Below are 117,471 nucleotides of genomic sequence, written 5' to 3'. Positions count from 1 at the left end.
CTTAATGTTTTAGTATGAAACATAAAGGTTAAGTACAAACAAAATACTTAAACTTAAACGGATATAAAATCGAAATTGACGTTGTTATAATTATAAATTGTTAGTTTAGAAAAATAAAATTATTTTTAAATTCTGCAAAGGTTATTTTTTAAGAATAATTATATAATGGTAACCATGTAGTTAGATTCTACGTAGGTACATATATGTCATTTATATAACGCCTGCTAATAATGACAAAGCAATCATCACAATTTCATAAAGAATGTAATTTTAGTACTACGAGTAAAAACTAAATGTCATAATCATAATTAAAAAGTCAACACTTAAACAGTAAGTCAGTTAGTCAGTACATAGTATATTGTTAAAAAAAGCAGACATATATATAACAAACATATGTCACCAAACAAGTGTTGATACCTTGGTATTATTTTCTATTAGTTTTCCTGTAATCATTCATTAAAATGCTGTCAATAAAAATATGACATCCTTAAGTACGTGATACCGTACCCGTCTACCGGAACTTAATCCACTTCGTAAAATGTTCACGTACGAACCTAAGAAATACCTAGACAATTCAATGTCCGTTCGTGTAGGATAATTAGGATATTCGTCTCAAACACTTGTTTATATTCAATTATATTAATCGCTCTTAAAAGACAATGGAAATAGCATTAACATTAAACAAACATGTGCTGTTCTAACATGTGGCAGATTAGTTAGAAAGTAAAAGTAGTGGCAGAGAGTTTATTGCCAGTTACTCCGTTCTACGCCCTGGATTTGACAACAGACAGAAAACGTACATTTTAAGACATTTGATTTTTCATTATAAGTGTACAAAAGTTATCTACATTTGTTTAGGTATGGTAAGTAGATAATAAGTATTCTATCATAAATCCTATATGTACGATCATCACTTTTGTCTCTATTACAACAGACCCTGTTTCACAATGTATGGATAAAGTACCAAATAGCTAAGCAACACAGAAATTATTCGGAAGATAAAAGTTCCGAAGAAATTTCGCGCTATCTGACAGTTGTAAAACGCAATAATAACGTTTATCCTACCAATAAGTAATAAATAGCTTCTTTGGAACTTATCCGGACATTCTGAAACAGACCCTTAATGTCACATATATTCTATTAGTCCACAGCCTTCACTGAATTCTCTTAAAACTATATATTTGGTTTAAATTATAGCTAATCTATATTCTGGTCATAAAATCCTAATATATAACCTAATCTCACCTTGCAACTTCAAATTTTCCCTACAATTTTCCTCAAATAAACTCTATTCTTAATACGGGAAGTGTTAAATTAAATATATATGTCCGACTTCCGCGTTTTAATTTATAATTATTTCTGAAGAAGGAAATTTTTGTATTAAACTTCTAACATTAAATTTAATATAACCACTTACAGTCCGACACGGATGTCTATTATTCGCAAAACCAATAAAAATAAATATCTCTAATACTTAAATTAGAGTTATTTAAATGATCATATGGTACGCCCATAGGCGCCCATGGGCGGCGGTATCACTTACCAGCAGGTGAGCCTCCTGCCCGTTTGCCCTCTGTTCTATAAAAAAGGGTTTCCCCGTTATGAATGTCATATCTTTTGAAATGGTAGTAGTTGTATTTATTATGTGTTATAATTGTTAAAATTATTTTGGGATGGAATTTCTGTATTTACATCACGTCTAACATAACAAGCTTTGAAATTTTGTTATCAATAATGTCTTATTTTACAGTGTGAATAAATTAAAAATTGTGCAAAGGTTGAAATCGTAAACGTTATCCTTTTCTTGATCCCTGATAGTTTGGGTATACCAAAACGTTCCACCGTTGGAATGGCTGCATTTGGAACGCAGTACGGTTTCCCCATAATGGATGTTAAGAAATCTATGTATTAACCTTCAGAAGGGTAGTTAATATACTAGTGGACAATATAACAATAAATCTAGAATACGCATCATTGGCACACAAAACATGTTTAAATTATTTTGTTTGTAAAATAGTAAATTTATCAATTTTAACAAAGCCTATTTAAAGTTGAAAAAAGTGTTACAACGAGAACCTGGCTTCAGTAACCACATTCCTCTGGATATCTCAAGATCACGTCTTTACAAATAAACTAGTAAGTAAACGTATATATATGTAGTATATTCCTTAGATCGAACTAGCGTCTTTAGAAATCGTAACAATTTAACATGTTTATAACTATAAAACCAGTATGGTCATAAATATGGAAACTATAATTTCTCTAAAGCTTTATTTGAAATATAATATTGGGAAGGGATGTAACCGGCCCTCAATAACTAACGGCTATTTGGATACGTCCTAAATAAACAAACATAAAAGATACTTTCGATTTATATAAACATTGGTAATTCATGAAAATATATGAGTATTTCATATGAACTTCATAGTCATTTTTGTCTCATAAACTATTTATATAATATACGCTAAAATTTAAGCACAGAAAATGTTAGACTTAAGACGTAGGTACATATAACTAGCCTCCAACTAAACAGCGCCGTTCAAGTAGAGTCCTGAATTCAGGCCACTTTAAAAAGTTTTGTCCTTTATCAAACCAAAAACAATAGAAGCCAGATACAGCGATGTTTGCCAAGAAAATGTTTCTAATTACTTATTATCTATATATTAATAAATAAATGAATATGACTTGACTGTATCTCGGCTTAGCCCTGACTTTGACCGTCACCATAATATTATATTATATACGAAATGTTCGCGCAACATTGACATTTATTTATTGTTAAATAATAATTGATTACATATTGAAATTTACACATTTGACAAATTTAAACAGTTCGCCAAATGTGTAACGGAATATTATATATTGTGGGTAACACCTTTTGAAAGATTAATTTATCTATGGTGAATGAATGAAAAGAAACATAAAAAACATAATTTTAGCCACGTGTCATTTTCTTTTTTCGAGATGACGTATTGAAACGAGTCGAGCATGACGTATAGACCCTAGCTGTCACGCAATTTCGGCTCTGTATATTGAGAATAAACAACGTCTATGGCGAGATAACGTTGAGGTATTTGCTAGCGCGGCTTATAAGGGTCATAAACAGAATATTTAAAAAGTTGTCTGCGTTGTTTCAAAATTAACTAAAAAAAACCAGCCATATTAACTTCAACTTTAACAGGAAAAATAAAAATATTTTAGTTACTAGTACAAATTAAGGCTTCGATATCTGATACTATTTTTACCATATTATTTCATATTATTTCTTAATAAAAACGACGTTTTATTTTTTTATACTGGATTTGTTTACGACCCATAAATTGACTACCCGATCAGATATTAGATAGTCTAAAAAAGTAAATTGATAAACTACGTCTATATGCGTTAGTCGCTCTTCTAAACAAGACTGCTATTGCTACATTAATACAAACCCCAGCGGTTTTTTAAAGTAGCATATCAAAATGTTATGATATTGCTGTAAAATAAATTAATAAAAAAATCACATACATAGAAAAATTTTGTATAAATTTGTGTATATAAATATTTTTCATTTACAATAATAATTTATGAGTTAACATCGAGCATGTCACCTATTTAAACATTGGAAGAAATGTATGTGTTGTGTAATAGAATTCTAAATAGAATTCATTATATTCTCGCAATTCAGACTATATGCTATAATAGCCATACAGGCTATGCTCATGTATCATTTAGTACGGAAAAATGTACTCAATGACATATACTTGTATGATAAAAAAACAGTCAACATTCTGATTTTGATTTTATGCATCCGTTTTCAAAATTTATCAAAAGTTATTTATTTTATGTAAATTTTAACTACAATTATTAGCGTATAAATGTTCTAGTTTATTTTGTTACATTTTCTTTCTAAAATAAAATATTGAAATTTTATTTGATACATATTATCTATAATTAACCCGATAGAAAATAAGCACACAAGTAAGCGCAAGGTTAGTAACAATTTCTCTTCGGAAAATAATTATTTATTTCAAGCAATCAATTGTACAAAAGGCAAGCATTGTTATTTTTAAATTATTTCAAACTACCTTGCAATTTTTAACTAGTTTAATTAAAATGTCGGTAATAAGTGTTAAAATTATTCTGGTACGTAATATCCTTATTTACTTATCGTCTTTATAAGCCTTGATATTTTGTTAAATTTATTTTAGCAAGAATAGTGCAGAGATTCTCTTGTTCTTCCTTCCCTGATTCAAAAACGTGTCACCGGTGGAATGACTGCATTGGGATCGCAATATTATTATATTTTGTATTACTTTAGGTTCTATCATTTGGTTATGCACTTCTTTCATTTTATTCATCATATTTTTGTAGTGTTCACAGTCCTATTAATATTTATAGAATTTAAAGACACCCTGGAGGTCTTTAATATAGTTGTCTTTCCATGTTCTTTAATAAGCAGGTTATTTCTATCTCCTGCGTCGGACGTCAAGATAAGAATCAACCACTTCCTTGAGATGAACGCTCTTTATACTAATAGAGGTTTTAGTTTTAGGCTAATCTACAATTCATATATTATATATTTTAATCACCTTCATAAATGTATACTTAACTTCAATTCATTTTTATATATAATGAGACGACAGTAATTCTATGAAGATCCGAGCCATCCGAGCGACATTCGACTCGTATAGCTTTTCATAGGACGACATAGGTACTTATGCCCATTCATATAATCTAATATATAAAATTCTTGTGTCACGGGGTTAGTAACCGAACTCCTCCGAAACGGCTCGACCGATTCTCATGAAATTTTGCGTATTGGGTAGGGCTGAGAATCGAACAACATCTTTTTTTCATCCCCCTAAATGTTAAGGGTGGTCCACCCCTAAATTTTTTTATTTATTTTTTAGACAAAATTTTTCATTTTTATTTTTTTACAAAAATACATGCAATCCTAAATTTTCACCCCTCTAGAATCATCCCTTATGTTTTTTTCTTAATTATAAACTTTAATTTTTTGGCGCAAAAACATGGCAAAACAACGTTTTGGGGTCCGGGTTAGCTAGTATCTTATAAGAATTTGCATTCTACTCATGTGTTCTGTTATATTTTTGAATAGAAACAATATAAGACTTTTAGTATTGACAAATATGAGAACAGTACAAGCCTCCATATACCTATATACTTAGTCTGGCCATAAATACTGATACAATTAAAAATAAACCAAATATTACATTTGAATTTTGAATCTGTCATTTTTATATGATTGTTCATTACGTTTTCTCATTTTGGCGCCAATACCTTATATCATATTTTGCGATATTAAAATGCAGTGGGGTGATGAAGAGAAAAGAATCGCTGTGATTGCATTACACTAAGTAGGTATGGAGCCAAATGCAATTTTCAAAACTCTCCATACGCTTGGTATTAGAAAAATATTTGTGTACCGGGCTATTAATAGGTACAATGAGACCTCCTCTGTTTGTGACAGAAAAATATCTGGCCGTCCACGTAGTGTTCGTACGAAAAAAATGGTCAAAGCAGTAAGGGAAAGAATTCGAAGAAATCCTGTCCGCAAGCAAAAGATTTTACATCGGGAGATGAAGATATCATACAACATAGAACCATGTCGCGTATTTTAAAAGATGACTTAGACATGTAGAATATAAGAGATGTACTGGTAATTTCTTAACTGATAATTTAAAAAAGATTAGGGTGATAAAATCGAAAAAAAATCTGAAGTGGTACGCAAAGGTAGGTCACAGAAAATTTTTGTTTTCGGATGAGAAATTTTTACAATCGAGCAACATTTTAACAAACAAAATCACTGTATTTATCCTCAAAGCTCTAAGGAAGCTTCCCAAATAGTCGTCAGAGTGCAACGTGGGCACTATCCGACTTCAGTGATGGTTTAGTGGGGTATTAGCTATGAAGGAGTAACTGAGCCATACTTTTGTGAAAAAGGCAGCAAAACTTCAGCACAATTGTATCAAGATACCATCCTTGAGAAGGTAGTGAAGCCCCTTAATAACACCATTTTCAATAACAAAGAATGGTCCTTCCAGCAAGACTCGGAACCGGGTCATAAAGCTCGGTCTACGCAGTCTTGGTTGGAAATGAACGTTTCGAACTTCATCAGCGCTGAAGACTTGCCGTCGTCTAGTCCCGATCTTAATCCGCTAGATTATGATTTATGGTTAGTTTTAGAGAGTATGGCTTGCTCTAAACGGCATAATAATTTGGAGGCCCTAAAACAATCGGTACGATTGGCAGTGAAGAATTTTCCCATGGAAAGAGTGCGTGCTTCTATTGATGATCGCAGCCAATGTGTTGTATTCGAAGTGGTCTCCACTTCGAATAAGCTTTTTATATTATAAATTGTTTTTTATTTATGTATTAAACTAACACACCGCAAAAGTAATAAATGTTATTTGCAAAAGAAATATTTTTCTTTGTTTCAGTATTTATGGCAAGACTAGGTATATATATATATATATATATATATTATATTATATTCAATATAATGCTAAGTTTTAGCCGACCATTATATTATTGTTATGCAAAATCGAGGCAATAGAATTCATTAGGAATTTGCCAGAACTAATTCTTTCATTAACAATGTCTTACAATAGATTTCAATTGTAAAGAAGAAATATTTTTTTGAACTATATGGATTTAACTATGAATATCAAGCACTTCTAAGAGAACTATCCTCTGTCATTCACCTAATATACAGGGGTCTAGGCTCTGAATATGATTTTGTCCCATTCGGTGTCGAGACCCTTGGTCCGTGGGGTCCTAGCGCGATAAGGCTTTTTAGGGAAATATCAAAAAGGTTAGTCGACATCACAGGAGAACGAAGAGCTGGCAGCTACCTCGCAATAAGAATTAGTCTAGCTATTAAAAGGTGGAACGCTGCCAGTATCTTCGGAACCTTACCTAAAGGGACTCCTTTTAATAATATATTTTAATTATTAATTAATATATGTAAAGAAATATACCAGCTATATTTAATTTACGTGATACTTTAATACTTTTTTATTATTTCAAATACAAATGTTTGGTAAGGTCTTTTGCTTGTGAGTTTTTGTATATCAGATATTCTTATTTTTTTCTAAATAAGATAATTAAAATTAATGATATGAAAACAAAATATTTAACCGAAATGTATTCTTATTTCTGGAAAAATATCGTAGAATGTTTCATACATCGTTGTAAAATTGTCGTGTTATTCATACTAAGAAGATCAGATAGTAAAAAATTAAACTAGAATCATAGAACTCTGTTAATTGACGACTCTTTTAAGTCTTTCGTCTGAGGTAAAGTGCTGGTATAACAGTAGCATCTTCTGTTTAATTTTTCGCCTAAATGCTATTTAGGTATTGTTTATGTAAATGTATTCCGACGATCTAGTTTTCCAAAGTCAAGTCTCTAATCTATAATTAATTTAACTAGTATATGTATATATTTAATGAACGACTTCATTTATTAGTTCTAATTATATAACTGATCACAACGTATTAAAAACAGATGTATCTTCTTTCTTTAAATACTAATTCATTTAGTTCTTAATAATGTCATAAATAAGTATCTGCATTATTATATGCTAGACATTTATATTTAATTTTAAAATATTGTTCAATATTTTCAGATACTAAGCAATTCCAAGTGCGCGAACATGTATATAGGGAAATATAAAAGCTGTCGCCATCGACTCGTGCGCAGTCTCTTCCGAGTGTCCAAGGCACTGCCCTTGATACGCGATACCAGACATACAAACGTAGTTCATAGCCATAGTTGTCGTGTGTGAAAATGGGTGAAGTGACACAAAATAAATCTGGTGAGTACAAAATAATTAAAGTTATTTAATCCTAATTAAGTAATAATTTATTAATTTGTTTTATTATTTTAAATTAGAAATCATTAAATACATTTATAACGTTTTTTTTTACAAAAGCACGTAACCATGTTATAAATATAATAGTTGTTTCAATTATTTTTTTATTTTTTCAATCCAAAAGGATACGTTACACATTAAACTTTTATCCTTTTAATGATCGCAACTATTATAAATTGCCACTGTTTTAAAAATGATATCCGACAAAGTAACGAGTGTTTTTTTAGTTTCACATATACTTATTGTTTAAAAAAAATTCACAAAATATATCTCTTTAATTCTAAACCTATGTCGACGTCTATGGGAGCCATACGTAGCCCCAAATCTTAACTTTAAATATTTCCCTGAGAAAGTATTAAGTTTACGAATACGAAATATAAATGAAAACACAACTTTTAGTAATATAAATTAAATTAAAATGTATATAATAATTTATGTTATTTGTGTGTATATACATATGGGCAACAATTATTTATTAAACATAATAGTGTCAACCACTGAATAAAAATTATTTTCGTAAATATAACATACATAGCTTGATATAATTAATGTTAGGAGTACAAATACTAAAATCCGCTTACGTCTTTCTTGAATACGTCAACAAGAACAAGAAAAAGGATGTCAAAAAAAATTATCAGCATTCTTAAGTTATTTCCTATATATATTATTACCAATTTTCGTTTATAGACGCTTTACGAAATAGTAGTTAGTGGTTACCTGGAAGAAATCGCTCGAAAGCGAAATGGCCGCCAGTTGCCCTCCTTTTCATTTAATTATGTTCATTTTTTTATATTGTAATGTAAAGAAGCGCTAATAAATAAATATTTAACTATTATAGCGTTATAAATATATACATTATCACAAACTGTATTTATATTAAAAATAAATAACAGTCATGTATTAGATATACGTACACAAGTATTTGCTTAAAAGTTGTTGAAAATTATAACTACTTATTTGTGATATTCTAAATGTCCCGAAATGGAGTCATGAGGCCAATAGATGCAATTCTTTAATCCTAGAGTTAAATAAAGGTTTCCAAATTCGAAAACTTATCAAGAAACAAAATTAAATATTACATATGAACTACAACTACGCCAAACTGAGGAAATATTTGTAATCATGATAAATTAAATTATTTATGCGCTTTTCATTACATTCTCGTCTCTCGCTTGAACGAAAAAGATAATCATCGAAATTGACGACGATAAATTTACATTATCATTGAAACAGATACAGTATAGTATTTGACCCATTTTGGGATTACATGCGTCCATACACATATAACCAATAGTTTTTGTTTGTACAGGACCAAATCTCTCATAGTCAAACAATTAACAATTTTGTCTGTGTTTTTGCAATGACCTCTCTCAATTAGTTTATGCTCAAAACGTGTAAGGAAGATGTTTGTATTCAGAACTGTAGAAAAAAATCGTCATAGAAAAATTTGATCTTTACAAAACTTAGACAAACGCAATTAATATGATTAATTAAACTAAATAATGAGTGTTAAAAGCTATTCGTTTAGAACGAAACAAATTGATGTGTGTTTGTATGAGTTACTAATGAGGTAAATCCATTGTAAATTTAAATGTATATAGCGACATACCTTGAACGTGAGATTCTTTTGTTTTCTAGAATAACAACATCATCATGCAGAATTAAAAAAAACATCTTCAACTTACATTCAACGTGTAAGCAAGACACGTTAATTATATCACAATTAATTTTAAACCTTTTTACAATTTCCTGTAATGTGTCTAAAATAATAATAATGTGGGTTGTGGAGTAAATCATTCGTTTACATTTTTTATAGTATAGGGGGCAAACGGGCAGGAGGCTCACCTGATGTTAAGTGATACTGCCGCCCATAGACACTCTCGATGCGAGAGGGCTCGCGAGTGCGTTGCCGGACTTTTAAGAATTGGTACGTTTCTTGAAGGACCCTAAATCGAATTGGTTCGGAAATACTTCAGTAGGCTGCTGGTTCCACAAAGTGGTGGTGCGCGGCAAAAATTGCCTTGAAAAACAAAATAAGGACGACGATTGCATTCGAGCACTGTATAAGCGAGTTTAAAAGATCACACTTCATAGACTTTTCATATATTAAATTAAAAGTTTTATTGCGAAATATTTACCCAATCACCTCTTTCAATTTCTTAGCAGAATATCTACACATATTTGCTTGAAGCCAGTTAGTAAAACGTGTCTATGCCGACAAGAATGATTGCTTTTATCATCACGTTTTTATTTTAAATCTTTTTTCCTAGTACGATAGTTTGTCACATATGACATATCTAGGTGTTAAATCTAGTTATATGCCAGCAAGATGACATACTATGAGGAAGTATATTCATGTATCTCTGTGTACAGTCTGCGAAAATATTGCTGATTTGATACTTGGCTTCATAGATAAAGAGTTATAAAACTTAAATGTTAACTTGTAAATGATTTTTAATTCTAAGATTAGCAGATAAGTAAAAATTATTTCCGGTTGATACATACACCTCTCGTTCCGTAATTTTTCTCTCAATATATTATTTGTATTGTCCGATTCGTGTACTTACAAAAATTCTATTGGATTCGTACGCATAAATGCATTTTTTTATCAACAGTAAAACGACAACTTACGGGTATTCATTACCCTTATGCTATTTGTACCGTGATGATTATTATAATAGTAATTATGCCTTTTGTTGCAAAGTTTATGATTTATTTTCAATATGAAATATGTATATTAATAAATACGCGTGATGATACAAAAATCCCTCCTCTGTACCTTTTAGTGTACTCTGATACTTGTGCAGATACAATTATGTGTCTGTAATTGGGTATCAAGGATTTACTCTATTATCATGTACTTGTGTAAAGTGGCTCTTAATATGATAAGAAATATGTTGTTTTGTCACAATGTTGTTTTTGACGCAGCTACCAATAGAATCCTTTGTACGTCTTCACTGATTCCTGAGATATTTTGTCTACAAATTATATGTATTTTATATTTATTTTGCAATGTTTTGGAGGGTTATTTTAGTTTTTTAATTTTGGTTATTGTTAAATAAAACATTTTGCGTAATTTTTGACATTCCTTCGCTGGTTAAAGTTTGCAGAATTAAATGATTATATCATTAAATCTGCCAAATTATTATATTCTCTGATATTTGAAATATAACCGTAGCTTTGGTTTAAAAAATGCGACTGTTAAATTTATGTTACTATAATATTCTAACGAAATGCTTATCAAATATTCAGAAATACTGGTAGTATACAGACGACAATAGGCCGGAACGACACGACATCCCATGGTAGAGTAATTTCATTAAATATTCATGTTTGTTGTATGTCAGTCCACTGCAATTATTTGTGAATAAATACATGAGCCTTGAACTCAAACACAGATGATTCATAACGCGTTTTTTATGATTGAATTATCAAAATAGTGTTACTAAAAAACTGTGAATAGTGCTACTTGAAATCCATATTTCTAGCATAATTATACGTCTTTTCAGACTGATCATTTCAGATTGATACTGATTCTCAGTATACTAAGTACGCCGGTATATAATAAGCGTGGGTAGGTAAAAAATATGGATCTTAGCTAGCTATTCTCTAATAAGTGTTGATTCATTGAGCATTTTTTCTGTAATTAATTAATACAGGTTTGAAATATTCAAAAGCAACTTTACTTTTTAAATTCATTTAAACAAAAACTCAAATTTAGATGAGGTGATTGACATGAGATGAGGACTTTTTTTTATGACGAAAATAATTAAATTCAGGATTTGATAGGTCAAAACTACTTTAAAAAACAAGGTTTTTGGAAACAAATGAAAAATTCTTTAATACTTTTTATTATACTACTATACATTATTATTCTATATTACACTTAAAAACTTAGTGATAAAATATAATTAACCTATCATTAAACATTGTTAGTAAATGATCGTCGTATTGTTAGTAATGTCTTCAAGGAATTTAAGAAGGTATATATATAGTTTTTGATTTAGTTATAATTCTATACATAGTTTTGTAAGTATTATTTTAATGTTATTAAGTACATAAATACGGATTTATTCTAAGTCTTTTCATTTTTCATTTTTCATTAAACATATTATATAAAAATATTTCTTTTTCCATTTATGTAATTTTAGATATGTCTCAAAGTGTTATCAAGACCCCATTTAACTAATATGTATACTAGGAGTGACCGGATGTTCCACATTTTTACACAAGTATTGTCCATAGATTACAAAGATTATCATAATTTACCCACCCTAGCACTCCTAATTGGGTGTGGTTATTTCTCAATTCAAAAAGCTGATTCAATATTTAAAAGAAATTGTCATCCTTGTTCTACACAAAAGCATCTTGGATATCGAACTCTCAACCCGATTGCGCACGAATGACTTATTCTATGTGTGCAATTAATTCTTTTACTTTTACGATGATGAAAGCCATCAATAAAGAAACAGACATGTTCGTTTTACCCATATAACACAGCATAAATCAGCTTTTTGACATACGGGAGTAGCATTTAGCATCAAATCTCGATTGGAAACTTACATCTTTATCTAACCAATAATTATGTATATGCGAATTCATTCATACAGTAATTATATTTATAACTTTAACAAAACAAAATAGGTACGGCAAAACCAATTTTGAGTAGAAAAATCTAGTTAAAATTAGTTTGAATGCATTAGTTACATCGGTAACATTGCAATGTGCAATGTGTATTAATACGAAACTAAGACCATTACAGAGTTAAGTGGATAGGAGCTAATCGTCCAATCAGCTTCCATCCATCTATAGAACTTGTGAAAAGCAATTAGTTTCAGATAGTAATTCAAGTCCGATGTAGTTTTAATCTCGTACTTCGACGAGATTCTATGTAGAATATCTTATAATATCGAGATAGTACTTTTATTAGTATCTTTGTTTCCTTTAGTTTTTGAGGTTATACTTCTTTTGGCGCGTTAGGGAAAATTAATTAGAGTACGTACATATTTATGACGCGCGCGCACACCGATAGCCTGAAGTTAGCTATAGTCAACATTTTAGTTTTTTGATGTTATACTTCTTTTGGCGCGTCAGGGAAAATGATAAGAGTATTTTTTTCCTATTTTAAGTGTTGTTTTTTCTACAAACGTAGAATAAGGCGAAAGATAAAATTATGAAGAGATTTTAGCTTGTTACGCCAAAGTATAACTTCTGACACGTGTACATAAGCACTCACACGTTTTTTTTATATAACACTTATTTATCCTTATAATGAAGCCACTAAAATAACGGAACTTAGCTATTAAATAAAAATAAATAAAAAAATAAAATAAAATACGTTTATTTTGGAACATAAGATCATCTAGGTATCACTTATTCCACGTCAATCAATTCGAACTTGTAGGCATCCCTACTCATCGGCAAAGACAGAGGGTGTAGGCCGAGAGAAAAAGCCGGCGTAAAAAACTCTCCGTACTCTTTTAAAAAAGCAAATCATCAAACAATATTTAAAACAAATATATCAAATTAATAAGAGGTAGCCTGCCCAGCATTAGTCCCAGGCCCTTTTATCAACTAGATAATCAATAACTTTATATTAAGCCTTTTTACACAGCTTTTCTTTACATTTCTTAAATTTATTAAAAGGCAGAGATAAAAGAGCCTCTGGGATTTTATTAAAGAAGACTATCCCTTTTCCCAAAAAAGAATTACTAACTTTACATAGTCTAGTACGGGGAAATTGCAGGCTGCGTTTGTTCCGAGTATTGACATTGTGCGTATGTTCTAATCTAGTATATTTATCACTATTTTTGTATACAAACATAATATTTTCATAAATATATTGCGAGGGAAAGGTAAGTATATTAATTTCCTTGAATTTATCTCTGAGAGATTCCCTACATTTTAAATTATAGATTGCACGAATAGCCCTCTTCTGCAGAATGAAAACAGATTCGACATCAGCAGCGTGACCCCATAACAATAAGCCATAAGTCATTAAGCTGTGAAAGTAATTAAAATAAACAAGTTTAGCTATATCGACAGCAGTCAGTGAGCGAATTTTTTTAACCGCGTAAGCTGCAGAACTAAGTCTCTTCGCCAATCCGTTGATATGAGGGGACCACTGAAGAAATAAAAGAACACATTTCATATATTTTTATATATATCCCATATTGTTGTTATCAATGAACAACAATTAATGGTTTTTTTTCTAAAATCAACGAGATAAAATTGTAATACGTTTTACATAAAAAAAAAATATTACCGCACCCTAAATTGCACCAAACAAAAATGTACGATTTGAACGAGTCGTGAAAAATTTCGCTGGTCTCGCTCCCGAGAGAAATACAGTTTTTAGAGTTACGTGCTTTTGAAGTTCGCGGCTAATATAACATGTGACTTATTGGACTTCTGTGAAATTTATTTCCATGTTTTCTTTAGACGTTTTGTTCGAAATTTTTAAATCGGACTTTTCCTATTTCGATAATTCGCCAACCAACCTAGGTTAGCATTACTACTAATACAATATTAATAAAAATTATTCAGCAGAACTTATTTTGACAAAACAGACTCGTTTTATTCCGTTATGATGCCATGAGTTCCAATATGTGGTGGTAATTTGACTTAAAATCAAAGTCTGTCAGACACAGTTCTATATTAAATAATTAGTATGTATAATAATAATAATTAAGTAGCATTGCAACTCTGGTTGTATATGCCCGTTTCCTTACGATGTTTTCTTTTGTGGTCCAATTAAGAGTTCACACATTGAAACAACAACCCATTGATGTACTGCGAGGTTTGACCTTCGACCTGCTCATCAACTTTCGTATTATTTAGGAAAAATATTGTTTACCTGCTTCACGTTCTATGGAATATTAATATTCAGTTTTAGTATGCAAAAATCTTTAAAAATACGCGAATATTAGATTACATCTCTTATATTGAGGTATGTATCTTTATATAAAAAAATATTTTATAATTTACATGTTAAGGATGTTCACAATTAATTGCTTACAAATTGCACTCACGCGATCTGTCAATTACATGTCAAGTATTTCTAGTCTTCTAGATATTTACCGAACAAATAGAAATATATACATTTACAGTAAAATGATTCTGTAGAGGTTCCGGTTAATTTTCCTGGTAATTTACAAATAAATAGCGTCTGTTTAATATCAAATTGGGTTCGATTCCCAATCGTACCGCAAATTTTTATTTTATTTGTAATTAATCTGATGGGTTTGCAGGACTCTTCAGTTGACACTTGAAGGTCAAATTATGTCCGAAACTATGAAAGTAAACATTACTTTGTTAGCCACTGTTTCGGCTCTCATCCCTGATGTCTATCCTTTCTATGTACCCATTTACACTCGCACGTACTATGAAGGAGAAGAGAACATCTTGCATGCAACGGTACAATATAATATATGCAACCCTGACTACCTGTTTATTTATTAGAAATAAATAGCTCAGAAATTGAAAGAAGACAAGAACCTTTAACCTGTACAGGTTATTTTTGGATTTAGCTTATAACAGTATAAAGGTGGTTTTACTGATGATAACTAACCATAGACATCTGTAGATGTTTCAGGCAAGAGAAGAAACATCTAAAGCATTTTAAATATAGTGATCGCGTCTTAATCAAATATCTGCAGTAAATCTGATCTCAAGTACGTATTGATAGATTTGTGGACACTTGAGAGAAATCACGCGCACTACAAATATGATTTTGTTATCAATGATAAGGATTGAAACCTCAATTTTACTGGTCAAGGCAAGGTCGTAAAACGATTTACTTTTGAATGTAACCCATTGAGATAATCTTTTAGTTTTTTACCAATTTAAAGTTATATGTTTAATGCACTTCTTTGTATACATGTTTAAATTATAACCGTATTAAACTAAGGTACGGTTTAACCCATAGCGTACCCTATTGTGATATGAGATTTTTACTGAAAATTAGAGATGAAAAGGGCATCAACTTTTCTTGCGTTGACTCACTTATTAAGCCCAGCAGGTTTTTTAGCTGAAAATTTACTATCGAATTACTCTTAAAATAAACTTAAAATGATTAATAATAATTAGTTACGTAAACCATAATGTATTATTTTTGAAGTTAAACTTCTTTTGGTGCGATGCAGAAAAATGATGAGAGTGAATTTTTACGATACGCAAACCAACACCTAAATTCGACATCGTAAAGTTAGGTCAAGGTGGCATGGCCGATTGCCATGTTATATATATATATATAACTATGTTCAAGTTGTATATTCTAGTATTTATTAGAGATCCTGTTATTCCTAGATAAGTAGATGGATTCCTAAAATACAATTACGTTAAACTGCAAAATGTTTCGATAATAAGAACATTTAATGATTTCTATAATTGTTGTACGTACGAATATTAAGTTCCTTTTAGATCATGTGCAAAACTAAACATAATTTACCTTAAAAAAATTTTTTAATTTTTTTTCCGCTCACCTAAACACTCAATTTACTTACTAGACTCATGTACATGTTTTAACTAAATATTGTTATATTTTATCAGATATCCATCTAAATAGGACACTATGCAAAATCACTTATTTATTCTAATTCTTCTAACTGAAATCTAAAACCCTTTAACTGTGACGGTTACTTATATAAAATCAACTATCATCCCGCTCTTCATAAATAAGGTTAGTTTTTAATAGCGGATATAATACTTCCTAGCGACCTTTCTTCAAATCAATTTAATTAATATGCTTGACCAGTGGCAGTGCAAGGCCATTCCGAAATAACTAATACCTCGGTTCCGGTGATAATTAGCTGTTTATTATTTATTTTCTTAGTTGTTTGTTTGTAAATTCAATATTTATGCGACATATTAATATGGAATAGTATTTTTTAAGTAGAATAAAATGAATAATAAAAGGTGTGAAATTATCAAAGGCATCTTGTCAATAAAGAAAATTACAAAGAAATTGTTACTCACGGGTATATAGTAAATTTAAAACCTGACCATAGACCACAAGAGCAATAATACAGTACTACTAATACTATTCGTATACATTATTACAATCAGGTTAATAAATGAACAATTATATACATTTAATAATAATAATTAATATAATAATTACATGGTACCATATGGGTGTTGAACTGAGATTGCATCTGTTTTGTTGTTTTTAGATAATAGAGTATATACCATATTTAGATAATTGAATTCATTGTCCGTCAATATCTCGTCGGGTTTTCTCAGACATGCCGTTTCCCTTGTGATCATATTGGCGATAGCCGGGATCTGAACGCACTATCTCAGGGTTTAAAGTCGTACTCTTAAGGTCAACACTGCTCTTAATTCATTTTAATCCTAATTTTCCTACCTGTTGAAGGCCCATGAATCTTTTATTGACTTACTATCAAAGACAAAAACAATTACTGCATTAAATATATGTATGGTAGAAAAATATACAATAACTCAATTCTTAAATTACCATTAACGCAGATGTTGAAGTTAGAATATTAGCTATAAGTAATTTATTATCATAGTTTTGTGAATCCTCTCACACGATCCGTATGAGTAGTCGCTACGATTAATATTAATATTTTTATCACTTAAAATCACTTTTTAGTAAATACACCGATGGCTATAAAAAGGGTGTATCGCATTGCAATGTTTCTACCATACTCGTTGTTTAAATTTGGAATGCTTTAAAAACATCATACATTTTTTATTTGTTTATAATTGGAGAGATCATTTCTCCCACACATAACAAAATGTACATAAAGCACTTTTATTATTATTTTTTTCTCACATACCTCGGCAATACATGTTAACGATATTGCAAGCAAATCGAAGTGCTTTGTAAAGTCATACTTATAGTCATTGTTCTCTGTTATAGATACAAATTTATTTATTAACATTAATGTTAAATGGGCAAGTTAAGATTGTAAATATTTGGTCTTTCGTTTGAGGTAATGATCTAAAAAGACAAAACACGTATGTCCTTGACCCAAGGGGACTCACAATTAACCGAGTCAATTTTCCTCCTAGCAACATTAAGTAGTTTTTCTCAATTGATCATTTAACAATGATATGAGAGATATCCGTGTTTACTTGTTTACAGGATAGACAATTTAAAATACATTAAGAGCAATGATTCTGAGTTTTAAAGTCAAAATTAAACAAAAATTCATTAGCTTCAATCTTTTTGAATCAGTCTCTTTCAATCACAGCGTAATCGCAATTTGACAGATAGACACAAAATAGGAGGTACTTTACGAGTATAATTCGACTGATGTAGTTTTTGCGCGATTTACAATATTAATATCCACATACATTTGTTTAATTGTGTATAGTGTATACACTATACACAATTAAACAAATGTATGTAAATGTATGTAAATATAAATCAAATCTATTTTAACACACATGCCTTAGTTGCACACACGCAAATACACACCTACAGTTAATCTGTGAACCTTTTTAATGCCGTTTTGGTTTATTTTTATTTTGTTTTATAATTGAGTAAGCCGTTTGGTTTTCTAAATATGGCTTGTCGAAACCATTATCAGTAAAAAAATATCTTAAGAAATTCGCTTGTATTATTGGAGTAATAGTTCCCATTAGCTGATGTTGTTACGCAAAAGGAAAAATAAAATTACTAAATCATCAAATCTCTGACAGTTATTTAAGGTCCTTTAACTTGTTATTACAAGAAATTGCAACATTTTCCATAACAATTATCCTCAGTTTTAAATCGACACAATCTAGACGTTGTCTATCGGAAGTAATAGACTATATAAATTGCGAAAGATTAAATACTTTCAATTGTCATGAATCTTTGGCTTATTTACGGATATTAATATTGTTTGTTTTAATCCTGCGAGAAATAGTTTTGTCTTTCTTGATTAGCTACCTTCGCTTAACTATTTAAATTAGTTTACAAAAAGATTTTATTCGAGATCGCCAGTATTAAAAATAAATCTTGGCCTCAGATTTCTGAATCTGTTTCATGATCATTTTTAAATATACAAGTAGGTGATCAGCCTCCAGTGCCTAACACACGTTGTCTACTTTTTGGGTCTAAGACATGTCGGTTCCCTCACGATATTTTCCTTCAGCGTTCGAGCAAATGTTAAATGCGCACATAGAAAGAAACTCCATTGGTGCGCAGCCGGGCATCGAACCTACGACCTCAGGTATGAGAGTCGCACGCTGAAGCCACTAGGGCAACACTGCTCATACACACACATACAGCATTTAAGCTTACGTTTACGTACAAGTGATGTTTTTTACTAATTAAACTAATTGTAAATAATTCTTAATGCCATTTTTTAACAGATTTAATACAAAACCCAAGATATATTTTCTCCTTATGGTTTATAAAATTTGACTCATATATTACATTGTTTGAAAACTAATTGCCTAATTGAATATCTGATATTTGCGCCATTAAAGTTAATTAGAGATTTTAATTATTCAGTTCCATTAGTTACCGATAAAATCATTAACTTATTAATCGTGACTAGAGCGCGGCAAGGCGTACATTTGTAATTCCTATAATGTTTTTCGCGTATCGTAAATTTAAACGAATTTTTATTAGAAACCGAATTAAATTTTGTGCTTGTGATATTTTTAAAATGTGCACTGGAATGCTCCGTTCGTTTCGTGGTATGTGTATACAAGTGTATATAATAATCTAAAAAATATTGTAAGTAAAATTAAATGTTTTTAATTTATTAAACTGAGTGAGTTTTGAGTGCGGTGGTTGCCGCTGGAGGCTTTTTATTTAGGGATCGAAATCAAAACGTTAAAAACACCTAATCCCTCAAACTATATCTTCTTATCATGATTTTTGTATATAATGCGTCAAAAATGTCTTTCAAATTATTTCCAACCGATTGACAAGTGACGATAAAACGCGATTATAAATATATTTTATTACCTCTGCTTATCTATTCGCTTCGATAATGCTGAAATTAGTTTCCTTGTTTTCGCGAGTAACGTACAATGGTGGTTAATTATATGAATGTGACTAAAAATAATATTCGTCGAAGATCTTCGAAGGGCATGAACAAAGTTTTCGTAAATCAAAATTCTTATCGTCATATTGATGTAGGTAGGTATTTTTTAGTACATTAAGTAGTGCTGCTATATTGAGTCAGTAAGCGCAGTTTAGCGTTGAAGCATTTGATTTTCAAGAGGTTTTAGTGGAAGCTACTTGGATCTGAACCTTGACAATGGATTTTTTGTATACATGTGCAATATTTCTTCTGCTCGTTTGCTTCCTACACTTAGTATAGAAGAATACAGTTTAGTTTATTTTATACGTATGTTTTCCTAATTATGTTTATTAATAATAATAACAATCAAATAATTATTAACAAATTTCTTAACCTAAGTAATAATAAAAAGTTTGTTAGTTTATTAAAGTGTTTAGTGCAATATGTATAATTAGTATTTTACATACAATTTAGCAAGAAACAAAACAATAGCTAATAAACAGTCAAACTATTGTATATCATGTCAACTGTTGAGGAAGCAAGCAAAATGAAGTTTATTATTGTATTAGAAAAGAACAAAAACCACATAATGAACTATAGTTAGTTTTTGGTTGATGATTATGAGTAGAAAGAAAATTAAAACTTAATTTATGACGCTTTTGCTTAATTACAGGAAATTAATATGTTAAAGCAAATGCCAATCGAATAATTTGCTAAGTTCTAAATGTACGCAATTAATATACTGTCATGTTTAAAGACAAGTAATATTCAATTCTATGGTTGGCGTAGGAGTTTGTGTTATGTGTTTGAATGCGACCAAAACATAACTAATGGGTCGTTTATTACGTGACCGGCAATTTCATGGACTCTGATGCCGATTTGACGCACAAACTCACAATGGATAATAGGCACTTCATTAAAACCCGTGGTTTTTAAGCGGGTCGTGTGTTGGGCTTATCTAAAGCAATCTTATACTTAACTTCCTTTTACTATAAATGGTTTGCTTAACTGATTTATTGTGGTATAAATATAGATCATACGTTTTATGTGCTTAAGCTATACTTAAACTCCTCTCAGGTTTTGTTTACAAATAAAATTAACTTAAAATTGTTATAGATTCTAAAACAAAATGGAATACTAACTGCGTGTATTCAAATCAATATATCATGTTTTTTCAATAAATCATTTTGTATATTGAAAGCATAAAAATTCAAGAATCAAACTGTCAAATAGATTTTACGATCTCTCATTTGAGTAACATTTGGGATTGGTATTACAAATACTAAGTATTACAGAATACGTTTAACATTCGAGGCGGAAATGCAGGGGTTCGAGCCATAACAGAATCTCTGCTATTTACAGACTGTGTAGCAATATCGAAGCTCGGGCGGTTACTACACGGCTGCGTTCGGGAGACTAAAGGGTCGCTCTCGCATTCTACCGGGCCAAATTCTTAAGCCTAAGTAACGTATGGATTTTAACATACGGAATTTCGAATGGGATCTATACGCTCTTGGCAATGCGGTTGTAGTTATGACATTGGCGCGTGGCGTAATAATGATCCGCTTGATTGCTGCCCATCTGGTGGCCGCTGGCATTCATGGCATTCTATGCGATATAACGATCTATGGTTAACACGTTAAATTGCTTAGTACACCAGCGTAGGGCATTTTTAATATTATTATTGTCGAGCTCATATAACAAAATTGGCACTAATTAACGTTTAACAAACAAATATAAATTCGTTATTAGCCTCGATATCAAGTGAATATACGAAAAAGGAAAGTAATTGAACAGGTTGGGTGCATTGACACTCAGTCACGGTCGTGTATATATATTTATATATTATTGATAAAAATATCAACATGTGTGTTTATTTAATTATAATAAGTGTAGTATCTAGCTTAGTAGTATCCGAAGCATCACACATATGAGACAAATGCAAACTTTGACAATAGCTCATTTCCATTGAATATTTTACTTTATTGAACATAGCAATAATATTCAAATTCAAAATAACATGTATCGAAAAAGCTTAATCGCGCTAGTCTATTGTCCCATAAGACTTTGGAATTTATTTAGTCGAAGAATAGTAAAAGAACAATCATAACACGACTAGCTAAAAAACCAAAACAAAATTAGTAAATTATAATTTGATAAAATGTTATTTATTTCTGAATATTCTTTTTTTGCAGAGTCCTCCTTCGGGATGCGGCATGTGGTCATATTTTTACTGTTCCTGTCGACAGTAACCTCGTATGCTACTAGAGTCAGCATGAGTCTTGCCATTGTCGCCATGACCAAACCTAACGAGCATGGCTTTCCGGTAAATTAACTTTGTATTAATTACATTCATAAAGTCACTACCTGAGTTTATTCCCTTGTATAAAATAAATAAATCAGTGGCGCCACAACCTCTCTAGGTATTGGCCTTAGAGTCTTGAATCTGTTTCATGATCATTTTTTAAATCTAATAGGCAAGTAGGTGAGCCTCCAGTGCCTGACACACGTCGTCGACTTTTTGGGTCTAAGACATGTCGGTTTCCTCACGATGTTTTCCTTCACCGTTCGAGCAAATGTTAAATGCGCACATAGAAAGAAAATCCATTGGTGCACAGCTGGGGATCGAACCTACGACCTCAGGTATGAGAGTCGCACGCTGAAGCCACTAGGCCAACACTGTCCCCCGTATATTCAGGGTCTAAAAAGATGTGGAATCATAAAAACAAGAAACAACACGGGTCAGATTATTTTGACCTCAAGCGGGGCTTTCCGGTAAATTAATTTTATATATATAATTTGTATATATAGCTAAGAGTCTGATTCCCACGAGTCAAATTCCGGCTTTGTTAAAACAGAATTAAATATCAAAATTCTCACATCTTTTGATGCATATGTCTTCTCATTATATATGGGATATTCCTAAGTGTAAGGTTTAAATAATTTACAAAAATGTACCTTAAATATATAATAGCCCTTTTTCGGACATAACATTATTATTTATTTTATTTTCGTAGATTGTTCTTTTCTTCTACTTTTGTGTGTCCTTTTGCCATGTGGCAAAGACCTCCTCCAATCTTAAAAAAGGCTATTATATACCTTACATATAAGTCTGCTAAATAAAGAGACTAAAGGAAATACTAAGAATTGTGTAAAATCCCTGTGGAAGAGCTGTAATGGCTGTTGTCAACTCGTCGACTTGAAATTCAGTGCCCGTTTTACTTTTATTGGCTCAGGTATTTCGGCGTTTTCGAATATTTTGTGCTGAAATCTGAAACATTCTGGAAGCAGCGGATGCTAGAATTTTTATTACATTTTATTTTGTAACTCAGTTTTCGTACATGTCGACTAATATGATACAAAGTTTCAGGGTTTTACAGCTTCCTAGAAATTCAATAATTTATGTAAGTTTGGGAATTCAATAACATATGCAAACCTACGAACAATTATTATTTAGGTTTAGATATTTTAATATATTTTTTTGAATTTCATCCACGGCTATGTAGGTATCGATTGTATGTATTGTATCGATGTAGGCAAGCAACTCAAATAATAATTTAAGAAATCTATAGTTTAATAAAATATACCTATAAATAAATCTTTAGGTGTGATCATGTAGGTTGACTTTGTCTAGTAAATACGTCATCATAGTTTGAGGCCGTCTTTATTCAAATGTCGAATTTGATTGCAAAATACAAACAATATAAAAGTCAATGATTTTCTAATAAACTAATTATATTGATACTAATAGTCAAAGGCAAGTTGTCGATTTGTCTATCTTTAAACAATATTTAATCAGTAAACAATAGTAAATAAAGATAACTGGGGTGATTGATTGATTTATAATAAGTTCCTAATGTAACTTAAATTATAACAACACAACTCAAACCATTGTGTAAATACTCCGCATTCGAACGCTGGACCTGTCCACAGTTTACTAAACGACCCATGTAAGATACGTTTAACTTAGTTATTATGATTTAAATTATAGATAAAATAGAACTCCAGACAAATAGTAGTGGTAGTTGCGCGGAAGCAGTTTTTAATTTTTTTAACATTCGCAAATTTCCCTAAATAATAAATATAAAGATAATGGTGATTATTTGTTTTTACCTTATATTACATTTAAAAAAAATACATAATACCGGTATTGATCTTTGTGAGAGGCTCACCTATAAAATGACTATAGAATTACCGTGGTGTTGTGTCACCAGCCATCGCGAATAGAAAATATTAAGCAGTATTCATACCAAAGATAGTTGGTGATGTAATTATTGATCCGTTATACGCCAATATCACAGAATACGCAACTGATTCCACTTGTTATTTTTCGAATATAGCGTTGAACGAAATTTCCATATGTAATTCGTAAAATAACGTAAAATAATATGTATAATATAGGTAGTATGAATTCCACGTGTGTTGATTAACATCTTATTAATTCCGCTTATCAGCGTTAAGCAACATAAATTCTATCAAAGCTATAACAACCTCTAATTACTTTTAATCTTAGTAAGCTATTAAATATGAGTTGAGACCAATCTGAAAAATCACTTGTGTATATGCAATAAGAAGAGAAGGTGAACTAAATTTTAATTTGAGATCTGGTGCCTCTTTAATTGAGGATTGGGTAGACACATCATTAAAAAAATTCTGATACCTTGTCTTATTATTGTGTCACAAATAAAAACAGAGATCTAAATATTTTAAAAAGTCGTGTTAGCTACACCACTTATAACTTAAAAACATTGTATTAAGGTTAATATTACCAAAATTTTATAAATATTAAATAACGAAATCCTATGTTTAACTAAAGTTAACACGATATTATTAGAACTGTTAGACGGAAGGATGTTTGGCGGGGTAGCTAGTAAATATTCCCGCCAAATCTCACTGAGCTATAACTGAATATATGACTATTAAAACAGAAATACGACGATCAGATGTCAGTCTGATTGTCTTATATGTCATCTACCTAGTAGAGTAAATTGACTGAAAAATAGTTATTATGTACATAGCGTATGCTGGTAAGGCCCAAAATTCCGAATTCTCATAATTAACTAAAATATATTCAGACAGTTATTTAAAGACTTTAAGGGCCTTCACAATGTATGGATAAAGTACCAAATAGCTATGTAACACATAAGTTATTCGGAAGATAAAATTCCCGAAGAAATTTCGCCCTACCTGACACAGTCGTGAATCGCAATAATTGTGTTTATCATACCAATAAGTAATAAATAGCTTATTTGGAACTTAACCGGACATTGTGAAACAGACCCTAAATAAAATATTAATTATTCCTAATAAACAAAAACCTTTTATATACGAGTATAAAAGGTATAAACAGGTAGTAGTAATTGTATGTATAGTTCTATAGTGGGGATCGTAATATTGAGTTCTAAGGATACTTGATGCCGTAATAAATCATTGCTGTGACATAATACTAATTGATACATAATTCAATTGTCTAGGCTTTGTAATTCACATAGTTACTCTCATATACATAAACAGTCTATTAATGTAACAGTTTTTATATCCGGGTATTTGTATATAGAATTCCGGGATTTTCTACATATTAGGTCAATAAAATAGCTATGGAATTATGTTTATGTATTTATTCTTCGTTACATTAAAAGGAAAGTAGTTTTTTAATACGTAGTTTTTTGTGTGTGTTCTTAAATTGTTCTGTAATACATATATATTTAAATTTCCGTTTAAAACCAAAACTAAATATATTTCACCAACAAAATATAATTTAATATTAAAATCGATAAGAATCAAGTAAAATAAATATCATTCAAATTACTAATAAAAATAAAACAGAAAACTTCATTGTTAGACGTCAAGCTGAATAAACATAATTTTTGAAAATACATTTAAATTTATCTTTCAAGAATGAATAGACATGCGTATTTTGACTAAGTTTTTCGTCTTTCAACTAGTAAACGTTTACGTAGAATGTAGGTCAATAATTTGTCGCAGATAGTGCTACTTAGTTTTCTATAGTTTTTGGTAAGGCAAGAGAAGTGCAGCCGTTTAAAGGTTTAAAATTAGACGTGAAACATTACGATGTTCTTGCTGGGAACTATAAAAACCAGTACATATATATGATAACTTCATCATCACATGAAATATTGTCTAAATTACTTCCAAATCTGTTTTACTACAAAAAGCATTGTAGAATTAATGAAAATGCTTATTTTTTAAAGTAAGCTATACATGTGCAGAAACATAGCTCTTCAGTCGGAGTATGCGCTAAGGGCAACATATATGTACTTACGAAAACAAAAATGCGTTTTTCAGGTATTCGAATGGGAGCAAAGCATACGAGACACAATTCTATCATCATTCTTCTGGGGCTACATCGTACTTCAAATACCAGCTGGTCTACTCGCTGGCAGATTTGGCGGCAAAATGCTAATCTTTGTGTCTATGATTATTACTGGTGTAGTCAATTTGTTTACACCCTTGATGGCAACTCAGGTATTTTTCTATTTGTACTTTAGTTAAAAAATAATGTGATGTCCGTCGTCCATTGATTTATTTATTGGTTTTATAAACCCATTGGTAAATATAATACCTATTACATTAAAAACAATTGAAAAAAAACTTTTGACAACTGAATTAATTTATTGAAACTTTCTGATTGTAACCACACTCCTACCAGGTGTGAAATATCATAGATGTGAAAATGTGCTCTAAAGAACTTCTTTAGGATCCTTAAGAGGTTCTTTAACACATGTTAGCCATATTAAGTATATAAATAGCTTTACGCATCTGTGTTCGTACAAGAATATTTATGACTCTTTGTTATATTTTATAGAATACTCAATATTTATACTAATCAAACATTTTCTTTACTAGAATTTATCAAGAAACTTCTATAAATTCGGTCATATAGTGAATAGTTCATAAAACACTCGCCTTGGAATTATTACGAGAAGTTCTTCGTGCCAAGGCATGATCGAGAGCTTTTTGAAAATATATATATATGTGTAATGATGTACAGGACTAGCTATATGATTACAGGGTGATTGGATAGCGGTGTGCGCATGTAGAATTCTGATGGGTCTTGCGCAGGGTCTATTGTATCCAAGCATCCATGGTGTCATAGGACAATGGGCACCTTTGTCTGAGAGAAGTCGTATGGGAACCATTGTATATTCGGGTACGTTTTATAAGCATTCAATGGTCGCTTATATTTTCTAAATACACATTTATTATCTTAATATATAAATCTCCTGTCACGATGTTTGTCCGCGATGGACTCCTAAACTACTGAACCGATTTTAAACTAAATTGGCCACCGTGAGCAGTCTTGTCCAATTTAAGAGATATGATAGCTTAGCTCTTTAATTTTATTTTATTGCAAATTATTTGTCTATTTTTTGATACAATTCGAACAGATGGCGATGTGACAAAAGTACCAACGTTTCACATAAGTTCTCCTACCGTTTCCTTTGAATAGTTTACTACTATGTAATATAACAAAAACCTTAGCCACAGCAACGCTTGGCCGAGTCTGCTAGTACTCTATAAATTAGAATAAAATTGTAAAAGTTCTCAAACACTGAATTCAATTATTAATATGACCGATTGCGATCGCCGAAAAATGTCATCATAAAATAGTTTATTCGATTCTTGTGTTTTGGTGTCATTTGTTATAATATTTTTCAGGTTCCCAGTTAGGAACAATCATAGAGATGGTGATAGCTGGGTGGTTGTCAGAGACCAAATGGGGCTGGCCATCTGTTTTTTATGTAGCTGGTATCACCTGCCTTGTCTTCTCTGTACTTTGGTTCGTCTTTGGAGCCTCAACTCCTGGAACCAGCCGTTGGATATCCAAAGAAGAAAGAAAGTTCATTGAGCTAAGTGCTGGCGCGGCTGACATAAATGAACAAAAGGTAATGCGTTTAATTTTTTAAACAAATTCAAAGTATTTATTCAGTCATTTATTCATATAGGTAACACAATATACACTTATGGACTGAAAAGAAATATACATTAAATGCTTCTTAATTTACAATTTACTGCCAGTTCTCAAATCAAGGGCGTAAAACGAAAGAGAAGAACTGGCAATAAACTTTCCGCCACTCTTTTTAATCGCCATCGATTTAACTACAAATATTTATTTTTAGATTTTTTTCTCTTTTTTTAGAAAGTGGCAACACCATGGAAAAAAATCTGGACTTCGCTGCCATTCTGGGCGATACTCCTGGCTCATTGTGGGCAAAGTCTTGGTTTCTGGACACTTCTTACTGAAATGCCTTCGTATATGGATAAAGTACTGGGTGTCGCTATAAAAGACGTGAGTGATAAGCGTTACTAATTCTTATAATATATTAAATATTATTTAGTATTTTTTGTCAAAATAAATCGATATAAAACAATTTGATGATATTAATAATAATATTATCTCTCAAAAAAAAAATTAAAAATATAACAATGCGTTTTATTTAGTTATTAGTATATAACAAAGGTATTTAATAGTGACATCTTAGGCCCTCTCAGTAATTTACTATATCTGCGATATTATATAAAATTTAAAAATATTATTTCCAGAACGGTATCTACTCCGCCCTTCCATACTTGGCTATGTACATCTTGAGTTTCGTGTTCAGTTGGTCTGCAGACTTCATGATTAACAGGAATATTCTATCTAATGGAACTATTAGAAAAATCTTCAACACTATTTGTATGTTCATACTATTCATTTGCTACTATTACATATACAATTAATTTTAAACGAATTATTTTAACTTACAATCGCTTACGTAAATGAATAGGTCTAATAGAATTCTATAAGTAAAAATTGAGTGATGTATTTCGTATGAAATTTTGTAGTATAATATACTACATTACGTATCTTAAGTCTAACTAACAGAACATATTATGTTTTTGTAAAATTCTGAAATGACATTAACGAGATATTTTAGTCCCCTATATTACAGTACAATGCATTCTTTCATACAATGATGTTATTCAAATCGTTCGGATTAACATAATGTTATCAGTGAGTAATTATTATTGTTAATATGTTATAGTGAATCCTTTTGTTAACTATTTTTTTGTCTTACAAATAATCTACACATAAATACTACATAAATATTACTTATATTTATATGTATGAAAAGTTTTAGTCATTTTTTCTATTCGGTCACAAGTCTGTATGATATAATTTAGGGTTCATATTGGTTATGTTTATTATTAAATTTAGCCAGACGTTTGCCTGCGTCCAATTTAAAGGGAGGTGTTGCATTTAAACCTATTATCAAGTTGACGTAGATTTTCTTTACAAAGATTAACATATATTAAGGAATTACAATAGTAACTAAGTATTTATGTAGTAAAATATAACTTTTCAGCTTTCTGGGGACCCGCAGCAGCTCTTCTAGGTCTCTGCTACATACCAGCAGGTCATGTTCCTTTGGCAGTCGCGATGTTGACAGTCACTGTTGGACTGAATGGAGCACATTATGTCGGGTTCTTGGTTAGTACTAAATAATTACGCTCATATTCAAATTAAATAATAAAAATGTTTTGTTGATAACCAAAGATAACCTTTTTAATATTCAGATTTATATTAAATCTGGTATTAAATATTAAAGTATAGTAAAACTAATTTCACATTTGTACGAAATTTCAGGGAATTTTCATTTTGCTAGAGATAAAAATAGACCTTTTTTGAATCGACCAGAAATATTTCACCAAATAGCCCGTGTAGTCATTTTGCGTTTGTCACTGAAACCGTTCGAATAATATTTGATTTTTATTCAATATTAATCAGTATAAAAACTACTACGTCTATCAACACACAATCACAAAATCAACAGTCAACGATTGTGTTCTTTTCGTATGCAAATTTTTCGCACATTTTTTTTATTCGGTTATACTTAATAAGTGGATTTTAATCTTCATTTCCTGTTTTACAAGATTTTAATTAAATGTGTGTCCTTCAACATTTATAAAAATGCGCACTAAATTTATTTAAATTATAATACACTGAATATAAATATTATCGTAAGCTTCCTTAAGGCCGGCCAACACACTACACACAATACTTAGGATGTACAGGTTTAAAAAAAGCCTGAATGTATATATTCAAAGATGTATTATTGCTTCTACAGATCTCCCATATCGATCTATCACCGAACTTCGCGAGTACACTAATGGGTATAACCAATGGCTGTGGTAATATCTTCTCCATCATGGCGCCTCTGAGCGTCACCCTTGTTGTTCAGGATGAAGTGAGTAGACAGTACCTTCCATCGAATATATATTTATTATAAACTTAGATTTAATGCTAACGCAAGTTATGTGTATATTGCGTAACATAATTACAAAATATGTCCTTTGCATAGTATGTGTATTTTCAAGAAATTATTCCAAGTGCAATATTATATATATAAGAAAGTAACGATAAGAATACTATCAGTCGTCTGTATTGCGAAAAAGGTGATGTAGGCCTATATAATTTTAGGTTTATACAATTTTTATGATAAATTGTCGAAGTGACTGTGGATTTATTACAGCTCAAAATTAGCCTCAAATAGCCTAAATTATATTTGGTTTATAGACTAATATTTAATAGTTGGGATGTAAATTCAGATAAAATGGAATAAATATATATAAAATAACCACATCTAACCACCGAAATCTAACGCTTTCTATTAGGTTAACACGAAAGTCTAAAAGAACAACTGAAAGAGTAATCAATATTTTTTGTCTCTCAAGCTTCCTCAAATTTCTGTATACTAGGATTTGGATTACATTAAATACATTTTCTTCCTTTTTCAGCACTCTGCATCGGAATGGCGAAAAGTTTTCTTTATCTCCATTGCCCTGTACTTCCTCAGCAATCTATTCTTCATACTCTTTTACACTGGGACTGTGCAGCCATGGAATGAACCTAAAATTAAGAGTTCTATCGGTTAGTATTTCTGTAATTATTCAAGTCAAATAAGCTGCCAACGTATACGTACGTACACGCCAGCTAAAATACATTGCAATTTTCACGCACAAAAGTATTAAGTTAAACTTGAAATATAAATATTAACTTATGGAGGACATTTCAAATGTTCAGTTTCTGTTATAACCTTTTTCAAGTTAAGCTTAATTTTTGTTTGAATAACATCGTATGTTAGGTATTAATTTTATATAAATGAAATAAACATTATTTATGAGTATGCAAAGCCACAGTTAAAAACAATAAATAACAATTTTAAATTACAGAGGAGGGCATCAAAGAAAAGCAAAGCGATAAGACTGCAACGGAATTGGAGAAGGTTGAAGATAAAAAGTTTTAAATGGAGTTTATAAAATGCTTTAAACTAGTCATATTGTACAAAGATCGAACCACAGGTATTTTTTGTTAAGACTGTACTTAGATGACATTTTATTAAAACCGAATTATAGCTACCGCTGACGTTGTTAGAAATACGAGTCGTTATTGTTACGAGCATTTTGCTTCAATTACGTTCAGTATTTTATATATAGAAACCGTGTGTTAATAACATTTTACAAGAGTTTTGCAATTTGTTAAATATTATTTCATAAATAAGGCTGTGTCATAAATGTAACATCGTAAAGGTCCGATTATGTAACGATTTCGATGGTAATCGGTAAGTATAGTACATAATTCAAGTAAATAGATTAATAGAAATGTGTCCCTTCCAACATTATGGGCTAAAAGATTTCTGTGTCTCTAATTATAGCTGATTGACCTTTTATATTTAGTTCATAATACATTTGTCAATGAGACAAATACCGCACAATAGAGTTGCTAAGATAGTAGCAATCCGAATCCTATGGGTTCAATTCAAAGAAGTCAATTAAAAAAGATTTGTTGCATTATTGTTATTTAAAGTATTTTATTTAAAAGTGTAATTTATAAAATCTGTGATGAGTGTGCAATAGTTGTAATATTTGTTGTTGTAGAAACTTAATAGATGTATTTAATAATTAATTTATGCGTTTGTTTGTTAACTATCAAATTGTTAATAACACTCACCCAAGTGTTTCTACGGAAGTTTTACGACAGAATATAAACTACTTTTTAGTTCTACGCACATAATATCCAGAGGTAATATTATTTATTTAATTGAAATGAATATGAAATATAGCTAAGCAACTGTATACATCCATACAACCATCTTACATCTTATGAAAGAAAGTTTAAGAGCCTATGTAAGATACAGAGTCAAGACTTAGATGAGTAAACACTGACTCCCATTTGTCAAACCCCATCATATTTGTATACTGTTCAAGATAGACCCTAAAGAATTGATAATGTAAATATTAATTATTGAAAATTGAAAAAAAAACATTTTACCCATAACTTTTGATCATAAAGTTAATTTCTCGTTACCCTTTTAAACTCTCTAAATTTATGTCTATTGTCGCTTTAGGTACAATTAATATACAAACAAGTTCTTGAAATAAATACTTTTAAAATTTTTACTAAGCTGAAATTACACAGATTAGGAAGTTTGACTAGGATATATTATTATGAACTTGGCCTGGCTGCTATCCGTCTTAACCCTGCCTTAGACAATAACATCTGTGTGTCTTGACTCTGATGTATTTATGTTATTTTTTCACACATATTAGGAGAAAGTATATTTAATAAATATTGTTAAAAATTATAGTTTTAATTGTAAATAAATTACTTAAATGTGTTTGGTTGTGTTTCATTCATCACAGCGCTGAGAGAAGCCGCAAAAAATCGTTTTCAAAAAGACGCCCATAGTGATAGTTGATAAATCCGTATTGAAGGACCAATATTAAAAGTGTACAGTTAGGTTAGGAGTTGACACAAGTATTTTTCATTTCACAAATAAATAATTTAGTTTATTGAATTTTTTCGATGTACTCATGATGATACGATTTTTTTATTTATTTATTCCACAACAATTAGTGTGATTCACATAAACTGCCGAAATTAAACATTCTCTAACAGGTATAGATGAGATTAAAAAACAAATTTATTTTTACGTATTTAAATATTTCCTATACAACTGACATTATTTCAGCTCTCTTGTTTCTTAATTCATTTTAAACGAACTTCTGATTGCAGTTATTATAAAGCTCATTTCACATTGATAATCGGTTTTAAAACCGAGAAATTGCTAGCTTTGTTGAAAGAATACCACTATGATGTATGTTTGAACAAAATATTTTCCGGAATCGGATGTAATAAATTGCAACGTTGAGATAGAAAACTATGAATTCAACGCAAGATTGGTATCTTGAAAGTTCTATTTTGTAAATAATTTATATTTAAATAAAATGAATTTCTTGACGGATATAATAAACAGCGTCATTTTTCATTCCTTACACATCGTGTTCAGATAACGTGAGAAATGCTTTTATATTCCATTACGTTGCATATGCTAATTTACTCACTAACCGCATACTTTTGGTATTTTTTGCGTAAAAGTACTACTTGACATTCTGGTCCAGGAAACCTTTCAGGTACATAAAGCTGACAAGCGATGTGAACACGTAACATATATATTATTATTGTGATTATTAAAAACATATTAATATATGATCTGTATTAGGTTTATTCCAATTCATTATGCATTCGTTTGTTAAAATTTTAAAATAACTATTATTTATTTATTCATATTGTAACTAATTAAATTTTCAGGCCAACGTAAAAAAATATCAACGAAACTGTATTTTTGTTGAGTGCAATTAGAATTATTTAGTTTTAATACAATTACACTCTAGTAGTTTGCGCGTATTCGACCATTATTATTATTCAGTTTTTCGACATTGTTAATAAATATGGAAATAAAAGGTCAAGCCCACTGAAATATATTCCACGTAGTAGATAAAAGTCACATTATGCTTGATATATTTAAATAAGTGAGGCGGTAAGTCCCCGGGCCAAACCCAGTAAATTGCCTTACGTGACCCTTCTATTATCTGTGGAATGGTTTTAAGTCCCCGTCATTTGTTTTGGAAAGCATCTGTTGTGAGATCTAGGCAATTGGGGAGGTTGACACGGTTCTATTTTTCACATTTAAGCTTTCGAACCATTTATGTTGGTAGCGTGTCTTTTGACCGAGGTTCTAACACTTCTGGCCCTAGGAGGTATAAGTTAGCTAAGAAATGCTCCACTGAAATTTTACCCTTCCACCTCTGGTACAATTTAAATTAGAGGATCCATCGCAGAACTATCAAATCCAAAAATGTTCAATGACTTATCATTTATATCACTCAGTTAAAACTAACCTCACAATGCCGCAATGTATGGAAAAATTAAATGCAATAGTTAGAATAACAGACATTTTTAATTGTCCGTTGAGTGAACTGAGAAAAGGTCTAGCTCATGTCAGTTCCTATTATTGTTAGAAATACTAAGGATTTTTAATTCATTATTAAATCGTTTATTCATATAGGTAATACTATGTACACTTATGAACGTCATAAAAGAAATACTCGTATATACTAAATGCTTTGAATTTTACATTTACTGCCAGTCCTAAATCAAGGGCGTAGAACGGAAGAGAAAAACTGGCAATAAACTCTTCGCCACTCGTTTGCCTCTGAAAAGGCGTACAACCAATGGTTACAGTTATTCTTTTAGATGAAAGGTTTTACTGTTATGCTCGTTGTCGGCAAACCTTTTTAAAAATTAATATAATTGAGAAAATATACGAATTCCAATATTTTTACTAAGACTTCATTTGGGTAAGCAAGTACCTAGTGGTAGAAATGTGTAAGGTTGACGTCACATGTAACTTATGACTGACACTTTATGAAATTGAAATATTTAACACAAACTCACATCACATCAAACTCTCTTTGCTCTGTGCTAGGTTTTTTTAAGTAACGTGCTGGGTCATCCTCGTAATGCATCCTACTAAACGAATAATGAAATGTAGATCTAAGTACCTGTATTTCTACCCTGATTTGACTGTGGTCGTGTATTTAATAAAATATTTATGCTTTTAAATTATTATTCGGCTTATCTATATACATACTAACAGCGATTCCCACATTTCATTTGTGTGAAAAATGATTGTCCTCTAGCAAACATGAAATTAAAATAACTTACTAGATGATTCTAGAACTATCTAGATGCTTCGATGGTGACCACGACGCTCAGACATGAGCTGCCGACTAAAGACAGAGACTGGCTTTAAATGTTAGGTGTTAGTGTAAGTAATAACTTTCCAAAAGTTAGACAGCACACGACATAGGGCTCAAACAAGGCTCTGCATTATGTAACATATTTATTACCAATGCTTATGCCATGTTTCGTACTATGCGCTTAGTATTTTTGCGAACGCGAGCTTTAAGATTTATTGGATTTGCAGTTCTAGAAGCGAATTGAATTGAATCGTGACGTTACTGCTCGCCGCAAATGTAGTTAGGATGTAGCACACATGGTTAATAAATTTAGCTTGACCCACTACTTCCATAGCAGTGCCTCTCGTTAATTCGATAGAAGCGTGATAAGGTATCTTTGGACTGAATGAGGGGCAAAATGTTGGTAAAACAATCCAATACTTTCCTGCCTTCTTGCATTTTTCAATTTGTATAAACTGGCACACCTATTCATTTGATTCATATATGTATTATGATGATATTTAGACACAAATCATCGTAAGTTATCTGATAAGAATTCTAGAATATACGACAAGTTAAGAATAGTCTAAGGATAAAATATTGATTAAATAAGAAAAAGGACAATATGTTGCTTCGCTGTGTGGTTACATCATATGTTGCTTCGAAATTACAATAAAGCTATTCAATAGTATCGAATTGTATTGGGTTTATAGGGTTACCGATGTTCGGATCGTGAATTTGTCGGGCTCTGAGCTATTACAAGGAAGTCCCCCGTAATAGACGCAAAAAAATATACCGACCGAAAACAAGCGAGGAGGAATTTCCTATTCTGTTCGATAGGCGCGCATCGCACATGGGTTGATTGATATCAGAGATACAAACCTAATAATTGGATTTTTTTTAATTTCAAATATATATATATATATATATATATATGCATTTTTAATTTAAAATGTGGGCCCTTTGTATCCTTGGGGCCATAGGCCGCGGTCTAAAAATCCCTAATGTAAATCCACGCCTGGTCTCACCTATTTTTAGATTTTGCATAAAAATCTATCTCATACAAAAGCCTGTAGTGTCACTACCTTTACTCCGGACGAGGTTAGTGCCCATAAATTACACTTTGACAGTCTGACTTGCCAAGCTCTTCTGTCCCGTGTACATGTCATAAAGCCTCTTCGTCTTAGCGACCCCCGTGGCGATTTATTGACTTCGCCTTATCTCTCTGTTCTAGCAGTCCAGAAACCGGTTTATCTACCGATTTTTTCTGTTCCAAAGAGAAAGTCATAAATTAGAAGATATCATAACGATTTATAAAATTTTGTGGATAACTTAGCTTATCGCAGGAGAAATAGAACAGATATCTAAGCCATGGTATCTATTGGTTATACACATAATTTCAATTAAAAAAATATACACTTTACATTCTTTTACAGGCGTAAAATAAAGGAAAATTAATATTTACTTTTTAATATAGGCCTCATAGCAGCTGTTTCCTGAGAGCTGCTATGAGGAAAATGAAATGTTAGAAATGCTTTTATTTTCCCTAAAATAATGTAAAATAACCTTAAAAATGTTAGCCGTTTGTATGACATAATTCTGCATTATAAGATTACTTTTTGCATTTGTAATGATTATGAAGCAATCATTACTAGTAATTTAATTAATATTTTGAAGTTGCATATTTCTTATGAAACTAGGATGAAAAGATATCCAAGCAAGATTGCGTTGGCTGAAGTTAATTAAAAATTCCCAGTTGGTCGAGAAAATAGTTTACCATATAAATATTCATAGGAACGCTTTGATCCTTTGAAAAAGTTTGGAGTAACGGAAAAACTCGCAAGGTATAATTAAACTTTATAGAATATAAGTTACAGTGTTAAATTAGGAATAATGAAATGCATTCATAATAATTTTCTATTTTTAATTTAACTTCTAGGCAGATATTTGTATATTACATTTATTAAAGGTGATACATTATATAGATATCATGTGTTTTCTTTTGGTGAGTAAAATGTATCTTCACTCCCGAAGAAAATGTGTAGCAGTTTTTTTTTGTTTTGTACTAATGGCAGTTCAAGTAGGTCTAACAAGGCCAGACAAAAATTATGATTATAAGGTGTGATCGCACTTAGTAGGTTTAGCTCCTTAAGTTTGGAGTTCAGAAATATATAATAAAGTAACATATCCATTTTATCATATTTTTTGTTTACCTAACTTTGCATCAAAATCAAAACGTTAATTCAATATATGATAGATATTTCAGAGGTAATTGTTGTTCGTGAACTCTGAAATTGACCTGTCAATCGCTGATCGCCAATCGCGCTTATATAATTCACAAACTGCACAAAAATGAACAACATTTAGGCTATTAAATAGGCTGCCCCAAACAAAGCATTTGATTTTCAGCTTTTGATTTTTGAAGCAGAATTTTAAATTCCGTCTTTCGTATTATTTTCACGTTTGTCAAGGACTTTTAGAGGCTTTTGCCGCGCATCAAAATGTATATACCCTGAGGCTTCAGCACGAATAAAACATAAAATTAATGTGTTAAATAAAATAATATCTATTCTATTATATACTAAAACTACAGATAGATAATAATTTAATCCGAGAATGTATTATGACTACATTAAAGAACGAACATTGTTGGAATATAATATATGTATACGCACTGTCAATATCTGACATTATCGTAACAACGTTTATATGCATTAGTAACCTGCCCCATATGTAAAAGGACAATACCGATTTTTAATAGACTTAATAGTTAATTTTAATAGTTAATTAATTTAAAAAATGGTTTAATTTATTAACTATTGACGACTTTGAATAACATAGAACGTAAAATAACTATGTTTAAACTGAAGACAAACATTAGACCTCCGTTAAATCGTGGGAAATTTCACCAAATCGAAGAAGCTCCCCGCCTTCAGCTCTGATGTTAATGTAATTAAAACTTGGATAGAACTGCAGAACTATAGAAGATTTTATACAAAGTCAACTGCATTTTAACAGGGTTTTATTCAACAATTTCGTTCAATTGTTTCGAATGGTTCATGAATTTTTAATTTGCGCTACTTCTGGTTGAGAGCTTTTTTGCATTATATATTGTAATTTGTCCTAATTAAATTTAATATCTCATATGTATAATATTTAAATTTATTATAAATTCAGATTAATTTTACACACTGTGCATGTGTATTGATCATAAGCATTGTGTTATGTATTTAGTTATGAATGCACGTCAAAGTATTTAAAGAACCTAAGATCGAATGTTGATAATGCAGTGTCACCACATAAAATCCCAATTCATATCACAGAAAGCTCAAAAATAAAATGCATCGGATTTAATTAATTTTATATTTTCACATATTATTTTGGTATTCTTGAAAGTTCCCTGTTCCTGTCAAATTGGCGTTACAATTATATTGTAAGCATAAAATTCATGTAAGCATTTCAATATTAAAACTTTTTTGGGACGGTTGAAAACGATTGTAAAATATGAAATAAAATATGTATTTTTTATGCAGGTGTAGGTAAGCAATAAGCAGTAAAATTGACACAATTTAGCTAATTCATATGTAGAGAATTTTCTTTTTTTTTATCTGATTTAAATAAATTCTTAAATACCAGCGTCGATTATTCTTCTTACAATTCAATATATCATATTATGTATACACATATTATATCTTATACTTATAAAATTCACTACTATCGTTTATTATTTATTTTTTAATTCGTTTTACGTTGACAAATGAATAAACTTAATGTTTAGTTATATTGTATTTTGATGTTTCATTTTTAGATTTTTGTCGTTCCATTGGCGACAATTTTGTCGCTTTACGCACCTCAATGAAAATGAGCCTCGTCGGAAAAAACAATGTTGTCAAAAGTGATTTATTGACAAGAGTTTTAACAAATCAACGTTCGCGTTTAGAGGAGTGCCGTCTTCGAGAGGGTCGTCATTATTATGATCTTATTTTTTAAAAATAAACTACATTTAATTCCCTAATCACCCCATATCTTATTTTAACCTATACTTTCGTATTTATTTTTTAGTATTTACTTAATAATGCACGATCTACTGCGCCACCCTGTATTTTGTAACGAAATTGTAATTTGTAAGTAAATCGAAGCTAAAGCACGTTTGTTTGAAATTTCATGTAAACTCTGTCTCAGCTTAGTTCAATATAACTTTAAGAGAAGCCGCTTATTTAAATATTAATATAACTAAGGTTAAAACTTATTAAATTGCTCTCTATGTTATGTACAGTGAAACTATAAAAAGTCTACAAATGTGTTACGCAATAATTTTCGTTCACACTTTAGTAAAGAAAAATCTTTAGAGATGGCGCTAATACAAAAAAAATATGAGCGATATAATTTCTACATTTTGATAAATATTTCAATATTATTTCACGATACGCAGACATATTTTATTACCTTAATATTCATTATAAATAATTGTTACGGTTAGCTTCCTCTTCGAAAAATTTATCCTTTTATTTTGTTAATTTGACTCTCCACAGATGGCGCTAATGGACACGTACGTATTGTCTGCATATGCAGACAATACGTACTACGCTTAATTTTTTTAAATGCATTCTATGATTAAATGTTTGACAATTTGTTTTCAACAAGACTTTTTTGGAAAAATTAAGAATTTTATTTAAGGTTTTTTCCTCGTCATTATAATTTTAATAATGTGTTTGTGATTTAATTATTAATAATATTAACTATGGGTGATACATTACCATTGCTACCTAATAGAGGGTAAGATGACCTGCATAATATTTAGTTTCAGTTGGTAGTTTGTAACTATTGTAATTGCAGTATTAGTTACAGTTGTATATCTTATATTATAAATGTTATATATTTAATTTAAATATAAACGAAACCCCGACTTTAATATTTTTAAAATAAGTATAAGTTATGCTTAGATTCTACTATCCTGAATATTATACATATGATATATTTAACATGAAAATGTGGCATTAATAATGGCAAATATTATTAAAATTCGGTCGTAGGTACTTGTGTACTTCTGTTTATTCGTTAACAACTTACACATCTTTCGTCTTTATATTATTAGAACATATAGACATGTAATATAATAATTAAATATCGATGTTAATATGAGCGATGCTTTATGATTTACGGGCATATTCATGATCACGTTTTTCCGGGAATCGGAATAATTTCTCTGTGTTTTTATTTTTTTTGTGTTCAGAGCATTTTTAGTGTGAGTGAGATTTTTCCTTATGACAAAACATATTTTTTGATTTAAAAATCGTCAAGACTCTTCGGTCACGTTTTGATTTTCGATTTCAGAGAAACAATTTGCGCAGACGTGCGACCGATACTACGGGAAGTTTTTCGTGATGTCGAATACCTACCCCCACTCGTCTCATGCCTGACTGAAAAGGATGATGAATCAGATTTAATTGCACAATGCAAATGGGTATAAAAAGTATTTCTGTATTATAAACAATTTGCCTTATTAAGTATTACATTTAAAGATATATTGTAAATACAGTTGGAGCCTTCTCTTTTCGGTGTACTGTACTATTAAACTACTAAATTTGTACCTGGGATTGTTTGGTTGAATTTGTGGGTGTAAACCCCGGCTAGAACGAATGCATGTTTTTTTTTCTGCGAAATCATAGAATCGGTTTATTAAAATTAGGTTTGTTTTGACGAAAATGTTACGCCACGACTCATAAATAGTTGAGGCACTAAATGTGCGCAACATACTATAATTATAATGTACATTAATAAGGCGTTATATAATTTATACTTAATATATCTGAACTGTTTCTACTGTATATCCAATGTCTGTGCTTTGTTTTCCTTCGTAGAAATAAATAAAATTTCTTTAATAGGCTAGTTAGGAGCATCTACTAAAGCTTATATGATTAGAGCAGCAATTAAAATAATAACTAAATACATTAAAAAATAAAACCCCAGTTTTTAAAAAATATAACTTTTTATTTCACGTCCAGCTGTATACTTAGGAATTATTAGTAAAAATTTTGTCATAACAGGCGTATACAATGTGCATAAATCTTTATTAGTACGACTGTATATGTTTATCTTCTAAATAGTTTTCTTACGTTTCTTTTTTATTTCGTTCCATTTTTAATTTTCCAGGTCGACGAATTTTCATCGGAGTGTAAGGTATTAAACGAAAAAGAAAAGAAGTTAAAAAATAAATATGCAGAGCGGTTATCAAGAGAACCCCTTCCGAATATTTACAAAATGTACCCAGATACTGGGAATGGTGATCAAGAATCTTGGACCATTTTAAGAAAGGATTTGAAGCCAACTATAGAACACGATGCAGCTTGTATGTGGTTTTCTTACCCGCAAGGCCCGTCATTTATCGACATTGCATTATAAAAATATTAGGTAGAGAGAGCGCCACTCTTGTTAACAACTCTTGTATACATACGGAATAGTCTAATAGGTAGCGTTGCATTTTAAGCTGTGATTTTACGTCGATTGCTTGCCATCTTTTTCGATAGATTTCGGATAACTTACAACTGAATCAATTGTCAGCTGGCGCAAGCGGTGGGTTGCGGAAGTGGCAAAAAAAAGAAATTATGTGATAGTACCCCAGCTGAATTTTATTCCATTTTGTTGTAACTTGTGTGCTGAAAAAAAACTTTAGCTACGTCGTGGAGAGGGGATTATGCGTCAGCTTCAAATCAAGTCGCATAAACTTGTAGGGTACGAAAACAACAATCAGCTACTTATATAGCTGGCGAAGTGAAGATTTAAAATATAGAAGCTATTTCCTTTAAAACACATATTTCGAGATAGATAGAATAGATAGATATTTGAGATAGAATAGAGATATATGGAAAAACTTTTAGCCGGTGTACTATTATGACTTAGATCCTTTTTCACTTCATTCACGGCCCCACACCTGCACCCACTGCGACTTGAGCAATTGACCGTCCGATCACTAGTAATCATAAAAGACCTAACGCTAATAATATCAGCCGGCTTACTATGACCTTTGTATTTGCAACGCTACCTTAAACGCAACGCTAATAGGAACCATTGTTCCCGCTTAGTCTCGGCTCTGTATCACTGACCCTTGGACGTTCGACGTTCACTGCATAACCATATGAAAATGTTCCAATGAGTTTCAACAGTCAACTAAAACCATATTCGTTGGTATTTTTTTAAACCATAATCAACTAACCAAATATTTGTTAATTTAAATGAATTAAATATGTAATGTATGTAAGCCACTTACTGCTCGCGAATTGCCGTAAACCGTACTTTATTTCTGATTATTTTACTCGGCACCCCTATAAAATACATTTTTTCAATGTTATTTACGATAACTCTATAAATATAAATAAATTATTGACTTTATATAACTTGGAAGTACTGTAATTAATTAATTAGATAATCCAACACTATTTTAGGTGACGCAAGGTTATGGATAAAGAATATACTTAATAGAAGTTCTGGTGATTTGACAAATAAACCGTATGAGCCTCAAATACACAGCAAAACTATCTTACTTCCGGTTGAGAACTCGACGATACAATCGTACAGGTTGGTTGAATAAAATAGAATAAGTTTAACTGCTTTGTGAACAGCTATACACTTGTTACGGTAAAATGTTTGACGTTTTCCTTTGATTATGATTAGTCAACAAATTGAAATTTTTATGTAATGATACTAAAAATATCAAAAGATTATGGATATGTGAGGTAGGCCTTACCTTGAACAATCATAAAACGATTTCCGTCAATGTCTTTTGATTTCAGATATATCCCACTAAGATACTCTTTTGTTTTTTTTCTTATGAAAGTAAATTATAAATTTTAAAGCACCATGAAAAGAGAAAAAGTTTTTAGTTTTATTACTAAATTACAGATTCAAATGCATTTTATATTTTTACTTTAATAAAGTTTATTTGACATTTAGTTTAATTGAGCATCAATTATTTTGTATTGTATTGTATTTTGTTGTTTGTGTATACACGTGAATTAAATTGGTTTAATTTCCGGTGAAACAAAAAAAAATAGACCTTGATATGTGCCCCTTTTGTAGGCTACTAGATTTTGAACAGACTTCCACTTTTACCAGTATAGCGTACGACAAACCAGGTTCAGAAGATAATCCACTCCTTATATAGAAATTGTATTCGTTTTTATACTCCCAAGCGAAATTATCACTAAATAAATTCAAAGCTATTGTTAAGCATAAATTAATCAATAAAGATTATTATAAATTTGTCGAATATTTTAATGATCCCAATCCTTGGTATTTATTAGCTTAAAACAATTTCTATGATTCAAAACTTAGCGATTTCAAAAAGTGACGAAAAGTTTCTTGCCAGTTCTTCTTGCATGCACTACGCCCTTGGCTTGGGAACTGGTAGTAAATGTAAATTTAGCATTATTTTAATTTATTTTCTGACGTTCATAATTATATTTGTTTCCCTATATGAATAAGGTTATTTTGACTTAGACTTTTAAGGCAACATTGATGCACATATCAGTTTTATTTCATGTAGTATCGGGGAGGCAGTTCCACCTCCACCCCCATTTCCTCCGAAGCTTATACTGCAACCTCCATTACCAGAGTACATGATTTGCGTACCTCCAAGAGTTGAATTTGTCAACTTCACTGTAGGAAATGTTCATACGGTAAGAACTTGTAGTCTGTACAAAGAAATAACAGTTTTTCAAAATAGTACAATCCATAACAAAATATTTGTAAGAATATAATATTATAAAGAAATCTGCATCTTGCAAGCTCCGTGGTACCAAAGTGAATGTTACTAATATTCTTTCGTAGCTAACAAAAACAGCTGTTGATCAGTAGGCGTATGATGACTAAACAGATACATATTATATTACCCACCGGATTCATTCTATGATAATTTTAAGCATATAAAATCATCAATGATAAATTAATATTAATTTTAAAGACCAAAATGATTGGTAGATATTTGCATGTTATTTTTGCAACCAAAGTCGTATCAAGTTTTGTTGGTGAAATATTCGACATGTTAATTTCACCTCGAGCGTCCAACAAAATCAAATTGTGACTTCGTCAAAAATACACCGGGAATTTGATTGATGTGTGTGACAGAAAAAGTTAGAAATAAAATATGAAGCCCGCATTCAAATTCTGTTCTACGCTTGGTTCATAAATAAAAAATGATACTTGAAACCAGATGCGACGATGAGAAGTCTGTTCGTGTCTGTGCTATATCAAAATTATTTCACGAATTACACGTAGAGCTTAGTTTTGGTAAATTTTAAGCAATAATCATTCCGCTCTACAAGTCCTCTTTTTCTGATGTAATAGAAATACAATCTGTAGGATTCCTGAATTTTTAAAATACTTGAGATTTACTCACAAGGTGTTGTTTATTAGAAACCTAACGGGTTTATTCATAAAAACTTTACCAGTCTATCACTTTTAACTAAAATACTCTTTTGTCTCTTTCCGTCAAATTGTTTTCACACTGTGATAAAAAGAGATATGTATATTTTATGAATTTTTGTTTTAATTTATAATCCACTTTGACTTGACTAAATTTGCGAATCAATAAAAAATATAACAGATTCTAACATGTCCTAAAACTATATCTACAATAATATTGCTTTTTAAATTTAATTTATTTATTGTTTAAGTATTTATTTAGTTTTTCTTGGAGGCTATGTCGGTGCCAAGACTATATGTAAGATTTCTATGATTCAAATTCAATTCGCTATTATTATTTAGAATAGTTAGTTACGGTATACGTTACGTTACGTACGTATACTGCATCGAATCTAAAACGTCCTCTTACGGGGCTTAAAGTAAAAAGTAAGGTACTTTTTTTTAGGAATCAGTCCGTCTTATAAACATATCCAAGTTTGAGTTACGTTTATCCGTATCGCCTCCAAAACGTCGTGAACTAGATATAGAACTTTGTTCTCGTCTGGTGGTAACTTCGGGTTCAGCTGCGGAGTTTAAAATACATTATCGCCCAGTTGATGTGCTGTCTGTCACCGATGAACTGCTAGTGAGAGTTTCTTCTGGAAAATCCTTGAAGATTCCAATCGCTTGTTATATGCAACCGCCAATACTTGAAAGTAAGTTTTTAAGACTTCGTTTAAATTAGTTTTTGAATGTCTAAGGAACCTTACAAATAATATAGATTTATTGTTAAATTTAGCGCCTGTTGTAATGAAGGCTGATTATTGTCTTTCTGCCTCGTAATTAGCTCTGATTATATATATTAATTATTCCCCGTTAACCTTTTGATTGGCTTTTAAATTTTTGTTAATACATGTTTTTTTTTATTATTATTGCTATTTTTTATTTAGATTTTTTTGCATTAGTTGTAGTAACGTGTTATTTTGAGTTTTTTTTTGTTAATTATTTTGCATTTATTGCACTCTACCCTCTATTGGTGTTTCTTTTTCTTTGTTTCACATCAGGGTTGCCTGGATGAAATCACTTATAAGCGATTTCCTTAGGCCGCCCGTTGCCTTATAACTTTTGTAACCTTTTTTTATTATTTTTGTTATGAGTGTTTTGTTTTATATATATATATGCAACACAGTGGCTGTAAACGATAAACATATTAGTATTGTCTTTTAATAAGATAACATTTACATATTTAAAGAAAACAAATTTCTTCAGTCACCGTGTCCGCCGCATGCTGCACCGCACTCTGTAAAGGACGCGAATCGTCCGATAATCGTACATCAATCCGTTAAAAAAGCATTTTCTTTAGATACACCTATTATTACTTATTAGTTACATATTGTTGTATAATGTATGATACCAGATTTATGTTTGTATTGTCACATTGTGTAAGCATGTAGTTATAATTGATAAATCAAAATATAATAATAATGTATTGAAAAATACTTCGGTTTAAATATATTGCTTTTTTAAATACGTTTTTAATCTCAGATTTTTCAACATCTGTCAAAGTATTTTTTCTATATATTCTAGATTATTTAAAATAAAAGATTCGCGATTCACATACTCTTTGAAATATGATTACACAGTTTGTGAAATCTATTACAGGAATCGGACCTGTTACGACTAAAAGCGTTATATTTACTAAGTGAATGTTATGCACTAACTCAAATGTTCGAGTTAGAAACATCTATAAATTATTAGGACAAACATTTGTTTTGTCACTTTTATGGTTTGTTCCGATTATTTATTGTTGTTTTCATACTACTTGATACAATAGAATCAAAAGTTTTGAAAAGCTTGCACAAATAGTATTTGAAATAAAATTTATCTGGTAAGGGTTTGATTTGTTAATGAGTTTTCGCCTTTTAGTTTACGAGATTTGTATCATTTTTTTAGTTAGAAATGTTTCAAGTTACGGTGTTTACCTGTCAATAAAAAAGATGAATGTTAGTTTAATATTTGTTTTTTATTTTTTATTTATTTATTCACACTTCGTTGCTAGAAAGAAACACAAATAACACAATACATATAAATTACAAGGGATGCAACGGGTGGCCTTATCGCTAACAAGCGATCTCTTCCAGGCAACCCTAGTAAGAAAAGAAATCAATAAATAAAAAATGATGAGTGCAAGAAGTGCATAACCAGAAGTTATATAAAAAACAAAATATATTTATTTTAATCTATAGAACCTGAATCTAGAGATAACAAAAAAACAATATTAATAACTAACTAAAACTAAAAAGCTAATCTTACAGATTCAAGAATAGCAAATAGTGAATTACATATACAAAAAAATAGAGGAGATACAAGAATTTTTATGTTAACTATTTAAAATTTTCATGAAACCATTTTAATGTAACGCTTTCAAACAACAAAACCTATTGATAATTTATAGAAAATTTATTTAAGAAACTTAATTTTAACACGATAGAGAAATGGTGAAGGTGCATAATACATGTTTTTCAGTACTTGTACCAAACTTGACGTCAATTCATATGGAGTCTATGAAGACGGTAAAATTAACACGTGATGTACTGGATCTAGGGTCCAGGCTTTTAGGAGATGTTCATCGAGCGTCGTTATTATTCTTTTGCGCAGAGAAACATGCGAATTTCTTTTTGCTACCTGAAGATGCCTGGCTGAGCTTCTGTATTGACGTACGTGTCATCTTATCATTTTACAGAAGTATTTATACATTTTTTGAGGAGTAAGTAAATTTATGATTTTTATTACATCGTCTTAAACTTTTTGGTCTGTGTAGTGCATGTCGCGTGACGGTCGGCCGCGGAGTAGGGATAAAGTGAAAGGCGCTCGTCATAGCAGCCAAGGCCAATATGGCGGCACACATAGTTCGCAGCAGCTGACCGTGTAGTGTATAGATTATTATTCATTTGTGCCAGTGCTCTAGTATTTTAATATGTGTATATAATCTAAATAATTGTTAAGTATTATGTATGTCGTACTATCTAAGACACAGAATTCAATAAAAATATTAGTTGAAGACTTAGTCTACTTTTATTAGTCCCATTATAATTCCAATTTTCCAGTATAAAATTAAGATTGATAATGATTTGCTTATTAATTATATATAAACATCAACAAATAATGAAGAATATAAAGTTACGAGCCAACCATTTTGAGCCACCTTAAGTATTTATTAATATATATATAATTATACTGTCAATAGTATATAGAAATAACAAACTCGTTATTACGTTTCAACAGATTGCAGCTAACTCGGGAAAAGGTAAAACAGTTGGAGGTGCAGCCAGTGATAGCTTCTGGCTCAGCCCGGTTCGCTGGTCAGGAGGTGGGACAACGAGGGCCTTAGCTGTTTGCTATGCAACGGAACCAGGGCTGCACACCACAGCTTTGAGAATAATTTGCTCCACCGCTATTGTGCGGTCTTTGAACGTCGTGGCTGATGCATTGTGGTTCAACACGGATCACATTACTTTGGAGGTGGGCTTATTAATATCAGTACCTGGATGACCGACCTTTGCTCGGTATTTTTTTCTTTTTATAAATCGTGTTTTTTGGAAATTTTATTTAAGTACGAATTACATACTAATAAAATTATGAAATATGAATATAATTATCAAATAAAGATATTTATATTCATATTTAAGTTTTTATTTGACTGACATCTTTAAATTAGCAATTCTATGTTTAAGTTGATAAAACACGAATAAAATGACATTTTCTAGAAATGATTCCTAGCTAAATCGATTTATCGCCCCCGAAACCCTCTGTATACTAAATTTCATGAAAATCGTTGGAGCCGATTCCGAGATTCCAATTATATATATATATACAAGAATTGCTCGTTTAAAGATATAAGATAAATAATTTAAAATAATTAATGAATAATTAATAAATAAGACTAATTATTCTGTATTTTTTTCTTCTTTTGTAGGCTCACGATAAAGACTACGATATACGTAGTGAAGATGATGAAGCATGCGAGTATTATGTACATCTCGGTACAGCTTTTCCAAGCCGATCGTTATCTGCTACAGTGGAAGTTTTGAATCACAGGTATTTTAATTTATATTCGGATTCCAAATATGCAAGAAACCATATAGAAAGACCGCTCAAACCTTTTTTGAATCTCAGTACAATGTGTGGCTGCTTGTTATAATATGAATTATTGCATTTAGAAACAATTTATGTCAAATCAACAGAAAAACTTTCGAAGAATTACGTCTCTATCTCCTACTTCTTATGTCAAAGGAGTTTAAACAACAAACGCCCCATTATCCTTCAACTTACAAGTACGTTTTTCTAGTCCAGTAACGTATCCCTATTACTGGAGTGTAAGACCCTGGGGAGTTTGTTCCTGTTGGACCACATCTCAAACCTCACTGTTCGGAGAAGATGACTTATGTGATGAGGCGAAGTTCAACCGGAGTGCGATGAAAGTAGGTTGTTGAAAAAATATTTCCTGGTTGAAATACGGAAAAACAAAACAGAGTCAAGAGTCAATTTAAAATTTGATCAGTCTACTCTTAGCTTTATAATCATCCAGTGGTCGAGGGTTTCAACCAAAAGGGTGGATACAGGCTTGTCTTCGATTAAAAAATTAACAATGTCTGGGAAAAATATTACTAAGGTTATTTTAAACAAGTACCAACTTTTTAGTAGTAAAAATTGATTAATATATTACTATATTTTACCATTTCCTTTAATTTCGTATATTAAGCAAACGCCTTGAAGTGATTTTTATTTAATCGTTGTATTTATGCATTTAAGATTTTACAGTAGGCATATAAAACTCACTAAAGTATTTTTAGTAATTTATTAATCAATTTTAAAAAGTTGTATATCGTTAAGTAGCCACTATGATTCTCTTATTAGTTTTATATTGATAAATATTGTATATAGTAGTATATATATATTATTATATTACTGAATGTTCTGCACTATATTTTTATAGACACAAAATGTTGCCAGTGAAGACGCAAAAGTAGTGAGAGTTCAGGCAGCCCAAGGTCGTCTCTTTCCAAGATCGGTGACTCAACTCATGATCCGAGTACCTGATGTTGGTCAAGTACTAGGAATCCACAGAGCTGTGCTTATGTTAGTACAATTAATATTTTGCTAAAAAATCAAATTGTTCATAAATATGTAGAAATTATCCTTCTCAGCTTCGTATAGCGGGATGTTTTTAAATGATTTTGTTTTCTAAAATATTGATAATAAATATATATTTTACTAAGGCAAAATAAAGTATTGTAATCCCGTTTATTTGTGTAGATATAATGCAGATAACTTTACACCATAATATTAATATACCAATAACCTTATAATTTATAAAGAATTCAACGTCTTATAAAATCATTGTTTTCGAAAATTAATAACAAAGTAATCCCATAATACATATAATTATATTAACACAATTATTATATTTTAAGCACAAATCCAAATTTATGTATTTAAGGATAGCAATTTTTATTGCAGGTTAATTTTAAAGGAAATTCCAAAAGAAAGTTTTCCAACGGATTTTGATCCTATGATTGTGAAAACTGAAATCGTAAATGAGGAAGCAATACCAGGAGTTTGTTCGGTAACAAATTTTTCGTATATTAGAAATAAAGTAACATCCTTATGTAGAAGTATATACATTATTACTATATCTATATCTATTGGATATTTATAAATGGGACTCCAGGATTATTTAATCCTTATTTTGAGCTTGATAAATTTAACAATAAACTTTTTGGTATCTGACTGATGTTATAAAAACCGCTGGATCGCGCTACAAGCGGGATGACCCCGATCTCAACGCTTTAGAACCCGCGCAAATTGGTGGTACTGTGCGTAACATTGACGTACTGTGATACGTCTAGTCTCTCACCACGTCTCGCTTGGCCTCTCCCAGGTCGTTCGTCGGAATGTTAGCCTTCTTACTGGATATGTACTACTGGAAGTGATTAGTCGAGAATTCACCCCACCGGACATGACACCTTCCTACTCTAATCCTCTAAGGTCCTTTTGCCTCCGCCGTCCATGCAGTGCATCATGACGCGAACAATCACACCGCCAGCTCTCCACCCGAACTGGATATTGTCCGCCCTAGAAAAGGAGCAGATATACAAACCTCAATTCTAACAGCATTACCTCAAATACAGCGACAAAGATTTTCGTAAATATATTGCTGCTAGACGTGCCTTTGTCGTAAAATGTATACCATTTTTATTATAAATATAAATTTACAGTTTTTTTTAATAAAAATGTTTTTTAGAGTTGGAAACGCGAACTATGTGATGTAGTTTGTTGTCAGCTCGAAGTATGGTGGGAGGTGGTGCCTGTCAGATTTGTTCTTGAACCGTCTGTGTTAAAGCTAAGACATTCGAGAAGGTAATTAATTAATAAAGAAAAAAATATATATTTTTCAATAATCGGTACTTCTACTACAAAAAATATACCCATAAACCTGCTGTGCTAAAAGGTGAAAATATTTTTTGTTTGTCAAGTGATATTAAAGTGATTTTAATTGGAAATTACCAAAGAGGCATATAGTACGCTTATGTTTAAGAATGCATAATTTTGTATAGTAGGTATATTTTTTTATTTGACTATGTGACACATGAACTAGATAAATTACCCAATTAAACTTCCTTAAACCATAATAATATCAGAAATTATTTACCGGGCATAGCAAGCATGCCACTTTATCCCGCCATGGCTTGAAACATTTTTTTTTATAGAACAGGAGGCAAACGGGCTGGAGGCTCAACTGCTGTTAAGTGATACCACCGTCCATGGACGCTCTCAATGCCAGAGGGCTCGCGAGTGCGTTGCCGGCCTATTAAGAATTGGTACGCTCTTATCTTGTAGGACCCTAAGTCGAACTGGTGAAATAAAATAAATAAGCGAATACTTTATATTGCCGAATTTTTTAGAGTCAAATCAACGGATGTTTGTATAAAAGCGACACAGTTGTATGGTGTAAGTGGTGTAAAGGCGAACTGGAACGTCAGTGGTGCGAAAACAATAAATTTGCAGCCGGGAGAACCTATCGCAACTCAGTTTAATTTACAAATGCAACCGCTACCCAACCACTTTCCCGATACAGATGTGATTCAGTGAGTACTGTTATCGACTGCAGTAATAAGTGGAAAAATATACTTAACTGAAAGCCTTTAATATATTTTGGTATAAAAATATACTTTTAATGCTTTTTAGTTTGAGATTACACTATGCCAGTCTTTAATGTTTAGTAATTGACGCACGTGCATGTAACTTGATCTTGAGTACATGTCCCTATAGAATGCAAAGTTAGTCCGAATAATTAGGCATTGAACTTCACTTAAAAAATTGAAATATTAGCAAAGATGTGTTGCACTTTATAATTCAATAAACAAAAATTTATTCAAGCTCAGTAAATTTTCTTATTTTAATTGATTTTACCAAAAGCCTTAACTTTTAAGCTTCTTTAGGAATTATAGCTTACCATGTTACTACATTACAGGTTAAATGCCGAGAGCAAAGAATGGAAATGCTCAGCTTTCATACAGAGAAACTATGATACACGTCACCCCTCCTTGCGGCCTGCATTCAAGTGGTTAGGCCTAGTATCACCTGGGGCTAAGGTCCAAACTGAATTAAAAGTGCACAATGATACCCATCAACATGTGAGTATGTTTGTGTTTCCTATTATGTTGGTTATAGCTAACTAGGGCAATTTAATTATATTTGTAATGCAATTAACACAAGCTATTTTGCTAATAAGATTTTTTTTAAATAACACGCATTTTGTTGTACATATTTGAGAGCATATTTTTTTATTAATATTCGTTACAAGTGTAAGGAAGTAGGTTTTATGTATTATATAAGCGAAGTTAAAATATGGTTATTATCTATTGTTGGCCAAAATGTATTTGATGTAAATGTTTAGATTTGTTGGTGGACAACGTGTATTCGATGGTGGGGCGAGCGCCGTGTAGCAAACGTATGCGCTGGGCGCGAACCATGCCCACAGTGCTACGAGCGTAGCTGTTCCTGCGCAATGTTAAGTCCTACGAGAGGAGCGCTTGCGCATGACCAATCTGTTGTGCTCAAATATAGCGTTATTGCACCTGATGTAATTATACATATTGTTAATTATATTCTACTTTGCAGATACATTATAAATTATATAAAAGATTTTGCTCAACCAAACCAAAAGTATCTTTATTATTCCCTGTAAATTTAAAATTCCTTTTAAAAGCTTTCAAATGGTCTATATATATAGTATATAATTAACCGGAATAGAAATATGAAAATATAAAAATTCACGAATAAACTATATTATAGACAGATGGAGTGGTTGCCACGCTGGTACAAGTCCACCGAACATCTGGTGACGTGTGTATGGTACACACTGTTGCGGGAACAGAGGCAAGGGCCACTCTACTCGCCTATAGAGTTCTCGCACCACGTGTAGTTATGCGAGTCATGCCGTGTCTTGGTGACAAACATGGACATTGTGAGTAATGTTCCAAATGAGTTATAAAAAAATAATATGTTGTGTTTAATCTTTAATCGTGAGGTAACCGGCGCAGGCTGATCATTTATTTGCATTTATAACTCCTACAAATGGATACAATCTTAAGCCAAGACCCATATAGTATTTTAGTGCAACTGGATTATTATTATTGTGCTATCTCCAAACATTTCGATAACTGTATGAATCGTGTCGATAAGATAATGTCTGCTCGTGGCATTTTATAGAAATTTACCGTGCAATTTGTCCAATAAATACCCGAATAGTTTTCAATACTGCATGTATTTCAAACGTGTTGTTTACAAAATGTACTATTTTAATACAGTTGCTCAAAAAGTGGCATATTGCAGGGACGTATAGCGTTCGGAAAGTGGGCTATTACACACTCGTGCTTTTTCTTTGCCATTCCCGCACTCGTGCGTTTTCTTTGCCAACTGTCAAAACAATGTGTATTAAAAAGAAAAAACCAACCACGAAGGTTTTATTCAAAAGATTCTATTATAATAATTGGATTCAATAAGTTAGGTTAGGTTTATTTTATTTCATATCAATAAAAAAAATATTAAAAAGAAAAAACTAACCATGAAGTTTTTATATTTATTAAATATTTTAAAAAGAAGCTACTATTTGTTTTAATATCAGATTTATTGATTGTACTCAATGAGTTAGATTTGGTTTTCTTTCAATAAAAATAGTCTACTGAAGAATTGGCTGTATGGGCCAAGTTCCCTTTGCCTACCCAGAATGGGAGAAGAAAAGAAAAAACAAGCTTTGCTCATATTCTTTGCGGTTGGCGCCATTTTCCGAAAATGTTCTTTCGAGTTGAGTTATTTGTTGCACAAAATGAGTAATTTCGACGATATTTTATTTGAATGAATACCACCCGAACTCAGTATAATTGCACAAAATTGCTTCGGAGAACAATTTACCGAAAACATATCACATATCTACATGCAATGAATTTATTCCGTAGAGAGAATAGAAAAAAGCAAATAGTTTAATTAAATTGCTTAATTTTTTCGCAACTGTATTAAAAATAGTCGTTCAGTACGCGTGCGGAACCGTCATTGCAACTTGTCCCGACTGTCAACCCTCACCTTCGGCTGCGCCTCGGCTCGGGTAGACATTCGTCGGAACTCGTTGCAATGACAGGCTTTCCGCACTTGTAATGAAATATACTATTTTAATACAGTTGCTCAAAAAGTGGCATATTGCAGGGAGGTATAGCGTTCGGAAAGTGGGCTATTACACACTCGTGCTTTTTCTTTGCCATTCCCGCACTCGTGCGTTTTCTTTGCCAACTGTCAAAACAATGTGTATTAAAAAGAAAAAACCAACCACGAAGGTTTTATTAAAAAGATTCATAGAAGTTTTTATGATATATGATTTCTAAATATTATAATAATTGGATTCAATAAGTTCGGTTAGGTTTCTTCTCATTTCATATCAATTAAAAAAATATTAAAAAGAATTTTATAATATATGCAAATACGTATTTTTAAAAAGTTTACTAATAATTGGATTCAATAAGTTAGGTTAGGTTTATTTTATTTCATATCAATAAAAAAATTATTAAAAAGAAAAAAACAAGCTTTGCTCATATTCTTTGCGGTTGGCGCCATTTTCCAAAAATATTCTTTCGAGTTGAGTTATTTGTTGCACAAAATGAGTAATTTCGGCGATATTTTATTTGAATGAATACCACCCGAACGCAGTATAATTGCACAAAATGCTTTGGAGAACAATTTACCGGAAACATATAAGTCGCTACATATCTGCGTGCAACGAATTTATTCCGTAGAGAGAATAGAAAAAAAGCAAATAGTTTAATTAAATTGCTTAATTTTTTCGCAACTGTATTAAAAATAGTCGTTCAGTACACGTGCGGTACCGTCATTGCAACTTGTCCCGACTGTCAACCCTCACCTTCGGCTGCGCCTCGGCTCGGGTAGACATTCGTCGGAACTCGTTGCAATGACAGGCTTTCCGCACTTGTAATGAAATGTACTATTTCATTACACTTTTCGATTTTTATTCCGAATGCTAAATTTTGAAAAGTGAATAAATTTTTTTTAAATTCTTTTACAGGTAAAGTATGTTCATTAGACGCTGATTGTCGAAAAGGCTGCGCTGTGTTAAGGCCCAGTTTTGCCCTAACTGTTGGGTTTAGAAGCTGTTACCGAATTAAATGTAGCAACTTAACTCCTCTACCCACTACTGTCAAATGGCAGAAGCCAATTGGTAATGGTTTTCAAACTCGAATAACAGACATTATACTTGATTGGTAATGGTTATCAAACTCGAATAACAGACATTATACTTGATTAATCAAAGATAAAAATATCGCAACGGTATAGTTTACTTGAAACAACACCGACATCCGTCAAACTTAAGCGTAAACTTTTTCCTTTAGGTTTGGTACTATCGAGTGAAAGAATATTCAGACAACGTCAAAGTTTATAAGTTTTTGACACATGAGAGTCATACTTAATTTTAAGTTTCGTCCCGGAGTATGACTATCAATATGACATCGACTTTATTATACCTAATAAAAATAACATAACAACATTATAACATTTCCAGATGGAGAAGATACTCTGAGAGTGATATTCATTCCCAACGACTTTGATCTACAACCTCATAGTTCTATAAACATACAAGTGCGTTGAAAAGAAAACACAGTTTTATTTCATGTTTATTTACTCGAAGATTTATTATCACTAACACACAAAATAATTTACGGGAAGTGCGAGGATTCAAAGTGTGATAAACAAGCGTGTTTTAACTCGGTTGCACTTTTTTACGAATTTTGAAATATTGAATTGCCTAACATTGTGGTTAAACGAACTATTATCAGTCTTGTTTGCTATGCTATATTTTATATTAGGTATCAACATGATTACTACCGAACTATAATAGTGTAACAGTATTGTCAACATAACAAGGGTAGTTTAGCAGTGCTGCGATCGAATTCTACGACGGTTCTTTCTGGATATACTGCCAAAGTTTAAAAAAAAATATGGGACCTTTGTGGTAGCGAATAAAAACAGCATTACATAAAAATTATCAAAAAATGTTATATATCAGAAAGTGCTTTAATATGTATAAAACTGACATTTTTCTTTCACAATGGCAAGCAATAAAACATTTAAAAAAAGTTGTTTTAATGTTTTTACCTTAATGAAATTCTAAATTAAGTTTAACTAAAGTTAATACGATATTATTAGACGTAGGCGGAACTAAATTAGCCGGGTCAGCTAGTTGATTATAGTCTTCAAGTGTAGTATTATTTTATTTGTTGTCCTTAAGTAATTCATAATACAATATTGTGACAGATTGTTTTAGATCCGAGAAAAGTGAGCCCCCGACGTATATACAGCGTACACGCAAATGTTGGTCACGCATATCAACCAGTACATCTTCTCATTGATACTGCTATATCGGTAAGTTTAAAATACATACATTTTTGTTGTACATATATTTTTCAGTTTCCGTTAAAATAATAATGAAATAAACACAACTATTAGTTTAAGAGACTGCTCTAAGATTTGTAAGTAAATAAAACTATACATATTTATTAGACTTAAGTATATAATCAACATATACGATGAAAAGGAATACTAGTGACAAAATATTAATGTGAGAGTGACAGACTTAATAGGTCCATTATCTTCATAATCTCCAGTTCCAATCTTGTCTTGATCGCACTCAAATTTGTCAAACTAAATAAAGAAAATATGGTTTGACAGCTCTTTAAACTAGATTTAATTTTGATTTTTCACTCTAGAATACTATTATGTATGTTAAGTAATAAATAAAATCTCCTAAAGGCATAAGCTTTTATTGAGTCCACAATAAAAAATACTGTATAATCCATCTTTGTCACCCGCAAGAGGTTTCTTGGTTTCGATTTACCAATCAATTTCTGCCACTTTGACAAAGTGTGAGCTTTAGACAATAGGCATGTGTGGATGAAATGATATTACAAATGGAATAATGTTATATCTCATGGAAGAAGAGAAGATAATGAATTTATTAAATTCCAACATTTCAACCGTCAACATATTATATTTTTACAAGTATATATAGCATTATGAACACAATCACTTCTAAAATAATTTATACATCTTATCAAGCTGCATGGTAATATATAATTGTATAAAATATTAATATAAATAAATAAAAAAGACTTTTAATTCTTACAGCAGAACAAGAAGTTGTATTAAGTTAGTTACTTTCATACTAGTGTTAGTTTTGTTAGTAATTAAATTTGTATCCTAAATTTATTTGTGTTTAGTAAATAAAAATTTGATATATTAATAGAAATATATTAAACGAAAGAATAAAGGAATAAAGAAGGATAAAGGAAGAATAAGGAAAAAGACATATTGTGTCATTTGGTTTATACTCTCGAAAATATTAGATTAGCATTGGGTGACATTACATATGAACAAAAAATGTCACCAGAGTTGCCCTGGATCACGTTATAGATAAAAGAAAGCATGAAGTGTACCTCGTGATGCACTTCATGGGATATTGCATACGTGTGAACATAAAAGGAACGATTCCAGCTAATTTTATTGTATATCAAAACACGAACATAATTTTTCAACCTTATCTATTCGAGGTTAGGATTTAGGTATCATAAAGCGATAATGAGCAGTGTTGGCCTAGTGGCTTCAGCGTACGACTCCCATACCTGAGGTCGTAGGTTTGATCCCCGGCCGTGCACCAATAGACTTTCTTTCTATATGCGCATTTAACATTTGCTCGACCGGTGAAGGAAAACATCGTGAGGTCAACATGTGTCAGGCAATGGAGGCTGATCACCTACTTGCCTATCAGATGGAAAAAGGATCATGAAACAGATTCAGAAATCTGAAGCCAAGACCTAAAGAGATTGTAGAGCCACTGATTTTTTTATAAAGCTAATAAGCCATAATTGCAAATAAATTGGTTTAAGCTTGAAATTGTCACTGGTATTACGGTAATATAATTACAGGGTTCCAAACACTACGCATTACTGAAATGTTATACCACATCACTGTTAGGCTATATGTTGTAGTTATCGGTCCATTAATTTTACTTAATGTCAGCAAGGTTTTATCCCTGTCAGCATTGAGACGGAATTATGGGTATCTTTATCGACGTATAATAGATATTATGTGTAAACCTCTTATTTAAAAATATACATATAAGAATTGCAATTATTTAATCAATTACCATCTAAAATTCGCAATATTGGTGCGTTTGACAAATTCAAAAAGGCATTAAGATGCATGTTAGAGTGAACATAGTTGAATTAAAAAAGAGACAGCTAATGGCCATTTGTATCTCGCTCGTATATACATATTAATATAAGATTTCTAATGTAAATAAATTTTTTTTTTTTGTAATGGGAAATTAAGTTTTTCAAACATAACATTTAAGTAAAGCATGAGATGGAGCTACGTAGTATATAAATAAGGATGGAAGGGTAATTTCTTAATTTATAAGTAAATTAGACAAATTAAATAACATACAAATAGAATAGAAATAAAAATGTGTCTAACTTATTTATATTATAATTAATTTTATTTTTATGTAAATATACTATAATATACTATACTATAATTACATATTTTAGTATATTTACATTAAAAAAAATGCTGTTCGAATGCCTCGCTAAGATTTCAGAATTGCTGGATCACTTTGGCTATTTAATTAAATTATAACTTTGAAATATTTGTGGAAGTTCAGGGAAAATTTAAACGATGGAAAACAAAAATAATTAGTAAAGAAAAATTATTAAAAACGATAATTGAATTTTCCAATAAAAGCTGTTCCTAGCTGGATTTTTTTTTAAGAAATAAGAAACTGTTACTTTGTTGTCATTTATTTATAGATACTTTCAAAAGTTTATATTTCATAGCATGACGAAGGGTCATTTTTGTCTGTTTTCAAAATTATGTGTTAAGTTTTGACACAAATATAATATGTAGGTGATACAAAGTTCACTGGGTCATCTAGTACATACACGTAAATTGAACGGTTCACTTATTTGCAGTATAGTATTTAATAGTATCTTTTCGAAATACTGTTTTAACCATTGTATTAATAAAATATAGGTATGTATGCGTGCCATTTATTCACAACACCACAACTTGTCATAGACAGGACCTTTCTCGGATAGTGTTATGCTTTCGAAGCCTTCGATGCCTCCGATGCCTCATACACGACCGATATTTGACGTCCCTGCAAATTAATAATATATTAATTTTACGTTTGGGAACTGGCACGTTTAACTGAAAATTTATAATTTTTGAGTCAATGAAATAATTTTCAGGGCCTGGAAGTTGTCATTGATGTACCGCTAGGTGGCGCTGAAACCACGGATTCATTTATATCTATGAAAATGATGGAGGTGAGAGAACAACGAAGTTTAATAAAATAAACACCAACATTTATACATACGCTATATAGCTTAAGATTTTGCGCTGTGTTTAGGGAATAAGAAATGAAACTCATCGACGTAGTTAGTCCAATGCTGCAACTCAATGGGAATAGCTAACGGCTTAAACGCCATTTGCGTAACTAAGATACAGTTCTACTAATAGACCGCTTGTCTATTAGTTACACATGTAGGATGTTAATTGTCAAACTAAGTATGCTCTTGCAGGTAGCATATAATCCTTAATGAAGCATTCATGTATCACAGCTCATGCTTGATAGGATAAGGCATCTTGTAAAACTATACTTTTGATGGTAAAAATAAATGATATAGAGATGGTTTTGAATGTTTTTATTTAATAAAATATATTTTGACAGTTTGCTTAAATATGGCTGATAACAATTATCAAATTTTGGGGCATATGTGAAATTAAACCAATTTAAATTCTTGTTGTAGCTTGTTGCCCGTTAAAAAATGATACGAGTCGAGCTTTTGAGGCGTATTTCGTATTAAATAATAAGCAAGTATTTGCATTTGAATTTTTGTATTTATTGTTTCAATATTACTTACGAGTTTAAGCTTGGTACCTGATGAGCCACATGACAGATCATAATCAATTCATTACAACTAAAGAAAACTCACTCACTCAATTGCATTATCCTTTTAAAATCTTTTAAATTAATTATATCGAATAATAACCTAGAATTCTAGTAACAAATATTATTTAACGGTTATTTACCAAGAGGACGTGTATTTTTTTTTCTTTATCCACCTATGTACACAATTCTTGTGGGAGCCTTTTATAGTGTAATATCACTGTTATTTTATTGTTAATACCAAAAGTGAAAATTTTCTTTCTATTTATAAGATGTTCTCTAGAAGTCTCTCGAGGCAATTTTTCACTTCAATTTTTCAAATTTCCACATTCTGTATTTACTAAGGCATCTTGACTAAACCCACAGGTATGTCTTAGTATAAACACGTGTATACAAATTTATATTTCCGTATGTATTTGGGAATCATTTGTTTTTTCTAAATGACGCTAAGCCGCCGGCTGACACACGCCGTTGAATTTTTGGTCAAACATACCGCCGGTTTCCTCACGATGTTTTCTTTCATCATACCAGCTAGTGTAAATAGCCCAACAAAAAGTTCATTGGAGTAAAGCCGAAGATCAAACCTACGGCCTCAAGGATGTAAATCGCACGCTGAAACTACTCCGCCTGAGGGATAATGAAACGTTTACCCTTTTTTTGTATTTAAAAGAAATATATAAAAATCAACTTGTTAAGAGCAAAACAATGTAACCAGATATCCAATTTACTTAATTGTGTGTTGAAATGGGATACACCCCAATATCAGCAGAGGCTTAGTTCAGGAATCACAATTTACCTAATGGAGCAGATAAGGATTTTGAAACCCTTATTTAATAAGATTCAATTCAGCCCTTATTAAAGAACAAGCTTGTGTCCGGGAAGCTGTTCAAATATATAGGTGTATGAAACCACCTATATACATTTAATTTTGGTTTTTCGTAAAAGTCCCATAATCGTCTTATTGTCGCAGTGGCCGAGTGGCTAGAGCGTAACTAATATTATGCCCCGAGGTCGTATGTTCGATCTCCCCCTGGGCACCTATCTGTCTATGTGTGCTTCATTTGTACGATGAAGGAAAAAACCGTGTGTCAGGCACAGGCTCATCAACTTTCGTGTTAGAAGAAACAAATGATCACGAAACAGATGCAGAAATTTTAAGCACACACCTAATTGTGCGCTTCATTGGTTTTTTTTTATCCTTTTATACATGTAGTGTATATGTAGATATGATATGTCGTAGCAGATAAATACCTGTGTGATGTCTCTAATTTATCATTTTATATATAAATATATAACAATTATTGTTTCGCTGGAACGAAAGTAGCACCTCCGGACTATCTTTATGAATTATGAATAGTTTATGTTTCTGGCATACTTCTATAAACTTGTTTTTAGTAAGTTTAAACAACATATTATGACCTTTTATTGGTATACCTTTATTTCACACTATTTTCCATTATTTTTAAGTCAATTATTAATTGCTCCTAAATTAATATTTTTATCTATTAGATACGCATAAATTACTACTTCAAGTACAAAATATAAATTATTGCGTAATCAGTTTCATGTATATTTATATTTTTTCAGGTTACTAAAGTAAAACATATTTATACCATACCAGAAACTTGATAGAATTCAATATATTTAATTCTCTTGGGAAATTCCCGGCACATACTGCATTTGCATTCGACGGTTTACTCTTTGTTAGAATGAAAGTAATCGAACTTGATTGAAATTTTTAGTCCATTGATATTATTACAATATTCATTCCAAATAGCATACCTTACAAAATAATCTCATTATAAAAATACGTTAGTTGCTTTGCCAATTATTTTATTTAGAGAAAGTAAAGACAAAAACAATAAAATTTTAACGTTATTAATAATTATATAAATAATAATGATTTGTATTATTTATCATCTTTAGTTCGTACTAAAGATGAGCACAAGACTGTCATCTAACACGGTTGCTTAGGTAATTTGGCTGTATTTGTATTCGATTTAGGGTCCTTCAAGAAAAGAGCGTACCAATTCTTAAAAGGCCGGCAACGCACTCGCGAGCCCTCTGGCATTGAGAGTGTCCATGGGCGGCAGTATCACTTAACATCAGGTGAGCCTCCTGCCCGTTTGCCCCCTGTTCTATAAAAAAATAAAAAAAGAACCTAATACAAACTCGTATTGTTAGGGAAAAGTGATGGCAGCAGAAGTCAGTCGTTGATCAGAGCAAATTGCCATAATTATGGGTCTAATCATGATACCCTGAGACAAGCGGAGGAGGCTGATCAATTGGACATGTCTATTGAGGCTTTTCAAGAATGGCATTTATGAAGACTGTAATGAAACTCTTGAAAAAAATGCGTTCATGGTTTTGGGGTATAGCACTTGGTTTCGTAATCGGATACATTTGTTTAGTGAACTAAAGTGGAACGGCATTGAAAACGATGAGAGAAATCGTGAGCCGAAATAGTTTATCTTGTTTATATAAAAAGGGATGTATTATAATGTTATACAATTTGAAGTATATATACGTAATCTAAATGGTGTATATTCTTCTGGTCTTACAGGGAAGATCTAAAGTAAATCTTTGAGCATTGCAGTTATCACGTCTTCTCGAGGCAATCGTTTATCTTCAATTGAAATAATGCACGAGTAACTGCATCGGCACCGGTTAAACTCAAACGTATATTTGATATTACATGACGATAACTGGTGATTGTTAACCAAATTCAATTTTGCAGTAGCTTATAACGGTATTAATTGGGTGAAATTTGTCTCTTATCTAACGCATGTAAAGTTGTGTTATTATGTTTATTTAATCATGCTAAATTATTGCGGCATACTTCCGGTACAATTGGAATGTTAGGTATAATGTGCGCAACCTGTAATGTTTTTTTAGAAACATAACTCAAAATTAACATAGTTTTATCTTATTAATTAAGGTTTTCAGTCTAACCAAATACAAATTGATACAAAACAAAACTAATTAGCCTAAACAAATGCCGTCTGTGAATCACTAATCACAGGTTAGCTAATTACGAAATTGTTAAACACGTGAGGGAAAAAGAGATGGGTTTAAAATGGAAATTTGGAAAAAGATAAAAATAATTATGTTAAATACTAACACACAATTAATAGTTATCTATAGAGACATCTAAATTACCAAGTCTTGTCTAATTCACGCTATATTATACTCAATTCCCGATACGTATTTGAATATCACAATACTATTATCCCTTTGCTCCTGCGGGTATAATTATAATTAATTGCTCCTCAATAATAGCCTATAGATTGTAACAATCAGCTTAGACTATCGTTGGTAATGAGCCTTTACAATCGATAGATGACTATCTTTATATGATATAGAATATCCCTTTTGTTATTTACAGGTTATGGAAATATGTGGAGAGGGGTATAGAGTACGTATCAATAATATCGGTCGATAATTGTGTTATTGATTTTCGCGAGTGCTAGATTTTAGTATAACTCGTGTCACAAGTCACTTTCTGTGACGGATATAAATGTTGAATTATTGTATTATATTTGTATAAACTGCGGCCCAGGGCCTCGTGGATACGAATGCCCCCTAGTCCGCACTGAAAACTATAGGCTATATTTTGAATTAAAAGAATTTCTACAATTAAAAAAAACTAGTCATAAGATTGGAATCCCTGAGATCAATCAACTCACGGAAGCAACACCTTCCGTGAGTAGGTTGAGGAACTCCCCATCCCTTGTTTTCTGTCGGTGTATTTTTTACCGTCTACGTTTATTGCAGGGGACTTCCGTAATACCCCATAACCCCACAAATTCACGATCCACCCATGTATGTTTACAATTTATATACAGTGGCCAAAAAGTCGTGGATCAGCCCTCTACTGAATATATTGCGCCCCAGATGATTACTGTTTAATCCCTTAGTGCGAGGTTCAATTGTTAATACATCATAATTAAAGTATCATGATCCGTTTTATAATATATTCGGAAAATTATTATATTTTAAAAAACCCTGCGCTACTATTAATTTCGTATCAACGAAGAAGGAAGAAATTTCATCAGTATATTTTTTATTTCGCTATGTGTACAAGAAAAAATATACTGACCTGTTAAACTAATTCTGCTTTCTTAAAATTTGGTCGAAATAATTAAATCTCCAACCAACGAAACATGTCAACGTGTAGTTAATTTCAATTTGTATACACCGAGTATGCGAGTATATTTAGTAAATAATTATGGAAATCGGATGTTAGCTTTGTCATTTGATTAGGTTTAGCAAATATTTTGAATTTGACGAGTGACAGGGAACGTTCAAAGGCAACATAATTAAGAATGTTTATCAAAATTACCTTAATCGAGGTTTTAGGTGAAACAAGTTTATAGAAAGTGTTATTATTATTAAAAAGCGAGTACTTTTATTAGAATACTCGGTATGTATTATATGTAATATGAACTCTATTAAAACTATTAAGTACTAATTCTCACTACTCTTATAAACTATTAAAATTATTAAAATATTATGAACTCATTTTAGTTAAATTTTGGTTTAATTCGTGAATATATAACAATAATTTAGTGAAAAAAATAATATATAAAAATAGTTTTAATGTATGTATGTATTTAGTTTCTGACACCTGAATCTTTTCTAGTGGTTAGCGCATAGATTCCATCAGTATCATTTTTGTGTTCAATCCTATGCACAAAGGTCAGGGAAAATTATTCAAAAAAGGAGGAATTGTGTGTCCCATGTACAAGTCTGAAAAATAGATTCAACACTTAATTGAAATTTAAAAACCAGATTTTTTTTATAGAAAATCTTGAGAGAGTTAATAATTTTCTTTGTTCCAGAAAGAAACATCAAAGAATAAGAAAAACTTAACACCCAAAGACTTTTTCGAAGAAGAAGACCGAAAGCGGGCTGTGAGAAATGGTTATATTTGTATCCTTGCTAAGATACTGATTTTATAAAAATATACTGGTTAAAAAATACTTTAATAGACAGTTCAAAATTTGTAGGAGACGAATAAGCGGACCATTACAGATATTTTGCATACTCTGAATATTTTAAACTTAATTTTATTATACATGTTTATCGCCTAAATAACTACGTAAATGTACTGGTCGTTTAATATTGAATTAGTTTTTGTACATACATTAGCCGTACAGTTTCACTCGTATTAAATCAATTGTATTGATATTAATTACCTGGTGCCTTTATTTGGCCTTTCTCGCAGATGGTCACAGAATAATTTTCAATTCCAACCGGTAGTTTCTAAGATATGCACGTTCAAGCCTATATTAATAACAAGCCAGTTATTAATTATTTACCAAATTAAATAAGTTAAATATATTTTTTAAAACTAAGTCTTCAACTATCAGAACGTTTTAGAAGCAATTATATTAAAATCCAAACAATTTTATCTAAGCCAAAGTTACCGGTACATTTCCTTCGAATTCGCAACCGCAATGATAATGGCTGCTACATTTAGTGCACCGTTTCATGCAATACGTTAAAAGTTTTGGGAACAAAAAGTTGCTTTTAGCTAAAGTATGTACAGGTTGTATACCTATACATACTTAAGCTTTAAGTCACATAAAATACTGATCAGAATTTTTTTATTGGTAAACAAACATTTTATCAATAAATAAACATCCCTAGATACTTTTTACTCTTACTTCGTATACGCCTATAGCCCAAAGATCCGATTGAAAAGAAATATTTATCCGTTATAATAAATAATTGTTAGAGGTGGGAAACCTCAGTAGAAGCGTCACCTTTGTTTTTTTCGTCACCATTATTAGGGGGAGACGGCCCTTCAAAGTTAGCCTTTGGTAATTTTTTTCTTAGTACGTCTAGTTACGATTGCCATAGATCAAAAATATTAATAAACATTTATGGGCTAATTTAGTAGTATAATATTATATAATATATAGAATTAATTGCATTTTCACTCTATAGAGAACATGTGCCATTGTCGGTATAAAATGATGTACATTCCGCCGGTGAAAGAGTCACCGCCTCAAGACATCGATGAAGAATATCATTGCGTGGATATTAGTAAGTTCATAATTACCAGTGTTATCTACTGAAAGTAACCATCAAACGCACCAATACAATAATTGTTTTTTTATGTAACAACGTAAATAATATATACACAAGTATCCTAGGATGAACCGGTTTTCCCGAGATATATATGCGGCGCTTGTGGCGCTTCATTTTTTAATGCCATTTTGCCATTGGTCTAAAGTGCTTTGAAAGCTCAGCTTGGGCTTCTTCGGCTATCACAAGGACATCTACTGCTAGACTCGGACCTCTGCTTCGGCCGTTATAAGGCGTCAACTCCTGAAGGTCAGGACAACAATTAAATTGACTGAGCGAAGAACGAAGTAAGGAGAGAGTCCCTTCCTCGTTACGCCTTTTATATCGTCATTTCTCTTAACTCCGCCTTCCCAAAGATTCAATAATTATAAATTAACCTAACACTATCATACAACCATCAATACTTGTACAGCAAATTGATTTAGTTGCGTTAGCTTAACCGTATTCTCTCTTCTTCTCACTCCCTCTTTTCTACAGTCACCGAACCCCCAGCGTTAACCCGTGTCTGTCCATGTGCATACAAGACTAAGCCAATACTACCGGAGCCTACGGAGACCTATTGTCTTCAATTTAGAAGTATTCCTCTTAAAACTGGTAATAATTTGTAATTTTATTATAAAGTTAGCTACCAAAACAGATTTAATAATTATTTTGCAAGAAAATAATAATGTCTTATAACTTAGTGTTTTATGAGAATTTTCATTTACTTACAGCATCATATGTCAAATAAACCACCAACTAAACTCAACTAAGTTCTAAACTAACTTAAATTAATATAACTACTATAAGTGTAATAAATAACTAATGATTACTTCATTTGTATCGTATATTACAGGTCCCAAAAGCCTTTTTAAATAATACAGCACTAATGTACAGATTATTTTTCCACAAAAGCATCGAATTGTAAACCTCTTCCTAAAATTTCTAATAAATAAAGAGAAAAGCAAACTGTAGTGTGTGTTTGAAAACATGAATGCTAGAATGAATGTTCCGTAATTCCGTTCATTATTTATTCAGCTTCACCACATTACACATTGCGAGCTTTTGTTTTAACGAATTACAAAGGATAAGCTTGCACAGTGGTGACTGAAAACATTTATTCAAATCCAAATAAAAGTTATTGCTCATTTGAAAATTTATCGTATTGCTCGAAATTTTATTAAGATCAGTTGCAGAAAGCAGTTGCAGCCTTAAAATGCATACTATTTTTAAAATAAATTTAACTATTAATAACATTTTCTTACAGTTCGATCTAGGGTTATTACAGTTCGAAACGTGTCATCAATATCTGCGAAAATAATGACTGCTGTCCGTAGATGGTCAAGAGTGCACAAGAAAACTATTAACATAGGCAAGTTTATGTATAATTGTTATACTTAGGTATTTCTAAATATTGTGCAAGATTCACGATAATTTAAAGAACAGTGTCAGTGTAGGCAAACCTGATACATTTCTTACATCAATAACATTATTCACAGACATACCCCACCCGTATACAATTAATCAAATTGTCAATTTTAATGTCTTTACGAAGTTAACTCCAGATGAAAACGTAAAAGGGTAGGAACGCCTTGTTAAATTTAATTTCAACTAACCTCTGTTGTGTTGATGTCAAGGCCGCGTTGGCGTTCGCAATGGAGATGTCTGACTTTGCAAATAATGTATGTGTTGCTGATAAATTGTAAAATTGGGATTTGCCATCTTTGGAGTAAATATGAGACCGTTATGTTTTTGTTAAGGATTGTTGCTTAAATAAAGCACTATTAATAAAAAAAATCAAATTGAGGTAACCCAAAGGAACAGTGGTTGTTCAAAATTTTTCGAACCATAACTAATCTGGCCATAAATACTGTTACGTGAAAACTTTTCTTTTTTTTATATTTGGAACACGAATATTATTTAAAAAATTCTTTAGATTTTGCGCCATTGCACATATTTTTTCGTGTTCATTATTACATTACAATATTGAATGGGGTGTTAAAGAAAATAGGATTGCAGTGATCGCCTTACTTAAAGTGGGCATGGAGTGGGTGGAGTGGGTATGGATGACACTTTTAAAGCTTGGTATCAGCCGTATTTTCGTATATCTTAATATCAACAGATACAACAACACTTCGTCTGTCGAAGAACAGAAAAGATTTGGGCGTTCGCGAGCTGTTTGAAATACAAAGTCTGTTAAAGCCAGAATTCCACAAAACCCCTTTAGTCTTTCCATACAAATATTTACATTTCATAAAAAGAATACAGTTGTTAGTGTCGTGAGTGATATAAATAAAATTCGCCCACAAAATATATTTGTGTAAAAAATCGTTTTACTCGTTTTATCTGCAACATAATATGCACTCATTTCCTTCAAGTGCGCTCTTTGTGAATACTGGCCTCTAAAATACGTTGAAATATTCATTCTGTTACGTTAGCGATCGTCAGGTGAATCCAGGTCAGCTTGGTTTACTTGAGACCTATACATTTTACAAAGTAAGTGCACAGCACATTAAATGCAGCATGAACAAGGGAAGCCGAAGCATTACACATATTATATCGTGTTACACGCACTATTATTTATTTACAATTATTGCAAAATAATTATACAAAAATGACATGCAGACAACCCTATTGAAAAAAAGACAGTTCAGAATATAATTGTAAATAAATAATAGTGCGTGTAACACGATATAATAAATTGTGAATAAGTGCCAGAATGCGAAACCTATTTATAAAACGAAAGAAGTGAAATATTCTTATATATAGACATCTATTTACTTATAAACTCACCAAAACAGAGATTATAATGATTATTAAGAAACAGGATTTAAGATACTTAATGTTATTCTATGAAATATCGATGACTTAATTTTAATCGAAACATGAACTAAGCCAGACTAATAATACATGAAAATAAAATATCTATTACAGTTGCTTATCGATCCAATTCTACGTATATTTTCGGTTACTGGTGTTTTATAGACATGTTATTGTCACGATAACTTTTCAATACTTAACATTCAAAACAACTATTAGCGCCAAATGTTATTTATCCAAAAATACATGAGTACAAAAGTCTCCACCATTTTGTGTAAATTTTTTACACATCGAGGTTGTCTAGACTTCGTAATTACATTGGGACGCTTTCGATTTCTTTTCGTTTAATCACTTTTACGATACGGGAATACTAATCACAGATATTTGCTATTCAAAAATTACACATTATATAATTACATTTAGTTTTATTTTACTATACGCTGTAAATATTATGTGTATTATGTACCTATATTACAATGAACACACGCTTTTGCGGTTAGCACTTAGAGTTGAACAGTCGGATTAATCAACAGAATATTTAGTTCCGTGTTATTTATATATATATATATATATATATATATATAACATCCGACATTATAGTGATAAGTAGAAGTTTAAATTCTTATTTTTTCCCGGTGCGATTTGGTTCGGGTATGGAACCGAAAAGCGTAATTTCATGAAAATTTTCATGTCATGAAAGTTGTCAACTTTTGCATAATGTGAGTTTATTTAGATGAATATTATGAATGGATATTTAATTTAATCCCTAGTAAAAAGTCTATTGTGATAACCACTGATTCTAAAGATTGAAGTTCGTCCTTGGACTACAAACCTTGCGGAACTGAACTGTTGAGCATCTTAAAATCATTACGTTACAATGATCATTATTTTTATAATGATTTTAAAGTAACGCAAAAAGTATATTGTTATAATCGCGTTCATAATTCGAATGTACGGGATTACACAGACACAATAAGACGCGACTTTCATATGACGACATGATAATCTTATTCTTTGTTAAAATAATTTAAATTATATAATATGTAAACCAATCTCACCGTTTGACCACAAATTCAAATTGTATATTATGAATTTTTTATATGATATTTATTAAAAAGCTCAGAAAGAAAACTTCTACAATAATATTTTCTCAAAATTATTACGATTGAAGGCTTACACGCCGCTAAAGTTAGAAGCGATTTTCTCACTTTTCATTTGAAAGAGACGTTGAAAATTTCTATTTACTATTTTATGCTAGCTTTTAGAAAATATTTTAAAATTTTTTAAAAGCTTTTTAAAAATTATATTATTTTCAAGAAGCATAAATGTGACATTGATAAAGAGGCGTCAATTATGACGCCTTTTTATCGTCAATTATGACGTGAAATGTTTATATGTTATATATTAATATAACATATAAACATTTCACGTCATGAGAGTACATACTTCACTTGTTATGGTAAAGCTAAGAGGGTCCAAAGCTAAAGTCACAATTAAAGGCGCACCCGCTGTTCCTGTTCCTTTGAAGGAACCTCATTTCCTACTCCTTGTTTTACGTCATTTGACGCGTGAAAATCACTCGTGGAAATCTTTTCTTTTGAAGGCAATGTGACCTTTTGCGGTCAAAATTGGTTTGATCGTTCACTCGTGATCTTTGAACTTTATTAATGTTCACATTTTTAGTTACTAATTTTTAATTAATAGTCGTATAACTGATTACCTTTCGTAATATATTTTAGTATATATGTTATTGCAGTGTTGGCCTTGTGGCTTCAGCGTGCGACTCTCTTACCTGAGGTCGTAGGTTCGATCCCCGGCTGTGCACCAATGGATTATCTTTCTATGTGGCCATTTAACATTTACTCGAACGGTGAAGGAAAAACATCGTGAGGAAACCGACATGTCTTAGAATCAAAAAGTCGACGACGTGTGTCAGGCACTGGAGGCTGATCACCTATTTGCCTATAAGAATTAAAAATGATCATGTAACAGATTCAGAAATCTGAGGCCAAGACCTAAAAAGGTTGTAGCGCCACTGATTCATTAATATTTAAATTAATTAATGATAATATTTTCCAATTATAGTTTCAGTTAGCCCCCAGTGAATACTTCGAGTATTTAAAATTCTAGACGTTTTCAATTTCCGAGCAAACAAATAAAACACCCTTTACCGAGCTCATTGGCAGTCGCGACAGATGGACGCGCTGAAGATTTGTCCTGAATTGACACTTGAAGACTATTGATTTATTTGAGGCCACAAATTCTGCTATTATAAAAGATGAATTCAATAGTTGGACTATCCAACAGTAACGCGAACGAACAATATTTTTCTTAATACAATGTATGGTACTATTCAAATTTAAATTATGCAACATACAAAGAAAAATATCTTATTTAAATCACCGATAGACGAACTCTTTTGCATCGATTAACAATTAGACGACGTTTTGCTTATAACCTCTTCGAATTTAAAACAGGATATTAAAAATTTAAGAAGCTAAAATAGTTTATTGGTTCATAATTAAGAAGTGGCATAAATAACGACATGTCATAGTAGAACAGCTTAATATTTTATAGATATATAAACGTTTTGAAGTTATAAAGTACTCACAGAGAAAATTTCATACTAGACGAAGTATTTTGTATGGGGCTCGTTTCTTATAAAAAGTCATACATAGAGTTATTGTTAGCATATTTTATGGCCGAAGCCAAAATTTACGATGGTTTACTTAGGCCTTTTACGTGTCTTAATACATTTTGTAAATTGTATTGAGGTATTTGTTTTGTTAACTTAATTCCATTTTCCATTCAATTAATAATGAAAAAATATCGCGATATAGATAATTCATTATGGATGGAATGGAAGTACATTTGTGACGTCTTAAAAAATGCACATTTAAAGAAAGAAAAATTGATGAATCTATTAACCATGTTCAGATAAATGGGCAAGCGATGTTGAAGACCCAGGAATTGTCATAGAATGTGCAGCATCACAACGGATCTTATCACCATGTGGTGTAGTGGATATCACCGTTAGTGTATACGCTGACTGCTGGGGCTTGTACCATGACCAGGTGTTGATAAAGGTAAACATTAATCCAGGGAACATAATAAGCTTGTCGAATGTCGATTTACTTATCGCAAAAAAGCGAACCAGTATTTGGAGAAGCCTTGTCCAATTTGGAAAATATTTCATAGGTATTCTAGGATAAACCCTTTAAACCATATATTATATTTTTATGTCGTTCCAGTTTCTTATTATTTTATTTTTATATTATTATTATATTTTATACAACGTAATACGTTTTTCTAGTGTATTTTTCTAAAACAGGTTTTTATTTTTTTTCATAGTAATTCATAAAAAGGTCCGTAACTGGAAAGACTAACTATTTTTCGGAACCGATAATTTTCATTCATATGTATGTGTACGTCTTCATAATAAGAATTTTAGGAGTGACTATATCAATTTATTCTGACAAGAATATTTCAATAGATTGATCACTTGGAACCTTTGGTTTTGGACGTATGGATAGAAGCAGTAGGAGCAGCTTTGCACTTCCCTTTGCAAGGTCTAAACCAAGAAGACGCACCTGCTGTATTGTGGTAATTTCAACACATATAAAAATATTCTAAAACTGTTAGCCTGGTTTGCTAATCATGACCCCGGTCATATGTTCCAACCCTGGCAGAATACTAATATTTTTTTTAATTTTATATGCGCAATGTATACTTGCTTGATAAAGATGTCGCGAGGTACGACTACGTCTAAACAATAATTATCCTAATAATGTTAAACATACCTACATAAAACAAATTCACCACAACTCCTACATCCATAAATATACATAAACTAGTAAATCAATCTTTAATTTATATTTACTTTGGAAAAAGCTTCATTTTCACAAAAATCTCTTTTGCGGTCACTTCTGGTAACGTGAAAGATGTCACTAGATTCGTCTTGATTGGGGAGCTCGAGTAGGAAAATTTATTTCCCCACTTGAAACAGCTGCAGTGCAGTTTTTTCAGTCAAAGTAAAAGCTTTTTTCTAATTCTATTTCTGCCTTATGCATACATTTTTCAATTATACATGTGAGACAGAAAGTTTCTTTAGATGGACATAAAAATGTAATCAATGGTAAACTTTTAAAGGTTTCGAATAAAAATAACGGGGGGGGGAGTTGTCTTATACTCAATTATTGATATAAAAAATTTGAGAAACAAGAAAAAAAATTTAAAAACAAAATTGCTAAATATTTATCAATGTAAAGTACTTATTAGTTTCTAGATAGTACCTAAATTTAATGATTTATTTCAGTTATTAAAAATACCTAAATAAATTAAGAAATAAAAAAATTACCTCAGAAAATCTTGCGCGTGTATAAGGACGCGTGAAAAGATTTTAAGGAGTTTCCAAAACAGTATGTTTCTGATTCCCCTTAAAGATCCTTGTAAAATATCATATTTCAGGATGTCACCATCAGACCCGCAGCGCGCGTTGCATGTATTGAACGCGTCAAGATCTAGCGTGAACATACATACGTACCTTATCAACGAGCACGGTAATATTTTAACCTTTTAAGAATAGGTACGCTCTTTCCTTAAAGGGCATTAAGTTTAATTGGTTCGGAAATACTTCAGTGGGCAGCTGGTTCCACAAAGTTCGGCAAAACTGCCTTGAAAAATACTCAGTTGCGGATAGCCTTCTACTTCTTATAAGAACTCACCAATATGTTATTATTATCGTTAATTAAAAATTGTGAATTTCATTTTAGTTTAATATATTAATTATTCATAAATCAATAAATGTGGGCTGCTCTATACTACCATATTTTGTTTTTTTTTATATGACAATACTATAGTATTGCTTAATTAACAAACTGCAAACAATGGTACCTTTTTGATGTGATAATGAGGTAACACTGTGCTCTTTGTCTACACAGAAAATAATTTCCTTTAATGAACATAATTTAATAATTGCATGATACATTTGTATAGCTAAGTCCGTGTTCAGATTTTTGTAAAGTTATGCGTTATGAAGTGACCTTACACTAGTTTAACGCAATTTTGGTATCCAGGAAAAACAGAAGATACATAATTAATAAAAGGCCGGCAACGCGAGCCCTCTGGCGAGAGAGTCCATGGGCGGCGGTATCACTTAACATCAGGTGAGCCTCCTGCCCGTTTGCTCCCTGTTCTATAAAAAAATAATAGTAACTGTTCTATAAAAAAAATAGACGATTAAATTTTATTTCCCCTAAGGGATTCAAAGTCTAGATTTAGTGCTAAGTTTGTTTCCGCATGTCAACGCGAGAGACAGTTACGCTCGTATTCGGAGCGGAGACCAAGGGTTGAGTGTAATTTCCCTGTGTCAAAAACATAGGGGAGTTGTAGTTAGTACTAAATCTAAACTCTGATTGGTAACCTAAGAACCTTGACTCTATGTATGTGTAAAACTTCGCAGTCGTATTTTAACTATCGATATTATTGATTACACTAAATTTTATTTTATTATTTATCTAGTTTAATCAAATCACAGTCTAGTTTAAAACGTCTATATTTGCCATCATAGAAGATATCAGGGGTAATAAATAGAGTTATTACGAAATATATAAGAAATATTGATACTATACGAACGAACATATACTACGAACCCTATACGTGGAAGTATGTAATAAGAATCTCTTAGATTCCCTCAATTTATATTTACATTTTTCAGTTAATAATTGTTTGTTGAAACATATCTCGAATCCATTATCTTCAATGTAACATACATTGGACATAATAATTTCAGATGAAAGGTACATTAGTGGTGTTGGTGCTTGTGGTGACAGTATGGGACACAGATAGTGTTCTATAAATTGATTAAAACTTATTTATTCCTTTTTATAAAAAACAACAACAAAAAAACTTGTAAATACATTAAGAGATCCAAAACGACTCAATTCGGTAAATAGTTTTGTTGAAAACTTTGTCTAATTTCTTGATTAAGTCCCGAGTTGAACAAAGTTAAGGCTTATACGTGTACCTATTAGGCGTATTCTTAACAGACTTAAAACAGTTCAAAACATTTTTATAGGTTTGAAGATTTCTTTATATTAAAAAAAGTCAGGTATTAGGGAAGCCGCGTTGTCTGCTAGTCGTAGATAGAACTATGCCTATGCCTAACCTTTATTATTATTTTATCTTATGTTAACCTTAAAACTACAACGTTATCGAAAGTTTGGTGTAGTCTTAGCGCGACATACGCTTAGGGTCTGTTTCACAATGTCCGGATAAGTTCCAAATAAGCTATTTATTACTTATTGGTAGGATAAACAATATTTTTGCGTTTCACGACTGTCAGATAGCGCTATTCGTCATGAAACGCGAAGTATCTTATTCGGAACTTTTATCTTTCGAATAATTTATGTGTTGCATAGCTATTTGGTAATTTATCCATACATTGTGAAACAGGCCCTTAAATTAGTAAATATCTTAAGTCTCTGTCTGCTTATTTACCTCTAAACAATTAAAGAAGATTTACATAAACAAAAAAATATCATTATCGCCTTTGAGATTCGAGACGTAATAAAGCAATTTATCCAAGACCTAAGTCTCAAATTCCTTTTGGCTTGTGCAAATTTTTCTCACGTCTTACCAAATTCTAATACGGAGAAAATTACTTGTGTTATACGGGACAGATAGGTCAAACGGTTGTGGCGTGCCAAAATATTCATTTTCGTTTTATTAAAGACTTGAGGATTCCTGCGATTTTGTTTATATGAAAAAAATTAATTATGCAGAACTGCCCGTTCGGCTTTGCAATTGGCTAAGTCTGTAACCACAATCAGGACATGGAAAAAATTGATATTTGTCTTCGTTTTAAATTGTTTCAATTAGGTGATCGGTGTCTACTATTATTAATATTTTAAATCTATCTATCTATACAACAACGAATCTCTACTTTTTATGGTCATCGCATCATGCACTAATGGATGGTACATTTTAACTAATTCTGTTTATTACATCCCAGAAAAGATTGTATGAAACATTACTAAATATTTATCACTGTAATAAATTAAGATGTAACAGGCATACAAATTCACTCATTTAATCATATTATCAAGATAAAGAAATGACAGGGAATTCTGTGTAACGTGGTTTTTTTAGGTGAAATGACATGACAGGTTTCGTGTTATGAATTTTTAAGAAATATTTAAGAGTATGTAAGACTCTTATCCGGAATAAGTTGAAATATTTTTATCGTAGAAATAAGATATGTTAAAACTAGTATTTCCTATTTTCTAGAGTACCCTCAAGATGAACTACCATTCCGTCTATACATTCGTTTTTACGATGTTCTCCCATGCACGTGTCCTTGTGTCCCCGCAATAGATTGTGAGTATTCTATATAATATATAAGTAAATAATTTAAGAATATTGAAGTCTTTATGACTTTTTTGATTGTTTGTTCTACCCTCTCTGACAGACATGGGTTAATACCAAAAATACCACTGTTTAGTTACAAATTGTAAGTTGTTTTTGTAGTTTTTAAAATGTAGGTAGGCGCTTACATATACTTGTCCGCTAAAAAAATGTGTTGCTTGTATCTTTAAAAAAATATTATAAAATCTGTCATAAAAACTGCTTCTTAATGACCTAGCATTTAATAGATCATGCCTTACAACAGCTAGTGAATGTTGCCCGTTATTCTCATTTCAACATTAGACCGATAGCCTTATAACTTGTAAAACGAAAGTCGCACTACATTTTTGATTTAACTATTATAAAGGACTTAATTGATGATTGATTGTGTGTACATACTCGAAGAGCTGTTAATAACTTACATTGAAATACCAAAACCAATATTGCGAAAATACCGCTACAATATTTTTAATGAAATATTATTTAGCTAGAGCAGTGTAAACGTAAAATTTCACCGTTGTAAGGATGAAATATAAACTTTAGCCGCTAAGCGAAGCTCATAAATCTTCCGAGGCCGATCGTTTATCCCAGGAAAAATTAATGATGTTTGGCGAACCCCACCTATGCTGGGCTGTAAATTATTTAGCTAACGTAATATGTATAACAGCTACTACCTATAGCTTATGAAAAAAGTGTTAAACTAGTTGTAGAGTGCGACTTTTACCCTTGTAAGTTTGAACTCTTACCATGCAAATCCGGAGTTTTTGTTTAATTGACAAGGGTTCGCCAATGCTGTGGGTCCAAATGTCTTGTTTTCATTTCAAACCCTAGTCATGACCTGTATTGCATACTGGCTGCCAATAAAAACACGTCTATGAAACAATCGAAATAATGGGCCTGTCAGCTGCCTCTTGCATACAAAGATTAATAGCTTTAAAAATCCGGTGGCAAATACTGATTTCATTTACATAGGATGGGACCCGGCAATGCACTCGCTAAAAGGGTATCCGTGGGCTGTGATATCTGACGTTTCTGACCCGTAGGATTCTATCCCCAAATCGTATAAAAGCATGTGAAGTTTTAAAATTTCCTAAATAATTTAGATATATTTGACAAGTTTCTTCATCAATGTTAAACTGTACTATCAACAAAATAATGTTTTCTATATAAATAAGTTCAAAAACAAAATTTGGCTACATTCAGTAATAATAACAGCAACAAGAAAATGCTTGTACATAAATTTGGTATGTTTTAATCTTCAATTATATAGATATAGATTAGAGAATTAGATACGTTAAAAGAAAGGGCTATGTTAAAACAATATGTTACGATAATGTCTATTTATACATGTTGAACAGTTTCGTAAGATCTACGCAATAAATAATCTCGGTGCTGTAAAGGATATTGAAACAAACCCATAACATTTAAATTAATTATTACGTCTACTTTAGGGTGCGGCTCACAAGCGATGTATATACTAATTACTATATAACCCCACATTTAACATTTTCAGCGGGGTCATATATGGAAGATTCTGAGAAGGAAAGCAGCTCAGTATATGTGGAAATGGATACGGAGATCGAATTGTTCCTCGCTCGGGATTACGGCACTCAGGACAATACTTTTTATACAGTATGTTCATAAAGAATATTTCTATTTCCACTTCACTCATTATAATTACTGTATATCTGTTGAATAGAAAAAAGCTTTCTTTTTAGGCTAAATATGTCCAAAAATTCTCAGGAAAAATAGATTGTTGAGACAACTCAATAGAATGGAATTCCAAGTACTTTTAAATAACTTTTAAAACATTATGAATACTCTCGCTTTTGACAAATAGAATAGAATTCTCAAACTAAATTAGCTACTTGTGAATGACTCCGTAATGGAAAAAAGTGTGTTAGTTAGTTTGTGTTAATTTTGTTCTATTATAATCCTATTTTTATATAATACTAGCGACCCGCCCCGGCTTCGCACGGGTGCAATGCTGATACTAAATACACTACAGAAAATCTGTGAACGTTGTATATAAAAATGTGGGTTATGCATAAGAGATAGACATATACCATCACCGACTTTTCTGTAGACCTTTTCAATCTGTACAATACTTAGTACATTATTTTGATAAAACTCGTAGGGTTCAGCCTGCGTTTGCAATGTAAGCGGAAAAATGTAATTATTTACGACATCACATGAGAAACCTCAAAAATAACAGTACTTCTCCACTATTTAATGGATGTTATTATACATATAAACCTTCCTCTTGAATCACTCTATCTATTAAAAAAACTACGCAACAAAATCCGTTGCGTAGTTTCACAGATTTAAGCATACAAAGGGACATAGGGACAGAGAAAGCGACTTTGTTTTATACTATGTAGTGACTTCGGTCTTCATTTGTTTCTTTATTTCGATATGTATCCTAATGAAATCTTTGCCTTGTTAATTGTTGCAGGTCGAACCAAAAGAATTTACTATTGACGAAAAGTCCAGCGCTGCTCCGCTCGTGACGCTGTCAAATGAGCCCAGGCCCCCGCCATCTTGTGGGATTTTGATGAGAATACTACCAATAGGTAAAATGCGGGGGTGAGTGTACAATGCAACACAACTATATAATAAATATCTTTTAAAATCATTTTAAACTATATATTTAAATAATAGGTGTAAAAACTATCATTAAACCACTAAACTATATAATATATAATCTAAATAACCATATGTAATTTTTGCTTTATTTATTTTAATTATTGCTTTGTTTTGTTTTTTTATAAGTAATTTACTTGAAATACTTTGAAATATGTTACGTACCGAAATCAGAGATTCTTTTTTTAAATATACAAAAATTTAAAAAGATATTCTTTACTTTTTCAAAATAGTGTTGTTTTGTTCTTAGTTGACACTCTCTCATGTATTTAGTTATCTAGTGCAGCTTGCTAATACTTTTAATTAATAATAATTATATTTATACAGTTATTCCTAAAACGATTGATATTATATAAACACATAGATCTAGCTACATATAATACATATACTCCTGATATTATTAATACATACTCCTGAAACTTACATCATATAAATTTAATTGATATATAATACGAACGTAAATCAGAGATTTTTTGTGAAAGAAGAAAATTTATTCGTTACTATGAAAATAAACGTTTAGTAACAAAACATCCTATACATGCCAACCGACAACATGGAAAATTCATAGTAACTTTAACATACTGTTAACTTACTCAGAGCAATTTCGAAGTAATCCTATTAGCCTTTGACAGGCTTTATGCAGTATTATTGACAAAATTTACTTTGAAATAAAACCATATGAAATATCTAACAACAATATAATAAGGTTTTAACGCTTTGATATTTATATCTTAAATGATTGCCATATTATGAAACGTGAAAAAAAAAACGTTTTAACATGAATATGCATGAAACGCATATGTTTTTAATGAAAAATCCTTACAATGGCGACCAAACCACAATCTTAGTCCTCGTGCATAATTAGATAGCTTCAATTTGTGTATAAAACAATACATATTCCTTACGATGTTTATATTGTAGGCTGGGTGACACAATACTTTTTACATAAAACTGTAATCATTGTTTATTATATTATAACATATTAATATTCATCTCTATATATATAAAATTCGCGTGTCACAATGTTTTGACCGATTCTTAAGTAATTTACTGTGCATATTCAGGAGGTCTGAGAATCGGCTACTATCTATCTTTCGAACCCCCAGTTAACCCCTATTAGTTATTTGTTAGTTAAAAGCTTATGATATGAACTCTGAGGTTCATATAGAGAAAAATTCACATAACAGCCTAAAACGTTTTCCGGAAAACCGAACAGTCTCTGGGTTAGCATATCAAAATGTTCCATATGTAGTTGAAAATCTAGGCTAGCCATTAAGGAGAAACGAAGTTCGCGGGGAAGCTAGTTTTATATAATAATTTATAAAGTTTTTACATTGAGCAGAAACCTAAAATTCTTCAGTAGTATAAAAATTGGTTTCTATATACATTTATGTCACATTTTGAAAAGTGTTAATGTGTATTGAAAATAAATTCGAAAACTACAAGCCAGTATCCCTGGTGGTCACTTAGATTTGTCGCACTGAAATATTCATCAGTACAGCGGGCTAGTATTTCCTTGGAGGCTGTGCTATCTGAAATATTTATAATGCAATTTTAGGTTGTTTCTCCACTGTCGACTAGATTCGCTAAAGTAATTGTTGCCTACTAAATCCTACATTAAGGATTACCAAACATTGAATGAAATAATATTACTAAAGTTATTTCACTACTGGAATTGTTGGCACATCATAGATTTAACAAGACAAAACAGAGTTATTTAACGTAGACCGGGTAAAGGATATTGCGGCCCATGGCCGCTCTAAATTTTATCAGGTGCGCAATACTCCTACAGCACACGAAGGTAATTTACCTTTTTGTGACTAGATGCATATAGTATTAATAATATTGTTTTATAAACAATTAAGCAGACTGGAATATTGCTAAGATATATACAATTTATTTAGTTATATAACGCAGCTGAAGCATACACTACATATACTCCTGACATTTATAACATATAAATTTAAATACACATTTCGCAGTCCACAGGTATAATTTATACTCGATACTTTATTTCAATTTATTCCAATAGTAGTCAATGATATCTAGTTAACGTAGGTAATATTGTTAATTGGCAATGACAATTGATAAATAAATTATAGTCAACTTCCTCAATTTGACGTAATTCCAGGGATCTAAACCAGCTATTCCGATTATATGATTCAAAACGTCTCTATAGCATAAACAAAGCAGGTCCACATATCTTACTGGGAATAAAGCTCAGCTATTCAAATGCATGTTTTAAGGACGATTTGAATTGTTTCGGACGAAATGTCACTGGAATTTTACACAGAATCACATATTAGAATTTTATTATCATTTATTCCATTGCTAAGTTTGAATAAAGAAATTAATTAATAGCGACTCCTTTTATATTATATACAACACGCCTGGTTATTTAAGTCTGGTATTCAAAAAGTGTCAATTTTTTGTAATAGATTTTTGAGTTGTTCCGTTAGAAACATACAATTAAAGAACTCTGTTGTCTGTGTCAACTCTGTCATAGAAAGCGGCCTTCTTATATAATATATTACTAAACTCGGGACCGCACGCAATTTTTTACTGCCATCATGGGTTTAACTACTAATGTGCAATATACATACAAAGGTTATTGTGTACCTATAAGTATTTCCTCTATTATTCGTATATATAGGCATAATAATAATCGAGTCTATAAGACTACATTTATTTTATGCGATATTTTTCCAAGTTTTGGGCTGATGTTACACTGTAAACTCAACGATAACTTCTAGGCAATGTATCATATTGTTTGAACCATATTGTTAGTTAGACCTGTCGCTACATAGTTACTTAAACTGTTATTTATGTATAGTTTAAATAGTTGTATGATGCAGGTTTACATTTAAAGTTATTATATAATCATTTCTTCAGTTCTATCAACAGATAAGGTAATCACATTTTTACCTCCAAAACTGGTGATGGGCTTTTTTTTAATTACAAATAAAAAAATCGACTGAGCGCACATGTATGTTGTACATGATTCCAAACTCCTTACCGGAAATAAAAAAAAACCTCAATACATGAAAAAGTGACTAACAAAAATGTCAAATATAATTCTTAAAACTTTTACATTGATCAAACTATAAAAGGTATTTTGATAATATAATAAATAAATTTATGTTTCTTCCTTGTCCATACGAGGGCTCATGTATTTTTATAAATATGGTTTGTTTTATTAAAAGAATGTGTAGAAAATGTTTAAACTGCATTAAAAATTATGGCTTATAACTGAATCACGCTACAAGTTTTAAAGCTTGTTGAAACCATGAACTAAATTACAAATCCTTTTATAATGAGAACATATCGCTGATTTAATTGACCCAGTTATTAGAATAGGTCCCCAGATAGTCGCGCGTTTGAAACATATTTGTACCGTCCACTTCCGAATATGATCCTAAAGTATTCTAAACGTAGGTAATTTGTTGTGAGTCGATTTACGGAACTGCAAGCCAAGCCAAGCAAACTTTCAAATGCATTAAGGTGTCTGCCCACTATCCCGTAGCATACCATGACCGAGCTAGGACCGTTTCAGACAAAAAACTATTCTTTGTATTGAGAAGTATGAGACTATGCCCACTAGACCGTTCCGTCACCGGCCGACACCGTAGCGTGCCATGCACGGGCCGTCAACTATTCGTCGGAGGGAATATTTTGCCGGTGCGGACACGCTACGTGCATGGCACGCGACGTTGTCAGACCGCTGCGCGCAGGCGGCTAAACGGTGACTGAGCGGGGAGTGTGACCGTTACAAACCCATTCCTCTTCCTCTTCATCCAAAATGAAGCAATAATTGCCAGTTGTTCAATCGGTAGTTTCCTTACAGCCATAAATATTTCAATATTTCATCACATTAACGCGTCTACGCATAAAGCATCGGATGCTTTACGAGTGTATTGAAAAGATTTCTGCCGTGTCACATACGGGCATCATACAGATTATATACGGGTTACATACGGGTTGTAAACGGGTTCAGAACGCTGTCGGCCCGCTTCAGTGGGTGAAATAGAGCGTACCGGATTGCTTTCCGTGCTGGATACGTTCCTAGCACGGTCATGGTATGCTTCGGGATAGTGGGCAGACACCTTTAAGCAATAAAATACGTTACGGATCACAATGGTGGTGCTACACATATGAAACGCTTAAATGTGTTACTGTGTAAACTTGTTTAATGTTCTATTTAAAATATAAGCTACAATTGCTAATAGTTTTTGTAAAAAAACTATTGGGTTAATATTATCTGGTTATAAGGAAGACTTCAGAGGACTTTCATTCAGTTAATTGATATTTTTATATCCAGTCATATACTAATATTATAAAGAGGTATATATATATATATATATATACTTATATCTTGTGTCACAATCTTCGTTTCCATACTCCTTCAAGGAAAGGGTTGACTGATTTTTATGCATATTCAGTAAGTCTGGGAATCGGCTTCTATCTATCTTTCAAACCCCTAAGTGTTCAAGGGTGTCCAGCCCAAAAAAATATTTTTATTTATTAGACAATTTTTTTGTTTTTTTTTTTTGAAACAGCATACAAAAATACAAACAAAGATTAATTTCTATCTACCCTCTACGATCAACACTTATTTTTTATTTGTTAATAAAGAAACTTGAACTGTGAGGTTAAAATAGAGAAAAATCACAGAAAAACCTAAAACCGAACAGGCTCTGAGGTTGGTAAGTAATAAAAAGGTAGGCTAGGCATGAAGGAGAAACGAAATTCGCAGGGGCAACTAGAATTCGTCAAATCTCTACAACTTTTTACATAAGTTTGATAGTGCCTGCTAAAGCCAATGCCATGTTTAACTTTTGTCTATACTAATATTATAAAGAGGAAAGGTTTGATTTTTTGTTTGTTTGTATGAATTGAATAGGCTCCGTAACTACTTGGCAGATTTGAAAAATTCTTTCACTGTTGGAAAGCTACATCATTCCTGAGTGACATAGGCTATATTTCATTTTCAAAAAAAATAGGCATCCTTACTAAAATTACGATAACATTAACATTTGTTTATTATTTGATACAATTCTAACAGATGGCGCTGAGTTAAAGGTAGTTTAGTTTAGGTCCGTGTCGTGGTACCAACGTATCACATAAGTTCTCCTACGGTTTCCCTTGATTAATTTACTACTATGTAATATAACAAAAACCTTAGCCACAGCAACGCTTGGCCGAGTCTGCTAGTATTATATAAAACAAGTTCTTCGCCACGTCTTTTTGTCTAATATAATATAGAATAATTGATAAGGAAAGTTGCTGATCACGGTTGCCCGTCCGAAGCTTGGGCCGGTCGCAAATAATAATTTCCATGTCGTAGTAAAGTAATTAAATCAGAGATAATTCTGATATTCTGATTCTGACGCCGCGGGGAGCACCATTAACACAAATTTATTTTCAGTGTGATCGAGAGGGTTTGGCTCGCCTGAAGTATGCTACACACATGATTTGAGAATATGGATGTATCATTAAAGTAGTTAAATCAATGAGTTAATTGAATCTCTAGACAGTTAATTAAAGATCGAAATTCAATCAAGTCCCATTTTGATTTAAATAAAGCAGCGGCGTTCAGTCACTTGTCTGACGGAACTTTAGCGACTTCATTGAATATCGATATTTATTTAACTGTCGATAGATTCAATAAACTCATTGATTTAACTACTTTACTGATACATCCATATTCTCAAATCATGTGTGTAGCATACTTCAGGCGAGCCAAACCCTCTCGATCACACTGAAAATAAATTTGTGTTAATGGTGCTCCCCGCGGCATAGTATATCAGAACTATTCATAATGTATAAGTTGGCCCGTCTTTAACTTATGAAAGGGTTCTGTTTTTGTTCATCCCACAAGGTTTTATCTGTAAAACCGTCGAAAGGTTACATATTTTTACTTCACTATTACGGTAAAAGTAAGTACCATACATTTGAAAGAAAACACAATCTTTTAACGATTATTTATTTACACAATTAACTAGCATTACATAATTATAATATTTATATCAAATTTTAGAAGTCAATACCAGATATACAGATATATTAATTAATAAATCCTTTAATTAAAATCAAACCTTTCGGTCCTTACACCTTTAGCGATAATATTTACATCAAAACGTAAGGACCAACTTTACATAAGCCTAAATCAACAATCTTAAAACCATTTGTTAACTTTGTATTGTAACAATTATTTGAATGGAAAATCTTGTTAGTCCCTACGATAAATAGAATGCCATTTGATTTCTTGTTCTATTATTTATTTATAAAGTTTTCATATAATCAATTATATTGTTATTTTTCCATGAATTTATAACTCTATGGTTTCTAGCTTCTTTATAATTATCGTCCACACGATCATTGTCGATTTATTTACAGGTCGTAAACTGAACCTTTCATTTATTTAGAAACCCTTAATAATAATAATAATAATAATAATAGCCTTTATTCAGATAATCTACATTACATATTTTATACATTTAAACAAATTTTCATTTTAATCTAATTCAGGTGCATCTGTGTGCCCTTTTTTGGCAAAGGCCTCCTCCAAATCCCGCCATTCCTCTCTACACCCTTATACCCATTTAGAAACCCTTACAACTTACTAAATATATACAAAATTATTGAAATAGTTTACAGACTTAATATTAATATATACAGAGAGAATCAGTGTTTGTTGTTGGCGTGTATTTGTGTGTGTGTAACTTAAGCCTGTTCCTGAGGACAGTCACGTTAAATCTCTAAGGATATCTTATTTTTTAAGAATTACCTCGGTATTGAATGTTTTGTGGTGCCATTTGCTAGAAGTTGTTAATATATAAGGGCCTGTTATTTTATTTTTCTGATTAATAGGATTATTATAATAATAGTATGTTTTTAAATAGTAATCATATTTTATCTTTGTTAATTTTTAAAGTAGTATAAAGAGAATATATAATTTTAGAATTTTTTTCCTTTTGAATTCGTTTTTTTATTGTATTAGTGTCATTTCGTCATTATTGGTTTATTAAAAAAAATAATTAAGGTAAAGGTATACGTATACTAAAGGTATATCTCTAACTATTGTGATAGCATAAGCGATGTTTTGCACCTAAAATATTTTACTTTATACAATATCAATTCTCTATGGACGAAAAATGTAAACGATTCAACTATTTACCTTGTTTAATTATAACTCCGTGGCGCTCATTTAAAACAATGGGAGAGAATCAGGTTAAGTCAACAATGTCCTCGGCCCATAGACAATAGGTTAGTTAAGTGTAAAAGACTTTAAAAGATAGAGGAAATTTCTTTTGTTATTCAAAGTTTTTCAACTTAACAAGCCACTTTCCTGAGACTGTTTTCTTAAAATTTTCTTGAGTTTCTTATTTTTTTAATTTTGAATTTCCACGTTGCCCTGATTGCGTGGAGTTTAAAACCGAATGGATATGTTGCATGTTGAAAGTAGTTTAAGAATAGCCTTCGCTTTTTACATAATACGTCAATTTTTTTTTAATGTTACTCATCTTAAGAACAAACAGTCCATTGACAGCCCTACTTGATATGGCCTCAGATGATTCTAAATCGGATGTTAATACGATACGACATATACATTTGTCGTACGAGAAAGCCTAAATTGCACACATCGAAAAATCTATTTGAATGCACGAATCCTTAGACCTTGAGAAGAGAGTTCACACAAAGCAGACCTATTATGAGAGAATGGAAACAGTCCACAAACCAATAGACGTTGAGAATCACAATGTTAAACCTTTAGGCCAACAGATATTAATCCATTACAGCCTATAGGACTTATACCCACACAAACCAAAGAAAATAATTATTTTGTTATAAACTAACAGGCCTGACTGGTATCGTCCTGAGCCTTCACCTCTGTTCGTACGTTTAATGGCGGTCCCACTGTCGCCGAAGTTATTAGTTCTTCCTACAAAATTGCAGATTCAAATCTGTGCACTGGATCTACCAGCGAACGACCTACTCAGGTAAATAGATAACAAATATTATACGTAACACCCAATCAATATAATATATCTCTTATTTATTTTCAAAATGATGTTAATGGCAAAGCTTTCAAGAACTGTTTGTAGAAAACAGAAGACCTGTGATCTTAGACAAAGTAGAAAGTAGGTTTTATTATTTGTTGTACCTATTATATTTTCACAGAATAAGAAAACATATCCGAGTCATGAATACTGGTTCAGGACGTCTTCAGACATATGCTGTTACTGAGAAGCCCTGGTTTCTCCGCATTCCTCAAGAGCAGTGTTTTGCTAAGTGCATAGGCTCAGGACTGGGTTCTCATACGCTTGATTTGGATTTATTGCCTAGTAGTTCTACAGAGGTGAGTGGAATTATAATTATATTACAAAAATGTTTGACGTCAAGTTCAATTTTGATAGCTTGGTGCAAGCCGTGAGATAGATCAAATTTAGATAGATAAATTTGGATTTGACATGACATAAATAATGTTTTTAAAGTAGTTTTCTATACTCTACCTATATGTATTAAAATATTGGTGCTTACTTAATGACATTTATTTAGTTACAATGCCAATTAAATAGGAGATAAGATAAATAGTAGTGTAAATACATGCATAAACGACTTTTTTATCATTAAATTTGTTCAAACCAGATAGCGGTTGAAGTCGCAATAGTGACACAAGATATGTGGCCGAAACCAAGAGAAGACTATGAGTCCTATAAGCACGATACTGCTGAATTAAAATTCTTTGATGAACAGAACATCTTTTTAATGGTATATAAAATATTATTTTACATCAAATGTATGTCTCTTTGTCTGCAAACTCGACAGGCATTGTAAAGAAAAGGGCCAATAAAAAAAAACCAGTAGTACGACATTTCATATTGTTTTTTTGTGAAATCCGTTTTCTTCATAATATTTCTCAATACGCTGCATATATGCTTAATTGCTAAACAACAAACATAAAATACAGGTACAGCGAATGACTGTGCTCTGTTACGAAGTAGAGGTTATGAAAATCAAAACTGAAACTCGAAACTGTATATTATTAGAGAAATAAAACAATAGCAATGGAAGAAAAGAAATGAATCCAAAATATGTACTGTTAAGAATGGAAGCACATTTTTAACTACGTGTCCTACGACTGGTATTTCCAATTAATTTGCTAGTACTAAACCCAAAGGAAAATAGATAGCGATCCAATTAGTAAAATTAAATTTCATTTCAGTCTATGCCTTTGCACTTGAACGTAGAATTTCCGAAGTTACAAGTGGAGCCAAGTAAAATCGACTTCGGTTATGTAATGGACGGTGATTATAGGAAAACCTACTTCACGCTTATGCAAACTAGTTGTATGTAATAATTTAATAATTTTATCTAACATTTAGAGTGTATTTGTTTTTTTTTTTAATAAAAGCCTTAAACGCGTTACGTACACCATTAATTTTTCATTATTTTTTAAGACATTAAAATATAATGTTTTTTGTCTCCAAATACACTGGAGAACAATTTGGTTTATCTATATAAAAGACATAAGCTACTATAGCTTTCACGTCTTTTAGTATATTTTAAAGCTGCTCTTCTAGGAGGAACTTTATATAATAAAACAATTTTAGTAATACAAAACAACGTTCGAGTCTTTTAATTCATCTTCGCAATTAAATAGGTCTTTGTTACATATTATTAATAATTTAAAAACACTTATCTTAATTTTAAAAGGTGTATTACGTTAAACAATAATAATTGACTTTTTCTTTTCAGGAAAAAAAAATGCAAATGCAAATACAGCATATTAAATGTAGTAGTGATTTTGACATAAGGTTTATTAATTTCAGCCACTATAACGATGGAAGTGGCTATAGAAAGTTGTGGGGATAAAGAGTACCGGATATGGCCGTCGAGAATTACTCTAGCACCTCGCACACGAGAACGAGTCTACGTGCAATTTATTTCAAGGTTCCATAATATACTTATATGAAGCGGAGTACTAATCTCTAGGGCACTACATTTCTGATTGTTTCACAAGGCTACATTTGGCCTGATTTTTCTAGCTTTGGACTCTTTAAGATAGTTAATATTCAGTAAACACTTTAACATTATCATTTCGAACGACATACAACGAATATTTTGTATTTTTAACGCTTTTGTTCGATCAGAACCTCCAAACTAAATTTTCTCTAAAAGCCGTTCAAAATTTAAATTGTTTTCTGCCTACACTACCGGGGCCTGTAATATGTTTTAGATAATATACATAAATATTATGACAATATTTCCGGAGTAGTTGTCGCCCGGGCCCGGCGGGGGACGCCAACCCTCCGTGTTAATAATGTCCCTTTTTAGGAAAGAGGAGAATACGACACTCCCCTGCTGCTTAGCCACTCCGACACAAATCTGCCTGATTGCGTGCGTGATAGGCTAGGATGTAGGGGTCCCACCTTTAAAAAAAAAAAATATATATATATATATATATATGTTTTAGATGGCAGCTATGGCCCGCAGAAAGCACAGTACATATACGTGCACACACCACGGCAGGCGTTTGGTGTATGACTGTTGTGAAGCTACACGCGCAGTCCACACTCGATCGCGCAACCCATCTACCCGCACACGACTATACTGATGATTCACACCTGTCTACGCATTGAAAAAATAAAGAATTTTTGACAGTAGGTATTTTTTTGTTATGTTTCTGAAAATATGCCTAGTGTACTCATAAATAAAATAAATATATACCGCTGAAGCTTGATATAATTATTTCAGCTTGTTCTTGTGGAAGAAATTAATAAATTTAAACAATTATTAAGAGTACCTGTGTGGGCAGCTCGTCTCTTCCTTTTAACATAGTTACTGTATTTCACGTAATAGTTTCTATATAACACTTAAGATTTTATAATTAAACTTATGTGATCAAAAATAATTATTCCGTTGCAGCAGCTCAGATAAGATGTTGCTTTAGATTGTTAGTGATTGTTTGTGGTTATTAAGAAAGTTAAAATCTCAACTCAGCCACGAAATTTATTAGGTTTCCATTGATTCCAAGGTGATCTACTACTACTATATAGACATAAACAACTACTAATACTATCCATAAATAAGCATCTATGAGCACGCCAAAAGTGGCAAAATAAAGACAACAAAAGACCTGTGACACTTGTAAATTGTTCGTGTATAATTTGGAAGTTCGTGTCAAACTTCTTGATATTGGTTAGTTACGTAACCGTTCTAACGCCTTCTATGAGTTTGTCAGAGAAATTTGATTTTGCTCAAATTTGGATGTTTTTTTATATATAAAAAAATATAGACGTAGTCTACCTATAGGTCATAAAGAATAAGGTAAACAATAGATAAGTAGATGGTTGGTATACACTTCACTCTTCCAGGCCATTTTCGGAGAGGGAGAAATGGATTTTTATAAAACGTAGCATTCATTATCATATCATTTTGTTAATAGGCAAACTATATAATTTAGCGATACATTGTATTTGTAATGATACTATAATCTCTGGCTCAAGATTATATTATTAATCAGATAACAATTAGGCAGAACCTTACATGATTGATGTATGAGGCTTAGTTCCGCCTAATTAAGTTGTTGGCTTAATTCCAAGCTTTACTAACCTAAGATAACATTAATTCGCGTTTATTAAAATATCCCCGTATTGGCACTGATCCAGTGAACAGTTATTCCTCCACAGAATCGTGTATATCGGCCACAAATGTTTCGAGAGACCGCTGTCATTGTAAATGTCAATTTTTAAGTTTACCTTTAACCTTGTGATTATAAATTTAGCAAAATTTATCGTGTGAAATCGGCAGATTAGTAGTGACATTTCAGAGAACTGATGTACAGTTGTATCGAACTGCGACTTTTCAATTTCTCTAATAAAACAATTTATTTCAATGCCCACAATGGAAAATCATCACTAAAGTGTTGAACATATTAGTTTTTCACGCCATTGTTTATAAAGTTTTTCGAAAGGCCAACCCAACCGCGATGTGAATCTAATAACAGCCTTATTAGATTCACATCACGGTTAGCAAGCAAAATAAAGTCTTAATTATTTCTTAGATAAAACACATCCTACTTTAAATATTCTAATTACACTTATCTATTTTACAAACTTGCACAAAGTCGTTAAAAGTTCTACGCTAATACCGCTTTTGTATGCAGTCTTTAACTTTCACATCTAAGATAAATTTAGTTTCACAGTTTAAAAAGTTTGAAACGTCCCGTCTCCATACTGCCGCTATACCTAGTATTGAGCTCGTAAAATTCTTAGACTATAAGACAAGTGACTATGATGTACCTCACGATGTTTTCCTATGCCAGAGGAGCCTTAACTGCACGCATAAAAAGAAAATAAATTGATGTATATATTTATTTGACCGTTTTTATAATACACTTTGATACTCCGAATGTCCATGGTGGAGTCAAATGCTGTTCGTCAGAAGCAACACACTATTCTTAATCACATAACGATATTAATTATGTGAGGCTGTAATCCATTTACTTCTTAAGGATTCTTATAATATTATAGCCTATATAAATTTATTAACACACTCGGTTTGCTAAGAGCAGTTCAGTTTAAGAGGTAAATATAAATATAGTTTATGTAACTGTTACGTAATAAGGGTTGTGAAAATTTAATGGTGTTGAAATATAATAATACGAATTTGTATACAAAACTAATAAATTCGAATATGGAGTAGAGCGCATAGATACATTCATAAAGAACTATGGAAGTCTAGCACATTCTAGCTAAACTCTTTAGTAATACAAAGTTCGGTCGTATCTTTGATCTGTATAATACTAACATTGTTTCCTTTGAGCAATTGCTAAAAATATATTCGTGACGCAATAGGACATTGGGTAGACATATCTGTTTATATTCCTTTATTCTTCTTTAAGACCTACAACCATTAAGAACTGTAGAACACAGTCATTCCTTACTACTTAAATTAAGATTTTGTAAATGGCTAAATAATAATTATGTTTTACATTGTAGAAACAATTATTTCCTCTTAAAATATCCAATCTCCCAGGTACGTGCCACTATGAAAATTAAGACGATTATAATGTTAAACGATCAACAAAATATAATTTACCTTCCACAAAGTAGCCAATTAAAGATTCAGGGTATAAATGGGCTGATCGGGCTACTTTTCACTATTGATATAGTATCAGTATCAATATTTGTGATGACAATAAATTCTTGGAAATAGTATTTTAACGCATTCACTAAAACTCTTATTAAACAAAAATTATATTGAAATTCAAATTAAATCATAATTTTAACATTATCGAAAAGCTTTCTGTGATGCAGATCTTTGTGAGGCATACGTACGTAGACATATTTATACGTTATTTTCTACTTCAATAAAACCGCACTCAAAAAATTTTGGAATTCAATAATATTAGCTTAATTAATTTCTTTAAATTGCTAAATTTATTAAACTCTTTCAATAGAAGGCAAATTTAGCAGCAGTTGCACAAACTTTTGAATTTCGAATTTTAGAATAGTTTGCTTTTTGTTTTAGCAATGTCGTTTTTTGCAAGGAAGAACTTTGTTCTTTGTAGATTGGGGATTTAAAAAGCATTCATCAAGTAATGTCAAGCTATGAGTTAAGAATATTTTATACAGCAATTATAAAACCCTTATTTAGGTTACGCTCCGCAAACTGTTTATTAATTGTTATAATAAAACGTTTTTACTTTTTCCGCGAGGGAACGTAAATCACAATTTAGTTAAATATGAAATAATGTTTTTTAACCAACCTGAAACCCAAGAATTATAAATGTTATAGCCTTTTGGGAATATATTTTTGTTTTGAAATAAGTAATTTTTATTTTATAAGGATATATATATATTATGGTGCTGTTATTTATTATATGCTAAGTTCTCCAATGATTAAGAATAGTATCGAAGTTCAAAAAGATTTAGGCAGAATTGCTTCTTTAGACAAATGAACAATCCGAGGAATGTTGAAGGGAAGACTCATAAATCGATAAGATGAGTCTCAGAAAAAGTTAAACTGACGCAGAAATGTTAGGATGTATAGTCCCAAGCCAACTTGGAACTATAGTTATTCTCTCAAATTAAGTATCACTACTTATCGCCTCATAATAAGGTATTTCAATTTTACTTAATCTCACATTCTACGTAGTTTAAAAAGCGTTTTTACTCTGTCCACTGTACAAACTTACCGATTGGAGTATATTAATTATAAAAGTTTAACAGCGACAAAGGGAAGTTTCAAAAGATTAAATTTCGATAAATACCAAAATTCTTTGTTTATCTGGCGTTCATTGTTATAAAAAACACAGCAGCTTAAATTATTAATCAGAAATCTTCGATGGGTACTAAATAACGTATCGTAATTTTTGTGTTTAAAACATTCATAGTAGTGTATTTAATTTGTACCAGATGCATAACCTAAGCGATTATTAAATTATTTATGTAATCTGTACATTGCTTATGTAACTCGAGTTCAAAGGAATTGTAAAAGCTTCAAGTTTGATAAGATCACAAATCTCTCTAGACGAACACTTAGCTATATAAAAAGCCTTTATTACAGCTTTTGTCCTCGGAGTGTGTGTCGTAGAGCTTTGAAAACTTAAAGACTCTTAGATGAGAAAAGTTCTGTGCCAGTTTTTTGTAAATCAGTCTCAGATTGTCTTGTAATCTAAAATAGGGTGCTTGGTCACTTAATTTGACTTTAATTTCATTTCATTATTTATAAAGGGACCCAACAGACATTGTCCTGCATGCATGATATTTCAAGCGATTAGGATATTAAACAAAGTACCGATTGCATCGCCATCTGCCGGGCTGATTCGTGAATCCTAACCATCCAGGGCTCCACCAAAGCGCATAAAAAAATCATTCAATTCAGTCCAGCCGCTTTTTTTTATAGACCCTACTGATGTTAAGTTAAGAGGAGTTCAGTGATATACACACGTACTGTAGAATTATATATTTGTAATCTATCCCATCTTGTTAGTTAGATCAAACTGCATACGGTGTGCAAATTTAATTGAAATCGGCTTAGGAGTTCTTAGCGGACAAACAACGTGACGCGTTATTTACGCGTACATATTAAGATATATTTAATAGCTACTGTTGGCGACTCATAAATAGAAATATAAATATATTATAAGTTAAGTTTGAAAATTGTAACTCTATAAATAGAAATTAAGTGCGAGTGTTAAGAGTTATAAGTTAGACAAAATATGTATACAGATTTAAGTGAGAAATATGGTTCAGTTATGAATGTAAATATATTAAATAAATAAATAGAATACTTCGCCGAATAAAAGGGTCACAGCTCTCGACGCGGTATACCGGCGCAAATGTATGTAAGCGTAGCTCTCGTCGCGGTATACTCGTGGAGTACTTAAGCTCGGCGCGGGCGAGTCTCGAGGCAGTCGCGGTTCAGACTTGACACGGTGCACACGCGCAGTCTCGGTTCAGACGTGACACGGTGCAGACGCGCGTAGAGACTCGGGCTCTTTCCTCTATCCCGTGACAACGAGCTGTGATCCAAGAATAATCGGCGAAGCAAGAAATAAGAACAAGGCGCAGTTTCATTTCAAGACAACACCTACAATTACGCACTAGCAGGGGTGCGTGGGTCGAGGCGGTACCAGCGTGACGTCGAGCCGTCTTGACAAACGAGTACGCAGTCAAACCCCACCGGTATACAAAGCCGCACCGAGGTTACTTAGGTTACCGCACGGGTGTTATCAAACGAACACGATTTAAACGTACCATACCGTGCGGGCCTGAGTATATCTGCGAGTGTCGTGGTGGGTGATTGGCTAACGCAATCAATAGTGGTCCTTCGAGCCGGATCCTGCAACAATAGTGGAGTGAATCAAGAAGTGAACATTGCGAGAAGAAAATGCCAATCACAAGATCACAGAATGGGATGCAGCGAGGGGAATCGACGTTGACTGTTACCTCCGCCACTAGGTCCGAAGTTCGGACCACAGGCGAAGAGAAAACGATCGAGCAGTCCACGTCGACGAGCGCAGCCAGCCACTCAGAGCAAGCATTGACTCTGACACCAGCGGGTTATACCCGGCGGGCCGCATCGAGAACCGTATCAAAAGCCAGCTCAAGAAGACTAGCCGAGGCCAGAGAAGAGTTGGCTCGCTGCGAACTGCGGGAAGCGCAGGCAGCAGCACGCCTGGCCAGATTACGATTAGAAGCAGAAGAGGAAGACTCCGTTATAGAAGACGTCAACGATGACCATGAAGAAAAGGTAGCCAACTGGATGCGCTCATCGGAACAAAAGCCAGAAGAAATAGAAACAAAGAGCGACATTCGAGCAATAGCGGACGCAATAAAGGAAGTCATGACTAACCATGTAATGCCGCAACCGACATACATTCAAGAGCTGCCAATATTTGAAGGGGACAGCTCCGAATGGACAGCGTTCAGGGTCGTATACGAAGATACATCTCCCATGTTCTCGGACGTTCAGAACATGGCGCGGCTGCGTAAGGCGATTAAAGGCACGGCGAGAGAGAGTATTAAGAGCCTCTTGTACTCAGAAGCGAAGCCAGAAGAAGTTATTAACGCTTTACGCCGAAGATTTGGTAGACCCGACGCATTGGTGTTAGCCGAACTTGAGAAATTAAAAGCGCTTCACAGAACGACGGAGAATCCCAGAGACATATGCGTTTTCGCAAGCCAAATAAACAACAGTGTGGCCGCCATAAAAGGATTGAAGAAACCGCAATACCTGTACTCACCGGAAATCATGAAAATTATCATAGAGAAGATGCCTGTGATTCTGAGGTTCAGATGGTACGACTACACGGCTGCGAGGGGAGAGGAATCGTTCTCAGATATTCAAACAATAAGCGACTTCCTCAATTTAGAAGCGGATAAATGCGGCGCATTCGCAGTACTCGAAGACAGCAAAAGTGTACAACCGAGCGCAACGTTAAGAAGACCGGTGAAACAGGCTACTTTTAATATTGTTGAAAAGTGTAGTCCAGAAGAAATCAAGTGCCCAGTTTGTGAAGGCAACCATAAGCTCAAAGACTGCCAAAGATTTCTGAATGCAGCAGTCAACGATAGATGGGAAATGGTTAAAAGGCTTAAGGTTTGCTTCAAGTGCCTAGTTGGAAAGCACCGGAAAGAAAAATGCCGAAGACCACCGTGCAAGCTGTGTCGAAGATGGCATCACAGCTTATTACATGTGACATCGGAGAGCAAACAATTTCATGAAGAGGCAGCGACCGAGACAGCGACGGTCCATACAATTAGTACTCCAAAAGCTATTTTAAAGATGCTTAAGGTGGAGATCTACGGACCGACTGGGAGCAGACAAGTACTGGCGCTGCTAGATGAAGGCTCAACGGTGACACTGCTCGACGAAAATGTGGCTGCTAGCATCGGTATTAAGGGTCCTCGCGAAACCTTAAACATAGAAACTATCGGCGGAGGACAAATGAAAAATCACGAATCAATGATTGTAGATATCAAAGTGAAAGGGATAAGACAATGCGAGAAGAGCACACTTAAGCGGGCAAGGACTATCAAAGAGCTAAAATTAACCCCACAACTCCTCGATAAAACCCGACTTAAAAAGTGTCATCACTTGCGGGGTTTACTGCAAGACGTGTGCTACGAAGCTGAGGCGCCGAAGCTGCTCATTGGCCAAGACAATTGGGAACATATTGTCTCATTACAAATACGACGTGGAAAGCCAGGGCAGCCGGTGGCATCAAGAACTAAGTTAGGATGGGTTATCCATGGCTACGATAGCAACGGCGTGTCTCCGATCAATTATGTAAACACATGCGCACATGCAAGAGTCGTCGAAGACAAAATAAATCAGCCGGTGAGAGAATATCTTATTATTGAGTCTTTGGGGATTCAGCCGAAGAAGCCTTCAACGGCTATAGAACAGCGAGTGCTAGAAATATTGGAAAGAAATAGTCAACAATTGGAAGATGACAGATCCGAGGTCGGACTTTTGTGGAAAAGGAAAGACGTACAACTTCCAAATAATTTCTCAGCGGCCTTCAACAGAATTCAAGGAATAGAAAAAGGTCTGCGTGAGGACGCTAAGTTTAAAAATGAATATAGCACGCAAATAGATCTGTTGAAAAGCAACTACGCTGAAGAAGTAACAGCCGACTGCACATCGAACAAAAAATGGTACCTGCCTCACTTCCCAGTGAAGAAAAAGCTAAGAATTGTCTTCGACGGTGCAGCCAATCACAACAGAGTGAGCCTCAACGACATTATGCTGTCCGGACCGGACTTCAGAACCGGTCTACAGTCAATATTAGGAGTGTTACTGCAAGTACGTCGAGGACTCGTAACGGTAGCGGCCGATAAAAAAGAAATGTTTCTGCGGGTGAATATATGTGAAGAAGACAGAAACAGTGTCAGGTTCCTTTGGCAAAAAGACAAGAAAGCGCTAGTGAAGGATAACAGAATGTTATCAGTAATTTTAGGATCTGCGTCACCTTGTTCCACGATTTATATAAAAAACAAAAATGCAAAGGCCTTCGTACATAAATATCTAGAAGCGGCACAAGCAATAGAGCAATATCGCTATATGGATGACTATTTGCAAAGTTTTCACTGTGTCGACGATTACCAACGAGTTATACAGCCAGTCAACTTGATCCACATGAAGGCGCACTTTGAGTTAAAAGGATGGGCGTCGAACAAAAGAGTGATCGTTGAAGACGACACAGAAGCTCGGAAAAGCTACCTAGAGCATATCGGTAGAATAAAAGACAATCGGCTGCCGCGATGTGTGTCACTATTCTGCACTGAGGGGGAGCTGCATACTGTCGCAGACGCGAGTAAGACAGCGTATGCAGCCGCAACTGGAGGTAATGGAGAATACTTAGAAAACCTCGTTGATGCCAAGTCGAGAGTAAAGTCTCGGAAATCAATATCTACGCCGAGACTTGAAATGCAAGCAACTTTGTTGGGGACAGAACACATAGACAATTCACCAATCACGAACCTAGCTGAGAATTCGAAAAAGGAGACGCTAAAACCAAACTACATTCTCATTGGACGATCCAGTGGAGCTGCGCGCATACTACATTTTCCTGATGCAAAGCTGGTGGGCAGAAAAGATTTGAAGTCCGTCCATCGACTCTCTGATCACTTTCGGAAGAGATTGCTACGGGAGTACTTGCCCAAACTACTGCCCAGGAAAACGACTAGACTACAGAAAGGCGAGCAGCTGCAACCAGGCGACGTGGTTTTTATCGTAAAACGAACGCTACCACGATGCACTTGGCCGAGGGGCATCATCGAAACTACATACCCCGGGCCCGACGGAATTACCAGAATCGTGGACGTCGCAACCAAAGGGAGAGTGTTACGAAGACCATCGTCGAGGATCCTGATCTTGGTGCCTGCGGAGTCGCCGTGCAGGAACGACGGTGCTTCGCACGAGGGGGAGAATGTTGGCGACTCATAAATAGAAATATAAATATATTATAAGTTAAGTTTGAAAATTGTAACTCTATAAATAGAAATTAAGTGCGAGTGTTAAGAGTTATAAGTTAGACAAAATATGTATACAGATTTAAGTGAGAAATATGGTTCAGTTATGAATGTAAATATATTAAATAAATAAATAGAATACTTCGCCGAATAAAAGGGTCACAGCTCTCGACGCGGTATACCGGCGCAAATGTATGTAAGCGTAGCTCTCGTCGCGGTATACTCGTGGAGTACTTAAGCTCGGCGCGGGCGAGTCTCGAGGCAGTCGCGGTTCAGACTTGACACGGTGCACACGCGCAGTCTCGGTTCAGACGTGACACGGTGCAGACGCGCGTAGAGACTCGGGCTCTTTCCTCTATCCCGTGACAACGAGCTGTGATCCAAGAATAATCGGCGAAGCAAGAAATAAGAACAAGGCGCAGTTTCATTTCAAGACAACACCTACAATTACGCACTAGCAGGGGTGCGTGGGTCGAGGCGGTACCAGCGTGACGTCGAGCCGTCTTGACAAACGAGTACGCAGTCAAACCCCACCGGTATACAAAGCCGCACCGAGGTTACTTAGGTTACCGCACGGGTGTTATCAAACGAACACGATTTAAACGTACCATACCGTGCGGGCCTGAGTATATCTGCGAGTGTCGTGGTGGGTGATTGGCTAACGCAATCAATAGCTACTATATTTCATACATAATAGCTTCTTTTCGCGATAAAGTAAGGTTGCCTAATGTAAGTATATATACTTTATGTAATAATAAAAAGCTGACAAAATGTGTAACAGTTTGGTCTAAGAGTTAGAGAGCGTTTTTTACACAGTTTGCTTTGAGTTTGGAGATCCTACATGCCTACAAGAAAACTTAAAAACATTTTGGATATTGGTTTAAAATCTAACAATTTTGTTTATAACAATCAAATTGACTACGAAACTGACTAAAAGAAGCACTAACCTGTCTTTTTTAATATCATCGTAAGCAAAATTTAAAAGAGAGATTAAATTTTCATCATATATTTACAGTTTTATTATGATCTGAATTAAATGATTATTATTTTTTATTATCGTGTTTTAATAAAGCAAATGTTTCAGGAATTATCCTAGGTAGTATAAATTTTATTCGCGATTGAAAATTAGGAGACTAGCCAACTTTTATAATTTGTGTTTTTGTTTTCGGTGGATTGCAAAGCCACATTTAAACCATAAACCGTATTCTTAAAAGGTCGACCTCCAACAGATAATTATTTAAATTATTAAAACGCCATCTGAACTATTTTTTATGTTTTTATAAAGCAATATTCCAGTATGCCTTTTTTCATATTTTTCTAGTAAAAATAAAAGATATGGGAAAAGTTTTCGAGCTATTTTTAAAAAGTATGTTTTATCTAGGTATATAAATGTTTTAAAGACAACATAGTACCTGTATTCAAACCAATATCTCTTACACTAATTATTTATAAATAGTATGACTACAACAATGGTGATAAGGTTTACAATATATAATTTTTAACTCGCAGCCTTGTTTTCATAAATTTAACGATTTTTAATTTTAAAAATAACTTTTATTTTAAATTGGATGAGAGACTTCATTTAAGATATTTTTTTACTTAGAACACAATTTATGAAAGACAAAAGTAAAGTAATATTTTGTCTATCCGTGTGGAGGGTGATGGAGTTGTCAATTGATTTAGTTTAGTTTTGCATGGGGTGACTTGAACATTATCTAAAAAATTTAAAGTAATTTTTTTGGAGAGGCTTCAAATTTAGGTACAAAGTAATTTTCTCATGCAAACCAACTTTACTCGCAAAGTTATCAAGTTAATATGGCATTGAGAACATAAACTTTTTGTTTTACGGTTTCCCTTTAAGAATACGAGATTAGGTAAAATTCTACGTTTTTTGTATGGAAATTACCGCCCTTTGTGTAACGGACATCTCATAAACAACCACAATTCAGTACGAGGAAAATATTTTTATCTTTCATAATAATGTTATGGGTTATTTCGTTAGCGCGAAGTTTGAAAACTTTTCAAAGGGAAACTGAGGCTCTGGCTTAGAAACATCTGATTTAAAACCGCGGCCTACATACGAATTCTGAATTATGAATAAAAAAAACGTGTTACCTTTCATATTATTATAAAGAATAAAAATAAAATAAATCAATGGCGCTACAACCTCTTGGCCTCAGATTTCTGAATCTGTTTCATGATCATTTTTCAATCTAATAGGCAAGTAGATGATCAGCCTTCAGAGCCTGACACACGTCCTCGACTTTTTGGGTCGTGACATGTCGGTTTCCTCACGATGTTTTCCTTCACCGTTCGAGCAAACGAACGAAAGAAACTCCATTGGTGCACTGACGGGGAACCTACGACCTCAGGTATGAGAGTTGCACGCTGAAGCCACTAGGCCAACACTGGTCTATTATTAAGATTAGTAACATAATAATTCTATACTAGGAGTTACTATAGACTTCATTTATCTTCGTTACAAATACAAACATGTTCCCAATGGGGCAAGGTTATGCTTCTGAAGTAGATTAATGTTTAACGTATAAGATTATTAGCGATATCATTTAATAATCTATATTATACAAACATACATTATGATAGGTCTTTTATAATTCCCTTGTAATCTTATTTTAACAATATTTAATAGTATGACGATAAATACAAACAATTGATATCTCTTAAAAGTGACGTAAAGTCAACTTTTCGTCTACTGTAGATATATTTATTGCGTCTGTATTAACCAGGATCTGCGCTTGTATGACTTTACTGCATAGAGTTCAAACGGAATATACAACTGTAATTAATTACGAATTATACTCACTCGTATTAAGTGAAACTTGAAAGTTGCGAGATCCCATCAAGTAAGGATACATTGATATAAATTATCAAGCTAACTAGTGGTTACGCTAAATTTAATTTTAAAAGCTTACTATGCAGTACGCAGTGATAGAGTAGAGTAGTCGCTAGTGACAGTAGAGCATAAATATTTCATAATTTCATCTACGCATTTCTACTCATAAATGTCGTTATAGCTCCTTGCAAATATTTATTTAGTCAGCAATTTAAATGAGCCGCAAAGAGTTTCTTGCCAGTCTCCGTCCATTAAGGTAGTCCTTAGATCAGAGAACCGGCCATTAAGCTACACACAAAAACATTTACATTATGTTACTTAAATAAATAAATAATATTTTTACTTTATACTAGATATTTTATATTGTTAGTGAAGAATAGGGAAATCTTATAGGCATATGTGCCAGGCATAGAACGGCCAAACGGCAGGTATATGAACATATTTTTGTTTCATCAAGGACTTTTTATTTCGTAATCTGCCTCTACTCAATTGAATATTCTTTACTTGATATAATTGAATTCATTTATATTCAAAAGGTAACGGGGTGTAGACTAGCTTAAGCATTAATAACAGTCGTAAATTAATGTCTTAACTACGTAACTCAACAGAGCTAAATGTCCGCTGGTAACAATGTTACAATTAACAAGAGGCAGCAGAGTAAATATAAGTCAATTTGCCAAGGACTCAGACCGCTGGAAACGTGGGGCCAGTGACAGTTAAAAATATTTCCTATAAGAAAATATTGCGCGTAAAGTAGCAGGTTTAAGCAGGTCGTAACTTCTAGATTCTAAAAGCTGTAGAAGATTCACTAGCCTACTCGACTCTAAATTCTTTTTTAATTTGCTTGGCGTGAGTAGCATCTTATTTACATTATTGTTGAAATGTTTATAGTTTTAGAGTCGGAAGGTTAAAAGTTCTGTGTGAGCGTAGAGATCTGGCAGGAACATTAAATGTTGCGAGTTCAAGAAGATCTGAACAAGTTATTTCATATACGCATATTTTTCATACAGTGACACAATCTATCAAATTACGCCTTAATTTAATAGGTGAAATCGTGCTTAAGCCTTATATTGCGTGGTGACATGTCTTAATACTACATGACATATTTACCAAAACTTTCGCGCAACGCACCCGGCCGGGCGCCGACACAAATTCTTAAATACAAAAAGTATTTAAGATAATAAATACTTTTTGTCGCGGACTTTTTTGAAACCATCCCTAAAAATATTGCGGCATTAAACGTTCAAATTTTTTTTTTAATTTTTATTTAATACAAGCACAAAAACGGTAACAAAAACACTTTCTCTAAATCGCGAACTGCATAGCCCTACATAAGCCCTTGCTCACAATCCTCTGTGACAGTTTTATATAAGTAGGCTGTTAAAACACTATAATATACGTAATTAATGTTTATCAGAGATTTATATACTGATTTATTACAATTATATACTTGTTAACGACAGCGAGTTTTATGAACTTTATAATCATACCAAGATTTGTAGTATCCCAGACGTGGGATAAAGGAAAAGTGGTCGTATAAAGAGATAGCACCACGATCTACGGAAAGTTGGGGAAGATTGGCTCATGAAAGTTGCAAGTGGAAACTACAATGGGAGGCCTATGTCAAAAGGCATCCTGACCGACTGGCTGCAAAATAATTAGTACGCTATTAAAAATTAAGGTAAATATAACTAAAATGTTAGGTAGGTTACTGAATAAAAGCTTATATTATTATTATTAAATTTCCGTCATAAATGATGTTATTATAATGTTTTATAAGTCGCTGTTAACTAAATATTGAAAGCACATTAAAGTTTTATTAAACAGTAGTTTAAACCTTTAGCAAACACTTTGCTGTTAATGGCGAGTTAATTGCTTGCATTGCAATGTAACTAATTTCGCACAAAGCAGATGCTGACTATGAATATATAACCCGTGAAATATATTGCGTCGATACCAGCTTTGGGGCCCTAACTTGAGGCACCAAAATCTACATTTATCAGTATTTTATATGAAAATTTAAATAATAATTATCCAGTGGCCCTACAACGCTAAGTGTGTCTAGGTCTCAGATTGCATCCATTTGATCATTTTTGTTTGTTTGTCTGTTTCACAATGTATGGATAAAGTACCAAATAGCTATGCAACACATATATTATTCAAAAGATAAAAGTTCCGAAGAAATTTCGCGCTATCTGACAGTCGTGAAACGCAACAATAGTGTTTATCCTACCAATAAGTAGAAAATAGCTTATTTGGAACTTATCCGAACATTTTGAAACAGATCCTTTTTTCTATTTTCTGTCAAGTAATCTAAATATTAATGCGTTAAATTTCGTACGCATATGGGGTATTTTATGTCAAAAGCTGATTGGAGGCCCCGAGCCATTTAGAGAACGTATCAATACTTGGGGCCTTAAATAGCCTAGTTACGCCACTGTCAGTCACTATTGCTCATTAGATGACTATGATTTAATGGCTCACTAATGGATGGCATGTCGTGTATTGAAATTATTGTGTATATTATTCACCATAATAATTTATCAGAGAATATTACCGAAATAGCTCTGATATTCATTGAATAAAGCATGATATAACGAGTCATATAAAAAAGTTCTTCGACAATAACACTTATTCATAGACGTTGAATAATTGTCGCAGTAAGCATAGTATTGAACACAAGTTTTAGAAAATAGCATACCATTTCTTAAGAGGCCGACAACGCATCCGCGAGTCCTTCGGCATTAAGAGTGTCCTTGGGTGTCAGTGTCACTTAACATCCGACCTGTTTGGTTAAAAAAAAAATAAGCCATGAGCCACATTAACAGAACAGATTTTCTTTTCTAAAATTAAAACACATAATTTATATAAAAATCATAATATTTTTAAAATATGCAACATTAACTAGTTATAAACGCGTTCTGTATAATTAAATAATATTTTTATAAATGAAATTTCAAACCAATCTTTTCCATCAGCAGTAAACTTTGGTTATTTAACAAAATGTATGACTTCTTCTACATTGTTCCTTATTATAACTTTATCGACATATTATGCTCGCTAAAAAAGGGGTCTTGCGGCTTTTCTTTGGAAAAGTTACATCGTTAATTGTTGGAAAAGTAAATTTTACTGTGAGAATGTAAGCAGACTTTTCGTGATATTCCTTTTATCGATAAACGTCCGCCCCCTCTCCCCACCTAAAGATTAAGCTATATTCCCATAGAAACATAATTCAATGTTAAGAGGGGTTTAAACTGTTGTCAAGAAACCCTCACACCCCTGTTTAAATCTATTGAGAAAGAAGTTTGCTTTTTAGTAGTGAAGAGATTTATAATCTCCGAACTTATTTTGAGATGTCAAATGGATGTATTTTTTTGAATGACTGACTGAGATAATTGTTATGTACGTAGAGAACGCGGCATGTAGAATTAATATATTGATAGAAAATTGTAAGGCCGACAGTACGATTTAATCGGTAAAAAGTAATGTGATCGCTGTGACTTTATAAAAGTGAGGCATTTTTTATCAGTATTCTATATGAAAATTTTGTTTCTTCACATAAAAGTTTTAATTGCAGAAGCTTGATATATATATAAAGACCAGCTGGTGTTCAAACCTAGGACCTCAGGGATGCTACGTCAAAACTTTACAACAAAGTAATGAACATATAAAAAATAACTGTATAGTTAATTATCTATTCCCTGAACTCATTTGTGAAATTCTGAGCGAATACTTTGTATAAATTTGTAACCTCAATAAAGGTTAAATTTATTATTATGACAAAATATTTCTTACTTTATCAGTCTGTTATTTAATTTAACGTAATTTTTGTTCAACTCTTTATGAATTTTTAGAGCATTAGCCAATTACAATAAAAAAATGATATTGTAGTGTCTGTGAAACTGGGTTCATGAAGTTTACAATAAATATTGTTTGTTGTAAAAGTGAGTAGAAGTCCTGATTAGAATAATAAAAAAACAACAACAACTTAAAGTTTATAGAGGGTTCTTGGCACATGCAACATATCACCTGTTTCGTGTTTGTCGATGACACAGTACAACAATGTATCTTCAGTACTTATATGGCCGCATTTTTTAGTAAACTGTGGCCAGAACGGATGACAAATTACTTTGGAGCGTGCTAACCTACAACACTCTTTTTTTTTTTGAACAAGGGGCAAACGGGCAGGGGGCTCACCTGATCTTAAGTGATACCTTTAAGATTGCAGAGACTGTATCCTCGTCCATTAAACCCTCTTGTGAAACACTCTGAAGACTTGACCGTTATCTAAATGGTAATCCAAGTTTGTTAAGATGAATAAATGTCAATGAATAAGCCAAAATATTTATATTAAGACTGGCCACATCATTATAATTTCCCCTGTATTGAATGGCTATTAAATCTCGGCCATTTATTTTAATTCCAAAATCCTATTTCTATCAAACCTAGGTGCTATCAAAGGTACCTTACTTTTACTTTTTATATACAAGTTTTTGAACAAATTACAACGCTAAATTTTATTCTGTACTCTTTCTCCGAGACATTAATAAGATATATAAAATAATTCTTGACTAACTTCACTAGAATTTTTGATTAATTACGTTTAGCCGGCTTACATTCGGTTCAACGAGCTGCCAGACTTATTAATTAATATTCTCAATGATAATATTTCTTCGAATTCTATAACATGATTGTAATTTCAGAAAACTGCTAAAAGCTGTAAATATTAAATATTTTGATATATTTTAATTTATAACTCAATCCTTTTAAAATTTATCCAACATATATTTTTAAAAAATCCGTTAATTTAATACTATTATTAATAATTATATACCAATTTCAGTTTATTAATAACTACAATAAGTAATAATAAATAATAATCCACCTAAACGTCGCAGGTTTATTTACGTAATATTGAAGTAAAAACAGTTGAAGATTTTCGAGATAAACTCATTTCACGATAGTAATGAAGAGTTCTCATAACTTGTTTCAAGATTTTAACAATACAAAATAAAATAGTTTGTATTGCACATACTCTAAGAGTATGTGCAATACAAACAATGGGCTAATAATTCGTAATTTTATCCATTTCTATTGAAGAGATATTATGAAAAATCTTTGTTAAAACTCTATTCGCTAATGGTTTTCACACTTAATCTCTTAAAATATCTCGAGATTAAAAATGAAGCTGCTGATAACCGTTATATATTACACCGAGCACGGGTATATTTTTATAAATACACAACCTTAAAAAAATTTAAAATGTCCTAAGTCTGGAACAAATGCTCACATATAATTAAGAAAATATATCAAGAAAATTGGCTCTCCAATTATGAGTATTAATATATAGTTGTCATTTTGATATTACTAACTATACTATTCAAACCAAAGATAAATTTGATTATTAAGAGGTCGTATATAGGCTTTAGGCTATATGCATGCAATTTCACAGCGAGATAGCAAATGTCTCTGTTAACGACATGAGAGTCGTTACTTTGGTGTGATAGGGACGTTGAAAAATATTTTCAGTGATTATTCTGTCTTTGATATAAAAGAGATACAACAGGTTCATAGATATATGAATCGCAAAAGTAGTATTTTTTTGTCTTGGTTATTAAAAATGGGAAGGATGTGGAGTAGTTCAATACAATTCAATTTAAAATCATTTTACATTTAGGCACACAATGCCCACTTATGTATGAACGTTAATAAATAATGATACACTAAATGCTTCTAATTTTACATTTACTATTTTATTACGAGAAGAATTGGCAATAAACTCGCCGCTTTTCTTATTCGCCAAGTTTTTTGTTATACAAAATGTTTATGAAGAGCATCCTTTACACCATGTTCCACTTGACATCTTAAGTAATTATTAATTAATAATAAAAAAACAAAGATTAGTTCCTATGGGCAGTAGCCATGGTGAAATAGGAACACGCACTTACATCTTCGTAGTGTAAGACGTACATACGTGATCGTCTACTTGTTACAAAAGATCAACGAAACGGGTATAGTAACGTGTTCATGACGGCACTATATGAATTGTATTAGACAAAAAATACCTAAGCCATCTAATTTTTCTTTGAATTTAAACAAATTTAATACTACGGAGTCTGGCAAAATCTTTAACACAAAGAGAAAATGTAAATTAACACAACAGAAAATTGTTTCATTAGTTTTGTGAGGCCTTACTTAATTATACAGTCTCTTTGTACAGCAATGTTTTAAAGTTGAATTTTTTGGATATGAAACAAACATGTGTTCAGGAATGATGAAAACAATAAAAATAATAAAAATACGTCTTAGATCTAGTCAGAATGGGGATAGAAGGCGACACTCAATGTCGAAATAGGACTGCCACACATGTTTGAATACACAGCAGCTAGAATTCTATTCTTGGAGCGTCTCATCATTACGCGAAAACTTTCACGATTTTTGTGAATGTTGAACTTTGTTGAAAAAGTTGAACTTTGAACCAAAAAACATAGGTAGTTTCATTAACATTATATTCTAGTAATTGTACGTACCATGCAATGTGGAAGGTTGTAAATAATAAAATTTCGTTAGCATATACAAATTAAAAGCTATACTTTGTCTTTCACTTATTTTCATAAATGACCACCTAGACACATAAATGAAAAAGAGAAATAGGATGTACATTTTGATTTATCGCCGAGCTTGCCATATCGTATCAAATTTCAAATTCCTCACGCGAGGGGTACAATTAAAGCATCCAATTTCGAATCACACATAACTCACCGTGATGGATTCTGTCATTTTATTTTTCCAATTTTTCTTGTATAAACAAAAGGGTTTACGAATATTATAGTATTAATTCCCGAAAAACCTTGGAGCGTGTGATCTGGGCACATACGTCTTTCAGTCTGATCTATTAGATTATAACAATTGTAGCAGGGTCCATATTCCATATTTAATTCCAATAGCGAATGCTTTCGAATAGTTGTTACATTTTGTAAAAAAGTAAAATTTGTAACGAGATCAAATCTTTATCTTTGAAACTCGTCTTGTTGCATTTGACCTATATGCAGATCCAGGACGGATATTAGCAAAATGTGAATTCATGAATCCTGGAGGCTCTATCAAGTGTCGTTCATCCATATGATACAGAAAGATCCCCCAGTTTGAACCGGGAGAACCTGTTCTTGAGGTAACTTCGGGCATTCAAAGCTGCGGTCTACCATCAGTATACATAGTGCCATGCACTTGCCCTTGGGACCAAATGTATTAGAGTACAGGTTGAAGGATCATAATAATTTTTTCACATAATTTAAGTCCTTGAAAAGGGCGAAGCTTTAGAGATAGAAAACGGTGCATTTTTTGTAAAGCAATTTTATTATCCATATTTTATTATATAATGTAGAAGCGCATCACACAACAACCGCCCCGGAAATATGTAGGCAGACTGGTTCTTGCTCTTGGTATCGCAAATAACCTAGGCCTTCGCTGTCGCACATATCCCATAGGTAAGTCGACGGCTCCGTAGCTGATGTGGGCACCGCTGGCTTGTAAGGGTTTACGCCTGCTTGATTGTATTCTCTTATTACGAAATACAAGTAAAATATTTTTTTTTCATTCGGCGAGGATTATTTTATTTGGTAAGAACATAGCATTATGTAGCAACCTTTTTTGTTTTTTATGCATTTAAACCATTACATTGAATGCTGCAAATCGATTATAATTCATTAAATATACATAATACTCTCTATATACTTTATTATTCTTGTCTCACTCAAAAACTTATTTGATTTGACGTACAGGACTCATACCAGCGATAAGTTTCCAAGATGAGGGTAAGACTAGTCGAAAAAATAATAAAAATAAATACACTTATATTTTATTATTAATGAAACTTACAGTTTTGCCTTGTTATACAGACTCTGGTTTCTGTCAAAATCCATTACATTTATCATTCATCCATTATATTTTGACTTTAGATCTTACCCTAAAATTCGCTGGTTTATTGCTAACTTTTACTTCTTTAATTCACGACAATCACAATTCAAACTAAACCCCGTTTTAAATCGAATTCAATGGAAATAAAAATTCAAGTTAAATAATAATAAAATAATTACCTAATATAGACTAGATTTTCAGGATTTCTTAATGGATCTAAACATAGTTATCCAAGGGTGTCTGATTTACATCAATTATTATACAAGTTTAAGATATGGGTCTCATCCCAACTTAACCAACTAATCAAGCGCTCTGTTACATACTTGTAGCTTTAATAAAGTTATACACAACTTCTCTAGACATCTCCATATTAAAGTGACTACATTCCGCTCTTAGCTTTATTCATAAGACGGAATACTTTTGTGAGATTTGACTATTATACTTCGATAAGACTGAAGACGTCGCGTTGACTGAAATTTATTTTTTGTTATTTAAATACCTTTTATCTTGAGTGGTTTGTTGGTTCAACTTATGACATTGTAAATTTTATATTGTATTTCCAATTTTATGCTGCTTAAGGCAAGGCTCTGCGAATTTAAGTGTAGCTTTATCAGTTGTTTTTTTATAAGATCCTTTGTTAGATGTATAAATATTCTGCTCTTCTCTTTGATATAAGAACATTACATGTCTATTTGATATACATAACATAAACCCGAAAATATTTAAATAAATTTTATATACTTACCAAATTAATTTCGTTAGCATGGGATAACATTCAAAGCATTACCCTAAACGAATCATTTAACTTATAAATAAAATAATGTAACGAACCTAAATTGCATTTATGAAATGTGTATTATGGGTAAAAATTTAGTAATTATAAACTGAGTAATATTTTACATATTTTATGTTAACCTGTCTAATGATAGAATAATTGCAGATTCGGCAAACCACCCCTCACTGGGGTGAATTTATGATATTGAAATCCCTGAGGAATATCTTTGAATCCTCATATTTCATTCGCTGCGCTTTCAGTTCAAATTAAACAGAAATTAAGATATAAAACGATTCAAATATGCCGTACGGTATTATTAATTTCGGAGTACGGTTTTCTCTTTAAGAGCGTACAAAATTTCTACTACGGAAAAACTGATCATGGTAACCGCATAAAACTTTTATTTATTTTTCTCGTGTCAAACTTACCTGATTTTGTGTAGTTTGACCTTACATAAGTTTTAAGTAGGTCTTAAGCAGGTTTTATAAAATAAAAGGTAGCAACGCCAACTTCAGTCCATCACCCATTTTACTGTTTACGATAGGTTATGATTTTAAAATAAATATCGTTATAGTAGGCAAAAAACCCTTCGCGGGCATTCTCTGTCCTGTTCTAGTTAATCAAACTTAAGTCCTACGAACAGAGACATTGACGATGTTCATACGATACTTCTGAACATCTAAAATCATTCGTAAATAACAAAAAAAACAGATTAATAGGATTATTAATCTGAATTTGTTACTATTTCGACAAAAGTAAACTTAGCGATTATATTTACGTACCGATCGCTTAAATTAATTATTATCTGGTGAAACAATATCGTTCAATCGTCAACGTGTATACCTCTAGATATAAACAGCTATGCGCTAAGTCATTCCACGATATGGCCGATATTAGCGATCATAGTATTGATAGTATACTGATATAGACAGACGTTTGAGGCAGCGAAATTATTTAATAGCCTTGGCAATGTAATGGCATATTTGGCGTGCTTTATGGCTGTCAATAAAACATTGATTTGTGTGTTGTTAAACTGTTATATTTATATATGTCATTTATTGTTGAATTCTTTTATCTTGTATTTTTGTTAATCGTCGGTGCAAACAAATAAATATAGTTTTATTTAATTTTTTATTTTTATTTTATTATATTTATTTTATATCTTTATTACTTATAGTTTTATAAGTAATAAATATGTAACACACGTTATTAACTAATGCCTCTGTAGTAGTCTGTCTCTTGTGTTTCAGTTTAAGAGTGATTACAGTAACTTAAACGATTTACATAGACGGGCCTATTTTACAAAACAACTTCTGCCACAAATACAACTTGTTTTCGACTTGCTTAGCGTCACTTATGTAACGAGATAATTTTCTCCACAAGCATAGTCTACTAGATATATGCATTTAGATATATTTAATTAATGACATTCTTTATATTATTATAAGGCTGATTTATTCTTATTTTTTTGTTATATATATTATATACGTTGCTTTAGGATTCTCCTAGCTGAGCGGCTGGATTTTAATCGGAATTGGAAAACCACAAGAATTTAAGGCCCATTCTATAATAGTTTAATTAAAATAGTAATAAAATTATTTCAGTATGATTACACACTGCCTTATAATAAGCTATCGTTATCTAAATGGTAACAGTTGATATAATTGATTAACATTTTTCAACTCACAAAGTGCATGGTAATAATAATCTTTCTGATTGGACATAATCAGAATATTATTTTTTATACATATAGCATACATATCCAGGCACTGAATGGCGATAGAACCTCAAGGTTACTGGTTTAAAGCTGCTTTGGTGATTTAAAGTTGACTCGAAACAGTATGTGTTCGAAGTTCGGAATAGTTTCAGCTAGCGATAAAAGGATTCTATATTCAAAGAGGCAGAAAAAAATCACCTTCATGTATTTGAAGGCTGGATGGTGACATAACTAACACCTAAACCTTCGAAATCTATTAGTCCTGGCGTTAGTTTTTTAATGTCAAAATATGTCTTGTCTATTTCTTTAAATCTTTGCACTCCTTAACAAGTGACGCCTGACTCAAGTTTTGGCTTTGATGATATCTCATATTATATTATGATACTAAACCCACATAATATCGCAGCCGCCCTTAGCTTTTCTTAAACACTTATGGATATATGCATGTATATTATAGGAACATCAATACAGGGCTCACACGATATGCAAATATACACGTTGCTTGTAGGTTGTTATTCAATCTTTAATTTAGTTACAACAGCTTTTTCATACCATTTGTATTGACCTTCTCGAAGGCAATGTAAATAACAATAATTAGAAACTTTATTTAATTTTACTTTTTTCTAAATAAAAATTTGGAAGAAAGTAAAATTAATTTTACTAATTCTATTTTTATTTCATTTATGATTTTTCTGAATAAATTTATGAAATACCGATAATTATATCACGGCGTCATAAAGGTACCATCTGAAACACGTTTATAAATTCGGGATTTATGACATCGTTATCGAAGTCATATTAAAATATGGAATTTCATGTTTTTAACAATTACTTTTATTTTTCACAAAATTTGTAAACTATTGAACATTATTTTTCAAAACGCTGCAACCTACCAACCCAATGGTATTAAAATACTTTTCGTTAAGAAACTGAATTTCAAATAAATACGATTTAATTATAACTTATTCTATTATAACAACTAATTATTACACTCGTGAGAATAGCTTACATAAACTAAAAAAATTATCACCTACTTAAATTTATAAAAGATACAATTTGCGCGTTACTCTTGAAGAATGGCTGATTACTAAATGCGAATTCGTAAATGGGCTAGAGCCAATATAACAATAATTTCTTTGTTATTCAACTTTATTAATAAAAGGTTCTGTGCACTACAACGAACTCAGAGTGTGACCAGAATTTGCGCTTTATAAGCGCAAATTTATCACGTTGGACTAACGTAATGGAAGCATATTTTTTTTTAATAAATAAATTTTACGTTTAGATCTCTAAGAGTTTTGAAGTGCTGTTGCTCTTATTTACGCTTCACTTCTTACGCATAATAACTTACAAAATTGTCCTATTTAATCACTTATCAAAGTTTACATTAACGATTCAGGTACGGGAGTATACTTAAGACCCGTGTCAAAGAGAATGGTTACGACCCACGCGTTTTTAGGTAACTTCCCAGATTTTAGCAACTTGACAGCTGCACATACATTCGCACCACTGGTGTAACCCACGTATAAACCTTCTTTCTTTCCAATTAAATGCATGTATTCTTCAGCCTCTTCATCTGTGACTGTAATGGTATCATTCATGACATCATATTTAAACAGATCTGGTACAACACCGTAACTCGATCCTTGAAGTGTATTCGATGCTTTGGTTATCGGCTTACCTTTTATTGGTTCACAACCGTCGGGTTCTACAACGTAGCATTGTATCTTGGGGTTTTGCTTCTTCAAGAATTTCGAAACACCCATAAAAGTACCCGACGTGCCAACAGCGGTCACAAAAGCGTTCACTCTGCCCGCAGTTTGGTGCCAAATTTCCGGGCCAGTGCTTGTGTAGTGTGCTTCAATGTTGTCTTCATTAAGGAATTGCTTTACGAAAAATGCTCCAGTTTCCTTTTGCATAGATATAGCTTTATCTTTAGCTGCCATAAGATCTGCGTTAGTGACGTTGCCATATGTGCCTTCGACTTGTGGAACTCTAATGCATTTAGCACCAAGGGCTTCCATATGGATTGCACGTTGTACGGTATTGCCTTTGGACATGGTTAGAGTCAAGGGGTGCCCCAGAACTGAACAAGCCACTGCGAGACCGCATCCTTGATTACCAGAAGTTGCTTCTATAACCAGGTCTCCAGGTTTAAGTTCTCCTCGTAATCGTGCCTTTTGTATCATATGGTACGACGCTCGGTCTTTAATAGATCCACCTGGATTCATGAATTCGCACTTGGCTAATAGACGTCCAGGCCCTGTGTAGAGACGATCCAAAGCAACCAATGGAGTGTTACCAATCAGTTCCAGTGCTGATGCCCGTACATCAGTTTGTTTTTCACACGCCTGACCCATCGCTAGTGTCTTTTATCACTTAGAGTTGTGTAATTCCGATCGATGAATTTTCGCGTACTGCTGAAATACGTGATGACAAAGCTTATATACTAAAATACTCGCACATTTATAGTATAATTGATGATCGTTATATACTATAAACGGTGCGTTGCAAGATTTAATCGGTTAGATAATTTTTATTATATCAATATAAAATTGATAAAAATGTGATATTACGATACTTTTCTTAATCTTAATTAAAATTTATTTAAGTTACGTTAACGTCACGATGATTTATATATTACTTACAATGAATATTAAAAACATAAACTCAGTATCAATATCCAAATCCTTATCTTTTGAGCTGGAGAATATATTCACTTTATTCCATACTTAACATTGTAAATATTTTGTGTACATGTATAATTATAAGTTTATATATTTTGGAAAAATTATGAAATATTTGCAGTTTCAGTATCATACACAATATACACAAGGTTAAAATAATATAAATGTTAATGCAACCTTATATTTTCCGTATAAAATAAAGTTACAGCGGCGTTTCTAAAACAACAATTAGCTGTTTCATTCTTATTTATATTTTCCTATTCTAATAAAACATGGTCGAAACTTAATTAAAGTCACAAAGTTCATAGTTTATTAAATGTCTACGAAAAAAATGGTCATTACATTTCGCATGTGACCAGAATCTGTCATTCTTACACTTCAAGTATTTATTATTTTATTAATACCTCTGTACAAAATATACATAAAATCCTACTTATCAATATAATAATTTAACCTGCGTAAGATCCCTTTTTAGTGTATTTTTTATATTTTCTTTTTTATCTTTGATATGGAAAGTACCCATTTTTTGATTTGGGGCAGGTACAGATGTCTGATGTTCCCATGTGTTTTACCGAAGCAATTGTGCATTGATAAAGAAACAATACATAATACATATTTCTGTGTCACTTCCACTTTTTTCTTCGAATTTTATGTGAAACAACTTTATTATAACATCAGCTCACAAAGATATCTATGACGCCATTAATAGCTTATTAAATTATAGTATGGTATCGGTACACGGTAATTCGGAAAAATTAATTTGAATGTCAATCAATCTATAAATTAGCTGTCAAATGTGTCAGACAATCCCCAAAAGTTGGCGTAATTTTTTAGCCTGTTAAGGAACAAGTACACTTATTTAATTCAGAAAATAAAGTCGGTAAAAAAACACAAATTTATTTTATTTATTTTTTTAATTACTTTGCAAAAAACGGGCACCTAATTAATTTTTTAATTTAATTTAAAAAAATGTTTACTGTATAACGTCGATTTCAGTCAATTCTATGAAATTTAGTTGTCTCCCTTAGTATACTTAAAATCTTGTACATTAAAACGCGTGTAGTGAAGTCTAGCAATATTAATTATTTTTTGATAAATTCTTTAATTAGGTCTAAACACAGTTCTGTACAAGTCCAACCAATAGCAAGGGGTCGACAATTAAGACAAGTAGAGGTTTTCCCTTTTTTAATACATAAAATTACTATTGTAAATTCCTAATAACGAGTGTGACCTCTTGCCAAACTCACAGCATGCATCCTTCTGGTATGCTTTCCACAAAGTTTTTTTTACATTATAAGACAGTTTTGCAGAAGAGTATTGTTTTTTGGAGGAGGTTGCACTGATCTTACTCGACTCTTTAGAAAATCCCAGAAATAATGTTCAACATTAAATTAAGAGGCATCTTTTTCGGATTTGCTGTAAAGGTCATACAAAAAGTAGTTAAAAGAAATAGGTAGTAGTGTTTTATCATCCGAGTTACCAATACAATTTATGTAAGCTATTTAATACCTCCTACGACTACATAATCGGGGAATTATCTAGAAAATATTTATAAAAAAAATAAGACACTTTTGCAGAAGAGTATTATTTTATGGAGGAGGTTGCATTGATCTTACTCAACTCTTTATATAATCCCATACGTTTTCTTTTCATTCGTTGATAGAGCCCATGACTTCTACCCAATCTAAACGATAGCTTCCAACTGACAGCGACTCATATACAACGTTGTATGTAGAAAAAATATTATCAGATCTAAAGCGACTTTCACCAGTTTGTACGTGGAAAAAGTAAACCTAGATAAGATAAAGTTTTGTGTGTCTGTCACGATAAAAAACATCAAAAATAACACGTTAATCACAAACAGGTTTATCATTTTGAATTATTGTAATTATAAAGTATAGAGTTATATCACATTAAAATTCTAACTGTGCCTGGTTATATGTCAGTATAACCAGGTATGTATACAGTCATGTACACCCTGTAATGGGTCGTGTCGAAAATGAGTTATGGCTTTACGCCGGCGATGACAACTGTGCGTTCTTGTCGTTTCATATAATAACAGCGATGGAATGGGAATCCTTACGTTCCGTTTTCCCTTCATAAGATCTACTTTACCTTAACAATATTGTTAACCAAATTCCAAAGATAATTTTAAATTGCCTTTTGTGAAAAATGATTCCTTCGCAACCGTCTTTAGCTGATTTATAGTAGACAATTTTGGAACTATTTGGGACCACAAATCATAATTTAGAAAACGTGGTTTGAACAAATGCTAAGAAAATTGTATCTGCACTACTAACGGTGAGACGTGATCAAGAAACCAATTTTCCTGGCGATTCATAGAATTTTACTTCTATTACTATTTCATTTTGGAATTTAAAATTAAAATTTTAAACTATAATTCATTCACACTTCCATCGCTAAATGTATAATATTATCAGGTAAATTGAATAATTATATTGGTTTAGACTTAGTAAAAAAAAACTTCCGTGGCATTATAACCTCTTTAGGTCTTTGCCTCAGATTTCTGAATCTGTTTCATGATCATTTTTAAATCTTATAGGCAAGTAGGCGATCAGCCTCCAGTGCCTGACACATGTCGTCGACTTTTTGGGTCTAAGACAAGTCGGTTTCCTCATGATGTTTTCCTTCACCGTTCGAGCAAATGTTAAATGCACACATAGAAAGAAAGTCCATTGGTCCACAGCCGGTGATCGAACCTACGACCTCAGGGATGAGAGTCACACGCTGAAGCCACTAGGCCAACACTGCTCTATTTTAGACTTTAGATTTTTAAATCAAGTAAGCTGAGAAAAGGATGCCAAAAACATAGTTGTGATTTAATTTTGGGTGTTTAACTGTATTTTATTAATTTTTTTTCCGTAAATAATAAAATACGTAATAACTGTTTGAAATTGGATTTAACTCACTAAAACAGGCATGCCAAAGTTTTTATTTATTTAAGTTCTTATATGTTTATCCTCCCAGATACCAGGATATATTTACACAACACACAGACATATTTACTAACATTAATTGCCTAGCTAGGCCAAACTGCCCGCGTTAAATTTTATATTTCCATACATATATTTATTTCTCATTACAACTTACATGTGAAAAGTAGCATTTGGCTTGCACTTATAATAATTAAGTAATAAAGTAATAT

General features: G+C 32.1%; 5 protein-coding genes and 2 long non-coding RNA genes across 9 annotated transcripts; 6 read left to right on the top strand and 1 right to left on the bottom strand.

The window, feature by feature from the left end:
- The first annotated feature begins 7,691 nt into the window (after positions 1 to 7,691).
- Positions 7,692 to 32,507, top strand: LOC110998798 (putative inorganic phosphate cotransporter). 3 transcript variants are annotated; one of them, XM_022267582.2, is made up of 11 exons: positions 7,692 to 7,822; positions 22,065 to 22,195; positions 26,176 to 26,355; positions 26,902 to 27,040; positions 27,550 to 27,776; positions 28,031 to 28,180; positions 28,435 to 28,567; positions 29,238 to 29,362; positions 30,000 to 30,119; positions 30,670 to 30,802; positions 31,105 to 32,507. In XM_022267582.2, the coding sequence occupies exons 1-11, from the start codon at positions 7,795 to 7,797 to the stop codon at positions 31,176 to 31,178; spliced, it is 1,440 nt and encodes a 479-aa protein (XP_022123274.1). In that variant the 5' UTR covers positions 7,692 to 7,794; the 3' UTR covers positions 31,179 to 32,507. The 3 variants fall into 3 exon arrangements, with proteins under 3 accessions (XP_022123274.1, XP_045490726.1, XP_022123275.1); XM_045634770.1 differs by lacking the exon at positions 7,692 to 7,822 and adding an exon at positions 19,836 to 19,985; XM_022267583.2 differs by lacking the exon at positions 7,692 to 7,822 and adding an exon at positions 19,872 to 19,981.
- A 7,111-nt stretch (positions 32,508 to 39,618) lies between these two features.
- LOC123689140 lies at positions 39,619 to 47,123 on the top strand. Its single transcript, XM_045628013.1, has 7 exons — positions 39,619 to 39,729; positions 40,288 to 40,417; positions 41,107 to 41,302; positions 42,396 to 42,528; positions 43,496 to 43,628; positions 44,819 to 45,068; positions 46,879 to 47,123. Exons 1-7 carry the CDS (start codon positions 39,695 to 39,697, stop codon positions 47,121 to 47,123), a joined length of 1,122 nt encoding a protein of 373 aa, XP_045483969.1. The 5' UTR covers positions 39,619 to 39,694.
- Positions 47,124 to 47,643: 520 nt separating this feature from the next.
- On the top strand, positions 47,644 to 48,817 carry LOC123689161. Its single transcript, XR_006750204.1, has 3 exons — positions 47,644 to 47,874; positions 48,329 to 48,450; positions 48,701 to 48,817. It is a non-coding gene; the product is annotated as an uncharacterized LOC123689161 (long non-coding RNA).
- A 541-nt stretch (positions 48,818 to 49,358) lies between these two features.
- Positions 49,359 to 55,686, top strand: LOC110998782. Its single transcript, XM_022267562.2, has 9 exons — positions 49,359 to 49,491; positions 49,873 to 49,978; positions 50,657 to 50,772; positions 51,318 to 51,500; positions 51,887 to 52,049; positions 52,313 to 52,498; positions 52,711 to 52,882; positions 54,989 to 55,141; positions 55,484 to 55,686. The coding sequence occupies exons 1-9, from the start codon at positions 49,436 to 49,438 to the stop codon at positions 55,567 to 55,569; spliced, it is 1,221 nt and encodes a 406-aa protein (XP_022123254.2). The 5' UTR covers positions 49,359 to 49,435; the 3' UTR covers positions 55,570 to 55,686.
- A 551-nt stretch (positions 55,687 to 56,237) lies between these two features.
- On the top strand, positions 56,238 to 65,977 carry LOC110998781. Its single transcript, XR_006750205.1, has 4 exons — positions 56,238 to 56,343; positions 59,226 to 59,303; positions 64,768 to 64,849; positions 65,879 to 65,977. It is a non-coding gene; the product is annotated as an uncharacterized LOC110998781 (long non-coding RNA).
- A 10,133-nt stretch (positions 65,978 to 76,110) lies between these two features.
- LOC110998779 lies at positions 76,111 to 89,508 on the top strand. The gene is made up of 9 exons (XM_045628012.1): positions 76,111 to 76,195; positions 77,736 to 77,854; positions 78,678 to 78,808; positions 86,725 to 86,865; positions 87,047 to 87,224; positions 87,515 to 87,637; positions 88,092 to 88,215; positions 88,699 to 88,819; positions 89,343 to 89,508. The coding sequence occupies exons 2-9, from the start codon at positions 77,747 to 77,749 to the stop codon at positions 89,506 to 89,508; spliced, it is 1,092 nt and encodes a 363-aa protein (XP_045483968.1). The 5' UTR covers positions 76,111 to 76,195; positions 77,736 to 77,746.
- A 22,921-nt stretch (positions 89,509 to 112,429) lies between these two features.
- Positions 112,430 to 114,070, bottom strand: LOC110998794 (cysteine synthase B). Its single transcript, XM_022267576.2, has one exon. It carries the CDS (start codon positions 113,976 to 113,978, stop codon positions 113,001 to 113,003), a length of 978 nt encoding a protein of 325 aa, XP_022123268.1. The 5' UTR covers positions 113,979 to 114,070; the 3' UTR covers positions 112,430 to 113,000.
- Between the last annotated feature and the right edge of the window lie 3,401 nt (positions 114,071 to 117,471).

Source organism: Pieris rapae, chromosome 4 (assembly GCF_905147795.1).
Source record: "Pieris rapae chromosome 4, ilPieRapa1.1, whole genome shotgun sequence".
Classification (NCBI taxonomy): Eukaryota; Metazoa; Arthropoda; class Insecta; order Lepidoptera; family Pieridae; genus Pieris; species Pieris rapae.
This window is presented reverse-complemented; position numbering and strand designations above follow the sequence as displayed.

Excerpts from the sequence above, each read along its gene's own strand:
- LOC110998779 (XM_045628012.1), top strand. The coding sequence starts at position 77,747 with ATGGAAGATTCTGAGAAGGAAAGCAGCTCAGTATATGTGGAAATGGAT. Across the intron at positions 78,809-86,724 it reads CCAATAGGTAAAATGCGGGG|GCCTGACTGGTATCGTCCTG; the intron begins GTGAGTGTACAA and ends ATAAACTAACAG. Across the intron at positions 86,866-87,046 it reads CCAGCGAACGACCTACTCAG|AATAAGAAAACATATCCGAG; the intron begins GTAAATAGATAA and ends ATATTTTCACAG.
- LOC110998782 (XM_022267562.2), top strand. The coding sequence starts at position 49,436 with ATGATCCGAGTACCTGATGTTGGTCAAGTACTAGGAATCCACAGAGCT. Across the intron at positions 49,979-50,656 it reads CAATACCAGGAGTTTGTTCG|AGTTGGAAACGCGAACTATG; the intron begins GTAACAAATTTT and ends AATGTTTTTTAG. Across the intron at positions 51,501-51,886 it reads CCCGATACAGATGTGATTCA|GTTAAATGCCGAGAGCAAAG; the intron begins GTGAGTACTGTT and ends ACTACATTACAG.
- LOC110998794 (XM_022267576.2), bottom strand. The coding sequence starts at position 113,978 with ATGGGTCAGGCGTGTGAAAAACAAACTGATGTACGGGCATCAGCACTG.
- LOC110998798 (XM_045634770.1), top strand. The coding sequence starts at position 19,877 with ATGGTGGTTAATTATATGAATGTGACTAAAAATAATATTCGTCGAAGA. Across the intron at positions 19,986-22,064 it reads TTATCGTCATATTGATGTAG|AGTCCTCCTTCGGGATGCGG; the intron begins GTAGGTATTTTT and ends CTTTTTTTGCAG. Across the intron at positions 27,777-28,030 it reads CTGACATAAATGAACAAAAG|AAAGTGGCAACACCATGGAA; the intron begins GTAATGCGTTTA and ends CTCTTTTTTTAG.
- LOC123689140 (XM_045628013.1), top strand. The coding sequence starts at position 39,695 with ATGGGTGATACATTACCATTGCTACCTAATAGAGG. Across the intron at positions 39,730-40,287 it reads CCATTGCTACCTAATAGAGG|AGAAACAATTTGCGCAGACG; the intron begins GTAAGATGACCT and ends TTTCGATTTCAG. Across the intron at positions 45,069-46,878 it reads GCAACCGCCAATACTTGAAA|TACTTGTACCAAACTTGACG; the intron begins GTAAGTTTTTAA and ends CATGTTTTTCAG.